Source organism: Quercus robur, chromosome 2 (assembly GCF_932294415.1).
Source record: "Quercus robur chromosome 2, dhQueRobu3.1, whole genome shotgun sequence".
Taxonomy (NCBI): Eukaryota; Viridiplantae; Streptophyta; class Magnoliopsida; order Fagales; family Fagaceae; genus Quercus; species Quercus robur.
The window spans coordinates 4794893-4924362 of NC_065535.1; the positions used below are offsets into that span (position 1 = coordinate 4794893).

At 35.7% G+C, this 129470-nt stretch overlaps 8 protein-coding genes and 1 pseudogene across 17 annotated transcripts; 3 read left to right on the forward strand and 6 right to left on the reverse strand.

Moving 5' to 3' along the window:
• Nucleotides 1–12672: 12672 nt before the first annotated feature.
• On the forward strand, nt 12673–56518 carry LOC126710557 (triacylglycerol lipase OBL1-like). 2 transcript variants are annotated; one of them, XM_050411092.1, is made up of 6 exons: nt 12673–12800; nt 12919–13636; nt 51740–51936; nt 52039–52072; nt 55339–55943; nt 56055–56518. In XM_050411092.1, exons 2-6 carry the CDS (start codon nt 13327–13329, stop codon nt 56337–56339), a joined length of 1431 nt encoding a protein of 476 aa, XP_050267049.1. In that variant the 5' UTR covers nt 12673–12800; nt 12919–13326; the 3' UTR covers nt 56340–56518. The 2 variants fall into 2 exon arrangements, with proteins under 2 accessions (XP_050267049.1, XP_050267041.1); XM_050411084.1 differs by lacking the exons at nt 12673–12800; nt 12919–13636 and adding an exon at nt 49778–50230.
• Nucleotides 24934–34187, reverse strand: LOC126710546 (protein DETOXIFICATION 27-like). Of its 2 annotated transcripts, XM_050411076.1 has the most exons (10): nt 33671–34185; nt 33357–33537; nt 32899–33119; nt 32049–32590; nt 31196–31282; nt 30801–30857; nt 29936–30174; nt 28936–29054; nt 25243–25332; nt 24934–25135 (listed from the first exon to the last, which is right to left on the reverse strand). In XM_050411076.1, exons 3-10 carry the CDS (start codon nt 33001–33003, stop codon nt 25064–25066), a joined length of 1311 nt encoding a protein of 436 aa, XP_050267033.1. In that variant the 5' UTR covers nt 33004–33119; nt 33357–33537; nt 33671–34185; the 3' UTR covers nt 24934–25063. The 2 variants fall into 2 exon arrangements, with proteins under 2 accessions (XP_050267033.1, XP_050267025.1); XM_050411068.1 differs by having other exon boundaries at nt 32899–33537; nt 33671–34187.
• Nucleotides 38748–43776, forward strand: LOC126707639 (triacylglycerol lipase OBL1-like; annotated as a pseudogene).
• Nucleotides 44636–61857, reverse strand: LOC126710528 (uncharacterized). Of its 3 annotated transcripts, none has more exons than XM_050411048.1 (8): nt 61488–61857; nt 61272–61392; nt 60968–61060; nt 60123–60869; nt 59289–59640; nt 58533–58614; nt 57498–57742; nt 44636–45018 (listed from the first exon to the last, which is right to left on the reverse strand). In XM_050411048.1, the coding sequence occupies exons 1-7, from the start codon at nt 61689–61691 to the stop codon at nt 57536–57538; spliced, it is 1806 nt and encodes a 601-aa protein (XP_050267005.1). In that variant the 5' UTR covers nt 61692–61857; the 3' UTR covers nt 44636–45018; nt 57498–57535. The 3 variants fall into 3 exon arrangements, with proteins under 3 accessions (XP_050267005.1, XP_050266996.1, XP_050267012.1); XM_050411039.1 differs by lacking the exon at nt 44636–45018 and adding an exon at nt 56980–57299 and having other exon boundaries at nt 61488–61854; XM_050411055.1 differs by lacking the exon at nt 44636–45018 and adding an exon at nt 56980–57299 and having other exon boundaries at nt 61272–61383; nt 61488–61853.
• A 7579-nt stretch (nt 61858–69436) lies between these two features.
• Nucleotides 69437–78403, reverse strand: LOC126710580 (uncharacterized). 6 transcript variants are annotated; one of them, XM_050411131.1, is made up of 12 exons: nt 78235–78403; nt 78108–78138; nt 77957–78014; nt 77625–77710; nt 76118–76969; nt 75861–76039; nt 75441–75610; nt 74229–74460; nt 72194–72329; nt 71069–71163; nt 70843–70966; nt 69437–69778 (listed from the first exon to the last, which is right to left on the reverse strand). In XM_050411131.1, the coding sequence occupies exons 1-12, from the start codon at nt 78303–78305 to the stop codon at nt 69695–69697; spliced, it is 2118 nt and encodes a 705-aa protein (XP_050267088.1). In that variant the 5' UTR covers nt 78306–78403; the 3' UTR covers nt 69437–69694. The 6 variants fall into 6 exon arrangements, 5 of the variants coding, with proteins under 5 accessions (XP_050267088.1, XP_050267079.1, XP_050267071.1 ...); XM_050411122.1 differs by having other exon boundaries at nt 75861–76966; XM_050411114.1 differs by having other exon boundaries at nt 75861–76969.
• A 7577-nt stretch (nt 78404–85980) lies between these two features.
• LOC126710570 (THO complex subunit 5A) lies at nt 85981–91868 on the forward strand. The gene is made up of 8 exons (XM_050411103.1): nt 85981–86350; nt 86428–86718; nt 88078–88414; nt 88784–89121; nt 89235–89494; nt 89819–90422; nt 90502–90636; nt 91025–91868. The coding sequence occupies exons 1-8, from the start codon at nt 86102–86104 to the stop codon at nt 91289–91291; spliced, it is 2481 nt and encodes an 826-aa protein (XP_050267060.1). The 5' UTR covers nt 85981–86101; the 3' UTR covers nt 91292–91868.
• Nucleotides 91869–96438: 4570 nt separating this feature from the next.
• On the reverse strand, nt 96439–101571 carry LOC126710609 (bZIP transcription factor TRAB1-like). The gene is made up of 6 exons (XM_050411163.1): nt 101371–101571; nt 99964–101202; nt 99032–99103; nt 98885–98914; nt 97192–97262; nt 96439–96796 (listed from the first exon to the last, which is right to left on the reverse strand). Exons 2-6 carry the CDS (start codon nt 101155–101157, stop codon nt 96748–96750), a joined length of 1416 nt encoding a protein of 471 aa, XP_050267120.1. The 5' UTR covers nt 101158–101202; nt 101371–101571; the 3' UTR covers nt 96439–96747.
• Nucleotides 101572–115875: 14304 nt separating this feature from the next.
• On the reverse strand, nt 115876–119119 carry LOC126710618 (protein DCL, chloroplastic). Its single transcript, XM_050411175.1, has 3 exons — nt 118491–119119; nt 117226–117340; nt 115876–116304 (listed from the first exon to the last, which is right to left on the reverse strand). The coding sequence occupies exons 1-3, from the start codon at nt 118901–118903 to the stop codon at nt 116128–116130; spliced, it is 705 nt and encodes a 234-aa protein (XP_050267132.1). The 5' UTR covers nt 118904–119119; the 3' UTR covers nt 115876–116127.
• Nucleotides 119120–123118: 3999 nt separating this feature from the next.
• Nucleotides 123119–124726, reverse strand: LOC126693685 (uncharacterized). Its single transcript, XM_050389801.1, has 2 exons — nt 124142–124726; nt 123119–123937 (listed from the first exon to the last, which is right to left on the reverse strand). Exons 1-2 carry the CDS (start codon nt 124724–124726, stop codon nt 123119–123121), a joined length of 1404 nt encoding a protein of 467 aa, XP_050245758.1.
• Between the last annotated feature and the right edge of the window lie 4744 nt (nt 124727–129470).

Below are 129470 nucleotides of genomic sequence, written 5' to 3' on the forward strand. Positions count from 1 at the left end.
CCTACTCTGAATTCGTGGAAGGCCGTAACCTCAACCTACCATTTGATGATCAAGTTTCCCACCGAGTACGGAGTGGGAGAACTAAGAAGGGATCAAGTGGCAGCACACGAATGCTATATTGCCATACTAGAGATGGACGATCATTTGCAAACTATGTGTATTGAAGAACAACAGACGATAGCGGAGCCAGTGGAAGGGTTGGAAGAAGTACTCCTTGATGATGTTAGGCCTGAACGAACAACGAGGATAGGTACCTTGGCCAATCAGCCAGTGCGTCAGGCACTTACGTCATTCCTAAGGGAAAACCAGGACGTGTTCGCCTAGAGTCATGAGGTCATGCCAAGAATTGATCCGTCGATCATAGTCAACAAGTTGAATGTATCGCTCTCATTCTCTCCCGTCTAGCAGAAAAAACGGGTGTTCGCACAGGAACGAGACAAAGCCATAGCTGAGGAGGTTCACAAATTATAGGATGCAAACTTCATACGAGAAGTATACTACTCTGATTGGCTAACAAATGTAGTAATGGTTAAGAAAGCCAATAGAAAATGGAGGATGTATGTAGATTTCACAAACTTAAACAGGACCTGCCCAAAGGACAGTTATCCTCTCATGCGGATTGACACCTTGGTAGACTCGACCGTAAGACACCAACTACTAAGCTTCATGGACGCATTCTTTGGTTACAACCAAATCAAACTGAATGAGGCCGATCAAGAGAAAACCTCATTTATCACCAGCCAGGGATTCTGCTACAAAGTGATGTTGTTCGGACTCAAGAACACAGGAGCCATGTACCAAAGGTTGATGAACAGAATGTTCGCACACCAGATTGGAAGAAATGTGCAAGTTTACATGGACAACACGTTGGTAGAAAGCATACAGGAGGACGACCACTTGAGTGACCTCCAAGAGACGTTCAACAGCCTTTGGTCGTACAACATGAAACTAAATCCAAACAAGTGTATGTTCGAGGGGATGGCAGAAAAGTTCCTAGGGTTCATGGTATCCCAAAGGGTATCGAGGTCAATCCGGAAAAGATACAAGCCATAATGGAGCTAACTCCGCCAAAGACGGTCAAGGAAGTACAGAACCTGAACGGCAAGATAGTAGCATTAAACAGGTTCGTCTCAAGAGTGACAGATAAGTGCCTACCTTTCTTCCGTACGTTGGGGAAGTCATTTGAATGGACAGAAGAGTGCCAGCAAGCGTTTGAAGATTTGAAGGCATATCTTTCTTCTCCACCCTTACTAAGCCCATCTAAACCTGGGGAAGAACTATTCCTATACCTGGCCGTCTTCCCGGCCATTGTAAGCACGACTTTGGTCAGAGAAAAATAGGGCGTGCAGAAGCCCGTGTACTTCACGAGCCGAGCACTTCGAGGAGCGGAAGAGAGGTATCCTCAGATGGAAAAGCTCACCTTCGCGTTAGTAACTGTGGCACGAAAGCTCAAACCATATTTCCAGGCATACACAGTGATCGTCTTGACGAATAAGCCCCTACGTAAAGTTATGAGTAGTCCCGAAGCTACAGGATGAATGGCACTATGGGCAGTCGAGTTGAGTGAATTCGACATACAATATCGACTACGCATAACCATGAAGGGGTAAATGGTAGTTGACTTCATCGCAGAATTCACACTCGTGGAAGGCGAGGGGGCAGAAGAGGTCCCACAATGGAGCAACCACACAGACGGATCCTCAAATAGGCAAGTAGGTGGAGCTGGTGTGGTACTCCATAACCTGGAAGGAGATATGATCGAATGCATGATCTGTCTGGACTTTCCTATGACCAATAATGAAGCAAAGTACGAAACCTTAATAGCAAGACTAGACCTTGCAAAGGCAGCAGGAGCTGAAAATTTGGTCGTATATTGCGATTCCCAAGTAGTAACCAGTCAAGTTAATGGCGACTATGAGTGCAAGAATGAACGGATGAAGAGGTACCTCGAACAGGTGAAGGGACGAGTTAGCAACCTCCAAGTAAAGTTTGTCGAAATCCCAAGGAAGAAGAACAAGCACGCCGACAGACTTGCTAAAGCTGCTTCAACAAAGCATGTGCTCATCCCTGGTCAGTTATTGTCCTTCATTCAAATGTCATCATTAATAGATGATATTGGTGTGCAAGAGATAAGTTCCAAGAACTATTGGACGACGCCAATAGCCTCTTACCTAAAAGACGATGTGTTACTGGACGATAAAGAGGCTGCGAGGAAGTCGAAGGTTCAGGCAGCTCACTTCATTTTGATTAAAGACGTTCTATATAAGAGGGGCTTCTCCCGACCGTACCTGAGGTGCCTCATCCCCGAGGAGGCAGACTATGTCATGAGAGAAGTCCACAAAGGAGTCCGCAGAAACCACTCTGGATCATGATTGTTGGTACATAAACTAATCCGGGTCGAATACTGCTAGCCAACCATGCAAAAGGATGCCCACGCATACGTTAAAACTTGCGACAAGTGTCAAAGATTTAACAACCTCATCAGGCAACCGACGGAGGAGCTCACTCCAATGACGATTCCATGGCCATTCGCTCAATAGGGATTGGATATCATAGGCCCCTTCCCAACAGCAGTCAGACAGTTGAAGTTCCTGGTGGTCGGCATTGACTACTTCACCAAATGGGTAGAAGCAGAAGCCCTGGCCACCATCATGGAGAAGAATGTGCGTAATTTGGTATGAAAGAACATTATCTGTAGGTATGGTATACCTAGAGTGCTTGTCTTGGACAATAGAAAGCAATTCAACGACAATGCCTTCAGAGACTTCTACTCGCAATTAGGGATCAAGAACCACTACTTATTGCCTGCTCACCCCAGGCCAATGGACAAGTGGAGGTCACAAACTAATCCTTGCTCAAAATTATCAAGACTTGACTCGAAGGGGCAAAGGGTATATGGCATATAGGACGACGACAAGTGTTTTATGGGCATATAGGACGACGGCAAGAATGCCTATAGGGGAGACACTATTTCGACTGGCATACGGAAGTGAGGCAGTCATCCTAGCTGAAATAGAACTTACAAGCTACAGAGTAGGGAACCACGACGAAGGCAAGAATGACGAAGTTATGCGCCTACAGCTTAATTTGGTAGACGAAGTAAAAGCAACAGTTGAGCAAAGGTTAGCAAGGTACCAAAACCTCATGGTCAAACACTATAACTCCAAAGTCAGACCCAGGGACTTCCAGGTTGGGGACCTCGTCTTGAGAAAGGTAATAGGCGCCACGAATGACAGCTCCCAGGGAAAGCTAGGGCCTAACTGGAAAGGGCCATACAGAATTGCGTCGTGGCATAGGAAGGGAACATACCACTTGGAGACATTGGACAGGCGAAAGTTGCATCACCCATGGAATACAGAACACCTGAAGAAGTACTACCAGTAGGTGACAGCATAAACAATGCTTCTCATTTCCAGTTTATTGCTTTCTAATTAAGTTTTTATTATTTGTAGTTTCTTTTAAAGCCCAAAAGGGCATGTTTTTTTAAAAAATTTTAAGAACAACTTTTAAACGCATGTTTACCACAATAAGAGGAGTAGTTATTCAGAAATATCGTGCCTGGTATCTACATGTCTACATAGTTATTAACGTCCTAAAGGGACGAATTCATCCCAAAATGGTGATTTGTAAGTCCACATGGTGGACGGGCTCATCCCATAAAGGGTGATCTGAAGTTAAGTCCAAAGTAGACAGACTTACCCAAAAAGTGGACAGGTTCAACCTCAAGTCCAGAAAGTGGGCAAGTTCAACCACACGCTGAATTAAAATTATGAAGTCCATAAAGTGGACGGATTCAACCACGCGTTTAATTAAAGTTATGAAGTCCATAAAGTGAACGGGTTCAACCACAAGTTGAATTAAAGTTACAAGTCCATAAGAGGACGGGTTCATCCAAGAGGGTGATCAAAAAATTATGAGATCCATAAAATGGTTGGATTCAACCACGTTGAATTAAAACTACTAGTCCATAAGAGGACGGTTTCATCCAAGGGATGATAAGAAAATTGATTTCCATAAAAGTGGATGAATGTAACCATAAGCTGAACAAATTCATCTACAGAAATAAAAGTAGACAGATAAAATAAGTAATCAAATATTACTGAAGCCCATAAAGGAAGAAGCCTAAATACAGAAAGCGATGGATAAATTAAAACATAAACTGTTCTTCAAAAACTTTACATTTTCACCATAAATAAAAAAATAAAAAACTACTACTGGACAAGAATATCTTCATCCTTCTCTTCCACAAATTGAACTTCGTCAAGATGGTAGGTGCTGTCCACGACGGGTTTGATTTGGCTTTCAGTAGTAGTCTCTCCATCACCATGAGGGTCGTCGACAGGGGCATCATCAACAAATAACTCATCCGTGCTCTCGGAGTGGACGGGCTGAACTGAGGTCTGAGCCGGGGCATCGATAGTGACATGGGATATGTCCAACTCTAGAAAAGAAGTTTTGACTTGACGGAGGCAGTCGTCAAAGCTTTCAGCAAAAGAGCCTCCGAGCTCTGCCAAAAGGGCGTCGGAGTCACAATACTCGGGTATCACTTCATCCTTCACCTGACAGAGCCAGTCCTTGGTGTCACTGATTTCTTTCTCTTTGTCCTCCAAGACCTACCTCAACAGCTCCATTTGCTTCTCTAGCTCACCCCTAGCTTCCTCAGACAAAGCAAGCTTCTTCTCCTGAGCAACCTTCCAGGCCTTCAACTTAGCCTGCTCGTCCTCTGTCGACCTCACCTTCGTCCTGATACGGTCCAACGTTGTCTCGTGGTTTAGGCAACGACCATCAACCCCTTTATCATTAACATCGCCTAAAAACAGAAGGGTTAGTAAAAAGAGAAAAGGGATGGACATAGTTACTTGAGCATGTTAAAGAGCCTCGTCTCCCCCATGGCTTCAATTGTGATGATGGATGAGAGTTGCTCCAATGCATACTTAGAATCCTCGCAGAGGAGGACAAGTGGTTTTTTAGTAACGGGGACAAGGCCCGTCATGAGTCCCTTGTCCTTTCCTGAGCCGAGCATAGTGACCGTCTTCTTGGTCTCAACCTTCAACCCCACCACATGCTCGGGGACAGTTTTAGGCTCTTTGGAAAATAGTCAGTCTTTTCTGGCTGCTTTCTCTTGGCAGACGGGTTGGCCGAATTGGTCCCCTTAGGGGGCTAATTCCCCTTTTGTTTTTTCTTCAAAGCAGCTTGCTGCTTGATGTAGGCACGTCTCTTGTTGTCTTCCATTTCTGCACAAAAGTGGACAGATATTTGAAGTTAGATAATGTAAAAACGAAGAAAAGAAACCAAAGTATGGGCGACAGACTTATGTTTACGAACTTGATGGCCGTATCGCTGGGCAGCTTTTGTGGGTTTTGGTTCGTCACAATACCAGAAGTGAGTGTCTAAATTGACTAACTTAGCCCACGTTCTCTTTGATAGCTCAATTTTGTTAAAAATTTTCTCCAAAAACCTCCATTGCTCAAGGGAGACTTGTAGATGGTCCCAGGTTGCAAAAGGAGACGGTTAAGTAACGAATAAGTTAGCATAATCAAAAACTTGAACACAAATGGATACATACTAGACGGGGGCATTATACCTCATGTCTTGTTGACAGGCATAAAGTCTTGGTCACCAGGGTGACACATCCACTCATCACCCTCCATGAAAAAATAACGACTTTTCCAGTTTCTGTTAGAGTCTGGGGTGTCACACACGAGCCTCAGCAACAGGCTCCTAGGTACAAACTATACATTCCCTTAGACTGAATAATCTCAATCGAACGGTAGCAGTGAAAAAATTCTTCCACCATCAACCTGCGCGCCCCTTTGGAAATGTCCTCATACAAGACCTCCACGTCAAGGAAAACTCTCCAGGCGTTTAGGGAGATTTGGGTGACGACCAACCCTAGGTACTGAAGGAGACGACGGTGGAGGGCGCTCAAGGGGAATCTGAGCCTTACTTTCATTATTTGCTCATAAACTCTGATGCCTTCGACGCCCTCGTAATAACACTTCTCTGATTTGTAGGGTAAACTGAGGGGTATGTGGTCAAGTATCTGGTACTTCTCCCTAAGCGTTTTGAAGTGTGACTCTTTGATGGTAGAAATGAAGTCATTTACCATCCACAAAGGAAGTATTATAAACTCCCTAAGTTCGTCAGTGCCTATGACGGATTGGGTTAGGGGTTCAGCACCAATTAGGCCATCAATAGAATCACCCTTTGACCTATCCATGTCCAAATCTTCATCCCTTGTGGAAGGTGAGGTGGTCGACGGGTTCCTTTCTTCACTTGAGGTGTCAGGGTCGTTCTAACCTGACAGGAATACCTCATCATAGCCCGCCCCCTCGCAGACACACGATTGGTTACTTAACACACTAGACATCTATCACCTACACGTGACGAATAAATCCTAAGACACTGACGGATCTACATAGACGACGGGTGTGAAAAGTCCAAAAAAATGACAATAGAATTCAACAGAAGGTAAAAAAATACTTACTAGTTGAAGATAAGCAGCAAGAAAGGTATGGATGACGAATGCACCAAGTAGACAGTATGATGATTTACTGAAGTAGACAGTAGCACTCTGATTACGAATTCACTGCAAAAAGTGAAAAATGAGAATTAAGAGAGCAGGTTTATATAAAGGGAACGACACAGAAGACGAAGGGACGCTTCCTTCCAAGAGATTGGCCATTGAGGGAATGACATGTACCCCTACGACATTAATAACCCTAGGCCAGCCTGTCAATTTGCACACATTTCTCAGTAGACAAGTCTAACCGTCACTTCACAGGTTCGTCTAAGAAGGGTGACGGACCCATAGAGTGAGGGGGCAACTAAAGAGTATAAAATCAGGGATGACGGATCCATTTAAATAGACCTAACGGTACTAGACTAAGTGGATGGTAAGTCTCCATGCGTGGACGGATCTAAGGCACACAGACACGAGGTGGACGGATCCCAAGGCCGCGTGGTATCCATAGGACTTAAGTGGCCTCCAAGGAATCCTAAATGGAAACAACTTGCGTCTCACGCTTAACCCTAATCAGTAGAGTTCTAACAGGAAAGGGATCCCGTAATATACGCACATTTATGATGATATTCCCCGTAAGGAAATACCTTCCTACGCAAGAAACGGAGGTTGGTACTACACTGCTATAGAAACCCAAGGCCCTTAAGAAAAAAGGTATGCATGATTCACCCCAGCTCTAACACTCTAGACTTGTGAAAATATTTTTAACTTAACCTTTGGAGGGTCTTTGGCCGGTACCACACTGGTACTCCTAGGGCTTTGTTTTTGTTTCGTAGGTATTAGATCGAGCATATGAGTACTGTGTGATTAACTAATGATTTTCGATATCATCAACTGGGGTCTCACATCCTATTGGGAACCTTGATAAGGGAATCAGTGATTTAGACCACCACAAAAACTACATCAACACCTAATTAGTGTCAAAATAATATTTTTCCTCTGCTGTACACCATTCATTCATGTTCTTGCACTCCATTTTCCATTCTACTATAACCTAGCCAGAATCAAAACAAAGCATGAGTATATAAGGGAGCGTAGGACAATGAAAAGAAATAGTATTAGCACCATATAAATAGTGCAACATATAATTGTGATACCCCAATTTGATTGATTGTGTGATGTGTGTAGATGTGTGATGAGTCCCACATCGGGTATTTACTGGGTTGAACTGGGTTTTATTAACAATTGCAAGGAGCCTCAATTGTGACTAGTCCTTTTAAGATATAGCGCAGATGTGGCTAGCGCTTTTCTTTGAGTTGTTACATATGTTATCAAAGCTGGCCCAGTAATCCCATGTGGGCTCAGAGGCATTACTCCACAAAAGTGGGCCCTAACGAGGACGTTAGGGATTTAAGTGGGGGAGATTGTGATACCCCAATTTGATTGATTATGTGATGTGTGTGGGTGTGTGCTGAGTCCCACATCAGGTATTTACTGGGTAGATCTAGGTTTTATTAACAACTATAATGAGTCTCAATTGTGACTAGTCCTTTTGAGGTATAGCGTAAATGTGGCTAGCGCTTTTCCTTGGGTTGTTACATATGGTATCAGAGCCGGCCTAGTAATCCCATGTGGGCTCAGAGGCACTACTCCACAAAAGTGGGCCCTAATGAGGACGTTAGGGATTTAAGTGGGGGAGATTGTGATACCCCAATTTGATTGATTGTGTGATGTGTGTGGGTGTGTGATGAGTCCCACATCAGTTATTTACTGGATAGATCTGGGCTTTATTAACAACTACAAGGAGTCTCAATTGTGACTAGTCCTTTTGAGGTATAGCGCAGATGTGGCTAGCGCTTTTTCTTAGGTCGTTACAATAATAGCAGTCTTGAGTTTTTAATTTCTGCATGATCATTCTAAGAAGATACGACACAAGGAAAATTTTGTTGAGTAGAAACGTGTGAACAAAGTCCCAAGTCAAATAATAATTGCAATAGTAAGTGGTTGATTTAACATAATTGGGCTTAAGCTTATAAGGTCAAGCTTTTGAATTATCTGGTATCCCTATATATTATGTTGACTACTCAATTAGAATGTCCCTCATCATTTGTCTCCCCAACACATTTCATGATGCTTAAATAATTTTTTTGCTCCTTTTGGAAATTGTTGAGGGCCATTTGTGGAAGCCCAGGCAGATAGAAAAGCCCAATAATGAGGGCTACAAAGAATTGACAAGATAAATAGCAAAAAACCCATTAGGCCCAAGCGGCAGGAATAATGGATCACAGGCCCAACAAATAAATAAATGGGTCTTGAAGAGGCAAGCGGGCTCAAAGAAGCTAGGAAAGAAAGAAATAGCATCCCATGGGTAGTGTATGAGGTAGAAAAGTGAGAAAGGGCTGCCACAAGCCCAAGGCAATGCAAACTAAGAGAGTAAGGGGTTTATGGCAAGCTCATGAACCCCAAAGATAAGAATAAGGTTATTGGGCCGAGGAAGCCCAATGAAATTAGTAAAAAGCCCATGGGAGTGTGGAATTAGCAAACGGGCTGAGGAAGCCCAAAGAAAGCAATCGGGTCGTGGATGCCCAAAGGAAAGCCCAAAGAGACATAAGAGCCCATAAGTAAAAGCAAAACAGTGCCCATAACAGGCCACTGAGAACAGTGATGAACGGCTGGCCCAAAAAGAGGTCCAGCAGGATTAAATTATTACGGCCGGAATAACAGTTCAAAGTAGCAGGCAATAAAGAAAATCAAAAGTGGGTCAAAGAAATGTAAAGCCCATCATCATATGAAGCCCAACTCCTGAATGGAGCGGGAAACCAAAGAAAAGCCCACATAAAGGGTCAGGAAACGCAGACAGAGAGTCTCCAGATCACGGCAAACGCATGAGCAGTAGGCAGACTCTTGGACATATCTGAAAGGGAAGCATGCGCAAGGCCCAGGCACCACTAGCCTGTACCCAGCCAATATAGGACATCGTGGGGCCATGGGCCAGAGGTAAGAGGTAAAGGGGGTATGGTTTGGTGGTGGGGAGAGGGGAAAAGATCTATTTGCGGCTCCTGCCCAAGCCCTTTTGGGAGGTACGTCCTGCTGGGATGACAGACCACCCAAAAGAGGCAAGTTTGAGAGGGAACCGTTAGGTGCATACCTTGAGAGTGGAGAGAAAAAGCATTTATACCGTGGCAGGAAAGAAGTACTGCGGTAGAGGGAGAAATGAAACCTGCCTCTGTCTGGCAAGAGTGAGTGGCACACACCTCTGGTGGTTGGCAAGTACGTCCAAACCAGACAGAGGCGGTTAAGGGGCAAAATGGTAAAACCTTGGTCACGGCAAGCACTATAAAAAGGCTCTTGTTGTGCCCTGTAAAAGGGATCGAAAAACAGAGCATTTACATGGAGTGAAAAGAAAAACAGAGCAAGAAGAAAAGAAAAAAAGATAAGAAAGAAAACAGAGAAGAAAAGAAAGGAAACTAAGGAAAAGAGAGAGTTAGTTCAATGGGCATGCACCAATAGATCGGTTTCCCTCTCTCCCCCTTTAAATCTTACTTTCTTTCCAAAAATGTAAACAAGAACTCTTTCCTTTTGGGCAATAACCATTCAGGTTCGACTCTCTCAAAGCTATTAATCCCCACAGCAGGATCTCTTTCCTGGGGGATTATTTGCACTGAGAAGAGGCGTTCTCCCCTCTTTGGCTTTGTTCCGGTAGACTAAGCTTAAAACTTGATTTATGCCCATTTGTTTAGCTCGTATTATTTTCTTCACTTTCTCTGTGATTGACAATATCATGACTGTAATCATGTTTTATAAGTAGAGATTATATAGTCATTTGTTTAAATAGACAAGAATATTATGTTATTATTATTATTATCATATCTGTCTGCTGTAACTCATCTGCAACAGTTCCGCTTGCCGTAAGTTTACTCCTGGCAAACAAGGCATAAGTTTGTGCACAAACCAGCCCACGTTGAGTTACAATTGGACCTGCCCCAACTCCCTTACTCAGAAATATTCGGGCCCATTACCGCAGGAGGCAGCCCAAGCCCAATACACCATACACAGAACAGGCCCCTACAAAAATTAAACATGAAGAAAATTTAATTAACTTTATAACTTTCAGCACTGTCAATTAGTATTGTAGATATGTCTGAAAAGTATTCACTTGAAGAGACACCAGTGGAAAGGACATGCATGTAAATGGGAAATATTTAAACAGATCAAATGCTGAAATAGGGAGTATTTTACAAAAAGAAGCTACCTGCTATTATGGGATCGAGTGCCTATCACTCATGAGGCATTAGAAAGCATGGCAGGTGAAACAACCACTCAAAGAGCCCATCTGACGAGTTCTGCTGAATGATAGCGCGTTATGGGAAGCCCCGGTAACTTGATGGGCCTGATTGGCCAGCGTTGAGCTCCTCATTTCTTGAGCTCTCATTTGAATCGATCTAAGCTTGTTCATGATCTTGTCCATAGATGATGATCTCTTCTTTTCGAGCTTCATCTTAAATATATGTCAAGTAATTAATTAAGGGCCATACTACCAAATGCTTATGCCTCCCTTATTCAAAATATGAACACATAATGCATGTTTGTAGGGCGGGTTGAACCATAGATGTAATTAATGCAATCATCTAAGGCCCCCAAATAAAAGAAATCATCTAAGGCCCCCAAATAAAAGAAGACCCTCATTTATAAAATAAAATTTATATATATAATATTCATCTATATATTTTAATTACAAAAAAAAAAAATTAAGTACTTTTATTAGTCATTAAAATGCATTAAAAAGACAACATTATATCTTAAAATGCAGAATACTGCACAATGATAATGCACACAATTTGACAAGACAAAACTACACAATACACACAGCGCTACACACTCTTGTCCACAAGTCACAGCTGGCCCCACACGCCACATGGGCACACACTAATTAATAAGTTATCACTTTTTTTTTTAAATGCAAACTCTTACTTTATCAATTATTATAAATTATCACACCAATTAATAATTTAATATATATTATATTAACTCATTTGTATTATAGTGATACTAATTTATTAAAACATGTAATAAATTAATTTTTATTTGTGCAAGTTTAGACTATAAAATTTAAAAAATAACCCACTTAAAATTTTCGCCTAAGACCCCAAAATTGTTGAGCCAACCCTGCATGTTTGACAAGGATGCCATAAACTATGAGAGAGAGAGAGATCCATAATCAAGCTGGCACAATCTGAGATGTGGAACGTAACTTTTTCCATAGAGACTTCTTATTTCTTAATTGTGAATTTAGCAATCCTGAAAAACTAATTCTTCTTCTTTAAACCATTGGACCATTGCAGGAGATTAATTGTTTAATTAATTACTTAAAGCCATAAGCATATGTCTCTTACCTTACATTTTTCAGAAGTTAGGAATACTTAAAGCCATAAGCATATGTCTCTTACCTTGTCTCTTACCACAAGCATATGTCTCTTACCTTATTTTTTTATTTTTTAAGTTCAGAATTGTTGTATATAGAATTACAGATATAAATATTGAGTTTCTTTGCTAAAATTTACGGTAGTTTTCCCAATTGAGACATTGACTTTATCTATTTATTTTTTTAAATACACTTTCCAACATATTTTCTATCATTTCTCTATCTCAATTAAATATTATTTTTCTATCATTTTTTATTATTTTTTAAATCAATTTTTATTCATTCCCAACTCCCAAGTCTCAACAACTATATTTTCCAAATTATAATAGCTACATTTTTAAATCTCCTAACAGTATAATTTTTAAAAATATTTCAATGATCTATTTTGTTAATGGTCTAATTTTAATTCTCACGCTTTCATTATTTATCTGTCCGTCATTATCAAATCTACCTTAGCATCATGCAAGTTCTTTGAAAATTCTATGTAATTTAAAATTTATCAAATCTAAGTATATTTGGAATGAGTTTATTCATTAAGAAATATTATCTCCACAATATATTCAAATTATAGGTGGCAGGTTATTACAAGTTATTATCAGTGGACAAAAAAATAATTTTAGTAGTAAGTTAAATTTTGAACGAATAACATTGTAAAAATAAAAATATTATAGAAATAACATTTCTCTTAATTTTTTTATATTATAAAAGACAGACTACTAATTTAAAGCCCACGCCCGTTTGAGTGTTTCACTTAAACAAAACAATAGAAGCCATTCACAGATCTCCATTTTATTTGTTCTCATCTCAGACAGAGAGAGAGAGAGGGAGAAATCGTTGTTTTGCTCCATTGAGGGAGAGATCATCGTCTTCCTCGTCTGCTCCACCTCCACCACCAACGACATGCGGCCCAAATGGGTTAGTTCGGTTTTTTTGTTGCTTTTATTGTTCTAATTTCATTAGCTTTATGAGAAAGGATTGTGTTTTGTGATTTAATTAACTTTATAACTTTCAGCACCATCAATTTGTATTGTAGATATGTTTGGAAGACTGGAAAGTATTCACTGGAAGAGACTCTAGTGGAAAAGAAATGCATGTAAATGAGTAATATTTAAGCAGATCAAATGCTAAAACGGAGTGTATTTTACAAAAAGAAGCTACCTGCTATCATGGGCCGAGTGCATATCACTCGATAAGGCATTAGAAAGCATGCCATATGTCTCTTACCTTATCTTTTTCAAAAGTTAGGAATACTTACCTTGTCTCTTAATTACCATAAGCATATGTCTCTAACCTTATCTTTTTTCGAAAGTTAGGAATTGTGGTATACAGAATTGCAGATATAAATATTGAGTCGCTTTGCTAAAATTTGATTACCTGGTTTTCTAATTGAGACATTGACATAGCAACCCATCCTGCACCTTCTCCATATTACTTCTAAGCCATGTCTTGTGATGAAAAAAATTTCAGCAAAAATTATTTTGTGCTGAAGCCAGATAACACTAGTTTCTATGATCTCGGTTGCTTTCTCTTTTCCTCTGAATCAAAAGATTGTGAATTCATTGAGTGCTCATCAGAAGACCTTAAGGGAGGTTTTTGGAGAAGATGGTACATCTTCAGCTCCCTTTTTGCGCAGAAACTCCTCCTTAAGGTGGAAAACCCTATGAAAAAATTAGGGAAAGTGTTAGAGCAATGGCTGAATCTTCTTTCAAGAAACGGTGGATTACTCAGGCTCTTCACCAATTTCTTAACAGGTTTGGCTTGTGTTATATGTAGCATGGTATATTGAGCATTTAATAGGTTCTAAAGTTCCATTTATATAATCTGCATGCATGTACGGCAGGGATTCACATCTAGTGCAATACCTAGGGTATTGGACGGTGTGCAATACCTCAAATCCCAGCCATCCATTTAATCCAATGTCTCCTTATTTTGACACCTCACCAAGACACGCTGGCAATCCTTGTACTCACTCAAAATTTCATTTTAGCTTCCGATTTTTGAATTTCACTAAAACTCTTTCTCCTCTCTCTCAATACCTCCGTGCTCTATCTGTCACTCTCCCTAACGCTCCACTCTCTCAACCCTGACTACGCCTCCACCACTCTTTCAACATCCACGATTGCTCTCTGCCTCTCCGTCAACCCTATCTTCACCACTTCCCACATACCCAACTCAGACCCATAAGCAAAAACAAAGAAAAAATGGCGGCTCACCATCAGAGATCCCGACCCCTAAACATGCACACCCTTTTTAGACCCAGATCAAAGAGAGTAAGGGTTGGGGTTTGGAGAGAATCGGGTGTTTGAGTGAGAATTTGATGCTTTTCAGACCCAGATCAGAGAAAGTAAGGGTTAGGGTTTGATGCTTTTTCAGGTTAGATCTATGGAGGGATATGAGATTGAGAGAGAAAGAGAGTTTGGTCGAAGGAGAGAAGAAGCCACCATCGGAGGTGGAGGTTGTGATGAAAATTATCCTTGCCGATTTGGGCGTGTTTCAAAGAGAGACCACCACTCGGTAAGGGTTTTCTTTTATCTCTATTATTTTTAATAAACTCTGTTTTCTTTTATCTCTATTTTTTAATTCTGTTTTCTGTTTTTTTGGTTTTTAGCTTAGGAATTGAAATCAAGTCTTATATTGCTTGCAATTTTTGTCAATTGTTTAAAAATGCTTGATACAAAAATAGTGATTGTGGAATTAAAAATGCTTTCTCTGGCATTAAAAATCTACCAACGTGATACAAAAACAGTATATTAGAACTGTACATCTTCCAAAAATAATGATTGTGGCTGCTCAACTTAAGGACTCTGGAGGAATTTAGTGTAGATTTTACATAATGTTTTGTAAAATGAATAGGTAAAATAGGTAAAATAGCTTTTTGTGGTGCCAAATAGCTAAAAAAAATAGCTCCACTGCTATGAATGCTCTTATATTCCATCAAAAAAGAGAAGAAAAAGAAAGAAGGTACCTATTGTGAGGACGAGGATGCACCTTGGACCTCGGGGACAAGCACTAGCTATGTGAGACGCATAAAGTTAAAACATCAAGAAGGGAAGAAAGCAGACTTGGCACGGAATACAAGAAGGAGAATGGTGTAGAAGCCATCCTCTCCACATTAAATACAAGACAACCACTCCTCTGGCCGCATTAATGAGAAAATGATTATTAATCTTTAATTTTTTAGAAATTTTGCAAGTATGAAAAATATAAGAAGATGTAATTCAATAGTAAATTTGTCAAAATTCAGCTCTAATAATATGGCTAAACTTTGTCCTAAAAATAATGTGACTTCAAAATTCAGATGCATGGTAGCAGAAAAAGAAGCTCTTGCTTGGAGCTGAGGGAGCTTGAATCCCATGATGAGAGCTCTTTGGAACTCACCCTTCTTATTTCCTTGTTTTTTTGGGGAAATATTGTAGTAGCCGAACTTGATAGAGCTGGATAGTGTGTGATTTGGTATTTTGGTTATTTAAGCCAGCCTGACTCAGCCCAATACTCATTAAAGAAAGTGGGCCAAGCCACAGGCCTCAAAATAAAAATGGGTGTCCCTTTGAAGTTTTTGCTGAGCTTGAACAATTCCACTTAGCACAAGTATATAGGCCCACACTAGAAATCCATTCAATGACACCCATATTTAGTGGTGCGAATTAGAGGCATCAAGGCCCACAATAATCGGTCATAATATCTGTTTGCAAACTTATAATTAATGAGCTAACTCGTAAGTATTGTAATTTTTTTTAGACAATAGGTAACATTTAAAAAAAAAAAAATCCATTTTTAAGTCAACTTTATGATGATTATACATAGTTGGTAGTGGCAGAGTCAGAAATTTATTTTGGGGGGGTCATATATATATATATATATATATATTTTTTTTTTTTTTTTTTTTTGTGTATGAAATGTAAAAATAGTAATGTATAATACTTTATAATTCAATATGTGCTAAAAATAAAAGTGTATTTAATTAAAATTAAACAATCATGAAACAAGATTGACAAAATGATTTAATATCTTTAATCAACTATGAAATGTCAATATAGTAGTATATACTGCATATTTTAATCAACTAATCAAATAAATTTATAATTTATAATGCCATTCGGTATATAATATATTGATTATTATAATAATAAATAATATATTATAAGGAAAATAAAAAAGAAAGCAAATGAAAAGTAAAGTAAAAAAAATCAAAAGAAAACAAATGCAAAGTACTTGAGAAAGAGTTAAAAACAAAGGGTCAGCCAGTCAGTTAGGGGTACAAAGTACTACATAATCAAGGGATGAAGGGCCCATAGCTTTAATCTTTCACTGTTTCTTGTCTAGTTTAGTCACATAGTACAAAACTTTTACTTTTTATATTGTAAACAAACTACAACAGAAATGGGAGGAAAAAAAAAAAAAAAAAAGGCAAAGGACAAGTCGCCAACGGAGAGAGAGAGAGAGAGAGAGAGAGAGAGAGAGAGAGAGAGAGAGTCACCTATGTGAGGTAAAATGTTTATGCAACTGTATGGAGGGACTTGGTAGTGCGGCACATCAACAAAGTTTGACTTTTCGATTTTTCTATTGTTGTGATACAAGTAAATCCTAGATGTGTTGGTATGAAAATTAGAATTGTTTTTTTTTTCTCTTTTCTTTGTTGAGGTAATTGTTAAAATACCTATGTCTTCATTTTAAAGATGTTAAATGTTTTTTTTTTAAAATAGGAAAAGATACTGAAAGTTTAATTATTGTAATTTGCTGACATATATATTTATGGATTGTATTTTATTTAAATGAAAATTATGTTTATTTTTAGACTTTCTAAAATATGTATATTATCAAGTATGAGGGGGCCAAAATAATAAGATTATTTAAAAAAATTCAAATTATTTAGGATACTTCCAAAAAAATAATAATAAAAAAAAATTTTCAAATTTGGGGGGGGGGGGTGCCAAGGCCCCCTGGGTCCTCAAGTGGCTCCACCACTGGTTGGTTGGAAATTAAAAATATAAAATATAAAAAAGAAGTCGAAGACTATACCTAGTTGGTTTAAAAAATCTTTGTTACAAATTTATATGAAATTCTTGTGGTAAAATAATGGTTGAATGACTAAATTAGACATTTTTTAACAGCTTAAATTTTTTTTAATTAAGTGCTAGGATGTGTTGGAAAAATGGAACATCTCACGTGTTTGGCTTTATTTAAGAGAAATATGAGGCAATAGGTGAAGGAGATTGTTAGAATAATGGTCAAATAATTAAAATCACAAATATTTTACCAGTCTTAAGATAGATAAGAAACCTATAAACCAATAAATTTTTAGATTGACAAGAAAAATCAAAACAATAATGAAATTAATAACTACATTAAAAAATTGCTAAAAGTCTTGTAACTCAATCGGCATCTTGTGATATTTCTAACGCATTTAGGATTCAAATCAAACCTCCCATTCTCTTTTTTCTTTTCTTTTTCTTTTTTGGGACAAAATATTTCCCCTTATTGAAACTATCAAAATAATTAAAAACAATAATAGTTTCAATACTTAATGGGCATTTGCATTTCAAGTAGCAACTAATAAATATGCTAGAGAATTGCATTGTCTACAATATTTTCACAACAAATCTTAAGTGACAGTTGGTTACTAGTTATTGTTGGTGAGCAAAAAGAGTAATTCAAGTGATTGGTCCAAATTAGAACCAATAACAGCTTACTATCTATGATTTATTGTGAAAGTGTTATGAAAATATTGTGTTAGGTTCTAAAGTTTAGGACTTTGTGTATTTAGAACTCTAATTTGTATTATTGGCAAACCATGATCAAAACAATTTGTTTAGAAGTGTTTAAAGCTAGCTCAAAGTTGTATATCAATGTAAAGTTGGAATCGAGTGTAAAGCAGAAAGCACTGTAGCTTTCGGCCTGGCTCGATCGATCGAAGCTTAGGCTCAACCGATCAAAGCTCGAGCAGATCGCTTTTCTGCAGAATTTTTCAACTCAGCCCAATTTGTTTTAAAACATTTTTAGGGTTTCTTATTTGTCCAAAGTATAAAAGGTAAACCCTAGCCACGTTTTAGTGTCGCTCATATTGCGGTTTTTGTAAATCTCTTGTGAGATCTAGAGGAGCTTTCATTTACACAAACTTAGAGTTTTCAAGGAGGAGATATTTTCTACACCTTGATAATCAAAACAGTTGCTGCCTTTAAAGTTTAAAGAATACACAAGCGGGGGTGCTTGTAGCTGGTGGGAATCCAAGAAAGAAGGAGTCCGTGGATTCGGAGCTTGCACGTGATCGTGTCAGTAAGTTCTACTGGTTGGTAGCATTAGGAAGTCAAACGCGAGTGCTTGTAAGTCCTTTTGTATGAACTGCGATTCTTTCAAGATAGTAGATTCAAGTTTACCTTGAGGATAGCTAGGTCAAATCCTCCCCAGGTTTTTACCGGTTTGGTTTCCTGGGTGATCATATCTTGTGTTATTTATTTTCTGCTGCTTTGCATGATTTGATCTTTATTATTGTGATAACTTAGACTTATTTAATTGGACTAAGTAACAACTTGGCTAATTACCTAGGTTTAATAAATTGTTTAAGGGGTCTAAAAACTGACAAGTGGTATCAGAGCGGGTAGCTCTTTTGTTGTTGATCATTTGATCACTGAGCTGATCCTTGACCCCTGTTGTTATGGAACACGGACACACTCTAGTTATTCCTCCTCACTTTAATGAGAATAATTATACTTACTGGAAAGTAAGGATGAAAGTTTTCCTGAAATCCATTAATGAGAGGGTGTGGAACTCCGTTGAGTACGGATGGGAGAAGCCCACTACTCCTGTTAGTGAGTGGCAAACTTCTCAGAAAGAAACAGCTTCGTTTAATAGCAAGGCTATGAATGCGATTTTTAATGCTGTTTCTATGAAGGAATTTAAGAGAATCTCGAATATTGAGATCGCTCATACTGCTTGGAATATCCTCCAAACTGTGCATGAAGGCACTAAGGCTGTCAAAATAAATAAATTGCAGCAATTGACTTCTAAATTTGAAAGCATTAGAATGTTTGATGATGAATCTTTTGATGAATTCTATGCTAAACTGAATGATATTGTTAATTTTGTTTTTAACTTGGGTGAAATCTATGATCAACCTAAAATTCTTAGGAAGATTCTTAGATCTTTGACTGAGAACTTTAGACCCAAGGTGACTGCCATTACTGAAAGTAAGGATGTGGACTCCATCCCTGTTGATGAGCTTGTAAGATCTCTTCAATCCTATGAGTTGGATCTACCCAAAACTACCAAATCCAAATCAATGGCTCTTAAGTCAGTTGATGATGTTGATAGTGGTGGATTTGATGATGAACTCTCTGCTACAGAGATTGCCTATCTTGCCAAGAACTTTAGAAACTTTCTCAGGAATAACAATAGAAAGGCAAGAGGCACAAACACTGCTGAACCTATAAATTTTAAGAAGCATAATCCCACTAAGGTTAATAACAATGATAAACCTAGAAAAAGAGTAGGTCAATCTTCCAATAATTCTTTGGGCTCTCAATGTTTTGGATGTCAAGGGTATGGACACATGAAATCTGAATGTCCAACCTATTTGAAATCTATGGGTAAGGCTATGGATGTAACCTTTAGTGATGGTGAAGTTTCTGATCATGAGTCTGATTGTGATGAGGATGGAAACTTCATTGCTTTCACTGCCACTGCTGTAGTTGATGAGAGCATATCTGTTGAAGAGAACCCTTCTGATGGGAAACTCTCTGAAGATGCAGATCTTCAAGAGGCTTATAACAAACTTTGCAAAGTTGCTGCAAAGGATGCTATGAATGTTGAACTTGGCCTAAAGAAAATTGAATCTCTTGAGCTTTTAAAGAAAAATTTGCTTATTAAATTGTTTGATGCTAATGATCTTTTGGACAATGTGAAAACTGAAAACATACTTTTACTTGATAAAGTTAAATCTTTAGAACTTGACGTATCTGTTGCTAGATCTGCTAGTTCTAAACTTGATCAAATGTTGAGTGTTCAAAAGTCGTCTTCTGACAAAACTGGTTTAGGTTATGTTGATAGCATCGGTGTGTCCGCTCCCCATTCCACGAAGTTTGTTCCTTCATCTTCTTCTTCTTAACCTTCAATGAGTGAGATAGTGAGTGAAACTGTCAAACCCTCTGTGAGTGAGGTTGCTAAACCCTTAGAAGATTCATCATCTAGGAAGATTAGGGTTGATCTGAAAGAATCTAAGCCTAAGAAGCCTACCCTATCTAAGGACAAGACACATGATAAACCTGCATGGGTTTGTCATTTTTGTGGAAAGACTGGACACATACGTCCAAATTGCTACAAGTTGCAAGCTGCAAAGAGAGCAAACAAACCAAAAGTACATGTGCCTCAAGCACTTGATCCTATGGTACTTATTGGTGATTTAGTAAAGACTTTAAACATTTATTCCAATCCTGGAGTTGGTAATCATTCTCAAGTGAATAAGAACTCCAATGCTCGTGATGCATCTAAAAAGTTTTGGATGCAAAAGACTCGACCTAACTGAGTCTTTCTGACATGGTCCTTGTGCTTCATTACTCTACCCTTTGTGACCATTGTTCTTTGGTTTTTTTTTTTTTTTTTTTTTTGTCTCTAGGATTTACATATCATAACATTCATGCATTTCATTCTAGGTTTTTTTTATTTTTAAATAAAAATAATAATTAAAAAAAAGGGAAAATGAAGCACATTTTGTTTTACACTATTCTTCTTGGTTTTTGAGAACAAGGTTGGTCAATTTATTTTCACATAACATGTCTTTTGTACCTTATTTAGCTTTGATGAGTTTATTTATTACACTTTACTAGTTGAAGATTTGTAGTACATGTTGTGTGAGAAAGATGTGTATGGTTTTTGATTACTATGTCTTAATTTTGAAGCCACATGTTTTTAAATGTTGGACTTGAACTTTTAGAGAAAGGCATAAATAACCATCTCATCACTGTTCACTAGCCAATCATGAACACCTTAGTGCATATCATAAGATTTTGTGCTCAAGAAAGTGTAGCACATGTACAAAAAGAACATAAGGTAAAGTCTCGGTAAAAGTGCTTAATTCTTAAAATCTAATTGGTGTGTACTATTAGGCTTGATGCCAAACTCACATAAACTTAAAATTAGAATGTATATTATGAGGCATAAATACAAGAAACTTACATGATTGCAAACTTATAATCTAGGAGATGTGGGAGTTATATGATATAACTCTTTAGGTGATAATCTCTTTTAAATTCTTTGTGATGAATTTTGTAGACTTTGTGATTGATTGCTATTCACATATCACCTCACATGTATCTCAAGTCTTTGCTAGTCGCACACACTACACAAGTTACTCTTTGTTAAACATTGTACATGTTATTGTGTGTGTTTATGATCTGACCAACCAAGTTTTTGCAATCACTTTGAATTATGTGCAAACTAAATTTGTTGCTTGAAAATTTGTGGAGAATGCAAAATTTTGTTTTTGGGAATATTGGGCTTAAAATTATTGTTTGGAAAATCATATCATCTCATACTCATGCATTTTTTGTCTTAAATTTTAATGCTTTGAGTTAGATCAACTTGTTTTTCAAAAATTGTGTTTTTCCTGAAAAATATGGTAAGTCTCTGCCTGATTCGATCAGTCCATTCTGTTTTTCGATCAATCGAAATTTTTAAAATTTTAAAATTTTTTGAGAGAGGGAGTCTTTGTCTGTTTCGATCGGTCAAGACTAATTTTCGACCGATCGAAACTCGTGTATCAGGTTTTTTAAAAAAGCTGAATTGGACTTTTTCAAAGTCATTATTCAAACTTTTTCAAGCTTTTCTCTCTCTCCGCGTTGGCTCTTGGCTCCACCATCAAATTTTTGTCGTTTTCCTTCAAGGTTTTTGTCCTTAGAAGCCGGTAAGACCCTTTTGCCCTTCTTTTTCAAGTTTATTTCTTGATTTCATGCATTTTTCATGCATTATCATGAGTATTTTCGGCATCTTCAAACTTTTTGGGGTTTTTGATGATTCAAAACTATTCTTGTGTAATTGATCAATGGGTTTTTGTGCCATGATGTTATATTGATGTTCCCTATAGTTTAATTTGATCAATTTTGTGGTTATGAAAAATTGGAAATTCTAGGGTTTTGAATTTGATCCGAATTGGGGATTTTTTCAAATTGGCTTAAATTGATGAAATTGGCTTCTTCAATTGATGTATTTGGCCATTATTTTTGTTATTATATCATGTGTAATGATCAATTCATCTATTTTTTAAAATTGATCAAGTGGTTTCTATATTTTGGGGTTTTTGTGTTAAAAACCTTTATGTGCAAGCCAATTTTGTAATTTGAACCTTTTTGACTTAATTCACTGCATTAGCACATGCATCATGACATTTAAACTTGTTCATGCATCATATATATTTTGATTCTATTTTTTGTTTTTGTGCTAACTTGCAGTTTGCTCTTGGTTTTTGGTTTGTAGTTTTTGTTCTTTCGCTCTGTGTTTTGATCCTTATCTTAGCACCATGCCTAGGAAAACTAGAGCTCATAGGATCACTTTCACTTCCTCTGAGTCTCCATCTAGAGTAGAGCTGTTTAAAAATGATAAGTGTAGAGAAGCCTATAACACCTCGAACTGTAGGCGTAAGATCTGGTATGAGCGAGTTGTTGTGTTAGATGCGCTTGATCCGGCCATTAAGGCCAATTTTGAGTCTAAGGGTTGGTTGTCTCTCGTAGAGATAGATCATCCACCTCCGACCGCCCTGATTAGAGAGTTCTACTCGAACCTCTCTTGCGACATCTATGATTCCAACACCCTAGTTAGGAGTTGGATACGAGGTGTAGAGTTCACCATTACCCCTCGGGTGGTGGCTGAGGCTCTTGGGGTGCCGGTTGTTCAGGATGCTGACTATCCCTATAATGAGTTACCCTCTTTAGATGTTGTCATGTCTTACATCACTAGGTCATCTATCCAGTGGGGTTTTGATCCTCGGATCACGTCCGCTAAGCTTACCGAGACTGCCTATCTCTTTAGGATTGCGTGTCATTCCTTGTGGCCTATCTCTCACTTCCACACCATTCCTTTAGAGCAATGTGTGTTTTTATACGCCTTTGCTTCTAGAGCGTCCATCAGTTTTCCTCACTTGTTCCTTCATTCTTTGAACGAGGTTCATAGGAGTTTTGCCGTAGGGCATGCGCTGATTCATCCTATTTTCATTCATAGGATTCTGCTCTATTTAGGTCTAGATGGTTTTCCGTCAAGTGAGTCTGTTCATGTGATAGCTCCTATAGGTGCCACATTTCTTCGTCAGAGGGCTGCTCAGTTGAGAGTTCCTCCTTCTCCCTCGTCCTAGAGGTGCGTCATCTAATAGTGTTCCCCCTCTTCCCTCTTCTACAGGTACAGCTATTGCTGAGACTTCAAGTGTTGCTGCTGATACTGATGCTGATGCTGCTGTTCCTCCACCGACTGCTACGGATGATTTAGACATTCGTCGCACGTTGGATCATGTCTTAACCGTTCAAGCGGCTCAAGGACAGATTTTGGTGGACGTACTTGATGAGATCCGTCCCTTGCATGCGAAGTTGGCGCAGTTTAGACCACCTCCCTTTTGATGATGGATATCTTGTTTGCCCTTTGGCATTCCATCACAAAAAGGGGGAGTACTAGTAAGTTTTTGTTTTTAGGGGGAGACTATTTGTTTTTTGGTTGGAGCTTGTAGAGTTTTAGATTGTATCTAAGTGCTTCACTGTGTACTTAACATTTTTAGCTCTTACCTTGTTTTTTATGGGATATTCATGTTAAAGGGAGTTTTATGTTTTTATTGGTACTTTATTTGTTTCTTATTTCAAACTGCTTATTGATTTATATTTATGAGTTATTCATTGATATATGTCTTTATTTGTGTGTTGTTTGAAATCAAGAAGTTATTTTGTTTACTTGTATTATTTCCACACATGCGGTTATGCATTTTGTTTAGTATTTCAGGAAATATACAGGTTGATTCAATTAAGCTGCTGTCTACACTTGCAACTGATGGATAGTAGTTAGGATTGAATTTGGTTTATAAGTATTATTTTGTAAAGGGCTTTTCATTTTGTAAACTTTAAGTTTATAAGTTGTGTTTTGTCACGGATTGCCAAAGGGGGAGTTTGTTAGGTTCTAAAGTTTCGGACTTTGTATATTTAGAACTCTAATTTGTATTGTTGGCAAACCATGATCAAAACAATGTGTTTAGAAGTGTTTAAAACTAGCTCAAAATTGTATGTCAACGTAAAGTTGGAATCGAGTGTAAAGCAGAAAGCACTGTGGCTTTCGGCCTAGCTCGATCGATCGAAGTTTAGGCTCGACCGATCGAAGCTCAGACAGATCGCTTTTTTGCAGAATTTTCCAACTCAGCCCTATTTGTTTTAAAACGTTTTTAGGGTTTCTTATTTGTCCTAAGTATAAAAGGTAAACCCTAGCCACGTTTTAGTGTTGCTCATATTGCGGTTTTTGTAAATCTCTTGTGAGATCTAAAAGAGTTTTCTTTTACGCAAACTTAGGATTTTCAAGGAGGAGATATTTTCTACACCTTGATGATCAAAACAGTTGCTGCCATTAAAGCTTAAAAAATACGCAAACGGGAGTGCTTGTAGTTGGTGGGAATCCAAGAAAGGAGTCCATGAATTCGGAGCTTGCACGTGGTCGTGTCAGTAAGTTCTACTGGTTGGTAGCATTAGGAAGTCAAACGGGAGTGCTTGTAAGTCCTTTTGTATGAACTTCGATTCTTTCAAGATAGTAGATTCAAGTTTACCTTGAAGATAGCTAGGTCAAATCCTCCCCAGGTTTTTACCGGTTTGGTTTCCTGGGTGATCATATCGTGTGTTATTTATTTTCCGTTGCTTTGCATGATTTAATCTTTATTATTGTGATAACCTAAACTTATTTAATTGGACTAAATAACAACTTGACTAATTACCTAAGTTTAATCAATTGTTTAAAGGGTCTAAAAACTGACATATTGTGAACGTAACACTTCTCCATTGATTATGATTGCAACCCCATTTTTCCAAGTTAAAGAACACCCTAAAAATCAATTATCCAAAACTGGATTAGCAGAAGAATTGTATATTATTAGGGAGTATACACCGCGGGCTGGTGCACCTAAAAGTGAAAATTTCCAAAATCCATCAAAATTGCTGTCATTGTTGGACCTCCTATTGATCTTCTTCTTCATCTTGTGGATTAGGACTTGACCATTTATTTACGCGAATGCTAGCTTTCTCAGCCTGAAATCCATGAAAACAAGAAATGAATTCATATGGGTTTTACATGCACAAGCACAACACAATGTCAACGTTACTATGACAAGTGAAATTGTGTTAAATTATAGTACCTCCTTTTCCCAATCGCATCGTGCTGTTATGATAGCCAAAATCACTGTTTGGATTGCAGTCCCACCCAAAATCATTCCACCCCAGATACCCTGCCACATCAATTAGTTGTATTACATTTCAACACATTGGAATCCTAGTCATGCCAAATGGAAAATTCTTTTTAGATGAGCTTATACGAGGTAAATTCACCAAGAAAAACATAATTGGTTTTTTTTTAGTTCGTTAACCTTTTCTTTTAACAAACTGGTTCTAAATTCTAATAGAACCCATATAAATTCCTTAGTTTAAATTTGATTCTTTCATATATCCATTCTCACCAAAATCAAGTTTTTAAAATTTTGGTGTTTGGCTGCACAAGCATATTTCCACTATAAAATTTAAATTTTCTTGTGCATGTTAAACACCCACATGAAAAATTAGACTGATTTTGGTTTTGGTTTAAGGGTCGGCTGAACAATAGATGCAATTGTCCAAGACTCAAATAAAAGAAGGCCCTCACTTAAAAAATATATATATATATATATGTGTGTAATATTTATCTATATATTTTAATTACAAAAGAATATTTTAGTCCTTTTATTGATCAGTAAAATGTATTAAAAAACCCCATTGTATCCTAAAATGCAAAATATTAAATAGAAAAAAAAAAAAAAAAAAAAAAAAAAAAAAAAAAAAAAAAAAAACCAAAATAACCAAACTTCAGCTAACAAAATTAAAATTTAAAAGACAAATTCATTAACTCATTCTCAAAATATGCTAAAATCAAAATTAATACTAAACAAATTTATTAAGTATACAACATAATTATCTAGAAATGTATTAAAATAAAGATTATAAATTTCTTAAAAAAAAAAAAAAAAAAATCTCTTATCTTTCTATCCCTTTGCCTCTCTACCTATATTCTTTTCTTTCTTTTCTTCTCTTGATCTTTTTATACAAGCTCAGTCATTCATTTTAAATTATATTTTTTAATTTACCTGATTGATAGGACAAGGACAATAGGCTGAGTTTTGATTCTTGATCTTTTTCTATAAGCTCAGTCATTCATTTTAAGTTATATTTTTTAATCTATTTTAAGTTATATTTTTTAATCTACTTAATTGAAAGGACAAGGACAACACGCTGAATCTTTGATTCTTCATCTTTTTCTACAATTTTTTTTTTTATAGGTAATAACAAATTTATTGATAATAGAAGTACAATGGATTTACGATAGTAAACTCATTGCACTGAAAAAAATACAAACCAATCAAAAAGAAAGACCAGCAGAATTAAGAAAATCAAACAAAGAATGATAATGTGTAAATCCCCAAATACGAGACCACTCAAACAAAGTCCTAAGCAGCAAAGACTTCACACAATCTACAAGTCTCTCAATATCCTCAAAAGTTCGGGCATTGCGCTCCTTCCAAATTAACCACATAAGACATGCTGGAACCATATTCCACACATTTGAAGTGCGACTCCCTAACCAATTCCACCATGCAGAGAGAAGAGAAACAACTTTCTTCGGCATCACCCACTGAACCCCAAACAAACAAAGGACTTCACTCCACAAGGTATGAGCATACTTACAATGGATCAATAACCCAGTCATTCATTTTAAGTTATATTTTTTAATATACTTAATTGAAAGGATAAGGACAACAAGGACAACACGCTGAATCTTTGATTCTTGATCTTTTTCTACAAGCCTAGTAATTCATTTTAAGTTATATTTTTTAATCTATTTAATTGAAAGGAAAAGGACAACATTTTAAGTTATATTTTTTAATCTACTTAATTGAAAGGAAAAGGACAAGACGCTGAATCTTTGATTCTTGATCTTTTTCTACAAGCCCAACAATCATTCATTTTAAGTAATATTTGTTAGGAAGATACACATTAATCTTTTTATTTTTAAAAATATTTTTTCAAAAATTAAAAAAATTATCATTACTTTTTCAAGAAATTTTTTTTAAAAATAGAAATTAATACGTGTTCTAAATATACCCATCAGTAAAGAGTAATTCTTAGATATTCTCAAAACACGAAAAATGGTACTCTTTTCTCTCACATTCATGATAGGATCCGTTCATTAAATTCATGGTGAGATCCACCATAAATATGAGAGAAAAAAAAAACCATTTTACTATACTCCAGAACTATCTAAAAATTTTCCGTAGATAAAATCTTATTTTCTAATCTGCTTAATTGAAAGGACAAGGACAACATGCTGAGATTGCTCCGACACTTGCACAATCTGCTCACACTCACTGACGCCACTGCACAGTGACAATGCACACTGCACAAAGCTTGATACTTGTTGATTAAATGACAAGACTTAGCACTGCACAGGCACAGTGCAATTGTTGAGTATATAATACTTTATAATCTAAAAAAGTGGAAAACAATTTTAGGCCCCAACCAACACAGCTACAAACTCCCTAATCCACCCACACGGCCCACACCCAATGGATACGCACTAAAATTAATACATATTTTTTTTTATGCAAATTTTTACTTTATTAATTATTATTAGTTATTATACCAATTAATAATTTAATGTATATTATATCAACTTATTTATATTTTAATAATACAGATTTATTAAATCAAATAATAAATAAAAATAAAAAATAGATTTTAAATAAGAATAAAAAATTTTAATTAATATTATTTAATTACTATTTAAACATTAAAAAAATTCACTTAAAATTTCCTTCAAAGTTGTTGAGCCGGGACTTTAACTTGTATCAGAAGATTCAGAACCAAACTAATTCTATGATCCCTTATAAAACACGAAGACAACCAGCCATTCAATCCGGAATGCAAACTAAGTCCAAACTTCTTATGTAACTGAACATATTAAGCCTATTGTACAAAATAGGCAACTGACCTAAAAGGTCTTCAAAAGAAGACAAAATTTAACTAGCTGATGCACTTTCACCATGTATGTGCTAGGAGCTGTTGGATAACCTACAAGGCTCTTTTCTTTTCTTTTCTTTCTAAAATGGTTTGAGGCATTAGCCACTAGAGCCGTGTCAAAGGAGAAAGCATCTCCTTCTTCCATTGAGTGGGTAAAAGTATCTCTTATGTTTGCTCTATAAGATGGGCCTTTAAGATAATTTTCGATCTCAAATATTTGTGGGTTTAATGTCTGTGAAATCTACTAACTTCCCTAACTTGTGAGAGACGTGTTCAATTTAGTATGCTTATAAGATATTTCCTGGTGCCAAAGGATTTTTAGGACAACACAATTACGGATGCGTCTATTTTCATACCAAATTTCACCATTTGTTCATTTGTGTAATTGTGAATAGTTAATAAAAAATGATGAGTCCATATGGACAAAATGTGTGTCCGTCATTCATAATTACATAAATCAATAAGTTAGAGAAATTTGGCACAGGATTGAGTATTTCTAGAATTTTTCTAATGGGTTCAACATACCCAAAGTACATGACTTTTGATGCACATTTACTTTCATGATTGACTGAGTCGGTAGACCTATATTCACGCTACAAACATGACTCTTAGCTTTGTTCTTGACTTTTCTTTATTTTTTTGGTTTTAGACTTCACTCTGTTTATTAGGGGCCATGTTGAGGCCGAACCAACTATCATATGTAAATGCCCACAAAGCCAGTGACGGATTAGGTATATATCATAATCTCTACTAAATCGGAGGCTAATGAAAGAAGTTACGCATACCATAACTCCAAGGTCGAAGACCAATCCCATTACAAGTCCAAGTGGGAGCCCAACGACATAGTAGCAGCACAGATTTATATATGCAACCCATGCCTGCCATCCCGATCCAACAGCCACTCCTGTCATAGTGAAGAAAATATATTTACAACTGATTTCAAAGAGGAAAAGACTAGTACTTAGAGACATCGTTTGATAACCTATATTTTCTTCTTTAATTAAGTTTTGACAAAATTTAATGCCAATATTCAAATGAAAGGGATAATCACCAAATATAGGTTCAAAACAAACAAAAATACTATGTTTGATTAGGTGTGTTTCATTTTATATTCTAACAAATGTGATATATCATATGTCAAGCTATGCTTAGCAAAGCATAGAATGAAACACAAACATTAGAACAAAGGATTTTTATTTGTTCAACTCTATGGTATTTTTCACATCTCATGTTCATGGTGCTCTTCAAGAAGCACATCTAGATACTAACACTATGTGGTTTTCTAAAGTATAAACAATTTGATTAGAAATTACCTATGTAGCATAGATACGGACATTATACATAATACAACATGCTACGTAATATAGTAACACGACATTTCTTGAAAAATTAGGATACGATATGTAGAGGATTCGAGAAAAAATTACTTAACTAAATTTATTTTTAGGTATATATATTTTATATTTGAAATAAATTATGTTTATTTTGGATTTAAAAAGTATGTAACAACAATTAAATACTTGAAAATATATCTAAAATTAATTTAAAGACAATAAAATATTGTTTAAAGTACGAACAAAAAGAGTTCAAATAAATTGAACACCCATAAAAAGAGTTCAAATAAACAACATTCAACATCAAAATAGAAAAACTAAATTAAAAAATAATTTTTTTAAGTGCGTATTTGACATGTTTGTGTCCATGTTGAATATGTGTCATGTTGGATATGTGTCCGACACTAGTGCGTTAGTAATTTTGCTATGTCCGTTCTTCTTCGGAAATTACCTGATAAAATAGGTTGAACACTGTTTAGGAGAATTGTAACAGCTAATAGAACAGTGAGCTTATCAACTGCTTCAAGCACTTCAGTGGTGGTTGTGAATAAATAAGCATACTTGTCATGGAGTATCATGATTAGAGCGCAAAAAAAGATCCCAATCACACTCGATTGTATCACGGAGACTATTGTTGCGAATTGTGCTGCCTTGCCATTCCCAGCTCCTAGCTCATTGGCTACCCTAACTCTGTAAATTCCATGACAAAAAGTTCAAATAACTATCATTCCATGTTAAAAAGTCAAACTAAACGCATTTGAAGGGATACAGTAAGTTACAAATTCTAATCATTCCCTAGCATCATTTTTATCTTTCTCACCCAAATTGCCCACAAAGTTCCAAATTCAAATCAATCTTTCACTTTTTATTATTAACATTATTAAAGAATTTTTATTTTAGTCTTTAACCAAATTAATCCACTTCCCACCCATAAAACACACTAAAAACCGGCTCTGGTTGAATGACTTGAATCTCCTCCTTCACTTTGTTTTATTAAGTTTTAAAATTCTTTTCTTAACTAAAAAAAGTCAGTTTTACTTTTCATTTTATTTCTGTACCTAAACAAGTAGGTTGGTCTCCCTATTTTTAAGTAAGTTTTGTTTTTTTTTTTTTTGACTTTTTTTAGGTGCATTTATGAACACGTGATGCAGAGGTTGGTCAAGTCCCGTATCCTTTTTTTTTTTAAATAGTCTTTTTACTTTTACTAAATAATCTCTTAATTAATAGTTATATATAATTATATATTGAAAGAAATACATGATAATGATAAGACAATCAAATATTGGGAAAAGGACTAAGGAGTTGTCAATTTGTACCCGGTACCAGCAAAAAAGGCCAGAGGAATCATCATCTCCCAGCCATTGATAGTCATGCTGCAAAATTGTAATTGAAATCCACCAACCAAACCGAAAAAGTGTTACAAAAATTTCTTATAACTTCATACTTCATACCAAACCACCATGGGAAAAAGGTGCAATTTCCATTTCTTCCTGAATATTAGAAAAACTCATTTTTCTTTATGAAAGTCTCTTTGATTCATTTCAAAAGTATAATTAAAGTACTTGGCGGTAAGAACTACTTTTTTTTTTTTTTTAGCAATCACATGACAGTAATATATAACTAATAAAACAGATTATCAAAAAAAAAAAAAAATATATATATATATATATATAAAACTAATAAAACATGGGGAGAGAAGAGAACCACGTACCAGATTGACAAAGCATCCACGGCTAAAGTGGCATTCTGTAGGAACCCAGTCATTAATATTAGTATTCTGTAATACCAATTCTCCAAGCTACACAAATCACCAACAACACCCACATAAAAAATAATAATAATAAATAAATAAATAATGATATCAAAGAAACAGTTGAGAGTTGGAACAGTGAATAAGTAACACACCAACCAAAATCTTCCATCCCCTTGGGTTGAACAATGTTTCATTTTTTTAATCCACCAACCAAAATCTTCTATCCCCTTGGGTTGAACAATGTTTCATTTTTTTAATCCACCAATTATAATATTTAATGCTTTTTTTTTAATTTTTTTTCTTGGAACAAAATATGCAAACTATTGTTATTGGGAGTATAAAATAGAAAAGAAATCAAACCAGAAAAAAAAAATAGAAAAGAAATGAATTATTCAGAACTGAGAGAATAATGTTAGCTCCTTTCATGTATACGGCAAATTCTACTAAAATTTAATCAATAGGACACATTATTATTTTTAAAGGATCTTTGTATGTTTACCTTATACTTATAATGTAAATTTATAGTATAACACATAAAAAGTAATAAATGTTACTTTCAATGTGTCTATAATGTGGGCCGTTATTAAGTACTTCAAGAGTATGTTCCTTCCTTCTCATATAGGATAGTACTAACTCGCCATGTGGCCCACCTCTATTTAAGAGGGACTATTCAATAATCTTCACCTTACATTGCACTGTACAATGTAAAAGAAAAAATTTCTCAAATATTGAATAATTGATATGAACTATCAAAAAAGAGAGAGAGAGAGAGAGAACACCGCATAGAATATACATTGAGAGAGAGAGAGACCATAGCATAACGCCAGAAGCAGCAGAGAGTTTGAGAAATTCCCATAGGCCAGAAAAGGCTTCAGTGGAGAACCCATGCCAAGTCAAAGGACAGCCACCAAAGGCAGTATAGCCGTACAATCCAAAAATCAAAACCCACCAGGAGATATCCAAAGCAAGAGCCGCACCCACAAGGCCAAGATCCAACACATAAATGAATAGCCAACTAGTCAACACATTCACCAACAGACCCACCAAAGAAACCCAAGCAATCACTATGTTCTTCAGCTGGGACTGCAAGAACCTTTGCAATGGGAACTGAAACGCAAAGCTGAAATGCAATGGTATTAACCAACAGGCCACCACACCTGAAGCCTCTGCCACGTCATCGGGTTGTCCTATGAGTTTCAGCAGCGGAGAGGCGAAAACGTAGAAGGGTAGTAGCAAGAAACAACATAGGACTAGCACAATCCATGACCTTTGCATGTATATTCCCAACATGTGGTACCTCTTCGCACCAAATGCTTGCCCACACAATGTCTCTAACGCACTTGCCATCCCTAACTGCTTGCCCAAAACAAAAATACCCAAAACCAATGTTAACCAAAGTCAATCATTGTTTCTAATTATCTCATATATCAGAAATATGCATCGTTCACTTCACACTAGAAGAAGGCATTTCATGTTTCGAATATATATACTTTTTTGAACATCAAATAATGATTGCTCGGATGCATCAGATATATGTATCGTTTCTTTGTCTAACAACGAGTAAGCCTCATACAGCTGTGAGGTAGTCTGTAGTCAAGACATGAATACATGAGATAATTAATTAGTATTATTCCGACTAGTATGGAGTTTTGACGAATTACCAGTAGGCCGAAATTGAAGCCAACGATAACAGTGTTGGCAATGGAAATCGCAGCAAGTTCAACTTCACCAAGGCGGCCAGCGAAGGCTTGGGTGACAACGTTCATGGTGTAAGAAGCGATGCGGCTGAAGATGGCGGGACCCACGATTTGCCATAGCTTCTTGGATTCAATCCACACCCTTGATGAAAGATTTTTCTTTTCTTCATCTTTGAGTCCAACTTCTGTGGTTGTCGATTCCGGTAATAGTGGCTCGTTAATGCTCCCCATCAGAGTGAGTTTAGAAATTAGAATTTAGAAACAGTCTCAGCCTAATCTATATATATATATATAAAACCAAAACTTTTGAAACTTCCATAATTTTCTCCATCAGCACAACATTAAAAAAAAATTAATAATAAAACATAAAACAATAAAACCAAAACCCAAAAAAAAAAAAACGTCTTAAACCCATTCCCTACCCGACTCTGATTTTCACGCTTTCCCTTTTACGAAAACTCTGCCATTACCTTCCTCCCAGCTCCTCCTCAATCACACCCATGGCAAGCCAATCAGACCCACGGCAATTCAACACCCAACCCATCCAGCCTACCTTTCCCGATCCTCTGCCTCTCCCTTTCCACGGCAAGACCCAATAGACACCTTCAACAAGGGTTACCAGAGATACACATATATATTTACAATTGAGAAAGGCTTAAGACAATTTGGTTTTCCTTTGAAGGAAACAAAAGAAAAAAAAAGTGGGTATGATAAAGAAAGGATCTAGGAAGATTACCTTTTTGAGATTTGGCTTAGAATCCATAAAAAACAGAGATACTCAACCAACGACAAGCGGCTAATAACTGGCTGTGAGGAATACAAAGAGATTGAGAGGAAAGGAACGATAACGGTTTCCGTTGGAAAGCCTGTTTGATTTGGACGGAGTTATTACGGAGTGAGTTACACCAACTAACGACAAGCGGCTAATAACTGACGACATTAAATCTGGGTATCAGTTCTTGCAACAAGGGCACCAGAATGCACAGCCTGGTCAATCTGATGTTTCGAGGTTGAAACCGTTGTGGCAAGCTATTTGGAACCTCCCCGTACCGAGCAAAGTGAAGAACTTGGTTTGGAGAGCAACCAAGAACTCCTTGCCAACCAAAGACAACCTGGTTCGAAGAAAGATTATCCAAAACGGCAGCTGTGATGTTTGCCGAGAACACATGGAAGATGTGAAGCATGCATTATATAGCTGTCCAAAGCTTGCTGAACTGTGGAAAAAAATGCCTCAATGGACTCACGTGAACTGTTTGATTTGGACGGAGTTATTAAGGAGTGAGTTACTCCAACTAACGACAAGCGGCTTTCCAAAGAGGCGTCTATTGGGTTATAGCCTTACAGGCTTATTAGACAGATTTTTGTTTCAACATGGTGGGCCTTTTGAGCCCAATATGGTTTTAGCCTAATGGGACCCAGTTATGGACCCAAAATAATGAATTATTGGGCCCATCCAACAAGAATACTGTTCATTCTGTTAATTTTCTACTGCTAATCTGCTTTTCAATGGCCGAATAAAATTTAGACAAAATTCTGTTTTTTTGTGTGTGAAAACTGAGTTATTGGTCGATTTGAATTGTTTTTGTGTGAAAACTGAGTTATGATTTATTTTTTACCCCAGCCTAGTATTCTAGAGTTGATTGAATTGTAGCTTTTGTGCACACACTAAGATAATCAAATTGAATATATGTTTTTGTGTGGAAATTGAGCTATTGGTCAATTTGAATTGTTTTTGTGTGGAAAATGAACTATGGGTTTGAATTTGTTTAGTGGAAATTGAGAGAGGTGGAGTTATCAGCTTGCTTCCTTTGTTTTTGTGTGGAAACTGAGCTATGATTTATTTTTTACCCCAGCCTATTTTGTATTCTAGAGTTGATTGAATATATGTTTTTAAATATAATGAATGCATTGAATATTTAGTGGAATATATGAAATAAATGAAATTGAAAAATAACAACATGCTACTAGAGAATCGATGTTGAATTCCAATAGCTAATGTCACATCATTTGGAAAAAATTGATAGCTTTCCCGTGCATCGCACGGGTTAGCGACTAGTGGCCTAAATTTAAGAGAGATTGATAGAAGGGTAGTGATGTAGGACAACCTAGGCATCCCACCTAGATTAGTCTCACCGTAAAACCTTAGGCTTCCCACCTAAGGTGTTTGGAATCACCACCAAACAAATCAATGAAAATAATCTCAATAATAATAATAGTCTGTCCAACACAAAGGAATCGTCTGGAGCTTTATATACAGCTTCCAGGAATCATAATAATAAAGATAAACTCTCCTAAACAATCTCAAATACTAATACGATAATCCTAATAATCTCAAATACTAATCCAATACTAAAAATAAACTCAAATAAAGATAACATAAATGATAAAGATAATCTCCACAGATGTGCCATCATGTGGTGTCCGAACCAATTCCCCTAGGGTGGGAGAAACTCGACCCCGTCGAGTAAAGCTCATAAGGATCAAGTGACATCAAAACAAACTCCATCAAACCACAAGCTCACTGGATCAGCATGACGCCTCCGTCAACGCTCATATGTGCAAGTGATAGGAGGTAGAGATGAGGTAGTAGCAAGTGTATCCAAGTAAGCCTCCAAAAGAGTAGGATCAAGCTGCCGCAACTCCTCTCTGGTGATCCATGTACAGTCAGAATCAGGCCGTCCTCGCCAGCGAACCAAGAAGCGCTAAACTGTTCCATCCCTAGTGAAAAGAGACAGCTCATCCAAAATAACATCAATAATATCTTTATGTGCCTTTTGGAAACAAGATGGTGTAGGGCTAGGGACAGGGTTAGCCAAAGAAGAAGAGGGAGGATCATAAAAAGGGTTATAGGGAATAACTGTTGGACCTTTAAAAGCAAGTAAATCAGCAATATTAAAAGTAGAACTAATACCATAATCTAAAGGTATATCAATCACATAAGCATTAGGTCCAAGTTTCTTTAATTCCTTGAATGGGCCAGCACTGCGGGTCTGCAGTTTCTTAACGGTTCTTGAAGGATACCGTTCAGGCCTGATACGAATCATAACATAATCTCCTACATCAAAGTCTAAATGACGTCGATGTAAATCAGCCTGAGTCTTATACTTAAGATTACTAACATGAATTCGTTTGTTGATCTCTTTATGCAGCTCATGCATGTGACTAGCAAACTCTACTGCAGACACAAAAACCCTATCATGTGAGGACATTGGGAGAAGGTCTAAAGGTCTCCTAGGTGTATAACCATGAACAACTTCAAATGTGCTTATACCTATGGACCTATTGATTGAGTTATTATAAGCAAATTGGGCTACAGGGAGTATAAATTCCCAAGTCTTACCATTCTCACCTATGAGACACCTTAAAAGATTTCCTAGACTCCTATTGACAAACTCAATTTGACCATTAGTTTGAGGATGGTATGCTGTAGAAAATTTCAACTTTGTTCCCATCATGTGCCAAAGGGTCTTTCAAAAATAGCTCATAAATTTAACATCCCTATCTGACACAATTGATTTAGGCAACCCATACAACTTAACAATCTCATCAAAGAAAATCTTGGCTACCTTGGATGCATCAGAAGTCTTAGAGCATGGAAGAAAGTGAGCCATCTTAGAGAACTGGTCTACCACTACAAGGATGAAATCAAACTTCCTAAAGGTACGGGGAAGACCTAGTATAAAGTCCATGCTAATATCCTTCCAAGGACGGAATGGAACTAGTAAAGGAGTGTAAAGGCCAGTATTTTGCTTGCAATGCTTAGCCGGTTCACATTGACGACATTGACCAATTATTTTGGCAACATACCTCTTAAGACTTGGCCAATAGAACTACCTCTTTACCTCTTCAATTGTCTTATCATGTCCAAAATGTCCTGAAAGTCCTCCTGCATGTATTTCCCAAACCAAAAAGTCTCTAACTGATGTGCGGGGGATACAAAGCTTATTGGCTTTAAACAAGTAGCCATCTTGGAGGATAAAATCATCAACAACCTGAAGATGCTTAGTCTTAAGTGTAGTGTACACTTCTCCAAAATCTGGGCAAGATTCATACTCTTGCAACTTCTCAAACCCCATGACTTTTGTGCTCATCACAGAAAGTAAGGTGACTCGGCGACTCAAAGCATCAGCTACCTTATTCTCAACACGAGATTTATGTCTCAATACAAAAGAGAATCTTTGCAAAAACTCATGTGAGGCTGCAGGGTATATACAGATTGCCGGGGTTGGTTTGCAGATCTCGTGAGGTAGGGATTTGGGTTGCTTTGGTTTGCAAATCTCGCGGGGTAAGTATTTGAGTAATGGCATGTCTGGAAGTTGATTTGTTTGGTGATGGTGAGTGTGGTTGTGGGATGTCAGTCGTGATTTTGGTTACTGAAAGGGGAGATCGAGTTGGGCTCTGATACCAAGTTGATGTAAGACAACCTAGGCTTCCCACCTAGATTAGTCCCACCGTAAAACCTTAGGCTTCCCACCTAAGGTGTTTGGAATCATCACCAAACAAATCAATGAAAATAATCTCAATAATAATAATAGTCTGTCCAACACAAAGGAACCGTCTGGAGCTTTATATACAGCTTCTAGGAATCATAATGATAAAGATAAACCCTCCTAAACAATCTCAAATACTAATGCGATAATCCTAATAATCTCAAATACTAATCCAATACTAAAGATAAACCCAAATAAAGATAATATAAATGATAAAGATAATCTCCACAGATGTGCCATCATGTGGTGTCCGCACCAGGTAGGTTCATATATTGGATTTGGCGGTGGACTTTGAAGAGGAGGACACGTACAATATAAAAGGTGGACTTGACTTCCTAAACAGACAATCAATTTAATTATCAAAGACCCTTTAAATTATGCGGTGTGTATTGTGACGGCAGGTATATATATATCCAGGCTTTTTTTGATAAGCATCAATATTATTTAAGAGAAAGACAAAATTATAAAGGGTTCGATTAATGTGTGCCCTAAGGGCACATATTAAGCTTTTTATTTTTGAAAACATTTTTTCGAGAATTGAAAAAGCTGTCATTACTTTTTTAATTTTTGAGAAAATTTTTTCCAAAAATAGAAATTAATGTGTGCCCTAAGGACATACATTAGTAAAATCCAATTATAAAAAACTACAGTCAACGTCACATACAGTTGTTTTATATAGACTCCAAAACAATATTTTGCCTTATAGGTAAAGTTATGTAATAAATTTTTAAAAATTAATAGTATATCAGCTTTTTAAACACCCTGGAACAGTGTATCAGCTTTTATGCAAAAATTGAATGACTTTCAGCAAATTAGGTAATGAATCCTCTACAGCAGTATATATGCCCAAAATTGCGTGCATGCATTAATTATTATGCTATTATGTATGTGTTCTAATTTACTATACATCTAATTTAAGGCAAATATTTAGGAACTAAGAGCATCCACACCAGCTCGTGTAAACTTATCATCTATTTTACACGGAAAAATCTATTTTTTCTATTTTACACTATCACATTTCTAAAACACCCACATCAGTTCATCTATTTTACAAATCTATTCTAATTAAATAATATTATTTATTGTTTTTTTATTATTAGTTATTAAAACCGTTTCTTTCTCTCTTTCCCTACCCGTTTCTCTCTTTCCCTCACTCACTCCCAGCTCGCCGACCCAACCGATCCAGCTCATTCCCAGCTCACCGATCCAACTCGCCGCCGCCGCCACCTCAGCCATCAGTCGATTCGGCCTCCCTTTCACTTTCGCCCTCTCTCTCTCCTCCACAACTGACCCTTCGCCTCCCACCTCCAACCGACAACAGCAATGGAAGATCCGGCGGCAACAATGGAAGACCCGACAGCAGCAGTGGCAGCAGATCCGACTCCATTGGGTTGGGTTTTCCGGTGGGTGTGGACTGTTTTTGGGTTGGGTTGATTTTTGGGTTTCTGTTGATTTTGGGTTGGGTTGATTTTTGAGTTTCTGTTGATTTTGGGATTTTTTCTGTGCTAGGTTGCGGTGTTTGGGGGTGGCGCTGGGTTTGGTGGTTGGGTTTGTTGTAGTTTGGTGGTGGCGCTGGCACTGACGCTTGGATATTCTTCTTCCTTGCCGTGCTAGTTTGTTGCAGTTTGATAGAAAAGAGAGAAAAAAAGAATAAAAAATTATTTACACATTGAACAGTAACCGTGCATATATGCACGGTTATTATTCATTTACACAACCAGGTGTATATTTTACACATCTTTACACCCACTGATGTGGGTGTTTTTTTGCCTAAAATGTGTAAAACTTGCACCTTTTTCTATTTTAGAGGACTTTACATGAGCTAATGGAGATGCTCTAATATCTTAGATTTCGTAAATAATTTGAAAACCATGACTGTAATGCAGAGATATCTTTCTATAAAGCAATCTAATTTAATGCAATCATTTGTTTAAATTTAGTTGAGAATTTATTATTTTCTTCCAAAAATTGATGGAGTAAGTGGGTTTTGTAGGAAAAAGGGAAAGAGCGCCGAATAGGTTATCGGCAAAGTTCACATCTGTGGTGGGAAATCTTGATCCAAGAGTGGAATTAGACAAAAGTATCAGATATGATAACATAAAATACAACGCTTTTCTCTCAATTATAGCCTCCAAATTGTCGTACAAAATGAAGAATTCGCTAAAATCATAATCAATGATCATTGGAATGTAAGTATCATTAACATGGCAAAACTTTTTTTTTTTTTTTTTTTGATTCTGCCCTTGTGATATATAATGGCTATGATGAAGATTAACGTTTCTTTTTTCATTTTTGCACAGATGAAATTCTTGTACTTCGACAACTATTGGAATGGTAAGCATCAACCTATATTATATTCCAATCCTTAAAAAAATTATGTAGTTATAGCCTAGGTTATAGAAATCATTTGTCTCACTCTTTTTAATTAGTTAAGTATAAAGTGGGACAAATTATTTGTATTAAGAAGAGTCGCAAATTAAATAATATGCCATCTAAGTTTACTTCTCTTAAAATTAGCTTTTATTCACAAGCATATTTGTCATCTGGTAAAATTATAAAAACAAATTTATCTATTAAAAAAAAATGTTATGTCTACAAAATTTTTACAATAATTTTACGATAAATCATAAGTGGCTAATTGTTACATATTATTATTGGTGGGGAAAAAAAAATTAATTTCAATGGTAGGTTTAAATTAGAACCAAATATTGTAGCCATAGCACTTCTCTAAAAAAAGTGATTTTAAAAAGCAAACATAACTCATAAACAAATAAGCTAATAAACTAATATAAGAAAAGATAAATTATCCAAATACATACTACTAACTAATGGAGGAAATAGTTTCTCAAAAATAAATAAATAAATAATTGAGATAATTTGTCAATTAATAATGGACTGAGATTATAATTAGTTAAAAGTGCACTTTCCTTTTATCTCTTTAAATCAAAGATCCCATGAAAAGTATAGATCAAATTACTAATATGAGAATGCCTTTGATACAAAATCATATGGATTATGGATCCCACATTTGCTTTTATTTGCCCCATGTGAAACCACATGGAAGTTGAAAAACGGGCTAGGGTTGCAAACCTGTACCAAATTATATATTATGTTCTTTCCGTAACAAAATAAAGGAAAAAGTTAATGGATACTCAAAGGACATTAGTTTAAAAATTATTTTTAAAAAATTTTATATGAAAATAAAAAATAATTAATTTTATTTACTGTTTATTATATTTCCCATAAAATTAGTTCAAAACTTTTTTTAAATAATTTATTAACAATTATTCTTTTTTGCTAAACTATTAACAATTGCTTTAAGATCTCTGATTAAGAAAGTTTTGACATCACTTTTATGAGAAATATAAAAAGTTGCCAACAATATTTATTATTTTATCATTCTCCTAATAAAATGTTTCTAAAAATAGCTAAAGGCATTTGTTAACATTTCCCTAAAATATTATATAAACTTTCTTCCGTCATTGCTTACAGGCAAATCGTTGGCAATATTTTGTTAAACTAAATGTTAGTTATTGAGATTAAAATATGAAGTATTAATTTATAGTGGAGTACTCTATTATTAGTCCACTTAGATAAACAAGGTGCTTAATTATTTGTCAAAAGGTTAAACTAACTCGTCTTTAATTATTTCTATAAATAAAAATAAAAACTCGTTTTTAATTATGAAAATAAAGTACAAAATCATATAATTACTAAGAATTACAAAGGTCTCCCTTTGGCTGTAAAAGAGTGAAACAAATAACCGGGGAAAAAAAAACTCAAAACTCGGCTGTAACTTCTCAACTATTTGGACAAAGGTCTCTTAGCTTAATAGAGTCTTCGACTTAAGAATGACATTATTTTATACTATCTATTAACATAATATGGCATGACACGAGTTTATGCAGATTAGTATTTATTTAACTATTTATTACAATTTGTTTTATGTCTTGACCCGAGCTGATCAACATTAAGTCTTCCCCTAATGGCATGCTTTTCTTAATTTCTTTCTTTAATCTTCGATTGTTGGTCATGTCATATTTCTGTAGAAGCAATCACGCAAAAGTAGTGCCTCCCTCTAAATTCTAATATGTGTTGAGGAATCTTTTCTCTTTAAAAAGAGAAGAGGGAGCTTGCTTGTATCATTGGGTTTATTGTGCTTTCTAGTTTTTAGTTTTTAGCATAGGATAATAGGGGTTCAATATTTTTTTTGGCTACCCAACCATGGTGGATGGGGTTTGGCCCATTAACCCATGGGCCTAAGGTCTTCAGCCAGTGTTGAAAGCTCTACCTTAACAAACCCAACATAGATCCAATCACTTTTATTGTCCCACTTGGTAATAAGCCTATGTTACCAGGCTTGACATGGCTTTAATCTTTAATTGGTTGCTAAATGGGGACTTTAGTTACGAAATTATTATGAAATTGTTGTATTGATGGCCATGATTGTGCCAAATTCACATGTGCAATATTTCATGAGCATCAATATGACAGTGAGTGATGGCTGCCAAGTTTTGCACAAAAATTAGTGTATAGGCCTTCTAGGTTTCTTTGTTTCTAACCTCTGCTCTTTTGCTCTTTATTTTGTCACACTATCATTTGGGCTTGGATAATTTGTTATCCATTGGCCCATGTCATCCGTTTAATACCAATCTCTGAGGATAAGGGTAAAAGGCCCACGTTATGCGTTAGTGAGTCGGGCCATGGCCCAATATGGGCTTCATCTAAAATAAATGTCAGCTAAATTTAAACTGTTGTACTCAAGAGTCAAAACCTGATACGCTTCAGGGGACCAAAATTATTTTGTTTATTTTCATATATATTTAAAAATTAGTAATTTTATATTATTTGTGGTTTACTGTTATACCAAAACTTTCTTCAAATCAGAAGATTGGAAAAAGTTCCTCACAGTAGGAAGCCCTTTGCCTCCGGAGATTGATGTTATATATCTTGATTATTTTCTTCTTCATTGCTCAAATATAAATTCATCATGCTGATTGGCTGAATCTCTTTTTAAAAAGTGTACACTTTATAGCCACCTAGTTTGTGGGGTTGACGCACATAGTTGCAGTGCAATCATTAGGTAAGATGATAGATTCTTTACTTCTTATTATTAGTATTAGGAAAAAATAATAAAAATAACCACATTTTGTATTGTTCCCCATGCTAACTGTAGGACTCAAATTTGAAATTGTGTCTCAATTTTTACTTTTGTGATAATTTTATTCCCCGTGTTTAGTGAAAGATTAGTATGTGCTTTACCTGCAAATTGCAATTTTACCTTTTTCTTTTTTGGCTAACTAGAAAATAAATTGTTCTAATCCAGTGTTTGACAGATTACCTGAATGACTATACAACTCAAGCCATTATGTTCCAAGATACAAGGGTTGACCCTAACCTGATCGTGGTTGCATTTAGGGGCACCCACCCATTCGATCCAAAAGCTTGGAGAGTAGATGTGGATCTCTCATGGTATGAAATTGAAGGGGTGGGTAATACTCATAGTGGCTTTATGAAAGCTCTTGGGTCTTCAAAAGAGAAAAGGATGGCCCGAATTAGGAAGTAACCAAAACAAATATGCTTATTATGAAATCAGACAAAGGTTGAGAAAGTTATTGCAAAAAAATAAGAATGCAAAATTTATATTGACAGGGCACAGCTTGGGTGGGGCATTAGCGATTTTGTTTCTGACTGTGCTAGCAATACATGAAGAGGAATGGTTGATGGATAAGTTGGAGGGAGTGTACACATTTGGGCAACCAAGGGTTGGAGACAATCAGTTGAAGGAATATATGGAGAAGAAGTTGGAGCAATATGATGTGAGGTATTTTAGGTTTGTTTACTGCAATGACATAGTGCCTAGGGTCCCTTATGATGATGATAATGTCTTTTTTACTCACTTTGGAACTTGCTACTACTACAATAGCTCCTATAAAGGAAAGGTCAGTCCTCTCTCTCTCTCTACTATGTCTCTATCCCTCTCTGTCTTTTCAAGCATGTAGATTTTTAGATTTGGTTCAATGAGGTTAAACTATGCATCCTGGTTGGAGTGCAGGTCATTACAGAGGAGCCGAATAAGAACTACTTCTCAGTGCCATGGACCATTGTCAAATTCAGGCTTAACGCAATTTGGGAGCTGAACCGAAGTTTCATTTTCCCATATACGAGGGGTCCAGAGTACAAAAAAAGTTGGCTAATGAAAACTATGAGGATTTTTGGATTGGTATTTCCCGGATTAGTAGCACATATGCCCCAAGATTATGTTAATGCTACCCGATTGGGATCTTTACCTCTAGACCTCCAAGACCTCCAAGACCTCCAAAGCACAATTAATGCATCAACTAGATTCTAAGGTTAACTGACCTACACAAATACGAAACCGAAACTGTACATATTATTCACTTTTATCACATTAACATTTCCCCTTGATAGTCAAGAGATCAAGTACCGAAATAAATTTCATGAACAAAAAATAATAATAATAATTGCTTTTGCATACCTTATTCAAGTTATTAAAGCTACAAATTGAAATCCAAAGTTCCAAACCCCTCTCTTCAAATACTTCAATCCAAATAAACAACCAATGTATTTAATGGTCACAACTGCGAATATAATCTCAAAAGGAATAAGGTATGCCTTCATCAAAGGCAATTTACTGAAGTCTGAAACCACTGCCTGCTTTCTAAAAGCAGTAAATGGCTCTTAGACTGTTAAATAAAGTACAAGAGGATATGCCCAATATTGGTAAGAAAATCTAACAGACTGTAATTGTGGGAACGATTTTAGAGATCTCAACATCACTGTATCTAAAACTAAGAAACCTGGGATCCGTTTGGTAAATGTGTTTAAAAACAGAAAATTGTTGTTTGAAAATATTTGTAGAAATACGTGTAGGTGAAAAAGTGCGTTGAAATGCGTGAAATGTTGTTTAAAAAATGAAAATGGTTGTTTAAAAACATAAACCAAACACCCCCTAGACCATTCAAAATTAAAGCAGTTTATTCATATCAATTTTCAGATACCACATTAATGGCAGGAAAGTCATATGTCTCATTTCTCTAATGGCATGCTAATACTTCAAAAACAATTGATTCCTATATTAAAATAACATATCATGTCCGAAACCAAACTACTGCATCTTAGATAGAAGACGAAAAGGTAACGAAGTACACTACAAGTTATACTGCCCACAATATTACCAATTGGAAGAATTTCAAAATTTAACAAATCAATCATAATAATGCAGAGTGCACATAACCTAGTCACTTTCAAGCTTTGATAAAAACTAGAGCTTAATTAGATGAGTGGTATCTCCACGTGTACGACAAAATGTCATGGTGAAAAAAACATTCCCAAAGAGAAAAAGAAAAATCTAAAGATTGATTTACATACATACATGCATTATTAACCATTGAATCCCCAAGATTGTGTTTACTGGGGTCTCACATCCTATTGGGAACCTTGATAGGGGAACCAGTGCTTCAGACCACCACAAAAACTGCATCAACACTGAATTAGTGTCAAAATAATATTTTTCCTCTACTGTACACCATTCATTCATGTTCTTGCACTCCATTTTCCACTCTACTGTAACCTATACAGAATCAGAGCAAAGCACGAGTAAACAAGGGAGCGTACAGTGTTAGGATCATATAAGTAGTGCAACATATAATAGCATTTGAGTTTTTAATTTCTGCAAGATCAATCTAAGAAGATAGGACATGCATGTAAATGGGAAATATTTAAACAGATCAAATGCTGAAACAGGGAGTATTTTACAAAAAGAAGCTACCTGCTATTATGGGATCGAGTGCATATCACTCATGAGGAATTAGAAAGCATGGCAGGTGAAACAACCACTCAAAAGAGCCCATCTGACGGGTTCTGCTGAATGATAGCGCCTTATGGGAAGCCCCGGTAACTTGATGGGCCTGATTGGCCAGCATTGAGCTCCTCATTTCTTGAGCTCTCATCTGAGTCGATCTAAGCTTGTTCATAATCTTGTCCATAGATGATGATCTCTTCTTTTCGAGCTTCATCTTAAATATATGTCAAGTAATTAATTAAGGGCCATAGTACCAAATGCTTATGCCTCCCTTATTCAGAATATGAACACATAATGCATGTTTGTAGGGCGGGCTGAACCATAGATGTAATTAATGCAATCACCTAAGGCCCCCAAATAAAAGAAGATCCTCATTTATAAAATAAAAAAAAATAAAATTTATATATATAATATTCATCTGTATATTTTAATTACAAAAAAAAATTAAGTACTTTTATTGGTCATTAAAATGCATTAAAAAGACCACATTGTATCTTAAAATGCATAATACTACACAGTGATAATGCACACAACTTGACAAGACAAGACTACACAATACACACAGCGCTACACACTCTTGTCCACAGGTCACAGCTGGCCCCACACGCCACATGGGCACACACTAATTAATAAGTTATCACATTTTTTTTTAAATGCAAACTCTTACTTTATCAATTATTATAAATTATCACACCAATTAATAATTTAATATATATTATATTAACTCATTTGTATTATAGTGATACTAATTTATTGAAACATGTAATAAATTAATTTTTATTTGTGCAAGTTTAGACTATAAAGTTTAAAAAATGACCCATTTAAAATTTTCGCCTAAGACCCCAAAATTGTTGAGCCGACCCTGCATGTTTGACAAGGATGCCATAAACTATGAGAGAGAGAGAGAGAGAGAGAGAGAGCTGGCACAATCTGAGATGTGGAACGTAACTTTTTCCATAGAGACTTCTTATTTCTTAATTGTGAATTTAGCAATCCTAAAAAACTAATTCTTCTTCTTTAAACCATTGGACCATTGCAGGAGACTAATTGTTTTTTTTTTTTTTGGAGGGGAAACATCGAAATTTTTATTAAAAAGCGCCTCTTAAATTGGCTTGAACAACAGAATAAAGATGTGGTGGAACATCCTCCATCCATACTAGGAAATCTGGTATGCCAATGGCATGTTTAGCCAGACCATGAGTTAAAGAATTACCTTCTCTAAATGTATGAGAATAAAGTAATTTAAAAAATTGTGAGGATAAACTTTTCACCTCATCTATGAATAAACCAAATGGAGCTAAAGGGACCGAATCATCCGTTTGAGCCTTAAAAACTTCCAGTGAGTCTCCTTCTAAGATAGCTTGTTGAACTCCTATGTCTGATGCCAAGGAAAGGGCTGTAACAGCCGCCATCGCCTCAACCTCTCTACTGCTATAGGCTTGATGCAACAGTTTCGAGCATGAAGCTATCACTTCACCATCTCCATCTCTTATCACCACTCCTATCCCTGATTTATTTTCTTTCGGAAAGGTCGCGCCGTCGTAATTTATTTTCAAAAACTCACTCATCGAAGGCTTCCACCTGCTTCTGGCCCATCGCGTTTCTTGTTGTACTTGGGATGCATGATCTACTTGCCTTCTTTGAAATTCCAGTAGCCACGTCCTGGCGGTATGAGCAAGTTGGTGAAGACTATCAGCTGGTATATTAAGTCTGACTCTGTTCCGCTGGTTCCAGATCATCCATATCGTTGCTGCAAATAATTCAACATCCTTTTTCTGCAGAATCAACCACAACAATAGCTCTTTGAAGTCCAGGAAGTGCACTGAACTTCTGAAACCCCACAGCTCCGCATTGGCCCACACCGGATCCAGTTCAGGACACCGCCACAAAGCATGTAAAGAGTTTTCTGCCGAGTTACAGCATAGCTAACACACTGGATCTTCAATGATTTTGCGACGGACTAAGGCTTGCTTTGTTGGCAAAGCTTCACGGCAGGCCCTCCATAGCACGGTCTTCACCTTTTGTGGTGTACGCATAGACCAAATGTTCTTCCAAATGTGCTTATCCCTGTTCTGTTGATCCTGTGCAACATCACCCAAAGCAGTTGCCTCCTCCTTTAGGAATCTATAGCCGGATTTACAACTGTAGACACCGTTGCTTAAATGGGGGCCAAAATAGAGTATCCTCAGATGAAGCTCAGCCTAAAGGAATTTTTTTAATCATCTCGGCATCCTCCCTTCTAAAAAGACCGTCGACCAACTCCACTACCCACTGCCTGTTCAATGGATCAATGAGTGTATCTACCGTTAAATCCTCAAAGTCTTGAATTGGACATTCCGGTAAATAAGGTGGATGCTTCCTTGGCAGCCAATGGTGCTGCCATATCTTAATCTTCTGCCCATTACCAATCCGCCATCTAGCACCCCTCTGTAAAACTTCTCTACCATGAAGGATACTCCTCCAAGCGTAGGAGCCCATCCGTGAATCTGTGGCTTCCATAATAGTAGTGTTAGGGAAAAATCGGGCTTTGAAAACTTTGTAAAATAGTGAATCGGTATTGTGCAATAAACGCCATGCTTGCTTTGCAAGGAAAGAATCATTGTGCAAAGCAAGCTCTCGAAAACCCATTCCACCTATTGTTTTTGATCTTGTCATATCTTCCCATTTAACCCAATGAATCCTCCTTCGGTCTCCTCTTTGGTCCCACCAAAACTTCTTGATTAGGCCCTCGATCTCATTACATAAGCCAATGGGAATTTTGAAACACCCCATTGTGTAAGTAGGAATAGCTTGGATAACCGACTTAATCAACACTTCTCTACCCGCCTGAGAAAGTAACTTCCCTTCCCACCCTTGGAGTTTCCGCCACACCTTTTCTTTAATATAATTGAAACTAGCCTTCTTTCCTTTACCCACAAAAGATGGAAGACCCAAGTATCTTTCATAATGCGTTATTTCTGACACACCCCAAGCCTCCTTGATAGCCCTCTTCGCTTCAACATTTGTTGCTTTACTAAAAAAGATTGTGGTTTTGCTCTTGTTCACTTTTTGACCTGAAGCTTCCTCATATTTATTCAGCACTTCCAACACCTTTCCACACTCCTCCATAGTTGCCCTGCAAAAAAGGAGATTATCATCTGCAAAAAGCAGATGTGTTAGTTTTGGACCCCGTCTGCAAAGAGAAAAGCCATGGATATCACCCCTCCTCTCAGCCTGCTTTATCATCCCATTTAACCCTTCAGAAGTTAGGAATATTTAAAGCCATAAGCATATGTCTCTTACCTTGTCTCTTACCACAAGCATATGCCTCTTACCTTATTTTTTTTATTTTTTAAGTTGAGAATTGTTGTATATAGAATTACAGAGATAAATATTGAGTTTCTTTGCTAAAATTTACGGTAGTTTTCCCAATTGAGACATTGACTTTGTCTATTTATTTTTTTAAATACACTTTTCAACATATTTTCTATCATTTCCCTATCTCAATTAAATATTATTTTTCTATCATTTTTTATTATTTTTTAAATCAATTTTTATTCATTCCCAACTCCCAAGTCTCAACAACTATATTTTCCAAATTATAATAGCTACATTTTTAAATCTCCTAACAGTATAATTTTTAAAAATATTTCAATGATCTATTTTGTTAATGGTCTAATTTTAATTCTCACGCTTTCATTATTTATCTGTCCGTCATTATCAAATCTACCTTAGCATTATGCAAGTTCTTTGAAAATTCTATGTAATTTAAAATTTATCAAATCTAAGTATATTTGGAATGAGTTTATTCATTAAGAAATATTATCTCCACAATATATTCAAATTATAGGTGGCAAGTTGTTACAAATTGTTATCAGTGGACAAAAAAATAATTTTAGTAGTAAGTTGAAATTTGAACTAATAATATTGTAAAAATATTATAGAAATAACATTTCTCTTAATTTTCTATATTATAAAAGACAGACTACTAATTTAAAGCCCACACCCGTTTGAGTGTTTCACTTAAACAAAACAATAGAAGCCATTCACAGATCTCCATTTTATTTGTTCTCATCTCAGACAGGGAGAGAGAGAGGGAGAAATCGTTGTTGTGCTCCATTGAGGGAGAGATCATCGTCTTCCTCGCCTGCTCGGCCTCCACCACCAACAACATGCGGGCCCAAATGGGTTAAATCGGTTTTTTTTTTTTTTGATTGCTTTTATTGTTCTAATTTCATTAGCTTTTTGAGAAAGGGTTGTGTTTTGTGATTTAATTAACTTTATAACTTTCAGCACCATCAATTAGTATTGTAGATATGTCTGGAAAGTATTCGCTGGAAGAGACTCCAGTGGAAAGGACATGCATGTAAATGAGAAATATTTAAGCAGATCAAATGCAAAAACGGAGTGTATTTTACTAAAAGAAGCTACCTGCTATTTGGGTCGAGTGCATATCACTCGATGAGGCATATTAGAAAGCATGGCATATGTCTCTTATCTTTTTCAAAAGTTAGGAATACTTACCTTGTCTCTTACCTTGTCTCTTATTTTTTTCGAAAGTTAGGAATTGTGGTATACAGAATTGCAATTATAAATATTGAGTCGCTTTGCTAAAATTTAATTACCTGGTTTTCCAATTGAGACATTGACATAGCAACCCATCCTGCACCTTCTCCATATTACTTCTAAGCCATGTCTTGTGATGAAAAAAATTTCAGCAAAAATTATTTTGTGCTGAAGCCAGATAACGCTAGTTTCTATGATCTCGGTTGCTTTCTCTTTTCCTCTGAATCAAAAGATTGTGAATTCATTGAGTGCTCATCAGAAGACCTTAAGAGAGGTTTTTGGAGAAGATGGTACATCTTCAGCTCCCTTTTTGCGCAGAAACTCCTCCTTAAGGTGGAAAACCCTATGAAAAAATTAGGGAAAGTGTTAGAGCAATGGCTGAATCTTCTTTCAAGCAACGGTGGATTACTCAGGCTCTTCACCAATTTCTTAACAGGTTTGGTTTGTGTTATATGTAGCATGGTATATTGAGCATTTCATAGGTTATAAAGTTCCATATAGATAATCTGCATGCAGGGGCGGAGTCAGGGAGGGGTCGAGAGGGGGCACTTGCCCCCCCTGACCTGCCCAAAATTTTTCTTTTTTTTATGTGTGTAATAGTAAAAGGTGGAGATTTAATTGAAACTGTGATAAGTAGTGCGTGAGTAATTGAGCTATATTGAAAATCTCTTCAACTACATGTTTCAAAATAATACTGTAAAGTACAGAGCCACAGTAAACAACCATATACATCCTTTTTTTCTTTGTGGATATATATATCTCCCTATCTTTTTGAAAAGTCAAACTCAATTGATATATCATATATCTTCATATCTTTTTTTACTTTATCAATATTTTTTAAAGTTCAAAATTTATAAAAATAAACTTAAATAAAGAAGAAAAAGTCTTAATTGAAGAGACGAAAATAGCACCTAGAAAAAAGGTTTCCTTTCAAAAGTATTAAGATATAAAATTTGGAAACAATTACATGACAAATTCCATAAAATATATTAGGAGATTATTTTATTCGCTATATATTAAAAAAAAAAAAACACTAATAAACTATACACAATATAATGATATGCAATGATTTTAGGGGATCTTTCAATATTGAATGATCACTTACTATTTATATTATTGGCATTTAATTGTCAAGTTTGGTTAATATTGTGTATATATGATGCATATGTTGTATGCTACATACACAATATGTATTTGTTTATAGAGACACATGTATATTAGTTATAAATTTTGCCCCCCCTAAAGTCGAATCCTAGCTCCGCCATTGTCTGCATGCATGTACGGCAGTATATATACCCAAAATTGCGTGCATGCATTAATTATTATGCTATTATGTATGTGTTCTAACTTACTATATACTCCCTCCGTCTCACTTTTTTTATCCCCTATTACATTTTGAGATGTCCCAAAATATTGTCCTATTTCTAAAAATAAAAGTCATTAATTTACTAGTTCAATTTTTCAATAAATTTTTTAAGAGTAGTTTTGGAAACTTATACATTTTTAAAAGGTAAACAAGACAAAAATGATATTCCCTTAAAAAGTTTGACTTTTCAAACAGGACAAAAAAAGTGGGACGGAGGGAGTATCTAATTTAAAGCAAATATTTAGGAACTAATATCTTAAATTTCGTAAATAATTTGAAAACCATAACTGTAATGCAGTGTTATCTTTCTAGAGAGATGCTACATCTACAATATTTTTACAACAAATCACAGGTAATTAGCTGTTATTGGTTCAAATTTGAAACTAACACTAAAATTACTTTTTTGCCCTAACAATAACAACCAATAACAACCTGCCACTTATGATTTGTTGTAAAAATGTTATAGACATATCATTTCTCCTCTATAAAACAATCTAATTTAATGCAATCATTTGTTTAAATTTAGTTGAGAATTTATTATTTTCTTCCAAAAATTGATGGAGTAAGTGGGTTTTGTAGGAAAGAGGGAAAGAATGCCGAATAGGTTATCGGCAAAGTTCACATCTGTGGTGGGAAATCTTGATCCAAGAGTGGAATTAGACAAAAGTATCAGATATGGTAACACAAAATACAATGCTTTTCTCTCAATTATGGCCTCCAAATTGTCGTATGAAAATGAAGAATTCGCTAAAATCATAATCAATGATCATTGGAATGTAAGTATCATTAACAAGACAACTTTTTTTTTTTTTATTCTGCCCTTGTGATATATAATGGCTATGATGAAGATTAACGTTTCATTTTTCATTTTTGCACAGATGGAATTCTTGTACTTCGACAACTATTGGAATGGTAAGCATCAACCTATATTATATTCCGATCCTTAAAAAAATTATGTAGTTATAGCCTAGGTTATTGAAATCATTTATCTCACTCTTTTTAATTAGTTAAGTATAAAGTGGGACATATTATTTGTATTAAGAAGAGTCGCAAATTAAATAACATGCCATCTAAGTTGACTTCTCTTAAAATTAGCTTTTATTCACAAGCATATTTGTCATTTGGTAAAAATTATAAAAACAAATTTATCTATTAAAAAAAAAAAGGTTATGTCTTCAAAATTTTTACAATAATTTTACGATAAATCATAAGTGGCTGATTGTTACATATTATAATTGGTGGGGAAAAAAAAGTAATTTTAGTGGTAGGTTTAAATTAGAACCAAATATTGTAGTCATAGCACTTCTCTAAAAAAAGTGATTTTAAAAAGCAAACATAACTCATAAACAAATAAGCTAATAAACTAATATAAGAAAAGATAAATTATCCAAATACATACTACTAACTAATGGAGGAAATAGTTTCTCAAAAAAAAAAAAAAACTAATTGAGATAATTTGTCAATTAATAATGGACTGAGATTATAATTAGTTAAAAGTGCACTTTCCTTTTATCTCTTTAAATCAAAGATCCCATGAAAAGTATAGATCCAATTACTAATAAGAGAATGCCTTTGATACAAAATCATATGGATTATGGATCCCACATTTGCTTTTATTTGCCCCATGTGAAACCACATGGAAGTTGAAAAATGGGCTGGGGTTGCAAACCTGTACCAAATTATATATTATGTTGTTTCTGTAACAAAATAAAGTTAAAAGTTAATGGGTACTCTAAGGACATTAGTTTAGAAATTATTTTTAAAAACTTTTATATGAAAATAAAAAATAATTAATTTTATTTACGGCTTATTATATTTCCCATGAAATTAGTTCAAAACTTTTTTTAAATAATTTATTAACAATTATTCTTTTTTGCTAAACTATTAACAATTGCTTTAAGATCTCTGATTAAGAAAGTTTTGACATCACTTTTATGAGAAATATAAAAAGTTGTCAACAATATTTATTATTTTATCATTCTCCTAATAAAATGTTTCTAAAAATAGCTAAGGGTATTTGTTAACATTTCCCTAAAATACTATATAAACTTTCTTCCATCATTGCATACAGGCAAACCGTTGGCAATATTTTGCTAAACTAAATGTTAGTTATTGAGACCACCGCACACCCTTGGGTGTGCGATGGTCACTCCACAAGTATAAGTGCTTATGGAGTGTGGGGGGCAAGAGCCGGGATTCAAGTCTCCAAGAAGGAGTTTCACACACATATACACTTAGATTAAATTAGAGTAGAATTCTATCTTATATCAAAAAATGTTATTTATTGAGATTAAAATATGAAGTATTAATTTATAGGGTAGTACTCTATTATTAGTCCACTTAGATAAACAAGGTGCTTAATTATTTGTCAAAAGGTTAAACTAACTCGTCTTTAATTATTTCTATAAATAAAAAATAAAAATAAAAACTCATTTTTAATTAAGAAAATAAAGTATAAAATCATATAATTACTAAGAATTACAAAGGTCTCCCTTTGGCTGTAAAAGAGTGAAACAAATAACTGGGGGAAAAAAAACTCAAAACTCGGCTGTAACTTCTCAACTATTTGGACAAAGGTCTCTTAGCTGGGAAATTATTGTGTACTCCCGGAATACCATAAATGCATACTCCCTCCTCTCACATGAATGGTGGGTCCCACTAATTAAATTTATGGTGGGATCCACCATTCATGTGAGAAGAGGGAGTACGCATTTATGGTACTCCGGGAGTACCTAATAATTTTCCCTCTTAACTTAATAGAGTCTTCAACTTAAGAATGACAATATTTTATACTATCTATTAACATAATATGGCATGACACAAGTTTATGCAGATGAGTATTTATTTAACTATTTATTACAATTTGTTTTATGTCTTGACCCGAGCTGATCAACATTAAGTCTTCCCCCTAATGGCATGCTTTTCCTAATTTCTTTCTTTAATCTTTGATTGTTGGTCATGTCATATTTCTGTAGAAGCAATCAAGCAATAGTAGTGCCTCCCTCTAAATTCTAATATGTGTTGAGGAATCTTTTCTCTTTAAAAAGAGAAGAGGGAGCTTGCTTGTATCATTGGGTTTATTGTGCTTTCTAGTTTTTAGTTTTTTGCATAGATCCATAGGGGTTCAATATTTTTTTTTTGGCTACCCAACCATGGTGGATGGGGTTTGGCCCATTAACCCATTGGCCTAGGGTCTTCAGCCAGTGTTGAAAGCCCCACCTTAACAAACCTAACATAGATCTAATCACTTTTATTGTCCCACTTGGTAACAAGCCTACGTTACCAGACTTGACAGGGCTTTAATCTTTAATGGGTAGCTAAATGGGGACTTTAGTTACAAAATTATTATGAAATTGTTGTATTGATGGCCATGATTGTGCCAAACTCACATGTGCAATATTTCATGAGCATCAATATGACAATGAGTGATGGCTGCCGAGTTTTGCACAAAAATTAGTGTACGGGCCTTCTAGGTTTCTCTGTTTCTAACCTCTGCTCTTTTGCTCTTTATTTTGTCACACTATCATTTGGGCTTGGATAATTTGTTATCCATTGGCCCATGTCATCCATTTAATACCAATCTCTGACGATTAGGAAAAAAGACCCACGTTATGCGTTAGTGAGTCGGGCCATGGCCCAATATGGGTTTCATCTAAAATAAATGTCAGCTAATTTTAAACTGTTGTACTCAAAAATCAAAACCTGATACGCTTCAAGGGACCAAAATTATTTTGTTTATTCTCATATATATTTAAAAATTAGTAATTTTATATTATTTGTGGTTTACTGTTATATTTTCTTCTTCATTGCTCAAATATAAATTCATCGTGCTGATTGGCTGAATCTCTTTTTAAAAAGTGTACACTTTACAGGCACCTAATTTGTGAGGTTGACGCACATAGTTGCAGTGCAATCATTTGGTAAGATGATAGATTCTTTAGTTCTTATTATTAGTATTAGGAAAAAATAATAAAAATAACCACATTTTTTATTGTTCCCGGCCCCATGCTAACTGTAGGACTCAAATTTGAAATTGTGTCTCAATTTTTACTTTTGTGATAATTTTATTCTCCGTGTTTGGTGAAAGATTAGTATGTGCTTTACCTGTAAATTGCAATTTTACCTTTTTCTATTTTGGCCAACTAGAAAATAAATTGTTCTAATCCAGTGTTTGACAGATTACCTGAAGGACTATACAACTCAAGCCATTATGTTCCAAGATACAAGGGTTGACCCTAACCTGATCGTGGTTGCATTTAGGGGCACCCACCCATTCGACCCAAAAGCTTGGAGAGTAGATGTGGATCTCTCATGGTATGAAATTGAAGGGGTGGGTCAGACTCATAGTGGCTTTATGAAAGCTCTTGGTCTTCAAAAGAGAAAAGGATGGCCCGAACTAGGAAGTAACCAAAACAAATATGCTTATTATGAAATCAGACAAAGGTTGAGAAAGTTATTGCAAAAAAATAAGAATGCAAAATTTATATTGACAGGGCACAGCTTGGGTGGGGCATTGGCGATTTTGTTTCTGACTGTGCTAGCAATACATGAAGAGGAATGGTTGATGGATAAGTTGGAGGGAGTGTACACATTTGGGCAACCAAGGGTTGGAGACTATCAGTTGAAGGAATATATGGAGAAGAAGTTGGAGCAATATGATGTGAGGTATTTTAGGTTTGTTTACTGCAATGACATAGTGCCTAGGGTCCCTTATGATGATGATAATGTCTTTTTTACTCACTTTGGAACTTGCTACTACTACAATAGCTCCTATAAAGGAAAGGTCAGTCCTCTCTCTCTCTACTATGTCTCTATCCCTCTCTGTCTTTTCAAGCATGTAGATTTTTAGATTTGGTTCAATGAGGTTAAACTATGCATCCTGGTTGGAGTGCAGGTCATTACAGAGGAGCCGAATAAGAACTACTTCTCAGTGCCATGGACCATTGTCAAATTCAGGCTTAACGCAATTTGGGAGCTGAACCGAAGTTTCATTTTCCCATATACGAGAGGTCCAGAGTACAAAGAAAGTTGGCTAATGAAAACGATGAGGATTTTTGGATTGGTATTTCCCGGATTAGTAGCACATATGCCCCAAGATTATGTTAATGCTACCCGATTGGGATCTTTACCTCTAGACCTCCAAAGCACAATGCATCAACTAGATTCTAAGGTTAACTGACCTACACAAATACGAAACCGAAACTGTACATATTATTCACTTTTATCACATTAACATTTCCAAACCCCTCTCTTCAAATACTTCAATCCAAATAAACAACCAATGTATTTAATGGTCACAGCTGCGAATATAATCTCAAAAGGAATAAGGTATGCCTTCATCAAAGGCAATTTACTGAAGTCTGAAACCACTGCCTGCTTTCTAAAAGCAGTAAATGGCTCTTAGACTGTTAAATCAAGTACAAGAGGATATGCCCAATATTGGTAAGAAAATCTACCAGACTGTAATTGTGGGAACGATTTTAGAGATCTCAACATCACTGTATCTAAAACTAAGAAACCAGACCATTCAAAATTAAAGCAGTTTATTCATATCAATTTTCAGATACCACATTAATGGCAGGAAAGTCATATGTCTCATTTCTCTAATGGCATGCTAATACTTCAAAAACAATTGATTCCTATATTAAAATAACATATCATGTCCGAAACCAAACTACTGCATCTTAGATAGAAGACGAAAAGGTAACAAAGTACACTACAAGTTATATTGCCCACAATATTACCAATTGGAAGAATTTCAAAATTTAACAAATCAATCATAATAATGCAGAGTGCACATAACCTAGTCACTTTCAAGCTTTGATAAAAACTAGAGCTTAATTAGATGAGTGGTATCTCCACGTGTACGACAAAATGTCATGGTGAAAAAAACATTCCCAAAAAGAAAAAGAAAAATCTAAAGATTGATTTACATACATACATGCATTATTAACCATTGAATCCCCAAGATTGTGTTTACTGGGGTCTCACATCCTATTGGGAACCTTGAGAGGGGAACCAGTGCTTCAGACCACCACAAAAACTGCATCGACACTGAATTAGTGTCAAAATAATATTTTTCCTCTGCTGTACACCATTCATTCATGTTCTTGCACTCCATTTTCCACTCTACTGTAACCTAGACAGAATCATAGCAAAGCACGAGTAAACAAGGGAGCGTACAGTGTTAGGATCATATAAGTAGTGCAACATATAATAGCATTTGAGTTTTTAATTTCTGCAAGATCAATCTAAGAAGATAGGACATGCATGTAAATGAGAAAATTTGAAGCAGATCAAATGCTGAAACAGAGAGTATTTTACAAAAAGAAGCTACCTGCTATTATGGGCGAATGCATATTACTCGATGAGGCATTAGAAAGTATGGCAAGTGAAACAACCACTCAAAGAGCCCATCTGACGGGTTCTGCAGAATGATATCGCCTTATGGGAAGCCCCAGTAACTTGATGGGCCTGATTGGCCAGCATTGAACTCCTCATTTCTTGAGCTTTCTTCTGAGCCGATCTGAGCTTGTTCATAATCTTGTCCATAGATGATGACCTTTTCTTTTCGAGCTTCATCTGAAATAAATGTCAAGTAAGGGCCATAGTACCAAATGCTTATGCCTCCCTTTTTCAGAATATGAACACATAATGCATATTTGACAAGGTTGCCATAAACCATGAGAGAGACAGAAAGATAGAAATCCATGATCAAGCTGGCACAGTCTGAGATGTGGAACTTTTTCCATGGAGACTTCTTATTTCTTAATTGTGAATTTAGCAATCCCAAAAAAACTAATTCTTCTTCTTCTTCTTTATATACTATTTGCAACTCACACACATGAGAGAGAGAGAGAGAGAGAGAATGATTTCTTTACTACTTTTATCATTTCTTTCTTTGGCCTGCACATCCACCAGAGATGAAGGCTTAAAATGAATAGATAACTAACTGGTTTTAGTGAAAATTCTTCTATAATCCTATTTCCTGCAAATTTCAGTTCAATGGTTGGGCTGAATGGCCTTCCCATAATCCTCCAATGTCCTGCTATTAAGTAAAAGGAAAAACATTCTTGCAAAATTTCACATTTCAACTGACTTATTCAAGAAAAGTCACTTTGTAGCATGTTCAGGAGTGAAGTGTGTCATGTTCCCCCATCAGTAAACCTAAACTAAAGACAATTTGATTAACCCAGAATTCATCTTTGGTGATATATTGACTAGAAATAAAATCATGCTAGACTAGACCAAAGTGATACATTGAAAAGATATATTCGGGGAAATAAGAAAAAGAAGTACCAAGGACTGATCATTGGTAAATTTTTCAACTGATATAAAATGATACATGATGAAACACTTTATTAAAAATGACCTCTAGTTTGCGTATTGCTGCCTCAGCTTTTGCCTTCTGCAGGTTCTCCCATGCATTGATTTTGGCTTCCTCTCTTTTCAACCTGGAAAAATCAGCCATTGACACATTAATATAGAATAGATAAATATCTGCATAACTTTCATGACAGTAGCTACTAGCACAGGGTGAGTCTTATCCTCTGATATGGTACTGTGGCCAAACTTCTTTTCAGTAATTAAGGCTTATAAGTAATAAAATCGGTGGCCTGAAATATCTTTACTAAACTAACCAATCAATTGCTATCATCTGGAAGGCTTGGAGCTGAATTATTTTGGGAAAATTTGTTCGAGTTCATGGTAACAGCTCAACTTCTTGAGAGAATTAAATTACTATATATCATAGGTCCGTGCTCCACTCAACTTAAGAACCTAGCCATCTTCTTAGGATGATTTAAACAATCATTGTCTTTCCAACTATAACATGAAAAGATATATTCTAAAGTTTATAATGGCAGTGTTACAAAATCAAAAACCCTTTCTTCTATTTGACCCCATGTTGATGACCTATGGAACAATATTAAAAAGAAGGTAAATTCAAAGATTTCCTGTTAGGGGACCTCATGATTTTTGGAAAAGAGAACATTGCTTCTTTGACATTTTTCTTTGCAAACCTTCAATGACCCAATTTGCTTCTAAGGTCTCCTTCGTATCATATTTTCATTCAATGATCCCACTAAATAAAGATAATGTAAGTAATAAAGTTGTCAAATATTCATACTTGGAAATTGTCTTTATATCCCAATCTGATGATTGAGCATCCAAATCTTTCTTTTTCCAGTTATCAACATTGTCTGAACCCTTCCCAGGAAATCGGGCTTTATGTTTCTTGGACCACCTAGTCATGGTGACACGTTCATCTACCTGCACATCCCTAACTTCCAATTTAGAGGACGGAACACTCTGCAACTCCATTATAGGCAGGGCAGAGGGATTGGAGTTAGAGAATGAAAGCCTCCTTTCGGGAGATGAATGAGAGCTACCCTCTGGGCTCATCTGGGTTGCCATGTCCCTTCTCGACACACCACTAGATATATCAGTGCCAGCATCCTTGACCCCATCATTTTTTTCATCTGTGTTAGATCCAAGGTCAAAAACCCAAATATCAGATATGTAAAAATACAACAGGTTTAACAATTTCATTAAAGATCCTCATCTTCAAAGACGAAGATAGACTTAAACTCAACATAGTCCAAATCCAGCACCTCGCCCACATCAATATGTTCCTACTATTATCTATTATAAGAATCCTAACCAACTTTCTTCAACTAATCAAGACCACACCTATTAATTGGGTCAACAACTCACTTTATCAAACAAAACAAAAAATAACCAAAAACCCATTGAAGAAACTGACATCCAGTTATTAACTCAGCTTTTTTTTTTTTTTGGGAAAAGACAATTTCATGTTTTAGATTAGCATTACAAGTCTAAAGGTATATTGAGTACCACATTCGAAATCCACAAATTAAATGAAAGCTGAATAACATGCAAGTTCTAATTCAAGAAACAGAGGCTTAAACAAAGCTGAAGTGTTAAACTAGTAGTCTAGTACCTCTTGACCCAGGCAATGAAGACTGGTTCAGCATCTCAGAGTACCCATGCACACTAACCGACCTAGCCATGCAAGGCTCATTCCTTCCTATAAACCCTCCACCATTGCCACCACCACCACCACAGCCGCCGCCACGCATGGCCAATCCATCGGCCGCCATGACTCCGGCCGAGAACGGAGACCCCGCCATCACAAAATTCCCCACGTTCCCTCCATCAAATATCGGCGAATACAGCGAGTAATACGCAACCCCAGGCGGCCCGAGCGGTCCGCTCTTCGACTTAGGCCGCCTTTGCTGCGGCAGCGGCTGCTGAGGCTGAACTGAATTCCTCGAACTACCGTTATCTCCCGATACCGGACTGAAAATCCACCTCTCTGCATCTTCCCATTTCGAAGGCAAAGTCCTTCCATTGTTGAAAGGTAACAACGAAGTACTAGTAGCTAGTTGTCTACGGTTACCACCGCCACCACCACCACCACCACCACCATTCGAGTGCGATGGTACTCGCTCTGAGCTCCAACCTTTCTGCATTCCTACACTCGCGTGCCGATAATTCGGCGTACCGGGACTCGGAAACGTACCGCCGGATTTCCGAGACGAAATCGCCGAGGCCTTTTTCATCGATGCCAATCGCGGCGAGGACGCGGCGGCGGCGGTTGTAGCATTGTTTAGATCCAACGAAGCTGGTCTTCTTCTATCTAGCTTCTTCGATAGCGCTTCAGATCTGGATCTCCGATCCTGGCACTCTATATAGAACAAAGAAACAAACAAAAAGTACAGCTGAACAAGTTTAATACTATTTTCGAATACAATCATGAAAGTAAGAGCTCAGTGAAAAGTGTACCTTTGAGAGCAAGAGAGAAAGAGCTTCTCGCAGAATCTAGTGGAGGAGATTCGTCTTCAAAGTCTCCATCATTATTATTGTCTTCTTTTTGAGCTGCGTATTGCAGAAGGAAACAATCAGTGAGTGAGTGAGTGCGTGAGTGAGAGAGAGAGAAAGAGAAAGAGAAAGAGACATTGAATGAGGATTTGAAATTTCCAAAAAGCGTCGTCGTCTGTACTTTTTGTTTTGGTTCGTTTGAATTTTCAAAAAGAGCCAAATCTACGAGAAAAAAAAAAACACTGTGAGTGTGAGTTGAGTACCGTACCTTTTGATTTTTCTCCTCTTTTAGAGAAAAAACGACTGTGCTGTTTGTTGTTTGGATCTGGATTTGGATCTGGACCACTCAAACTCTCGTGATGATGATTATCTGTTAAATGCTGCACCGACTAGTTTTTTTTATTAGCTGCCTTCAATTCTAGCGGTAGAAATGCGAAATCAAAATAGAAAAAAAAACAAACATAACATGCAAAAAGAATATTACTAGAGAGATTTCGGAGGCGAAAGAGTCGTGATCGTGAGCATCGGAGGCGAAAGAGCAGCGATCGACGCTAGCCGAAGCCGAAGAAAACAAGCTGAAGTTGGATTCGAGAGTGAAGATCACAGAATCAGGACTAGCATCGCGATGAGCTCTCAATCCTGATGATCTCGACGAGACTTGCTGCTCTTGAAACCCTATCTCCGGCATTGTATATATGTAAGTTTCAGTGTAAGCAGCTTTTTCAATTCCCTCTCTCACATCGCATTCACACTTAAAACCCGAAAAAACTCAAAACGCTAAAAATGTGAATGATAGATTTTACAGACTCTCTCTGACTCTGTGTGTGTGTGAATGGCGGGTACGAATATATAATACTAATAAGCGCTAATTATGTTTCGCGAGCGTGCTTGGCGTTGTGTTTATGACTTACTGTTTTTTTTTTTTTTTTTTGAATTATTTAAGCGTGAAAGGACTCGAGAGAAAAGACAACGGTTTTGGCTTTTTATCTAAATTCTTTAGGCGGGGTTTTGTTTGTGTTAATAAGGTGAAAAATGAAGCACAGAAGCAGAAAATATGGTGGAAAACAAGTGGGGCTTGCTTCTTTTGATGTTTTGTGGGGGTTTTCATGGACTTTGACTGACTGTAAATTTGACTGGACGGGAATGACAGTAGGGCCCTTGGATCTTATCTTGGATTTGAATGTGTGGGGTTAATGATATTTGGCCCATTTAGGGGTAATAATGACTTTTTGGTTTGTTACTTTTTACCAAGGTAATTATTACTATTTCGAAAGGGAATTTTTTTTTTTTTTTTGAAAGGGGAATGTAAAAAATCTCGCAATCCAAGGACAAAGGCATGGCAGGACATCATTACGACGTATGTCTTGGGAGTAAATTTTAACGATAAAGGTCAAAAGGAGGTTTAAAAAAATTACAGGAAAAAAGTGGCAATTTTGTTTGATTCCAAAATCTGATGAATTATCGTGTAATCTTATTGGCTTATAAAATCAATCAATCACTGAAAACAACCTTTCATTAAAGAAAACAAAACGTTGTGAACTCATCTTTAGCTTTTAGATTAGTAAACTATTTAAATACCACTTCCACGTATCTTGCAAAAAGAAAAAGGGCTGAGGCTGAGCAATAAGTAATAACCATCTTTTGCTAAAAAAATTTGAAATTGTGATACTGTTAAACTTGTGAGTAGTAAGTAAAATGTTTTTACCAACCATAAAATGTTTTGGTTTCAAATTTTTTTAGTTTGTAGTGTAATGGATTTGATTACGACTAATATAGAAAGGAAAACCATAAAAGAAAATTTTCTAACAAAAGTTTTTTTTTTTCTTGGCTGAATAGTCATATATTCACAAACTATTGAATTGCACATCTCAATCAAACTGTTAAACAGCGACAATGTGGTTATTCTCTAAAGCACTAAATTATTCTGTTAAATTACACCAAACTGTTGAAGTGCACATCGCAATCAAACTGTTAAAACAGCAAAAAAGATTCTTTTTCTTATTCTTTTGACACATGGCCTTTTGAAATTTTGCTTGTTTTGTTTGTGCTTTTGGAACAGACTCACTAAGATTTCGCCGGCGAGATTCTTTAACCAGCGCCATTTATGCCATAACCTACTTTCATTAAGTTACCCATTCACTACTTTCACTTCATTAGAAATTATTGTATATTTTCATAATATCATAAATACGTACTCTCTCCTCTCACATGAATAGTTACTCTCATTAATCAAATTTATGGTGGAATCTACCATTTATGTGAGAGGGATGAGTACGCATTTATGGTACTCCGGGAGTACTTAATAAATTTCCTCACTTCCTAGACAAACCATATTTTCACCTAGCTTTTTCTCAATCAATATATATAAGGGAAATGCTAACTTGTGCCCTTAGGATACTGGTTAAGAATCCAGTTAAAGAAAATTTTTATGGAAAAAAAAAATTAATGTTTTGACAACTTTTTTCATTTTCCATAAAAATGATGTTAAAACTTTTCTAAAATAGATTGTTAGCATGACCCTATATATAAATATAAACAAAAAGGTCGGATGGAAGTTACACAACTCAATAACTTATTATAAAATTCATATTTTAAAAATCTCACCATTAAATTATATGTTCTTAAAATTCATGTTAATTTTCATGTCAATTGGATATTATTTATCATTTGATTCATAAACTCATCTTTCATGCATTATTTTAAACTACAAAAATTTGAATTAAAACAATTAATTGATGATATGACTATTAATCTTTGATCATCTTGAAATTTTGCAAGTATAGAAAATATACAAATGTAGGGGTGATAGGCCCAGGAGCCCATATCTATGTATATATTAGGCCCCTAGCCCCAATCCGAGGACGTTAGGTAATCCGAAGACGGGTAAAACACTTTCATAGGAATCCATGTTAATAGGTGAAGAAGTGAAGTCCGATCAAAACCGTCCAAGAGGGTGGTCCGAGGAGGAGTGCGTCCTCGGCTGAGCAAAACCGAGGTCAGAGGGTGTGGACTGCTATTAAGAGTAATGTTTCGGATCATTCCATGGATGAGGATAAGTATCAGAAGAGAACAAGTTAGAGGAAAGCTACGAAATATTTAAAAAGAAAGCTGCTACCACCACATTAAATGCTCTGCAGCTAACTCGATGGCCGCATTAATTAGGAAGTGATACTTGAACAGTAACTTTCAGTCTTACAGCTGCTACCCAAAAACTTTAGGAAAATGCTAATAGGACAAGGATCAATACCAACAATCTAATCTACACGTAGACGGTGGAGATGAAAGGAGAAGATAATATAAAATGGAAAAGAAACCCTAAGAGAGGGGGATCAAGAAATAAAAAGAAAAACACTGTAACAATCAAGAATGAAACTTGTAATCTAACTTGAGAGAAATATATAAAAACTGATCTCCTAAGATTGTACTGAGGACAATTTTATTTAGAATAAACCAGTCTATCTTCAATTTTTTGTCATCTAAATCCACTTTACTTCTTATCTGATTCATTAAAACCCAGTTTTCCAACCCACTCTCTACAAATTCATTGTATTGGGTTTTTTGGGTCTAAGTTCATTTATCATTTAAGCTAGGAACTCAAATTGCGTCTTTACAACGAATATAACAGTAATTTTGTCAAAATTCACATTCAATTAAAAAATATTGAGTGGTGTAATATTACTTAAAGTTACACCAAGTGTAATCTGAACCCACCAAGTAATGGATTCCAACTAGTCTAACGATAAAAGAGTAATCATCGAAAACGGATGCCATAAATTAAAACACTCTACAAAAAATTAAAGCAAAATATACATTTTTACCGAACAAAATTCAATTTTTTTAAATAATAGTGCGCCAATCAGTCATTCATATATTCATAAGGCACCTATGTATTGTTTCTGTCCCCTGCGGGAACAGAAGAAATGTGACTGTATCTTTTTGTCCCCATAACCGGTGCCACTGGACCTGGTCGTCCTTTTTGTTAATTGACTCTCTTTGTCACGTCTATGCATTGATTTTTTTAGATATATAAACTTAATATAAAGTTTCGGAAATATATGTTAAAGGGCAAAAATTAAGTATGGTTGCTAAACATTGTGTCATAAGTTTTTTAATCAAATTTGGTCATGTAGTTATATATTGTACAAAGATAATATTCGTTGTGATTTATTGAATAATGAAAGACAATCACAATAAAACAAAAAATGAATAATGCTATTACAAAACAAAAACAATACCCGCCACTCAAATGATGTTGTAATCGATTCAGTACTATCATCTTGAATGATTCTTCCATTCCATAACAAAAAATCACTGGTGTCCAATCTACCAAGTTAGGTAATATTAAAGGAATCCCATAAAAGCATTCTATCAATAGCATTTCATCCTTGTTCATTTACTTGGAATTGAACTATTCCTCACAGAAAACGTCCAATATGTACTTCAATCAAGGATCACATATATCGGTGATTGAGATTGACTCATCACAGGGGGAAAAAATGTAAAGAAAAGTAATAAACAAGTCCTCGAGGAAGGAGCTCTCTGGCTTTTTTGTCAACAACATATTCAATCGGTGGCAGATAACAGATGGTGAACCTGGGCTCAAGCCGGACAAACCGGGTTTTGTAGCAAACGAATAATAAAATAAAATAAAAAATTCTTTAATTATATAAAAATCTCAAACTAGATGGAAATTGGAAAGTTCTAAATCTATATAGCACTGGACAATGGTGGCTCATATAGCATGAATTTAAAAACTTGAAGATAACACGTGAAGAAAGTGATAAAACACTTGGGTAAGAACAAGCAAAGCTGGCCTGACTCATTTGGTAATATATATATATATATGAGATGAGAGCATTAACTATGCCAAATAGAGTCTGTCTTTTACCTCACTCAGTCACTCGTGAGTCGTGACCTAACACTGTGCAACCCCTCAAGGCTTCCCAAGTTGCGATAAGAGTAAAGAGCTTTCTATTTGGTTGAGCTTAGGCGATGCCCCATTCCTCGAATGGTCACTTTCCTTTGATCATCAACTCACATCAAGGTCTACTTAAAAAAGTAATGACAACACAAAATTAAGGTCAAGTTGGGATGTAATGGGAGGTTCAACTGTCAATTCAATTATTCAATTCTCTTCCTAAATTCATTTTGATAGAATAATAACAAAACCAAGTTCATTCAAGCTGGGATGCAAATCAATAATCATGTAATGGGATGTCCAAAATGTCAATTCAATTATAAGCTTTTGATAGTGTCAAGTTGGGATGCAAGTCATGCAATGGGATGTTCAAATGTCAATTCAATTATATGCTTTTTATAGTGTACATTTCGAGACCATATATTTTTTGGTAAATTTTTTTTTAGAGATAATTTCAAAACGTCCATTTTTTATGATTACTCTTTTTTATCAAATTAAGACATCAATTGATTTTTTTTGGTATAGATGGAGATCAAATCCCGTAACTCTTATCAAAAGATAGTGTTTATCAAAATATATATTTTTGTGGGTTTTATGTTAAATGTGTAACAAAAAAGACTAAAAACTAGCAAAAAAAAACTAGTTAAATTAAATTAAAAAATGAAAATGAAAAATTGATAAAAACTAAAAATTAACAAACACTTTGTAAATTTAATTTTGGCGAAAACACCATTTTGGTCCTTACATTTTAGGGTTACAATCAATTTAGTCCCTACATTTTTGTAGCAATCAATTTGGTTCCTGTTATTTTTAGTTTGCAGTTAATTTGGTCCCTACCGTTAACTTACTAATGGAAAATGCCTACATGGTAAACAGTGTGCACTGTTGGCACACTTTAAGCTTAGTGACAACTAAAATAATAATATTACATGCCACATCATTTGGAAAAAAAAATTAATTTATCAGTTTTAAAGAAACAAAAAAGAAAAAAAAAATCAGATGTAGGAAGAACATGAACCCAGAAAAATCCAACCAAAATCCACTTCCAGCATATTCTTCAAGCAAATCAAAAAATAAAACCAAACAAATATAAAAAATGGTTAACAATAGAGCACTGAGATAGTTTTCTTCCTTACAGCACCTTAGCCAAAACGAAAAACACAATTGACAGTACAGTGATAGCAAAATAGAGAGAACCCATGTAGGTCGAAAAACCTTTCTCTCATTTCTTTTGTTCTTGGTTCTTTGAACAATTGAGAGATTTGTGTGCTTGAGCAATACAAAAAAAATCTCATCTCTTCTTTCTAAGCCTTTGCTTCTTAACCAAGTGCCAACTGCCAAGTGCTCGATACAGTACTCATTGTATTAACCCACTTATGTCAATCCCACTATGAACATTTGTGAAGTTGAAACCACAAAGCCAAATCTTTCGTGAGGTTAACCATTTGATATTTGTTTGATCTTATTTTTGGATTTGCTTAAAAAATATGCTGGAAGTGGATTTGGGTTGGATTTTTTCTAGGTTCACCTTCTTCCCAGATCTTAATTTCTTTCTTCTTCTTTTTTTTTTTTTTTTTTTTTTTTTTTTTTTTGTTTCTTTAAAAGTGATAAATTAATTTTTTTCCAAATGATGTGGCCTATAATATTATTATTTTAGTTGCTACATAAGCTTAAAGTGTACCAACAGAGCACGCTGTTTGTCACGTAGACATTTTTCGTTAGAGATTTAACGGTAAAACCAAATTGACAGCAAATTGAAAATAACAAGAACCATATTGATTTCTATGAAAATATAGAAATTAAATTGACTATAACCCTAAAATATAAAAACCAAAATGGTGTTTTCCCTTTTAATTTTTCATTAAGAGTGTGGATTCCAGTTAGCTCAACTGGTAAAGTCTCTGATGGTTGTATAAGAGATATGGGGTTCAAACTCATATGTTGAAACTCTTTAAAAAAAAAAAAATTCATTAAGAGTGTTAGGTGCAGATGTTAATTAGAAAATTACGTGATTTGCACTTTCAACTATAAAATAAAATAATTATTTTAAACCCAAAATAAAATTAAATTAAATACAAACAACAGAGGATGTATTATGCTAAATCCGGTACAAGGAAAAGGCAGCACCGTTAATGGGGAAGCTTTCATGATTTAGAAACATGACACTCCGACATACATAAATAAATAAAAAGTAGTATAATAAAGCTTTCAGCTGCAGGTTGTTTTGTAGTTATTATGGCATTCAAATCAGTACAATTTTTGTTCTGACAAGGATATTTATGTGCTGGTCCAACTAAAAGGCCCTTTCCTCTTCAATATTCATGGAAGTTCTAAGCAAGTTGATACGTAGCAATCTCACAACCAAATGCACGAAGCCTTCCTTCTTTCAGATTTTTTTTGTATTCAATGCTCGACCTATAACCCTTTTTTTTTTTTTGCTAAATCGACCTATAACCCTTAAATACAACTAGCATATTCCATTGCCAACTGGGAAGCATACATGTCCATCTCTAGAAATTTTAAGAAATTTAGGAAAGTCCGTTGTCAAGTATCTTACTTTATTTGTTAATGAACTATTTTAAGAAAATTTTAATATAATTTCTATAGAAAATATAAATTTTGTAAAAAAAAATACAGTTACTTTTTCATTTTTATAAAAAATTCCTGAAATATATTACATAAAGTCATAAACCAACGTCAATAGGGGATCTATTAAACAGTTGGCAGGAGAGTGCAGGACCACATGACCATTCTCATTCTCTAGTTGTATAGTATAATAAACCATTGGACCATTGCCTTGAGCTAATTAGTTCGGATATCAACATCTTTAAAGTTTAAACTCTTAAATATTAATGAATAGTGACTCATCTTGAGCTCTCTCCTTACCAAGACGTCAATAAATCCATCGGCATAAGTGGAACGAAAAATGCAAACATTTATGAAGCCAACATTCACAAGTCCTAACAAAACAAGACCTTACACCCACAAGCACACGTGTTGAGGGAGCCAGAGAGAGGTGTACACTTTGATTGTTCTTCATAAACAACTACAATAATCCAACAACCTTCATTATTATATGGCTTTAGGGAGCAACAACTCGAGAACCAATTGATTCAATTCTTTGAACCCTTTAATAGTCAATAGTTCATTTGATTCGTTAAACTCCTAAAGAAAAAAAAAAAGGCCACCCTCCTACTTCAATGGGTGGCTGCGTAACCAAACTCAACTACATGTTTCAATGACGCATTTACTAATTTGAAAGGAAAATATATCGTAGAAAAACCTCCTCGTTGCCGAACTAACCATTAATTCCTATGATCCACAATCTACCCAATAAGGACACTAAGGGTCAGTTTGGATGGAGGGGAAGAGAAAAGGAGTAGAGTCCTTTTCTGTACTACCTCTTACCATAATCTACAGGGTATCGTAGTCTTCCCGTACCAGGAGAAGACTCGCCTGATTGACTTGTTATTTTATTCTGTTGGTGACCATATTTTGTTACAACCCAATGTTAGTTTATAGGAAAAATAACATTTCTTTAATTTATATGGAAAATATCTTTCCAACACTGGCTAATATTGCACTACATAATCTATCAAATGTCCAAAGTCAGTCCGTAGAGTAATTTACAAAATTGTACAAACGCTGTAGAATAACTTACAAAATTGTACATACGCCATGGCTACAACTAGATAGCCACTTTAACAGGTGCTCCATGTCCATATAATATGGAGTTCAGCTACCATCTGATCTCACCACCGGTGCATCAGTGATCAGGCTGATTTACTGTCAACTGCTGAAGTATTGAAGTAAGCAGTTATTGCCTTCAACTTGCCATTTAAATAGTTCTTTTCAACCTGGGACCATGGACCTTGGCCATTAGTAATGAAAATATAAAAAGTAGTAAGTGAAAAAAAAAAAAAATTGCACAATGAGCTGGTCCTGAAAATATCAACAAACCAAACAACAAACATTGAAAGTCCATATTAAATTGTATTCCAGGCTGTCAGTGAGAATGGGGCAAGACTGTAAAAAGATGCCAGTAAATTCTCTTACTAATTCTATGGCAGTATTACTAGACACAATTTAGTCCCAATTTTTCATTTTACCATCAGCTTTACAGCACAATGTAACATATAATAATTCTTTCTGGATAACTAACAGATATAAATATTAGAAACAGGACACTTTTTGGACACGATTCATTCTTAATGGAAACTAAAGGTCCAAAGCCAATTTCGAGAAGACAGAAAGTTGATCCATCACCGTTCATTAACAAAGACTCTAAAGAATGAAAATTTCCATCTTAAAGGTGCTAGCTACCCCAGCTAGAAATGTTTCTCAGTGGGTACCAAAGACAACAGCTCAAAGCCTGCCTTCACTGAGGACAGATGTTAAAGGGATAGGAGAGCACTAACACCACTACGTAGTCAAGAGGCCTAATTGGCATCCAATGGACCAAAATAATGCCATTTCATAAAATCTTAGAATTAATCTTAGCATTTTTTAGTTATTACTAAAGGATGAAATATAACCCTAAAAGCTACATGAAGCCTGAAATGCAATTAAGAAATGCTGCAATCACAAACATCCAATTGAAACCATGGGCCAATGATCATATCTTAAATTGACTTTAACAATGGAGGAAAGAGTGAAACATCTACCAAATATTAAACTTAGTGTCTGTTTGGCAAATATTATTTTTGCCAACTTATTTTACTATTCAACATATTTTTACTACTATTCATGAGTCCCATTACACTTTTTGGTACTATTCATGGATCCCACTATACTATTTCAGCTAACTTTTACCTTTATTTACAGTACTTTCCGCAAAAAAATTTCAATTTCAGCAAAATAAGCAGACCCCAAACGAACACTTAGAAAAAGCTCACCAAATAAACAAAATTAAGAGATGTACCTCTAGTGCCCATGGAGGATGAGCAGATAAACACAACTCTGCCAATTGGTTGAGATCAACATTTCTTGGGAGAAACATGACTAGTCTGGAAGCAATTTCCTTTGCAGTATTAAAGAGAGAATATCTGCACAAGTACATATCAGAGCAGCATGATGTTAACACCAGCCTTCAGAAGGGAAAAAAGAAAATTTTAATATAATGCCCAACTTAGAAAGGAAATCCTCACCCATCACGTGGCTTTAGCATTGTCTTGATGTCATATGTCTTCACTTTAGTATAATCAGGTCCCCCCCAAGGCGGTGATAGAAAAACTGTGTCTGCCTGCAGCACCAAAGCACACTTGCTGAATACAATCAGAATATCAAAGAAAATAATTACAACATCAACAAAGCAGTAGTCCCAAATTTTTGAGGTCAGCTATGGCTTCTCAACAAATTAGTCAAGGTCAGCCATGTCTATTCTTTTCCTCCATTCTATTCTATATGTAGTCATACACACATGCATAAATAAATACATCTTAAATTTGCGCATCATACAGAATAGTAAATGTTTACCATTTCATCGTAAAGTTTAAACATTGTAACAGAATAATATCTGGGATAGCTACCCAACTAAAGAAGTTTTAAATCAACACAACATTATTTTGAAAACAAATAAAAGAAATGTAATTTTTTTCACAGCTTATGAGGGGGGATGCTACTTAAAGATAATTTTTTGCACCACTTACTGTTCCAGCCAGATCTGTTCGACTATGAGCCCACCAGGCAAATAACAGACTAAAATCAGAATATTTTCTATTGAAGGACCCTTGAACATGAAAGATACTAGAATTAATCAGTATGAGGGATTCTGATTGAAGGACACCTTTCAAAACAAACATTTAAACAAGTCCATGCCAATACCAATTGGTTGTAGAAATATTCCCATTGTACAAAACAGCAGAATTGCTTGAAACTTCTCAACATCACATCTTAAAGGCTGATCCTCAACATATACAAATGTTAATGCTCTTAATCTAAGGCACCAATTCTTTACTTTCACTAAACGGTCCATTTATAGACTAATGTAATACTTTTGGGGTACTTAATGTTCTTCATAACAACAAAGCCTTCAACAACATTAATGATAACCTAACATCACCATTGCTCCTCCCTAACAACAAATAACTATCATAGAACTATTGAATTTTTTTTTTTTTTTTTAATTTATTCTAGATTATATCTCTTTATAACCAACTTAAAATTGAGAGGAAATAGAAAATGTACCAACTCAAAGCATCATGCAATTTCCACCACTCTGCAGGACATCAAACACGGTCACATGTTATTATGTTAAGAAACCAATTCAATACCTTCAGTTTGGGTGCCAAACTGAAAAAGTCTCCATTTATGAAATCAATGCGGTCATCAACTCCATAGATAGCAGCATTGTGATGTGCATAATCAATCTTATTTTCATCAATATCAATTGCAATCACATGTTTGCTCCTGAAAATTGACAAATACAAGGGCAAGCATAAATAATCAAATATATGGTGCAAGAACATATTGGGAAAAAGAGCCATGAAGTTCCACCTGATCCCTGCACATGTATCATGAATAAAAACGAATAGGGTAGATGAAACCTGAATTTATAGAGGTACTTAAAATTAGTTAACATGGGTAAAAACACCAAACACCAATAGTTTCACAATATTCAAAGAGGAACACTTGGGGTAACAAAAATAAGAAGTAGAAAAGGCACCACCAAACCAGAATAATTCAAAAAAATAGAGTAAATAAGGGGAAAAAATCAATAAAGTTTACGCGTGTAATAAAGACATCCACTGTTTTTATAAGTAAAAAATTTAATAAAGAAATGAAACAAGAATAAAGACGTCCATTTTTATCCACTTAAAAAAATACACTTCAACTATACTAAATGTCTTACTAAAGGGTAAAAGCATGAGGTCTGTGGTCTGAATACTGGCCCTGTTGGCTTCTGTTTATCATATATGGCAGCAGAGGAATGCATAGATTCATTGTGGAAGGATTAAAACAGAGTAAAGGATTTTGCAGATCAGATGGGAAGTTATGAACAGGGTGGGAGCAAAAGGAGGCTTTTGCACCCTATTTTTAATAGGGCCCTTTCTTGTACCTGGGATATTTCAGTGTTAAAGCATTCAGTAATTTTATCTTGTGTTAAGGTTTGATGGGATAGCTACAGCTCTCAGCGGCTCAGCTGCAGTTCTCAAAGCTAACTTCATTTTTTCATTCAGGAAAAGGTCCAATCAAGCTTCAGCATGATGCATACACAGGAACTGCAATGGAAGTCAATGCAGATCTCAATTCAATCCTAAGATTCAGTAAATTACCTTTTCATCCGTACTATTTAGGATTGTTAGTTGACAACCCTTACCTCACTTGCAGTCTTGGAAGCTTAAATTCAATTCTGAAGGTCAAAGATTAATCAAGTTTCAGTAGAAAGCTTCAATCAAATGTTTACTTGGTGACTGTAACGGACAATTTTCCTCTTTTTTTTGGATAACGTAGGGAACCTTTCTAAAGAAGAGCCCTTCGGACTCGCCTTTAGCCAGACTTACAGGCAACTGACCCTACTTGCCAAAAGGACAAGTTTCATTTATTATTGACAAGCAATCAAAAAGTCAAGAGGAAATCAAAGATAGCATGATGGAAACATGAAAGCATCAAAAAGAAGGTGACTCATATCTTATATTTGACTGTGACCCCTTTGATAACATGAAGCATCTGGAGAAATCAAATCATCAAATAGAGATTTTCAACTTTCAGACAGTTACTAAATCGGCAATAGCATAGTTTATTAAATTTCATCACAGGTTTTTTTTTTCTTTTTATCATTTTGATTGGTAGTTTACACACATACACAGAGGATTTTGAGCTCATTACCTCACCCTCCTCTCCATTTCACAGGGGGAAGAGGCGCTATTTGAGCTAGTGGTCATTAGAAAATTTCATCACAAAGTTGAATGGCAAGTTTAACATATTGGAATTTTGTTTTTTGATAAGTATATATTGGAATATCTACAAAGAACAAGAACTAACGTGGAAGACAAAGGTATACATTCTGAGATGTGCACCTTAATCTCCCCGCAACAATAACAATCATTTAACAGAGAAAAGAAAGAAAAAAATCACACCCAACACTGCAGGACATCACAGCTATAAAAGCATGTATAAGATGAACTTACAAAACACTAATTAATAATAGCTTTTAGCTTAAGGATTTTCAAGAACAAACACACCACTTGAAATTTCAAAGACTAAGAAGTGAAACTTGGTAGAGAATTATAAAAACCCTCAGGTTTACTCAATACAATGGAGTCATGACAAAATAAAATCACAAAAATGGAGTCACATCAAACTCACCTTTGAGCAAATTGGATGGCATTCCCACCAACTCCAGTAAAACAGTCAACTATGATGCCACTGCCACAACGAGATGCATGATGCCTAGCTATAGACTCTGGAGTGACAGAAAACCATCCTTCTTCATCCATTTTTATACCATTATCAAATCTGGAAAAAAGTAGGTACCTCTGCCACCAGTACTTGGCAATATCAGCAGAAAATTCTCCAGGAATTCCTTGAAATTGAAGCTCTGCATTATGCAATTGGTTTATCACAATTTAACCAAATGTTGATGATATTTTGAAGTAACAGAAACTACTATCAACAATAACAGCACAAAGAAGTTAACTATCTTGGCAAAAAGAACAAGCACACTGAACACATACAAAGTGGAAGTACACCATATTATCCTTCAATGTGGATAGGCCAATATTACAGGCATGAGCACCAACCATATGAGCAACAGTCCTATGTTTGGGAGATCATGATGGAAGGACAGTAGGGAATGAATAGGCATATTCTTTTAAGACATGTTTGGTGCAGAATAAAATCTGTTTATTTTTATATATAAAAAATGCATGATCAAATTACACAAAATCATCATTATAGGTTACATTTTTTTCCTTTCTTGCTTCATACCTTAAATTACAGTAAAACGATAAAGATCATTAGCATCTATGCACTTCATTCTTTGAAGATGTATGAGTCATTCTTGTGATTGAGATTAAAACTATTAAGTCTAGAAGTAACACAGGGATCATTAGTTGAGGGAAACACAGACTCATGCTAACATAAGGGTGAATTTGGGAGGCGAGAAGAACAGAACAATGCGATAAAAGGATTCCACCTATACAATTTTCAGCAGAATCAGCAAAAATTAAGCTGGCAGCACAGCTGCACCACCTTGATCCAATTAGTCAGTCTATCATGACACCTTCAACCAAAAATTTACCAGGGATGGTATGAATCATAAAAAAATCACCACGTAGATCAAGGGGCAAAAGGTCTAATTAAAATTGAATATGTATACACTTAAAGTTACAGGGACCAGAAGGTAACAACTAGCTTGTTGAGGCCTCATGTCCTCCTATCAAAGATGGAGGAGAGAAAAAATCTTCACCAAAATATTGTGTTTAACAGATGGGAGGCTGCTGCCTCCCCTTGTGTAGCCCCAAACCCATTACCTCAAATGATCCACACACACACACGCAGGAAAATTATTTCACAAACCTTCATCATCATTGGAAACATTTCTTTGTCTTCGTGTTCTTCTCACTTTCTTTTTTTTCTTTTTCATGACGAGGGCATCATGGGTATCTATCTTATCTGTTACAGTGTCAAAATTTCCCAAAGGCATATAACCAGACTCAGAAACTACTTCAGTAATTGTATTGTTCAAGCTGCAAAACAAGATTACATGTTAGAAGAGCAAGCAGGCAAAGCATTTTATATAAAAGCTGAAACAGACACAACCATGACCAAGCTTTTATATTCTACCTGCTAATATCAAAAACTTGAAAGGCTTCATCATCTTCATGATTTACATCACAAGAGATAATTTTATTACATTTATCAGGGAGATTAACACAAGCATATATACAGAATTTAATGAATATATATAGAAACACACACTAATGGAAAACAAAATACCTGTCAATATGCTCCAGGGCATTTGGTAACAAACACAATGTATTTACATCAATGCAACTTCCATTAATCTCATAAAGCTCATCTGTATGCTCAAGACTTCTACTCACAGTAGTTACATCCACACAAGACATAGAGTTGTCTGCACCATGTCCATTCCCCACTGAGAGCTCATCGGGTGGCTGACACCCTAATTTACCGTTACTTATGGATTCCTCAAATGAGTCAATTTTAGTTTGCAGAGTACACAAATCAGTTACCTCTACAACAGGGCAAACATCCATTTCAGTTGCTTCAGTAGACTCTTCGTTCGACTTGTTGTTAATGTCACCATATTCTAGATGTTCCATGCCTGGGGGCGGGTTCCATGTTGAAGAATATGTTTTGATATTATAAAAATAGTTTCTCTTATAAAAGGAGTCCCAAAACACCGTCCAGTCCCCAAGATCGTCATTGCATTCAAAGCTGTCGGTTCTATCATGGTCAAGCATTTTTGACAAAGGGGTATATACAACTGAATCAGGGACAAATGACTGCTCGGTGCCATTATCATTTGAATTTTTCTCATGTTCTATATCATGGTAAGCAGCTGATAAACATTCTAAACGTTCATACTCCAGTAATCTTCCATCACAGTGTTTCTTATCATGGTCAAAACTAGCATCTGGCAAAGGGTTTACAGCAGGAGGTCCAGTATCCAAGTTAGTCAAATTAGCTGAATTTTTCACGTCATCCTTGAACACAGTAGAACCGTGTACAGAGTCACAATCCTGGCAATCATTAGACACAATGTCGGATCTTCCAACAAAAACTTGTTCCTTGTCAGCTTCACCAGTGATCCCAGTTGAACTTGCTAAATTATCTCCTCCACCAGAGGGGCATTGGGATATTTTGGCATCCACTGCAACATCATAATTAGATGATTCACTTTGGCCCAGCATTGACATAGAACATAAAGAACTGCTTGTATTATCATGAAATATAGTAGGAGATACAATCTCCCCCTCACTCACTTTGGATAATTCAAGTGCATCATCCTCGATATCTTGATGGCTTTTAGAATGCTTCATGCGTGTACCCTTTCTTTTGCCTGTACCCATTCCATTCCACTTCTGCCAAAAAAAGTTTCATTATCACATACAATAAGAGTGATGAGGCAGCCTCTAACAATTCCTTGACCAAGTGCAAATAAGTTTCCTTATTTCATTTCATACTCAAATGGTTAGATGACATAAGGAAACATGATTAAGAAATCTAAAAGCATAACAGGTTATACTTTGATTGTAATCATTGGATAGTCTCAATTTCCATATTGTAATAATTTCTTGAGTAATTTATGACTTCCACAGATAGAACATAAGCTCCATCTTAAAGATAGGACCACTTATCTGACTGTTTTTCTAGTTGCTCTCTTCATATGAAAGGCAAGGGTCATTCCCCCACCATTAACTAATCCTTCATCACCTCTTAGAGGAAAAAGAATCTCAATAAGTCAAAGGACACAAAAAATTTCAAAGTACTTGTTTTAAGTGGTGTCCGTAGTAGGCTCGTGTGAAAGTAATGTTAGCTCCAATCACAACTTGCCACGTTAGCAAGTTGTGAAAAAGGTTGTGTCCCTAGCATTGCTCAAAGAATTTAAGGTATGTTTGGACCCCAGATTGTGTGGACCAAACAGATTAACCGCACTCGAATGCATCAAATGAAATGTAACAGACACAAACAAAACAAGACATTAACCATAACACAATAGACGTCGTGTAAACCCACCTCCTTGTTTGTGTGGAACGAAAGAGGCAGCCCCAATGCGTTCATCCGTTCACTCAGCTCCGTTTCTTCCGGCAAAATGCCATAATCTGACACAACCCCAAAATCAAACAACATTTGTTAGAATTACGGCTAAATCATTAAATTCACAGTTTCCTAATAGCTTAAGCTTTTAAAAGAATCAGTAATCCTTCCACATAGAAACTTTAAACGCCTCTTTTAAAACGTAACATGAACATAGTCATAGTCATAGTAAAACGTGATACACACGTATGTATTTAGCAGAATAAGTCAGTAACACATGAAATAATTCAAGAATTATGAGAAGAACTTGCCAGTAGCTGTGGAAAGAATATTTGACTCGTTGTTGTTATCATCATCTTCAGCTGATTTCTGATATTTCAACGAAGAATCAAATAATTTTCAAATAATAATAAATCAAGAAATAAATTATTTAAAAGACGCATCAGTAATTTATGGACTTACAGTTACAAAGCGTCTAGTAACACCATCGTCCCTGCAAAAACAAATTGAAAACGTGTTATTCCACGTTGCTCAAACCCCTAATTTGTGTGTGTGTGTGTGTGAGAGAGAGAGAGAGAGAGAGAGAGACCAGAGAAAGACTTGGGTGAGCTTGAAGAGAGAACCGAGGGCTTTGATAGCGAGGCCTTCGGATTCGTCCATTTTGAAGAAGAAGAAGAAGAAGAAAGGAAAATATTTGGACTGGATTTGACAACTCAAATTTGCGTTGTTTTCAAGTTTCTGTTTCCGTCGAACTGAAAAGAGAAAATCTGCTTTATAGCAACGCAGCCGCTATGGCTAAAACGACACGGTTTTGTAAGCTTACTACTGTTACGCGCCCTTGTAAAATATAAATTAAAAAAATCCCAAAAAGGCAAAAACAGAAAAATCTTTTTATATATATACACGTTTCGGGATAATATTTTAAGATTCTCGAGAATGTTTAAAAATTCTCATGTTTAGTTTCAAATTACGTTAAGGAATCATATGGTTAGGGGAATCTGGATTTCTCCTTTAAACCCCTCTCAGTAAGAATGTGGATTATCTTTAAAACATGTGAATATTCAGATTCCCAAGTTTGAAAGAAATTATATTTTTTATAAATTTACAATTTTAACTATTTTTCTTTATCATTTAAGCAATTAAAATAAAATATAAAACAAATCATCAATATCTTTTCTCTTGTCTTATAGACCTAAACGTTGTCAGGCTATTTTGTTATGAATTAAGCTCTTTTAAAAATTATTATTAAGAATAAAGCATTTAAGAATTTAAATAGTTATTTTTGTATTGTATTTGTCATTTTAAAATGTTAGGCTATAGTTTTAATGAATTTGTTATAATTAATAGTTTATATTTTTTTTTTCATTATTTATTTAGAGGAATATTTTAAAAAAAAAAAAAAACTTGATAGTTCACATTCAAATTTAAAGATAGAATGGGAAAAATAAATAATTCATTTAAAATTCCTAAGAATAAACCAAACATTATCATCTTACATTCCTAAAAATCTTAAGAGATTTCCAATGAAACCAAACATAGGAATAACTACATTTCTAGGCATCCAGATTTAGGGATGGCAATTTTTGTACGACCCACAGGTACCTAGCCCAGTTTGATAAAAAATAGGGTCAGGTTTGGGTTAAAAAAAAAATCTGAAGTGGGTCGGGGTTTTTTCCAAAACCTAGCCTGAACCCGAACCCGACCCGATTATATATGTATAGTGTTAAGGGTTGGATTGATGAGGTGATAGTAGCTAAATTCGAGGTTAGCTAGGCCTCCTGGGATGAATGCAGGAATGGGAAGAAGAATTGAATAAAAAAGAATATTGAGTTTTACTGAATTGATGCCCCTCATGGTTACATGCCTCTCCTCCTTATACCCCAATTCCCTTTGGTAACTAACTGCACATAGTTGTGCTTACAGCTGTGTAACTAACTCACACCCCAGCTGTCCTAGCTGTCACAACTAACTCCACTAACCCTTACACCTGATTCGGGTACAAGCATCCCTATAGTCTTATTGTAGTTCCTACATACTTACCTTTGCTATTTTAGCTAATTAGGTACCTTAGCAAACAGCCAAGCACTTAACCAATTAAAATAGCAATGGTCATTACATTTAACAATTCTCCTAATTAAAACTCCTAACAAATAGTTACTAAAATACCCTCATATATATATATATATAGAGTTATAAACCCTAAAATTTTCTATTCCTCGTTTCATTTCAACTCAAACCTCTACCTCTCATCTCTTGAGCTCACAATCTCACTCGCTCTCAATCTCATCGCCGGCCCAACTGCCCAACCTCTCACCGCCACCCTAGCTTTCACCACCGTCCCAAGCTGTCTCAGCTCTCTCATTCACTGTCTCACACGATTGCCTCTCCCTCTTCATCTCTCAACTCTCTCACTCACATGGGCACAAGCCCACAATCAATCAAGCACAAGCACAACTCTCAACTCCATTTCATCCTCGCCGTCACCAATCTCACACTATCGCACAGCCCTCTGCCCCTCTCATCTTCCCTGCCTATGGCCTCACGGCCTCACTTGCTCCACCTCGTTCTCCATTTTTTTTCTTTTTCTTTTTCTTTTGGGTTTAATTCGTCTCAATCATGTGAGTTTGTGTTTGTGTGTTATGTTTGTGATTTTGAAAGAAAAAATCATAGATCTAAAATTTGTGTTTGGTTTGTGATTTTGAAAGGGAAAATCATAGATTTGAAATTTATGTGTTATGGTTTCTGTGTTTATGTTTGTGATCGTGTTTGGATTTGTGTTTGTGATTGTGATTTTGGGCCGAAAAATCATAAATCGAAATTTATGTTTCTAATTTTGGGCTTGGTTGGGCATGAGGGGACGGGGCTCGTGAAGGCCCGACGAGGCAGGTTTGGGGTTAAGAAAAAAATTTGTTTAATAAACGGGCTAGGTCCGGGTTTTCGGGGCAAACCCATGGGTCGGGTTTGGGTATGAAAAAACTCGGGCTGTTGCCATTTCTATCCAGATTGCAAGGAATCACATTCCTAGGAATTTGGATGCCAAGAGTAATATGGATTCCCCTATACCAAATGCCACATTAAAGTGTATGTACGTAGAACAAATTAAATTATACAAACCAAAAATCTTATTACACACTTCATACACACTTTATTTTGAAAACATTATTTTAGTCCATGTGACAATGTTTAGACAGTGAGTATGTAATAAGAAATGTATTACTATCATTACTCTTAAAAAAACTCCCTATGTTATGATCCAAGTGTCCCACATAGATTAAGTATGAGTTTAACCATGTGTTTATAAACTCTTGGACACCCTCCCCTTACAAACGAGTTTTAAGGTTGAGTTCTACCCATGAGTTTGTAACATTTGATATCAGAGCCAATTACTACCTTGAGTATGAGCTACCCTCAGGAAGGGTTCAAGTAATACAATATAGATTTATAACCATTTAAAAAAAAAGCATATTGTAACGAATTGGTCATGGTCAAAGAAGCTCAACATTTTTTCCCCAAATTATAGAAGTTAGTCGAGTTGAGTTCAAGCTTAATTTATTTGCTAAGCTCAAGTTAATCATCAAATAGTATTACATGTTCTAGTTTTGTTTATTTTATTGTCAAATAAGCTTAAGCTTGTTCACAAACAATTAGATTATTCTTCTCCCATATATAGTAAATCCATGATTGTAATTTTTGACTCGTCTACAAACTTATGAATTTCTATTGTAACGAATTGGCCATAGTCAAAGAGGTTCATGGTTTTTGAGATGTCATTAAAGGTTTACCAACAAAAGGTGTGTAGCCTAATGGTTGTTTGGACATACAACTCAAGCTCAACATATTTTTTTCCCAATTTATAGAAGTGGGTCGAGTTGAATTCAAGCTTAATTTATTTGCTAAGCTCAAGTTAATCAGCAAACAGTATTACATGTTGGAGTTTTATTTATTTTATTGTCAAATAAGCTTAAGTTTATTCACAAACAATTAGATTACTCTTCTCCCATATATAATAAATTCATGATTGTAATTTTTGACCATTCACAAATTTATGAATTTCTATTTACAAATGGATTGTTTATATTATCAATAAATTACAAATAATAATTTGATATCATATGAATCTACTCACAAACGTATACAATTCAATCTATAGTCTATATAAATGTTTTTTTAGACAAATATAAATATAACAATATAATATTATATACATATAGTTAAATCAAGCATTTTGTTTACGAGCTTATTCATAAATATATTATTATGTTTGAACTTGAGTCGTCTAATAGACAAGCCTAAACTTATGGCATATTTGGTATGTTGTAATAAGCAACTTAATGGAATGGTTATTCTTGTGTCATGGAATAGTTATTCAGTATTGGGTTACATCTTAATCATAGGGAATTGTAATTCTTTAGGAATAGAAAAATATCTATTGCTTAAATTGAGGCATAACTATTCATATCTAAAAGTACTTTTTTTTTTCCTGAAATTATAGAATATCTAAAACTTCTAATGGTTATTCTTTATAGCAATAATTTTAAAATTTAATACATTTTTTAAAAATTCAAACTTTTTATTTGCAAATATAATTATAAAAAAATCATCCAAAATATAGGTTTTATATTTCATATACTTATTTATATTTTACAATCAAACAGCACAAATAAGAATAGTAATTCCATTCCTATTTAAAAAAAAAAAAAAGTAATTCCATTGATTCTTAAAAAAATTAGTAATAAAGATTACCACTTTTATTGTAATCTTTATTCAATATACCAAACAAGACATCAAACTTGAATTTGACTTGATTTAAAAAAAAAAAAAAAAAAAAAAAAAAAAAAAAAAAAAAAAGGTATTGTAAGCGGGCATAAACAATTAGGCCCATCTAGAATGAAAAGCTTAAATAATATGGCCCAATACAATTAATTAAGTTTTTGAGGTCAACCTTGATTTGCTTATATGGTTTTACAAGATAGTAAATGGAAAAATTTTGCACAAGGTACCAGATGGTAGCAAGTTCTTTGACTAACACTTCTTCAAGATAGGCCGAGGAACGTCAGTTCATATACTAATATTCAAGTTTGAATTACAAGATAGTTATACATAAGAAGTATTTCCTTTTAGTTTTTCATCCCCTCTTCTAGAGGGGTTTCCTTTCTTTATATAATCAGTTGAATTGTATCTAAGCCCTCCACTTGTAGAATCATCGACCTTTCTTTAGATGCTTGTTCTATCAGCATTTTTTGCTAAAGGTGGAAAAGTGTGTGGCAAGTTATGAGGGCATTGTTTAGTGGTCATTTCTTCATTAATGCGACCAGCTAAGTTGGTGTATTGCATTGAATGCCGAGGTAATAGTTACTTTATCTAAATATATATATATATATTTTTTTTACTTGCATGTTTCTACCGTCTTTCTCAGTATTTTGTCTTATGATGCAAATAGCTTGCTTAAAGTAATATGAGGAACGCTCACTCTTCGGGCTCCTCGAGGGATCAACCTCTTCATCTCTCTTCCTCGGATTCTTATCCATGTGTCAAGCCAGTACTGATATGTGGGTGGGCCCTTCACCTTCTCAAACTAGGCCCACAAGCTCTATTCCGTATCCTGATCTTAGAGCATCCACAACCGGTTTTCATATCTCATCTTATTTTACCATCTCAAAAAGTTACTTTATCAATTATACCATACCATTTTACAATACCTCCAACATCCCAACTTTTATTTTTCTATTCTACTCATTAAAATAATATTTCTACACAATAAAACATATTTTTTTTCTTTTTTGTTTTTTTCCAAATTTTCCCCTCTACCTTCCCTCAACCTCTATCACCAGGCCTTCACTGCCCAGTCACCACCACTACGCCTCCACCATGCCCACTATGCCACCACTGCCCACCAAAATCCCACTGGAGCAAAAACCTATATTAAATAAAATAAAATAAAAACCAGAACCCAGAAAACACAGAACCAGAACCCAGAACGGCAACACAAGCCACCAATCTGTTCTTCAACCTAAAATCTTAGATGTGCAAAACCAAAATGGCAACACAAGCCATCGATCCCACTCCAAATCAAATACTCGATCTTCTCATACCCCACGAACCCCACGAACTAAAACCCAATCTCCTCGAGCCCAAGGTACAATCCCACCACTTGAACCATGATTTGCCACGATCTCCACAATTAAACCATGATCTCCACGATCAGACCACGCCGGGTGAGATAGTGGAGACAGTGGCCAACGGCGGCCTGGGCTTGGCGTTGAGAGCAAAGGGAGAGGGAGAAGTCTGAGAGAGAGAGATGTGGGAGACAGAGTTTGAGAGAGTGGGAGAGTTAGGGAGACAGATGAGAGAGAAAGATAATAAAATAATAGTTTTTGTTTTAGAATTATGCTACAGTGCAATTCTACATGTAGAATTGCACTATAGCAAAATTCTAATTTTTTTTGCAATAGTTGCATTATACAAGTCCGGATGCAGAGGTTATTTTGTGCTTATATGTTAAATTGAACCAAGATATGGCATATGCCATTTGGGCTGCGGATGCTCTTAGAGCATTAGCATTGGGAAATGCTAATGCTATTCTATTTTACAATTCTAAAAACTCACTTTATCATTATACCATCTTATTTTACAATACCTCCACATCCCAAACTTCTATTTTCCTCTTTCACTCATTAAAATAATATATTTACAAAATAAAATAATATATATCAAAATTATATCTGTTCTCTCTCCTCTCTCTCCTCTCTTCCATTTTCAGCTCTCTTCCAGACACACACAGCAACCCAGAAACCTCACAGCAACCCACACAGCAACCCAGAAACCTCAGACCCGAAACCCATGGCCACCACCATCACCACGGCAACCCCCCACCTTCACCACCATGAACCCACATGACCCATAATAAAAACCCCACCCCCTTCCACCACGCCACCACCCCACGGCAACCCCAGAAACCCATGGCCACCACCATCTCCACGGCAACACCCCACCTTCACCACCTTCACCACCATGAACCCACATGACCCATAATAAAAACCCCACCCCCTTCCACCACGCCACCACCCCACGGCAACCCCAGAAACCCATGGCCACCACCATCTCCACGGCAACACCCCACCTTCACCACCTTCACCACCATGAACCCACATGACCCATAATAAAAACTCCACCCCCTTCCACCACGCCACCACCCCACGGCAACCCCAGAAACCCATGGCCACCACCATCTCCACGGCAACACCCCACCTTCACCACCTTCACCACCATGAACCCACATGACCCATAATAAAAACTCCACCCCCTTCCACCACGCCACCACCCCACGGCAACCCCAGAAACCCATGGCCACCACCATCTCCACGGTAACACCCCACCTTCACCACCTTCACCACCATGAACCCACATGACCCATAATAAAAACCCCACCCCTTCCACCACTCCACCACCCCACGGCAACCCCAGAAACCCATGGCCACCACCATCTCCACGGCAAGCCCCCACCTTCACCACCACGAACCCACATATGACCCATAATAAAAACCCCACCCCCTTCCACCACCACCACTACCACGGCAACCCCCAACACCACCACCATGAACCCACCAAAAAAAAATCCATCCCAAAATCAAATCAAACCAATAGCAAATTCCAAATCCACAAGATGACCCACAAAAAAAAATCAAGTCAAAATTTACACAAACCCAGCTACAAACCGATCTCGCCGCTGCAAACCACACCGGAAACCCAAAAATCGCCGCTGCAAATCAATAAAAAACCCAGAAATCGCCACCAGTTGAACGCCGATCGGACTTCCCAGTCTCACCTCCACGCCGGACCCACGACCCACGCCAGAAAAGCCCACCGTGAGAGAGAGACGTGATGAGAGAGAGAAGCCGTTGTGGTGAGAGAGAGACGTGATGAGAGAGAGAAGAGAGCCGTTGGGGAGAGGAATGAAGAGAAACAAAGGGAGAGAGAGTCAGAAGAAAGGAATAAAAAATTAATATACCTTATACAATTGTGCTACAGTACTATTCTATCTTTAGAATTGTACTGTAGCACAATTCTAAATAATTTTGCAATACTTCCTTATAGCATTCTCTGATGCAGTGGTTATTTGATGCATTTATGCTAAAATACCCTTAGATATGGCTTTAGCATCTTCTGATGCTAATGCTCTTACCCTTCCACGAGTATTTTTCCCAAATTGAGCTAGTTATAATAATCAATTAACTGATTTAAAACCCGAAATTTTAAAACATTGTAAATAAAACAAAATAAGTTTATAACAACTAATCATTAAAAAAAAAAAAAAATGTAATAATGTTTTCCCTTCATATTTTTTGATTACAAAGCATATTTCAAACATCAGATTAGCACAAAACACATAGTTGAGAGTCGAGACTCGACAGTGAGCAGTGAGCAGCGGTAAGCGTAGTAAAAAAAAGAAAGAAAGAATGGAAGACGGAGAGATAGACGAGGAAGGCGTGATGGTTGTGGAAGAAGAAGACGCGCCGCCGCCGCCGCCGCCTCCGCCGTCGCGAAAGATAGATTCAAAGTCGCCATACGAACAGCTTCAAGAGAGCAAAGCCTCGGTTGAAGACATCGTTTCCAAAATGCTCTCCATCAAAAGAGACTCCAAACCTAAACCTCTTCTCCGAGACCTCGTCACTCAAATGCTCCTCCACTTCATCACTCTCCGCCAGGTTAGGGTTTCACAACCGTTGATTTTTAACACAATTTCAAATCAATTATCGCTAATTTTTGGTTTGGTTTTTAATAGGCGAACCGATCGATATTGCTAGAAGAGGATCGAGTGAAGGCAGAGACGGAGCGAGCAAAGGCGCCAGTGGATTTCACGTCGCTTCAGCTTCACAACTTGATGTACGAGAAGAGTCACTATGTGAAAGCTATAAAAGCTTGCAAGGATTTCAAGTCGAAATATCCCGATATCGACTTGGTAGCTGAGGAAGAGTTCTTTCGTGATGCGCCTCAAGATATTAAAGCCAAGAAGTTGTCGAATGACGCCGCTCATGATCTCATGATGAAGAGGCTCCATTTCGAGCTCTTTCAGGTTTTTACAATACTACTTGGCCTTGTTATATACATTCATAAGTACATACATATGTTGTTGTTGTTGTTAAGAATGTGTTATTTTTGTTCACCAGGACATGTTCAATGTTGGTAAGAGATTTTCACAATGTCATATGATTTTTTGGTTAAGAATAAGAGAGAAATAGTTGGAGCTTTAGAAGAATATAACATTTTGGGCAAAAGTTATGATTTTAGATGCATTGACCGATAAAACGCTAACAATGTTATTTGAATTTAATTGGAGAACCTAATGTAATGTTACGAAAAAGAATAGTATGACTTGGATTGGATACGATAGAATGACCAAAAAGAATACATGTGTCTGAACTTGAAACTCGATTAGTCTGTTGAGGATTCATAGCTGACTCCAAAGTTTTTGGACTAAGGGTTGGTTATTGTTGTTGTATGAATGATAGGGGATTTTTGAGGTGTCACAAAATCTGTGCTGTGCATTAATTATTATTATTATTTTTTTGCTTGAAATCAGTTACTCGTCTTTGTTCCGTACTTCCCTTCTTTCAAAATTCCATGTCAATTTAAGATGTTCAGTATGTGCAATTTTTATCCTTCTTCCAAATGGCTTACATTTCTATATAGCGTTTCCAAATTTAACATTTGATGTAGGAGAAGCTTTGAGTAAGGGAATAAGGATGGACGAATTCAGTGTGACTAAGCATTTGAAGACTTTAGCAAAGAAATATGGAAATTCTTCCTCTAGACTGATGAAATTTCCTAGTATGTGTGTATGTGCTTTCTTTTTACCAACACAGATACCCATGGATACTAACAGATTTGAGCACTCACATCTGATATTGTACATGGCTGTGGCAAGGGTACATAGGTGGTATCTAGTAGTAGGATATGTGTAGGAATCTTCTTTAAGAATGGGGGTGGAGGGTATGGTCAATTAGCCAGTAGATAATGGCTGTGAACACACATATTTGTACAAATAATTGGCTGTGGTAAAGGGCAATGAGCTTTAGCTCAAATGGCATCTCCTCTCTCCATAAGAAAGGGGTGGGGGGTATGATGTGGGTTTAGTGTAAAAAAAAAAGGAAAAAAAAAAAAGATAGGAAATGTGTAGGAATTATCCCTTTTTCATGGATGTTTGGTCCATTTCATTTAGTCAAGTATTTTTCTGCTTGATTTATCCATAACAAAAAAATTATGCTTGATTTAAAAATTTGTTTTCCTTCACCCCCATATATGTCAAGTTTGTCATGCATTCATACTAAATTTGGATTCATTGTGGCGCTTGCTATTTTTGGTTCTTATTGTCACTTTTATTTTTTTGTTGAGTAAAGCATTGGGGTTACTGATTTATTCATATCTCTATCAGCGTAAAGAGCTATGCAAACTTCATGGGAAACTAGAACAACAGAAGAAAGGTCTTTTGGATATAATTGCAGACCGAAAGAAATTCTTGTCAAGTCTCCCTTCACACCTTAAGTCTCTTAAGAAGGCATCCTTGCCAGTACAGAACCAGTTAGGGATTCAGCATACAAAGAAATTAAAGCAGCACCATTTAGCAGAGTTGCTTCCACCTCCGCTTTACGTGGTATACTCACAGTTCATAGCACAAAAGGAAGCATTTGGTGAAAATATCGATTTGGAGATAGTAGGAAGTGTGAAGGATGCTCAAACTTTTGCCCGTCAGCAAGCAAATAAGGACACTGGTAATTTATGTTTATTCATACTCTGTAACTACTTGATGGATAGTGATTAATAGTGTGCTGTCTTGACAACCTATATCATGGTTGGAATCTTTTTAATTTTTAATTTATAAATTAATGCAAGTCCATGTATGCTTGTGCTTTAGTTGCTAGTCTTTGACTCAGGCGTGATAGATACAAATTAAGTTGATTGATTGTTAGATGATTCAGTTATTTTTTAAGATGGATCTTTTTAATTGTGAGATAATGTTTCAATCTGAAATGGTTGAAACTAGCATCACACACCATCTGTTTCAAGTTTGGATACCCCCCCTCCCCCCACCCAAAAAAACAAAAAAAGGAGAATGAATACTGATGTGGTTTATGGCTCAGGCATATCTACCAATGTAGAGAGTTCCAGATTGGACGATGATGCAGCCGATGAGGAAGATGATGGCCAGAGGAGGAGAAAGCGGCCAAAGAGGGTTCCAAGCAAGGAGAGCCTTGACCAGGAGGGAGTGTATCAAGTTCATCCACTAAAAATTATTCTTCATATTTATGATGAAGAGGTTTCTGATCCGAAGTCTGCAAAACTTATAACTCTGAAGTTTGAATACTTGTTAAAGTTGAATGTGGTGTGTGTTGGGATTGAAGGGTCCCATGACCGACCTGAGACTAACATCTTATGCAACTTATTCCCTGATGACACTGGTGTTGAGCTTCCTCACCAGGTATGAATGTTCATTTCAGTCTTGTTGGTGATTCACACTTTCTTCCTGTTTCTCTCATTTCCCACTTTCCATTTTCCATTATTATAGTAATGATAATTGACTGGATGATGCAGTCAGCCAAGCTCTTTGTTGGTGATGCCCTTGCATTCGATGAAAAGAGAACATCGCGCCCATATAAGTGGGCCCAGCATTTGGCAGGAATTGATTTTTTGCCAGACGTGTCACCCTTGCTTGCTTTCCATGAAACTCCAAATGGTGAAACAGCTAAAAGTGATGCTGTTATATCTGGTCTTTCATTGTATCGCCATCAGAACCGGGTTCAGACAGTTGTGCAAAGAATTCGCTCTCGGAAAAAGGCTCAGCTGGCTCTTGTGTGAGTCATTGCTTTGTATGTTTGGAATCCTGGATCCCAAGGACAAACTAGAAATCAATAGGGGAGAGATCAATGTGGTCAATCTGAATTTAGAACTATGGTTTTCTCACACTTTGTTGAGACTCTTCTTGGCACCTTTTATAATATGTAGTGGCTTATATTATGGTTGTTTTAAGGAAATTCAATCTGTTCTGCATGTCTGTGACTTGTGTGCTTACTGCCTTTTATTAGAGGAAACTTCTTTTTCTTGGTCTCTTTGTCTTGTTTGTCAGCGTCGTAAGATGTGCTTTATGTTGAAAATTTGGAATTCTTATTGGCTTACAGGGCACAGCTTGATTTGCTTACGAAGCTTAAATGGCCTGCTCTAACTTGTCAAAGTGTTCCGTGGGCTTTGCATGATCCTTTGTGCAATTTGCATGGTTGGTCACCTGTAGGGCCCCCACCTATTCAGGCTTTATCTTTGCCTGTTATTGATACGGACCAAGTTCAGGAACCTATAGATGATGATATGATTGGAAGACCTGGTGCTTCAAAGGAAGAGCTAGAGAGTGCAAGAGAAGACGGGGAGCTTCCATTGTTGCTTCCTTCTGCATCTGTCACGAGTGATGTTAAACTTAACCGCTCAAAAGGGTCTAATCTTGAGCATTCAAGGCAGCTGGCTTTGATCACAAAAAGCCTTGTACCTCCATTCACTAAGGCAAAATCACAAAGTTTTAAGAAGTTTGATGAGGATTCTGATCTGATGCTGGATACTGATAGTGATCAGGATGGGCCTGCATATATTGAGGTCGAGGGAGAAAATTCTGCTTCTGCTCAATATAATGAGATGGGAGAGAAGTTATGGGTGGATTTTGGGGTCAGGGAGTTTTGTCTTGTTTTAACTAGGAACATGGATACTGACAAGAGAATTTGGAAGTTAGAAGCCAAGGTAGCTAAAATTCTGTTACTCTTGAATTTTGTTCATTCATTATTTTTTGGGTAGCTGACATCAAATTCTATTATGGCAGATTAAGATCAGCATGGAATATCCTCTTAGACCTCCTCATTTTTTATTGGGTCTTTACACTATATCTTCTGGAGGAAATAATTCTGAGAGTGATGGTTCTGAGTGGTACAATGAGCTTCGTGCAATTGAAGCTGAGGTAAGCAATTGATATCTTGGGAATGGCTATTTCTAGCTATATAAATATACTGTGGCTTATTGGACTATTCTTCAAAACATGGAAACATATTGGAAGTTATTATAACTTTATTGCAAATTTACTACTCTCCACTAAACATTATAGATCACAGCCCTCATGTACCAAGGACATGTATTGGATTAACTTTTTTTGGGGAAGATTTTCTGTTCTGTAGCTTATGATGGGAATGCTGTTTTGATCTCTTTAAATTCTAAAAGTTGATTGGTACAGACTTCCCGATATCTTCTCAAGATAAACACAGTTTAAATGAGTGTATTCCCATAACTTCTTGCCTACCTTAATAATAGATTTCTGATAATTACTTATCTTTTGCTTTTGCATCTTGTAGGTCAATCTTCACATATTAAAGATGCTACCGCTGGATCAGGAAAACCATATTTTATCTCATCAAGTGTGTTGCCTTGCAATGTTGTTTGACTATTTCATGGGTGAGGCATCCTCATCCTCAGAAAAGAGAAAGAGTACATCTGTGGTTGATGTTGGTTTGTCTAAGCCCGTTACTGGTAGGCTTCTTGCCAGATCATTTAGAGGAAGGGATCGTAGGAAGATGATATCATGGAAGGACATGGAATGCACTTCTGGCTATCCTAACTAAATGTGTTGATTTGGGATCTGAAGGTGATGAAACCAGTGCATCCCCTGCTGCAGCCTGCAAGCCAGGGACGGAAAGAAATCATAGGAAGGATGAATGATAGGTTTTGTAGCTTTTTTTAACAGTAGTAGATCTACTATAAGCGTAAACATTGATGTGATACAAAAAATTTGACAGGATGCTACTTATCAAAAAAAAAAAAATTTGACAGGATGCTTGGAGCACCTCATTTCGGATATGAATTGTAAAATCATGGAGGTCTTAAGTCTGGAGGGGTTCTTCTTGGCCATAAGTTATATTCTGCATTTTGTCAACTTTGGGTTACCCTGGTAGGAATTCTGGTTGAAGAAGAATGGTAGAAATTCTGGGATGTGTTATATGTCTGACTCAATTTGGTTAGCCATCCAGATGTAGATCTTTTGGTTAATTGTCTAGTCCTGAATTTTGGAGATTTGAGAACCTCATGGACTTAAAAGCAACGAGTTGAATGTGTTGTTGTTTTTGGTATTTTAATTATTATTTAATTTAAGGATTCAAACTAGGTGAGATGGTATCGTTGAGCTGGAAAGCTCTTGATGAATGTTATGGTGTTTCCAGTTATTTGGCGTTCTATGCATAGAAGTAAACTTGAATTGTCCTGCGGATGCCATCCCTTTTTCACCATCTAACTCGCTGTATGATTATTTTGATCACGGGGACATTTGGTCCAGCCCATGCTCATAGATTGTAGTCTTGTTCCAAAGTATCTCCTCGTGGCAACCTGTCTTTAAAAAAAAAAAAAATCAATTGAGTCCTTTTTTTTTTAAATTATAAATTCACTCGAGTCCTGCCAGTTGACTTGTAACTCAACCTGTATTTCAAATTTTTGATAAAAAAAAAAAAAAATATATATATATATATATTTATCTTATCAACAAGAAATCTTAAATTCTCAAAATTATTATTATTTTTTGGGTCCAATTTGGTATATACTGCTATTGGGTTTGTCATTAAACTCTACTCTGTAGTGTTTCACCACATCCGGGCTTCTTTGGGAGAACAATTTTGTATCAAATTGTGGGAAAAAGTAACAACTGATAACTTTGACCAAAAAGCTATATTTCACGGTTTCAACAAAATCCAAGATTTCTAAAATAGGAGATCTAACAATCAAAATTCCTCCTTGAAAGACATAAATACAAGCAATCTTTTCCAAAATACGACCAAAAAGAGAATATAAGAAAAAATTTCGAGAATTATTATCAAAATTATATGATAGTGATGATGAAATGGAAGCCCAAAGAGAAACTGATCTTTAGAATCATCCACAAATCTTTTATAAGACAATGAGGATGATTGTTTTAGAAATTCATGCTCCAATCCTTTAACAAAAGCAAACGAGCAAAACAGAGTAGCGAGAAATCCATTTTCACCTTTCGAAGACAAAAGCAATAAAATAAAGGAATTGAGCAAAATCCAAAATGTAAAGCAAGATGTGTGTTCTTTGCCAAAAATTTTAAAATGTTTCAAAAAGACAATAATGGCATGGTAGAACAATAGTAAATAAAATTAATGCAAAGCAAAGTGTGTATTCATCTCAAAAAATATTTAAGTGATTCAAAAAGCCAACAATGACATGGGAGATCAAAATTATATCAAAGATCAAATGATAACATTTAAAACCAAAGGATTCAACAAGTTAATCAAAGACAATGGAGACTAAAAGAGACGATAACAAAATCCCATGATCTAAAAGAAATAAACTTCACTTTAGAACAAGACACCACCGTATATCTCTATCTATCTCTTGTAGCATTTCTTCTTGAACTCTACTTCTTTTTTTGTCTCTCTCATCTCCTTATAGCCTTCAAATTTAATTAGTTCCAAGTTTACACCTCAAAGTTTGTTTGTAAGTATTTTAAATTCAATGAATAATTTACCCTGGTTAATCTATCGGTGGAAGATACTATTCAATGAATAGCTTAAACTTTTCATAAATAATGACATTTTGTTTTGTTCTATATGTCGGTTTTGCCGTGGATGATACTTCTTTCCTATCTTTCTTCTTTTTATATTCTTTCTGTCCTTATTCTGTCTTCTTGCAATTATAAAGCTTTGCCATAGATAATGCTTCTTTCCATATTTTTTTTTTTTGTCCTTATTTTCTCTTCTTGTAATTATAATATTTTGCCGTAGTGTAGTTTACATTTATGCTTTATATTTGCTTTATTTATAAGTTCCATTTAATTATTTCAATTGTTTCTAATATCTCTCCACACACACACATTTAACATTGTTTTCCTTTCTACACTTCTTTTCATTTTTTTAGGAAGAGACTTAATTTTAACTATGGTAATTTAGACCCAAAAAAAATGAAAAGGTTTCCTTTCAGGTTAAAAAATAAAAAGAAATAAAAGAAGAAAACAGTTGATGGTTGGCACGTAATTAAACCACCCCCTCACCCCACCGTACATACGACAGCATTCAAACCTTGCCCTACAATCCTATCCAAAAAAAAAAAAAAAAAAACCCCTTTCCCTACAAGATAGGAATTTTTGTGTACCCGTGACCTCATGTAAGGGGTATTACACGCAATACCACCTATTAGGAGAGAGACATGCCATTCTTGCAAGAACATATATTTTTCACCAAAATACAATTTTGGGGTCAAAATTAATTTGATTTTTACATTTTAACAAGAGTCGATTTGGTTTATGTTATTGACTCAAACGGTGTGTCTATTGGCACACTTGAATCCAACATGGCCAATAAAATATTAATAATAAAAGTAATAGATGATTTTTGGTGAGTTTATACATGTCACCTAACCGTAATTCTTCGAAGAGAAAATCATTGAGTGGTTTAAAAATAAATAAATAAGAAGACATTAATGTAAGGACAAAGTTTGACATGTGTATTGAGAGTAAAAATAATATGCAATTCAACAGTTAGATTTTGAAAATATGTAGTAATGTTGATTTTATTGAGTAAGGTTGTAACTTTAGATTACAACTAATTTTGTAATTAAACTTTGTCCTTAATGTAATATGAACTCATCAAAGGTCTATATGCACACCCACCACCATTCCATGCATTACACCAAGTTAATTGAGAAACATACTTGTCTAGGAACTGGGATTAGAATCCTCTCCATTTGTTTTGAAATAAAGAAGATCAATTTAATAATGAGGATTTCATTTTCCTATATCTAAAGATGAACTTCATGCCAATGCCATGTAATTTAAATTTTCATAAAATCAAATCATGAATGATTGTTCATTTGAATGACGTGACATTATATTAACTTTTTTTTTTTTGGAGAGGATTTCAACCTATAGCGTCCACTCCTGATAATAAATTAAGAGCTCTTTATTATCAGACCAAGATATCAATTAGTTTTGGTGTAGGCGAGGATTGAATCTCAGATCTCTTATACAACCATCAGAGACTTTACCAATTGAACTAACTGGAACCCACTTGTATTAACTTTTATATACATGAAATATTAAATCTTCAATATGAAATAGACTATATGATCATTTTCCTCTAATCTACTACCTACAATATTTTAAGCTTCAAATGCCATGAAATATGATAAAAGTTCTTTACGTAGATGAAAAGGATAAACATATCTAATAAAACTTGCCTAAATGAAACAGCTCAAGAAAAAGCCAACCATAGAAGAGCAGCCCATTATAGTTCTTTTCCATGACAAAAAGAGGAAGAAAATCACATAACATTAAGCACCTCTGTCATGTAAATGTTGGTATTTATGCTATAAAATCCAATTTATTGGTATGTCATAAATAATTAAATTGTTAAATTATATGATACTATTTATAAATAAACTAATGAGACATTATCATAATTCTTGAGATACTTTGTATGTGATTTAGTCATAGAAGATATAAATCACAAGTTCCTTATAAATTCAAAATATAGTTCATAGTCGGTAATGAAATTTGGCGTTTCATCTGCGAAAACTATAACGCATCAACTAAGATAGTTAGTCTTGATCATGGAAGTGGAGACTTCTAGTTGATGTGTTGATGTGTTTTAAGTGTTAAGGCATATTAAACTGGACCGCTGTGAGATTAATTATTCAATAAAAAATTGTCATCTGAATGATTAATCTCACGATTTCTAATTTCATAGACTTTCAATCCTGAGAGAATAGTGAACCCGATCATAAAATGTAGGTTATTTTGATATATTAGGAGTAAGATCTAATATTTATGGTCAAAATCTTAGTATGTTGGGTAACCACACATAGTGTTGAGGGAAAACATATTCTCAAAATGAAATTTATAATTTCTTTTTATAGAGACACAAAATATCCCTTTGAGATAAATTTAATAAGAGTTGATTATTCAGAGCGCTCACTTTAGTAAGGAGTTACTAAAGTTTATATTTATTGAAATTGGATTTCAATAAATGTGAATAACTAAAAGATTTAATCGGATACTCAAGGATAAAATAGTTGTTTACAAAGTGACAGTTCATTATGATTTTGTTCACTATGGATATTTCATAGAAGGGTCAAATGATATCATTAAAGTATTGACATATAATTTATTAATAAGGTTTAAAGTGCAATTATATTTATATAGTGATATTAAATATAATTAATGATAATTTTAGATTTGTTAAGAGTTGATAGATAAGCCCATGGCCCATTGGAATTAGAGTCTTACTTGTTCCCTTTGGTTCCATCTCAAGTCACAAACTAAAGCCCAATTGAGTAGGCTCAAAATGCTAACCCAATTAAATAATTAGTTATATATAAGGAGGGAGACATACAAAATTTTCAAATTATGAAAATAGTGTGTATGTGAGTGTAAGTCACTCTCTTATTCTCTTTTTAACACATACATGTAAATTGATTAAAAGACCACACTTCTTCGGCACCATGTGGAATTAAGATGTTGATTAGAGGTATTCTCAAGTCTTGTTTTTGAATTTCATAGCATCAAGGTACGATTTCTATTTTTTGTTTTAAAATTCAAGGTTACATGTTATATTTCATAAATGAAGTAGACTCGTATTTATTGCTTCTACTGTGTGTTTTGTATGAGATGCAAAACTAGATTTTCCAACAATAAATGCATGTTAGTATCAAATCACAAACAAGAGAAACTTTCATATAAGCTAGATGTTGCAATGTGGAACCATGAATCAAGGTACACTTCCTATATTGTTTTAAAATTCAAGATTACATGTTATCTCTCATGAATAAAGCAAATCCGTGTTTGTTACTTCCGCCGTGTGTTTTGTATGAGATGCAAAACCAGATTTTCCAATAATAAATGCATATTAGTATCAAATCACAAACAAAAGAAACTTTCATATAAGGTAGATGTTGCAATGTAGAACCGCGATGACGGCCAGGGAAAGAGGAAAGTTTCAGGCTAGTCTCATAGTCTGGCCTTCCGAAACATGCTTCCATGCGGAGATTATGTCAGGTCCATGAAGACCAAAGACTATGGAGCCTTTTCCAATCGGTATTGCATGTTGTCCAGCTGAGAGAACCTGTTTCATCATTCAACATCTGTACTGCTTGAAACATCCATATGCAATGTGAAAATGATGGACAATAAACATATAATTTGACAGAGTCAAGGGCATCATTGCCTTCAAAAGGCTGGTAACACAAGAAAATTTGTAGGACTAGTGATGGTAGGAAACTAGACATGGTCTAAGACATACGAAATGGTATGTAACAGACTATATACTGCTTCTCCATCCTTCCCCTACCTACCCTTGTTTTGAGGAAATGCAAACCAACAAGATATGGGAAGGTCTATCTAGCACACCAAAACTCTTCTTCTCAATATACAGGACACACGTTTGCCTTTAATTATGTACAGCCAACTACCATAAATAAAATTTTCAACCACATTAACAATCCCATTCTCACACTTTACCATGGACCAGTCTGTGTTCTTCTCAAGCATTGTTTCTTAACTCCTCGTTGTGAATTCATGATCTCCAAGACCTGTGACATCACCAAATGTCAAATTCTATAAGATTCACTCGACTTCATTTTTTTTCTTTTCTAGTCATTAAAAAAAATCAATAAGCAGTTATTTCAGTAAGAAAGAGAGAGAGGGTGTGTCTGTGCATGTCAGTGTGTTCCAGAGAGTAAATTAAAACTATAAAAAGACAACTAAAGACAACAAAGAATTTAAACTTTGTGCCAGTGTACACTATTCCATTCTTTTATTAGGACTATTGTAACAGAATAAAAATCTTGAGATGCATGTGAAAAATTGTTATGTTATTCCAAGTTTGAATTGGAGGGGCATATTCCATATGCCAGGGTTTAAAAAGAGTTCTCCATCAATCAGTAGGGATGGTATAGTAAGGAGTAAAACCTTGGCCCAGCAGGACAACCAGCATCTTTATAATTTAAAAATATCTTAATAAAATAGGATTGAGGGGTTGACCTTCTAATTAGTGTTTCAACAGCAACTCTTGCGTGCAAGATAATAAGATATTTGTGTAACATGGTTTTGTAATGAGCAACAAATACAAGCAACTGCAGAATAGCAAACCATTTGGAGTTGGAAGAAAGACAAGCCAAATGCGAAAAGAACAAGGCTAGAGGCATTAAGAAAATCTATGAGGCCTTTAAAAAAAAAAATAAATAAAAAATAGTGATTTAAAAGTAAAAGACTAAAAAAAGAAGCGCCCCCAAAGAGATCAGATTCACACAAAAATGACTCCCAAGTAAGCCTTGCTGGGTAAGTTGAGTTATCAGCTTCACTTATTCAAACTTCATGAAGAAAAAATGATGTATGCTGAGGAGGACAATCAAAATGCACTAAACTCAAAAGGGAGTCTCTGTAGTCTCAGAAACCTCAGGGGAGGCCTTTACAATTCATCCTTTCTTCCTCAAATCTTATTTATTTAGTTTTTTCCACAAACTTATGTTTAAGAATCACACAATTCTCATTCCAACCATGGTTTTCAAATGACAAAGTATTTTAGTACCCAACTTGAAGCATTTTCTTTATAATGATTGATTACATCATTCAAAAATGCTCAGCTGTACAAGCTAATCAGATCATACGAGAGAGTTGGCAACAAATAAGACAAATCAGTGAGCACATTGCGAGATAGTTTATTCTAGATTCTGTGTATCCTAAATGAATACAATCTTTTACTTTCCAAATCCTAGTACAATTCTCCATTTTCAGTTATTTATAGATGTGTGCCCAAACCAATTAGTCTAATTCATTTAAAGATGGCAATCATGAATCTAGATAATTTAGAGCTTATGCAAAACACAGATTTCATACCACTATAGCATCCAAACAAGCCATACAAGTTGATATGATACACAAACAGTAAAATAACACAGCCAGACCAATCTATACACGACTAAGAAACAATTTGCCATCAGCAATGCTATTAATCATGCTTCAAAGAGAGGAAGAGCAAAAACAGAATGGGATGATTTTGTCTTTCATTAGTCATGAATCTAGGAAGATTCTGTCTTGGTTAGATTCTCGATTGTAGATTCATATCTCAACAATCATGGGTTTGTTTTTTTGGGGGGGGGGGGGGGGGGGTTGGTGTTGGGAGGGGGAGGAGATAAAGGAAAATCCAAATTACCTGATTCTTCTGCATTTCCATAATTTCGGCCTGCAGCAACAAAAGTACAGTAAATGAGGGTTTACGGCAGGAATGTAAGTTTAGTGCAGCTAATAGATTCATGTGTGTTAATTTTCAACCAACTGTGTCTGCGACAACTAATAGTACCTGCTTTTTCCGCAACTCTTCATTTTCCTCTTTTAACTTTGCAACTTCAGCTTCCAATTCCATAGTATAAGCCTGGAAGAAGCCCAAAAAAATATCAAGCACATATCAAGATACAATGTTACAAACCATTAGCAGTCACATCCCCCCAATTCAATAACTCTAACAGCATTAAGGACACAGGTATTGAACTCATTTGATACTTTTATTGTTTTTGAGACTAAACAACCTAATTTGACATCATGTTCCTTACAGCAAATTTCTAATTACCTAGTACTAAACTTGTTCCTTATAACTGCTCATGACCGTAACTTCTCAAAACCTTTCATCTCTGGTCATGTCAGATCGCTATCACATTACCATTCTGCTGCATAATCTTTCATGAAGTTTTGGGAAAGAGCACAGCCAAAGATGATGAAACCAGAAGGTTAATGTCTAGCAAAATTCATAAAGTGACAAGAAGATGAAAGATGTCATTATATTCCTTTGAATTAATGGTGCCATTCTATATTTTTTTTAATCTCCTTTAGAATAAGCTTCATGGAACTACATTTTCTTCAGGACTACCACAAAAATAATCAGTTACTAGAGGTTTGCCATCAGTATTTCTCCACTATCCTGGAGTTCAAATCAGTACAAAACATTATGACAGCAATACCAAAGCTGATCTCAACAGCAGCCCAGAACATGATCACACCACAGTCAAATGGAAATACGATACACTAATATGAGTACATCATTAGAAATTTCACACATTCATTTTAGATTCAAGAAATTAAACATCTACCTTGAACTATCCAAGTCCCACTAGCAGATCCATATTTACAAAGACAAACCAGAGTAGCAAACTAGCAGCACACAATTACTTAAATCTGTGCCCACATACATAATCAAGCAGTATTCAATGAAAAAATATCGGACAAAAATTAATTCACCTGTTTTCGAGCTCGTGACCTTGCAGCTGACTCCCTATTCTTGATCATCCTCCTCTGCCTCCTCTCAACGACCTTCTCCACAGCTCCACTCCTTCTCCCCCTTAAAGTCCCATTATACCCATAAGGAGCTGGTGAAACAGATGACATATCACCATTACTTTTCCCAATCCCATCCGAAGACAGCTGATTCGCCGGCGACCCTGCAGCTACAGTAACTCCTCCACCACCACCTCCTAATCCAACCATCCCCATCCCTCCTCCTCCACCCTGCAACACCGCAGCCGCGTTTTGAACCATCATTCCAGGACCCCCCAACTGAGGCATTGCATAAGCCACAGGAGGAACTTGCTTAGGCAGTATCTGTGGCTGCAGATTCTGCTGCTGCTGTTGCTGCTGCTGCTGCTGCTGCTGCTGTTGCTGTTGTGGCCTTGACAATTGTGTCTGATTCGATCTAACCCCATTAACATTCAACGGCAAATTCTGCGAAGGCTGAATCGAAAACTGACCATTACTATTACCATTACCATTACTACTAATCTCTGAAATCCGATTCTCCATGTACCCACCACCAGTTTGCTGAAACCCATATCCAAAACCAGAATTTCCAAAGTACCCAGCAGTAGTATTAGGCTTAACATTAACCATACCCAACTGGGTCTGAGCTTGAATTTCCTCTCTCACAACCCCAGCTCTCACTAAAAACTCCTCCAAAGTCATTTCCCCTAAAGTCTGTTGCCTCTGTGCCTGTGGCACACTTGAACCTCCATTTCCACTCCCATCCTTCGATATATCTTTCCAAACCTCATCCACTGTCTTCTGACTCAAAGTCCTCGGCAAAGTCAGGGACCCTTGTTTCTGCAAATACCCACTTGACGGACCTGACCCTTCAAACCCAGTAATCACTGAGCTACTATTATTATTATTACTACTACTATTAGTATTAGTACTAGCCATAGCCGTAGTCTGAGTCTCCTCAGCACTCCAAATATTCTTGAGCAACTCATCCATATTCATAGACCCAAAATCCTTCCCTACACTCCCACCAATAGTGTTCTGAAACTCGTCGAACGTCAACGAATACACCGACGATTGCCGCGTTAACGGAAAATTCCCCGGCGGCCTTCCGTTACCGTTACCGTCAGCTTCTGACTCCCCCATAATAAAGCTATTCTTGAAGTTCAAATTGGTCCCCATTTTTTTTTTTGTTTCCTTTGTCTGAAAACAAAACAAAACAACAATCTGCAACCAAAAACATAGTCAGACAATGAAAATTCAAACACACCCAGAAACCATATATCACTACTTAAAAACAGTAACATTTACAAACAGTACGAAGTTTTTTTTTTTTTTTTTTCTCAATAATCAGAAAAAAAAAAACCTCCAAAAAGAAGAAAATAAATAATTTACCTTATATTATAAATATTTTTTTGTTGTTGTTGCTATTTCTGTTTCTGGTAGCTTCTTTTGGCTGCGTGTGTTTCTCTTTCCTTGTTCTTCGCTTAAAAAACAGAGGCTTGTTGTGAACGCCAAGTGTCGTTTTTTGTTTGAGAGGTTTGTGTCTCTGTGTCTGTGCGTTAATGTTTTTTTTTGATTGATATTTAGGACACTGGGGGAGGTTTGATTTAAAAAGATGCCATATATGTATATTATATTGTTAATTTTTTTAATTATTATTTTAAGTGGGCCAGCTAAATGTGGAAACGTGGACCAGTGATGATAAGGTAGGAAGCATTGATTTGACATTTAGCCAATGAGGTTAAGCAATGTGGGGTTGATCTTAGCCGTCCACGTTTTCTGCAAGGAACGCTTGGATCATGTGATTTTGGAGGATTGTGGTGTTGGATAACGACGAGAGGAATACGCACAATGAAAAAAAAGTCCTTTTTTTTGGTACCTATAATTTATTGGAGTAACTTTTTTTTTTTTTATTAACTTTCAGATAATATATACCACACATTTTTTTTGTTATTATATTGTTTATCTTTCTTTTTTTTTTTTTTTTTGGACAAGGTTGTATCGTTGATGTGAAGGCAATTGTTGCCTTGTTTGGAATGGCAAAACGATCTCTCCAATCATACGAGTTAAATATATTATGAAGGGTAAAATTTAATTACAAACTTTTAAATATTGTATCTAAATTTAAAGATAAATATAATAATATTTTATTTAAATAAATTATTATTCTTTGTTTGATAGATTGAGATTATAAACAATATCTTTAATATATATATATATATATATTTTTTTTTTTGGAGTGGTACCAAACAAGAAGCACGGTTTAATGTGAAATTGTGAAGTGCTTTATTAGTAAATGTGAAAATTTTATTACTATGTGTGACCATATTAAATGCAATCGCAATAATAGCCACAACAATTAAACCTTATTTTCAATTTTTTGTTCGGTCAGTTATGGATGTTTAATAAATTACATAGGACAAAATGTAGGTATAGTACTTTAGATGCTGTTCTTTAGATTCTCCTCTTAAGATTCAGTTATATGACTACTTAACTAAAAAAATACACTTTTATCTCATGAGAAAAAATTTACACAGCAGAATCTTAAAAGAGAAATTTAGAAAATAACACCTAAGTATTATACTTAAGTCTTGCCCATTAGGCAAAATTATGTGTGAACCTATTACATAAAGTCCATATTCCAAAAATATATATATCTATATATATATATATTGATATAATATGATGGAACCATAATTTTTGTGTATATATTATCTTATTTAATTCTATCACAATTTAATTGAAAAAACATTTAAAATTTTAAAAGAATTGTTCAATGTAACTTTAATAAAATGTACTTAATTAATGCATGATTCTTTAGTTTTCTTTTCTTTTCTTTTTGGTAGAAAAATGTTCATATCAAATTAGGTAGAACAAAATCTATTACACGTGCTGTCTAATCTAGGCTAGCAAGTTTTCCACCATAAATCAGGTGTTATCAAATAAAACAAAAGTAAATAAAGTCTTCTTTTTTTTTTTTTTCTTTTTTTTTTTGTTGATAATTAAAGTACATAAAGTCTTAAACCAAGTTTAACAACGGCATAAAAACAGTGATTAGCTTCTTTGTAGATATGCTCAATCTAAGCTATAGAGAGATCTCCCATACACGATTTTTTAGTTTTTGTAGTCTCACATCTCACTTTAACTATATATAGAGATGTCAATATTCTTCAATTATACTTGTGGGGCCCAATAATTTGTGGCCCTGGCCCATTTATTCATTGGGGCCCAAGGCCCGAGCCGAGGAAGGTTACAACCCAGGCTCAGTAATACAAGTACAAAATAGTTTTGGGACATAGCCGAGGACGATTCAGTCCTCGGCATGTCCGATGTCTCACTAAAAGGAAGGGCAAAAACGGTATAAGAGCAGCTTGAAAAAAAATCTAAAATATCTAAGTCAATGGAGAAGGATACGCTGGAAAGTATAACGACCAGGGAAAGCTGCCCTTACTGCCATTCACACCTGACAAAGCCATACTCTCCAGCTTTTACAACCACCCCCAACCACTCTGGATATGGGTTGATGGGACAAGTATCAGTCTTGGAAAAGTCGATCCTACACGTGGACGAAGGATAAGGAACACATGCTAGTATAAAAGGAAAAGTAAGCAATCCAGAACGGAGGCTGGGAAAAATGGCTAAAAACCAAAACCTCCTAGCCCGCCTCTAGGAGAAAGACTTCTAGGGCGAACACGATTTTAATTACATATGTCCACCACGAAAAACCCACTGTCTTGTAACTAAGGCCTAGCCTTTCAAACCCACGCTCTATAAATGATATTGTTTGGGCCTTTTTATGTGCGAACCCAACACTGTTACGGGTCGTTGCGAATCGTGTCCTCACAATACTAATTATTTTCTTGATAGGATCAATCATAATAATAATAATAAAAAATAGGCCAAAATGCAACTCGTCCTCTAAGTTTCACAATTTTTCATTTCAGTCCTCTAAGTTTGAGTTTTGTCATTTTAGTCCTCTAAATCTCATTCATTCCCAATCGAGTCATTCATTAGTATTCTGTTAATTACTGCCGTCAACTTACCAAAACTACACCGTTTTGGTTTAATTTTTATTTTATCATTTACTTTTTAATTAAAAAAACATTAATTAAAAAAAAAAAAACAAAAATCAAAATAACCCCACCCATCTCATTTGATCTCTAAAGAACACGAAATCCCTAGCTTAACCCATCAATAAGTGAGAGACCAAGGGGGAGAAAGAGAAAGAAAGAGAGATTGAGAGGAAGAAGGAGACCAAGAGATCGAGCAGGAGAAGGAGTGAATGCATACAGCTCTTGGAGCAACGGAGTATTGGTTGGAGCTGCCGAGTACAACTTTTGGAGCGGAGCAGAACTGCCAAGAAACCTTGGAATCGAGACGCTAGAAACCTCTTTATCTGTCTCAATTTGTGTGTGTGTTTTGTAGGAACATGAACAATAGGAAGATGACGATAATAGTTGTGTTCGCCCCAGTCTTACAAGCATCTCTCTATTTTTTATTTTTTTAATTAAGAAGGAAATAATTAAATAAAATTAAATTTTAAATTATGGATGACAGGTTAACGGATGATTGAATTGAGGAAGTTTGAAACTTAGAGGATTGAAATGACAAAACTCAAACTTAAAGGACTAAAATGAAAAACGGTGAAACTTAGAAGGTGAGTTTTGTATTTTGGCCAAAAAAATACGTCATTCTTTGTAATATGATTAAGTTCAACTAATATAATAAGTTATCTTTTACATTTTCATGGGTTTTCTATATGCTCCTTGTGTTTATAATTGATTGTATTGTCTAATTTTGTCATTAATGGAGTTTTTTTTTTTTTTTTTTTTCATTAAATAAATTGGAAATTCGAAATATTAAGCCCTTGTTCTTAGAAAAGAAGAGGAGAGAGAGACATTGTAACAAAGATGATGAGGCTGAAGGGCATTTTTTTTAAAGAAATGATGGCGCTCATGTTTAGTGCACGTGAAAACAAAGGGCCGACAGAACAAATGTCCAAATCTTCTATACTACTATTTAAGGGGTTTCTCCTGTTTGAGATCCTCATTTTTTTTGGTTCAAAAATGCCCTTACACCCATATCTATATATATAAAATAATAGATGAAACTGAGAGAATCTCAAATTAGAATTCCAAATTAGAGTTCCAATTTTGTACAATGTGTCATAAATTATTTATTCTTAAAGATTTTTATTTCTTAATTTTATAATCAAATGAGGGTCTACATCATAAATATTCATTAAAGTGAATTATTAAGTACAAAAACCAAAGATTTTAGAATAAATGAATCGTAAAAAAAGAAAAAAGAAAAAAAGTGCTTCACAATTAAAAAAGAAGAAGAACAATTTACATTTTATACTTAATAATATATTTACAAATTTTTTTTAAAGAGTTAATAAAATATAAAAATGACTATCAACAATATTTAAATTATATATTTTAGGAATTATATTATACATTTTATTGTATATTTTTAAGTGTATCCGTGCATATGCATAGGGTTATAAGCTAGTGTTTAAATAGAGACAAAATTAAATGACAATTCGATAAAAATATAACTCTAACTCCTACTAAAATAATGCTTAAAAAATAGGATCACTTTCCTATTGATTTTCAAATTACTTTATTCACTTATAAATTAAATTCTCAAAATAAAAATTATATAATAGTCTCGCACGTGAGATGCTCTTCTAATTTTTTGGAAAAAAAGTTAATAATTTGAATCTGTTATAATTTGAGATTACTATATTTTCTAATATAAAAAAATAGAGGTGTGATGAAAAATTATTTCATCTACAAATACATAATACTATTATACTTCTAAATTTTTTGTGATTAAAAATATAGTAATTTAATAAATATAAATTATTAATTTTTTTCAAAAAAATATAAGAATTTTCGGACACGCACGTTTTCAATGGCTAATTTCGCTTACCGTAAGAGCCACGAGGCGCCGGCATGAGTAGTGGGTTCTTTTTGGACATAAATGCCCGTACATTTGTCTTACAATTTTGTTGAAATGACAAGGATCTGCTTGTACTGCTGGTTTGACAAAAAGTATTTTTTTTTCTTTTTTTTTGGTTCCTTGCAATTAGAGAATTTTTTTTTTTTTTTTTTTTTTTTTTTGTTGGGTCCAAGACTTTTGATAAAGTGAAATAGTACAACATTCTGTGATTCTGATAAAAGCCGAAAGTTTTTAAATTTTTTCTGTGCCATTGCCAAACATGCCTCAGCGATATTTCTTTTAGATAAAGATAAAGTTCAGTGAACACTTAATAGTCCCTGAAGCGTAGAATGTGGGAAGTATTAAATAAAAAAAAAATATATTCACAATATTTTTATAATAAATTTTAAGTAATAGATTGTTACTGGTTATTATTGTTGAGGTAAAAAAATAATCTTAGTGTTAAGTTCAAATTTGAATCAACAATAACTAACTTGCTTATGATTTGTTGTAAAAATGCTATGAAAACGTTATGGACATAGGCAAAAAATAAATGAAAAACACTACATTTACAATATTTTTATATCAAATCATATGTAGTAAGTTAATTATTGGTTCTAATTAAAATCTACCATTGAAATTACTTTTTTTTTTTCCCACCAATAACAACCTTAGCACTTTACTACTTATAATTTATTGTAAAAGTATTAAGAAGATATTGTAAATATAGCATTTCTTAAAATAAATATCATTAAGAATACCCTTAAATATCTAATTTATTACAATATATTAGTTACTGAGCAAAAAGTCATATATTATTATAAAAGAGTAATTATTAATAATTGTGGTGTCATAACTAAAGGGAAAAAAAGTGGGCAATGTTGTACACTTGTTTGTGTAATGTTAAATTCTAATATGTTCGTTTGGAAGCAACTTATTTAGTTTTTTATTGATTTTTTTAATAAAAGTGTGCTAAAATATATTTATACTTTGATAAAACGAGAAAAATATAATTTTAAAAAGTTGACATAAAAGTTAAAAACTAAAAATTGTGTTATTTGTTTTAGCCACTTCATTTTCTTTAATTGATTAGTTGAAAATTGAAAGCTCCCAATTTTGCTCTTAAAATTTTTCTTTATTTGTTTCTCGGAGCCCTAAGAAAATAACTGTGTTTTTTTTTTAGCTAAATTTTTTTTGGGATAAGAATAAGATGAAGGAGTCAAATCCTTGTAATTCAACTGATATTTCATGAATTTTAATGATAATATCAATGATTCAAATCAGTCCATTGCAACTATTAATGTATTAAATAATAATAATAATAATAATAATGATAAGAAGATGAAGGCGTGCATGATAAAAAATGGTACGGAGCATTAAATAATTAAAAAGTTGAAAAGTATAGAGATTAATTAAGATGGTTGAACTTGCATCATTGGTCCGCGAATTATGACTTCCATAAATGACAATGAATAACTATAAACAAAGAGGACGGTATACAATACACTCATTTACTTTATTATTATCCAAAAGATTGCGTAAAGTTTTGGGGAGGAGGTAGTTGAACACCACAAATTAAGCAGAAAAATTTAATTAAGACACACCAAACCAAAATTAAATTGGAACGCGGCTGCTTTTGTCGTAATTTGATAATTTCAACTTATTATTATTAGTACCATTTCATAGTTATCCTTATCCACTTCTATTTAATAGTTGGGGAATTTTAATTTAATTAGTGGGTGCATCGAGTCCTTGACCCTTGGGAGTGTTAAATAAACAGGCATTACTAAAAATAGAAATATAGAATCTAGACGGATCTATTATATAAATATAAATATAAATATACCCGTTTTTCCTTCTAAGACGCCTTAATATTGTAAATTGAGTAATGCAATAAACTATATAATATATGCATATATACACACACACACAAAGTGGTCCATTGCCCCCAACGAAGAGTCGTGGAAATGGGCTTGAGGTTCGTCTGTGAGCTTCACTTTCTTCAATTTGGTGCATCATCGTGCTGCCTACCATTTTAAAGAAGAGGAAAATGTTAGAATCACAATGATTTAGGTAACTTTTGTCGCAATTTGTCATACGAAGAATTGTGAACAGTAGAGATATAGACCCACATAAATCCAAATGGTGAATAGTATAAGTCCTAGCATTTTTACCTTTAAAAATGGTCTTAGAGTTGAGGAATATGGTTTTTATTTATTTATATAATGAATAGTGTTGGCAAATATGATTTATTAGATCATGATGATTTAATATAAGGAGTGTGGTTTTTTGAGCTCTTGTTATGGGATGTCTAAGGGCAAGAGCAATGGTTAAAATAGAATTTTGAATGCAATTAAATCATTGTGGGGGTCGGTTAATCAATAATTATTAAAACCGTATTAACTGGGCTTGTGACCCATCCGAGGACGTTAAACCATCCGAGAAGGCCTATATAAGGTTATAAGGGGAACCAAATGAAAAGAAGAGTAGATATCACATGAGATGGGTCCAGTATTCGTCCGAGGACTAAATCCTTCTCAAAAATATGTGTCTGAGGACGACCTGAAAGCTATATTGTCACAAACACACTTCGAAACTACATTACAACTAAAGGTGGGACATGAGGCCAAGGGTAAGAAAGAAAAGATAAACAAATATTTTTAACAACTGCTGCCTCCGCATTAATTGCCACTCAACCAATTCTCTGACCGCAATAATATGGAGGTGATGCTTGAACAGTGATGAAGCAGCCTTACAGCTGTTGGTTGGAGGTTCCAGGAGGTGTTGGATGGGACAGGAAGGGATCCCTCGAATCCAACCTACACGTGTGTGGTGAAGATGACACCAAGAAGGCAGTATATAACATGGAAGAATGCGTTAAGGAAAAAGATCAGAACTTCTAAACAATTGATGCTTAGAAGAAAATCTTACGAAATAAAGAACTTAGCTTGTTTCAAGGATAAATTGATCGTAATATCTGTATTAATCCATTTAAAAATGTTAAGTTTAATCATTTTTTTTTTTGAAGTTAATCTAGTTCTTTTATATCCACGCTCTACAAATTTATTGTTTGGGTTTTTAGCGTTCGAACCCAATACGAGTTTGGGATTGACACAAATTGAGTCCTTACAATCACTTTTAAGTAAAATAAGTTCAATTTTTAATGGACAGAATTTAGCTACAAAACTGGTTGTAATTTTACTTAATATCTTTTTATTGGAGGTGAATATTGACAAATCCACTATTGGATATCTTTTTCTATTATCTTCCATACTTATAATAACATTTTTAGAAAATTAAAGATCAATAACTATGTTATCAATAAATTGTTTAAATTACAAGTTTTTGTAATTTAAAATTATGCATAAAATATAAGTTTATAGATCATATAGTAAATAATATTTGATTGACACAAAATTTGACATATGTATTAAAAACGCAAAAAACATGCAATTCAATGGTTAGATTTTCTAAATATATAGTAATATTTATTTTATTAAGTAAGATTGTAGTTTATTGCTACAACCTATTTTGTAGCTAAACTTTTTCATTTTTTAAATTAATTTTTATTACTTTCCAATACAAATGAAACTCGTTTTATTCTTTTGAACAATAGCACCCATTAACATATTTTAAAATGTTGAGACTTTTGTTAATAGACACCCTTGAACAAAAGAGTAATAATAAATTAAAATATAATGTTTTAATTGGAAGTGATTCGATCGCCATAAAAAGTTGCTCGATTGCGTTGGATTTCCTTTTGGAAAAAAAAAAATTAGAGAAGCCCTTTGAAATTTCAACACAAGCTGTGTCTGTCATTTTGACCAAGTAGCGGAGAAAAGGGTGATAGGGATTAGGGCTACCCGACTTTTATAAGTCAAAGGATTATTTTCTGTTTTTAAGTTGTTTTCAATGTGTTGTTTAAAAAAAAAAAAAAAAAAAAACGATCAGTATATCATATTCAAACCACGAAATTCTCTTCAAAAGCTAATACCAAATCCTAATTTCCTACGTGTGAAGAGGATGGGATAACCAAAAGGCTACAAATTTTGGCATTTTTCCCTGCTGGATTGTATTACTTACTATTCAGAGAAAATGAACATGAGGCCACAATTGTCTGGATTACTATTCAGAGAAAATGAACATGAGGCCACAATTGTCTGGAAAATCCAATCCTATACGGCATGATCGGCAGGTTTAAGACAATATCTTAATTTGAATAAAATTGATTACTTGGTTTGATGATAAAAAACTATTATCATAAGTGAACGTCACACGTTGAAACTCTCTCTAAAAAAAAAAAAAAAAAAAAAAAAAAAAAAAAAAAAAATACTCTCTTTTTCATAATAAGCATGCCTTGGTTGGTTGCATGGTTCTCTACGCCCTCTTTTTTTCGTGTGTGATCTTATAGAATCATGCTTAATTATTCAATCGTTTATGTACTTAAATAAATATGTTTTGCTTTAAGCAGAGTTTTAGGAGATTCCCATCTCAAACTTCACTCCCTTGAGCATTAGCATTGGGGAATGCTAATGCTATTCTATTTTATCATTCTAAAACACCACTTTATCATTATACCATACCATTTTACCATTTCTCCTACATCGCAAAACTCTATTTTTATTAAAATATTATTTTTTAATAATTCTTTATTATTATCTTCCAACCGCTACATTTTTTCAGATAGCTGGTATTTCATTTTTTTTTTTCACTTTCTCTCCCGTGCTCTCTGTCACTTTCTCTCTGCCCCTCCATTTCATTTTCTCTATGCCTGACTGCCTCTCGAGTTTGTGGGTCTCTTTGGTGCTGGGTGTGGCTGGGCGGTGGATCGTGGATCATGGGTCTCTGCGGTGGATCGTGGATCGTTTTTTGGTGAGTTTTAATTTTGTTGGGTTTTGATTGATTTTGGTGGGATTTGATTTTTGTGGTTGGGTTTGTGGGTTGATCGGAGTGGCTTTGGATGCTGGTTGTGGATGGGTTTGGGTTATGGTGTTGGTGGCGGATTGATTTTGGGTTGGGGTTTGATTTTTGTGGTTAGGTTCGTGGGTTGATCGGAGCGACTTTGGGTGCTGGTTGTGGATGGGTATGGGTTACGGTGTTGGTGGCGGATTGATTTTGGGTTGGGGTTGTGGATGGGTATGGGTTACGGTGTTGGTGGCAGATTGATTTTGGGTTGGGGTTTGATTTTTGTGGTTGGGTTCGTGGGTTGATCGGAGTGGCTTTGGGTGCTGGTTGTGGATGGGTATGGGTTACGGTGTTGGTGGTGGATTGATTTTGGGTTGGGGTTGTGGATGGGTATGGGTTACGGTGTTGGTGGCAGATTGATTTTGGGTTGGGGTTTGATTTTTGTGGTTGGGTTCGTGGGTTGATTGGAGTGGCTTTGGGTGCTGGTTGTGGATGGGTATAGGTTACGGTGTTAGTGGCGGATTGATTTTGGGTTGGGGTTCACGGTGATGGAAGGTAGGTGGGTGAGTGGGTTTTGGTTGATGGTGGTTGGGGTTGAGGTTGTGGGTGGTGGTGGCGACAGTGGGGGCTATGGCTGTGGTCGTGGCTGTGGCTGTGGTGACAGTGGGTGTGGGTAGTGATGCTTCAGTGATGGAGATGGCTGAGAGGCTTGGTGAAGCTTCAGCGATGGTGTTTGGGTCTGAAGAGAGGAGAGTAAACGGAGAAATAGAGAAGGAAGAAAGAGAAGATTACGTGGGAAAAAACATAATAAAATATTATTATTTTTTTACAATACTGTGAACAGTACAATTCTATGTTTAGAATTGTACAGTAGCAGTATTGCAAAAAAATTTGCAATAGTGCTGTTTACCATTCTCTGATGCAGATGGTTTTGGGGTTAAAAATGCTAAATTTCTTTTAGATTTGACATTAGCATTCCCCAATGCTAATGCTCAGAATGAGACAAAAGTAGTATCTTTGACCATATGATATGACAATCTGTGAATAGCTTAATACATGATTATTATTTTTTGGTTAACATGGATGTTTAGGATTCATGGAGCAGCCAATTAATCCCCATATGTATTTAATCATTCTTTCTATACATAATGGATAATTATAAGGAGGACTTTAGCAACCCCAAAATATTGATTAGGAGACTTGAATCTAGAAAATCAGAGATCACATCAGGTTTAGAAATCACTAGACTCTTGGAATTAATGATTAAGTATAATTAATTATATGAAGGGAGTCTTTTTCTGTTTAGCAATATTGCTAGTTGAACTTGGACTAAATTTTAGAATTTTCCAAACAAAAGACAAGTAGCAACATACTTTTTGGGTACTCTAAAAAAAAAATTTTGAATTTTTTTTTTCTACCACTTAATAGACTAATGTTTTTAGTTATCAAATAGAAAATAAAACGACCCCCTTTTAAAATGATTCTATCCACACATATTTTGTTCCTAGTACAAAATCCCCAAAAGCAGAAAATGACAAACAAAAAAATGTGTGGTGTAAATTAATTAGTCCATTAGAAGCTTACGACACTCCTAAATAATATGTTACAATCAATAATTAAAAGTGGTCAAAAAATTGTGCGACATTTTTTTCTTTTTTTTGGTTGCTTGTTTCACTTCATGTGCAATGTCAAAGATAAGAGGCTAATAGGTTGATTTCCAACTTTATCAAATAAACTAGATAAGCCACATCAAATCCAATGAAAACTTTAATTCTGGGGCAAAGTCATTTTCACCTAAGCCCAAAAATAGGACGTAACAAAAGAGTCGCAAATCTTTATCTTCTTTAGTGGATTATTCTTCCTCCTAGTCGCAAATCTTTATCTTCTTTAGTGGATTATTTTTCTTCCTAGTGATGATGAGGGTGGGGATTTGCAGCTTTTGATTGTGAGCTAAGGTCATTTTCGCAATAGATAAACAAATTGCTTTCCCCGCATGAAAAAAAAAAGCACTAAAAACCTTATGTTAAATAGGAGTAAAATTGTCCATAAGTGAGGTTCATAATGTGCATGATTTTCCATGCAAGTGTGAATCCAAAATAGGAAAATTTTCTTGTTTTTCAAAGATTCATCTATAATGTCAAATATAGTTTAGGGTTTCTGACAATCCGATATTGGAAGTAAAGCAAGTGGACAAGTTGTGCTTGTGCACTCATTTTCTATGTCTAAAGAACTTTTAACACGTGGAAACGATTTCTTTTAGGAAGAAATTTGGGCCCAAACAATGGAACAATAAAGTTTGTAGCTTAATTTAGCCCCAAAAAAAAAACTGAAATTAAAATTTTTTTTTTGACTACTTCGTAGTTTAATATTACAAGAAATCCAACTTCGTTTATCTCATTGAAAATTTAGGAGGTCTAGTAGTAAAGGGTCACAATAATGAACATCGACACTAATATTTTTGCTGAATTATATTAAAACATAGAAAACCCAAGATGGAGTATATAGATGTGATGGACTACCTGGCTTTTCAAACAAAAGATTTTGACGTTTTTTACTCTTATTTCATTGGTCGAATTGGATAAAAATATAGTAGTTGTTTAATTGTACACTTTAAAATAATAATAATAATAATAATAATAAGCCATCTTTAAAAAGTTGTAGCTTAATTTAAAAAATTAAAGACTTAAACGTATGAACATCCCGAATGTTTGGATTAGTGGCAAAAGCATCCACCGGAGTTGCAAAGCAAGTCTTCCTTATACTTTCTATGATTTCTATATCCACCAAATTGACCCGATTAATTTTTGTTAGTCTTCATGAATAAAATAAAATAAAAATATGACTATCACATGACTAGTGGCATGAATTAATTGTTAAATTTTTTTAATGTGCTCATGTGATAATTATATAACTTTTCCATTCATAAAAACTAACAAAAGTTAGTCTCACGAGCTAATTCCGCGGATACAAAAGCCTTGAGAGTCGTAACAAAGAATCAAAAACCCTAAAAAGGTGTTTTTGCAACTGAAACTGAACAAATCTTAAGGGGTATTTTTACATTTTGACCTTAAAAAAAAAATCCAAGAACTATGGATCTAGATTCTAGGCCGGTGGTACAGATTTTGGTGTCTCACAAGAGGACAGAGACACAAAAAGTTGTCATTTTGGGTATCTCTCAGCCCACGAAGCCCCATTTTCCAATTAAAAAGCATGGGCAGCCTTTGGAAAGTCCTCATTTTACCATATTTTATACTATGTTCTTTTTCTTCCTTTTTTTGGTAAACATATTTATACTATGTTCGAATACTTGAAACTATATCTCTTTTTACCACAAACAGCCTTTTTTATATTTATTTATTACAGTTCAAATATCCTTTTGAAGTATACAATATACATATACTTTCTATTGCATTCTTTTCTCTGAATTGTCACGTGAGCACATTATTGAACTATGTTCCCACTTCCCAGTATTCCTTTTCCCTTTAAAATGGGTTAAAAAAAAGTGACCTCCCATCCAATTATTTTCACACACATTTCAGTCTTTGTCCACACACGTCGTCAAGACCTTGTTCTTCTCTGATCAGTTGTGAATATTATTGTTTTGTTTCCTTCTCTAGACTCTATCTCTTTATCCCAGTATCTCTTCCCTATTTCTGTACGTTTTTTCTTTAATCCATAGGTTTCAAGGACCAAGAAGAATGTGACACTTAATCTTTGTCCATGTGCAAAGCTGACCTATAGTCCATGTGCAAGTCTAAGCTTTGCTGGTCTTTTTGTTTATTTATTATGAGTTCTAAAAGGGAAAGTGCAGGTATACGTGGATGCTCTCAGGATCATCTTCAATTTTATATCAATAACACCTTTTCTCCATGATTGGTGGACAGCATAAATAATGTTTTAATTTTAACGACTCTAGTTCCAGCACAGAACAACATCGTCATCACTTGAAACAATTATTCTTTAGTTTCACGAAAAAGATTAAAGAAAAAATGGTGTCAATTATTGAACTTTACTCAATGTTTTTACAGATTTAAACTGGAGATAGATTTGATTAAAAAAAATGTTTACGAAGTGAAAATTGATGTTGACCAAAAAGGGAAAAAAAATATTATTAGAAACGCAAAAAACTTTGATAAGATGACAAGTTTGAAGTACATGTGAATGTGTGCGCATTGTCATATTCGTACCTTAAACATTTTGATATTTTCTGTCCATCAAAAAAATACAATTGGAGTCTTTATAAATGGTCATTGTTACAAATAGTTTGGTTGAGAGTAGTTGCAATCCATAAGGTAATGGATTTTGGTGTAATTAGGTTTTGAAATTGTTTGTCTATTGCGTGCGTGAGTGAGTGAGTTTGTCTATTGTGTGAGTGAGTGAGTGAGTGAGAGTTATTTGGTGTAATGAGGTTTTGAAATTTTGAGTTTGTGTGTAAGATTTGTAAGTTAGCCTGTGTTCCTGAGAGCTTGAGGTTGGTTTGTGAGATTTGATTGAGAGTAATTGTAATCCATAAGGTAATGGATTTTGGTTGGTATCACCCATGAAAGTAAGTTTAGAGTTGGCCAAATCATGTTAAATATTGTTGTCTTGTGTGGATTTGTTTTTCTTATTTGTGTAAATGCGCTTCCACTAGCCTAGCCCCAAATCACAATATTGAATTTCAAAACTTCAAGTTCAACAAATTCATGAGAACTCTTCTTATGAGTTGTGCCCAACAAGAACATAAAATAAATTTGAAGGCTAATTAATGGAGAAATAAGACCTAGAATAAATGCGGTTCTCTCTTTAAAGATAGTCTGCACTCTGCAGGATGGAGTGGACTCCATGTTTGCAACTAATACCTTCTCATACCAATAACATCATGCAGACCAATATGAAACAATTGGAGAAAGAAAGAAAGTATTCTCTGTCACTCAATGGTCCACATAAAAAACTGATATAACTGTTTACTCTCTCATTACTTCTTAATCCATGAAAGGTGTTGTGCTGGAAACAGGATCATTTGAAAATTGATAATACATAAAATATTTTTTTACTAAGATAATATACATAAATATTGGACAATATGACTTACTGGAGTGGATAATTATACATAATTCAGTCAATTACATACAGCATTCAGTCCCATCTTTTTCCATCAATTGCCCCGAACTTAAAGAAGTCAAGAAAATCAAATACCTCCTAATTTCTAACATGCTACTTAACATGTTATAAATAAGAAAAAATAAAATAAAAAAGAAAAAGGAAAATTCTTTCAATACAATGATACAGGTGGCAGACAAATTGAGAATGCTACCTTCATAAACTACGCCTTTGTTTTCGGAAATGTCTGAGGATGAAACTGTCTGCATATAAAGGATAGTTCTTCCTGATCAGGCCCTTTATGCACTTCCAATATGAAAAATCAACCAACTGTCCATCCTTTCGAACTATGAACAAACAACGTGACCTTTCAAACTCAGGATGATAACCAATCTGTCAATCCAAAAAGAGATATATGCATCATTTCCAGATCAACTGCAAAATAAACATTATAATCATCCAAGTTCCTTAGATTTCAAACTATTTTTAGCCTTAAAGGTTTTGATACAAGCATGACAGTGCCTCTGAGATCTAGCCTCAGACCTTAAAAGAAAAAGGACACTGCCCTTGAGACCTGCTAATCTTGTTATTTGCACCTGAAGGTCAAGTGCCATCATCTTGGCAGCAAGGTCTGGAAGCATGTGTGGTTTTGCCTTGATCAAGAAGAGAAATCACCATGGGTTTTAAGGAAAAACAACAATGAATTGTTTGGAATTTTCTGGATTTTGAAACTGTACTTTAGCATGTTCTTTGGCCAATTAAATTCAAATTCTCATGTCTCTAAACACAGGAAAGTAATGAATGAGCTATCCTTATATAAAAGTGACTACTGCACATGAAGTCCAATACCATTAGAACATCACATGCCAACACACCATGCAATCAAAGCCTGTGTAGGTAATCATATTACGTAAACAAACAAGAAGTCAAAAAAGGAAGTAGAAGTACAGATCGCATCAATCAAACTGATGATACTCATGGGGCCAACATCCATACCTACTGATATGTGAGTCATGGGTCAAATATAAAACCAGATCCATATATTTGTTAAGTATAAAGCACATAGTCAAGCTAAGTTAGATCATCCATCCAGCAACAAAGTGCATATATAGATTGCATAACTGTCAATACTAACTTAAAGTTTTCATCAGATAAATAAGAAAGCATCATTTTGGTACGCATTGTACAAAGTGTATCACTGAGAATGGTGGATATCCTTTTCAAATTAAACCATTCTTTTTGTGTGTGTGTGTGTGAGAGAGAGAGAGAGAGAGAGAGAGAGAGAGAGAGAGAGAGAGAGAGAGAGAGTTATACTGTGATATAATCAATGCCGCATCCAATCTTCTTTTCAAACTCAGGATGAAATGGAAGCAATCTATCAATAATGGTTTTCTCATGCTCTGGAGTCAATCTATCTCCACTTTGATATCTGCATCAAGATTTTCCATTTGCACATAATGAAATTAGCTACATAAATGGACGCTAACTCAATTATAGTCAGTTACATTTAGTGTTCTCATAATAAGGATTATGAATGCTGATAACAATGACTTCAACACTAATTCCAATTGGACCACGCAAATTATGTTTGCCATGGGAATGACATCAAAATTAAACATGACATGAAACATGAACCACAACAGGAGGGACAATATGCAGCCATCCAGTGCCTTGCACCCAAATAACTTCCATGGTAAGAAAAACCAGTTCACTGCATAAATATTGATCTCAAATGCATATCAAAAGGACCAAGACTATGTAATAGTAGAGCCTGCGCAGCATTTCAAGATTGGGGTAACATTATTAGCTTTTCAGATTCTCTCTGAACCACACATGCCCGTAATAGAACTGAAACTAATTTCTTTTATTTATTTATTCTCTAACTCTCTCGCTCTTTGGTCAAGCAAGAAAAAGTACATAGTACATTCAAAAGGAGCCCATACACAAAGATATAAGATGAAACAAATGTGAAAAAATAAAAAATCGCATGAAGCAAATGTCATATAACAAATTGACGATCAAAATTTATGAAAATGTAAAACACAATTGTCCTCTAAACTACGTAATAATTTTACACAAGAAAAGTTCTCATCTCAAAAAATTTAATCTGCAAAAGTGCTATAGTTCATTGATAAATTAGTACAACCAAGTTCAATATTTAGCAGTCACAAGTATCCGCGTTAACACACATCCTATCGCGATATACAATTAATTTTTATAAATTCAATCAATCAATCAATCAACTACTCCTCCATTAAAAAAAAATCCAATTAACACAACTAAAATTATGCGCTCCATCCAATTACATTGTCCACAATTTAAGAAATTGTATTCATGACCCAGCTAGACTTCCGTAGTTATATAATACTAAACCATGATTGAATTCAAACACATGATTGTATTGAATGACGGACCACAAACATTGTTAAAATTTAAATTCAACCATATGCTTCGTTGATCAAATGTAACCATAATATAACAGTACATATCACATGATAAAAAGTTGTATGACTTGTCCCACTAATAAAAATGTTTAAAACACAAAAATGAAATCATTCAATTTTTGAAAATAGGCTTACTTTCCAGAATGAAGAATCATTCTAACGAACCCAACGAGAGGAACAGTGTCCTCCAAAATCCGGTCCTCCCAATCAACAAATTTCTCGTCGTCGTCGTCGTCGTCACTTTCCTCGTACTCTGTCGTTCCCTCACTGTCCTCGTCTTTTTCCGAAACCCCAACCGTGTCCAAGTCCGTGTCCGTGTCCGTGTCCGGAGAGATAATAGGTTTCCTAAGCAAATCGGAGCCGTATCCGTCGGGACCGGTTTTGAGAGCACAGACGCAGAAGCGAGTGCGGTGATGAAGATGAAGCGACGTCGTTGGGAATGGGGAGGGAGGAGGGAATGATAGGATCACCGCCACGGGTGAGAAGTGGAGAGGGATAGGGTTTGTGCGGAAGTGGACACGTGGCGGTATTTTAGATATCAAAGCCATGGCCAGAGCCTTGTTGCTTTGCTTTGCTTTGCTCAGCTGTGACTGTGAGTGTAAGTAATTCTGTGTATTTCAGATATTAGTACTTTGCTTTTGCATTTTGAAGTGAAGGTGTTTGAACTTGGAAGTGGCTTTGGCTATGGACCTCGTTGTAACAGGTTAACGGTTTTTGGTCACATATTGAGATTTGAGAGAAAGAGGAAAAAGGAAAACGGATCTTGGACCTGGCTCCGTTTTGTTGTGGTTGTGATTGTGGGTCATTTCTTTTGTCAGTGTGGTACTGGGCTTAAAGCCTTAAACAGAATGGCCCAAAATACCCTTTTCTAAACCCATCAGTATTCAGTATTAAACGACCTTAGAAATGGGAAGGCCTTTTTTTTATAGATAAAATGTTAAGGTACTTTTTTTTTTTTTTTTTGGGTAAACAGACGATACATTAAAGCTAAGAAACTACATCAAGGACAGAACAAATTCTGTCAACAAAGACACCATTACAAACCTCATCTAAAATAGTCCTAATGATCTCAAGTGGGCAATCAAAATGCACTAAGCAAGAAATCTGATCCAACCCCACCTTAGCCAACATGTCCACACAACGGTTTGCCTCCCGGTAGTAGTGTTTAAACTGAATTTGATGGAATTGCATCATTAACTCCTTACAATCATCCAGAATAGGCGATATAACATTTCCCTCACAGTTTGGGTTCCCAAATACATCAACAATTGACTTCGCATCAAGCTCAACAATAATGGAGTGAATGTTCAAATTGTAGCAAAGAGCAAGTCCATCTCTAATGCCCCACAGTTCAACTACAAAACTGGTAGTTGACCCAATATTCCTAGAAAAACCAGCAACCCAAGCACCATTTTCATCCCTGATCAGCCCCCCACACCCTGTTAAACCCGAGCTTTCCACAGCAGCCCCATCCGTGTTAAGCTTAGCCCAACCAGGTGGTGGTTTTTCCCAACACACCCTCTTGATAATATGGCGTGACAGATCCCTCGGTTGATAGACACAATGCATAAACTCCATTGCTTTATTTTGGATATTAGCCACCAAGTTTAGATTCTGCATTTTCCTATTGAAGACAAAATCATTCCTATACTTCCATATGCTCCAAATAGCGAAAGGGAAAAGAATTTTCCAAGGGGGTTTTCCAGCAGGTTGGCTGATGTTCAATCTACCATTTAAGTTTAACCAACTTGTCAGGTTGGAATTCTAGAACCCGTGGTTGCTCATTTGAACACCAATCTGCCTCCACACCAGTTGAACCCGAGGGCAATCCCTTAAAGCATGCAAGATAGATTCAACTTCCCTATTGCAAATGGGACAAGTACCATCTTCTACCACTCCTCTTCTTGTGAGGCATTCTTTGACAGCAATGCTATTATGAGTACATTGCCATAGAAAGGATTTAATGTGAGGAAGAGTCGGAGCTTTCCAAATCCAACTCGCTGTAAAAGGTACAACTTCCTCCCTATCCATAGCAAGATTATATGCACTCTTTAAATCAAAGCTACCCTTCGGGTTTGCAGTCCATACAAGCTTATCACCACTTCTACCTGTTAGTGACAACGGAGTGGCTTGGAGTACATGCTTAATTTCTGGAGGAAAAATAAAAGGCACACAACTCCAATCAATTCCCGAGTCCAGCATGATGTCTTTGACAGCCTAATTGGAAGCCCCCCTGGTTAAGGGGCTCTGAATAAGGTGCCTTAGAGGACCTTGTTTCATCCACTTCTCATGCCAGAAGCTTAGCATGCTATCTCTTCTTGCTATCCACATACTCCCTTGAGTAAAAACTTCTCTTCCTTTCTTGATTGCTTTCCAAATCCGAGAGCAAGGTAGCTTGTCAGCATTGGCTGCATTTAACCTCCTGTTATTACAGTATTTTGCTTGTAGGACTTTGGCCCATGGAGCCTCCCTTTCAGTGTTGAGCCTCCAATTAAGCTTGGCAAGCATGGCTATATTTCTTCCCCTAGCTGTTTGCAATCCTAGACCCCCATCTTCTTTAGGTTTGGTCACCTTATGCCACCCAACCCAATGCATCTTCCTCATTGATTCTGTTGTACCCCAAAGAAAATTTTGATTCACTCTATCTATACCATCCAAAATTCTCCTTGGCAACAAATTACATTGCATGACATAGGAGGGGATAGCAGCTGTGGAAGCTTGAATAAGCACATTTCGCCCTGCTAAGGACAATAAATTGGCCTTCCAACCCGCAAGTTTCTGCTTCACTCTATCCAAAATGAAATTAAATTCGTTGGAAGAGTCTCTCAGAACCTTCAAAGGAATCCCCAAATATTTTCCAATGTTTGGAGTGGAGCTAAAGCCAAGAACGTCACTAAGAGATTCTCTAGTGTCAATGTCAACATTGGGCGAAAAGTAAACTCTAGATTTTGCTTCACTCACAGATTGACCCAACAAACTACAAAAACTATCTAAAACATCTCTGATAGCTATACAATTGGTAAGGTCCGCTTTAGCAAAAAAGACAATGTCATATGCAAATATCAAGTGAGAGAAGGCCGGCCCGCTTTGAGAAACTTTAACTGGCTGCCACAAATTCTCCCTACATTTCTCCTCAACTAAATGTCCAAGGAATTCCATACACAGAATGAAAAGATAAGGGGATAGCGGATCCCCTTGCCTTATCCCTCTTGAGGGGTAGATTGGGTCTAGAGCATCCCCATTGACCAAAATAGAGGTAGAGACCGTTGAGACACAGCTCATAATAATGTCAATGAGATTCATAGGGAGATTAATTCTGTAAAGCATGTCTCTTATAAAGCTCCATTCCAATTTGTCATACGCCTTCTCCAAATCAATCTTCAGCACCATATAACCCTCCTTACCTCTCTTCTTGCTAACGGTATGAATAACTTCTTGGGCTATGATAGCATTATCTATGCCCCTTCTTCCAGGAACAAATGCAGCTTAGAGAGGGGAGACAAGAGTGTTAAGAAAAGGTCTGTGAGAGTGCCTTTTTCGGGATACTCAGGCCCAAGGATCCCGGGCCTGAGAGAAAAAGGAAGGATTTGGTGGACCGGGCCTTGACTCACCGCAGCTAACGAGCTGTTTAAGAATCAAGTGAATGCAGAGAATACTTTTGACAATATACAGAAAAATGACAAACAAGGATATCGAAGAGTGCCAAAAATTAACAATGTAAGTTCAGAAGGAAAAAAAAAAAGGATTAGCAAGACGATAAAAAAAGTGCTGTGGGGATCCTGGGAATTATGAAACAATATTTCATTAATACATTATCTGTTTGATTACAGAAAGCTCACTAGGACGTGATACAAGGTCCAATCAAGCTCAAAAATTGCAGTCTTGAATGGCTATTTCAGCCTTCAAAACTTGCAAAGTTTGATTCTCGTTGAATCCGAGTATGTGCAATAGTGGCCTTTACAGGATATCGGGAAGCAGTATTTGTTTTCCCTTAGTATTTTCTTTCTGCACAGATTTTTCTGATAGTTTTTCTTAGAGAATTTCTTCTTTCTTGCATTTCTTTCTTTTTTTCTCGCTGCCTTCTTCACAACCCATCCCCTCCTTTTATAATGGAGTTTTTCTGGGCGTCCCGGGGAACCGTTGGTTCCCCTGTTTTGTTCTTTTGCAAATAGAGCATGTTCTATCCCCATCGTCTCGGTAAGTCCCTTTTCCGTTTTCTCTCATTCTTTCCTTCTCTTGGTTCTGATTCCTTCGAAAGCTTCTGGTTGGCCATCCTCTTTGGGACGTGCTGAGGTATGCCCTTCTCGGCATCCCCACTTCTGGCGCCTTCTACTTTTTCGTTTCTTTCCTATTTGGGCGGAATCCTGTTCTGCCTTTTTAAAAATCGTTTTGTTATCATTCTTCTTCCCTGTCTTGGTTCCCCGAGGCCTCTTCTGTCTGTGCCATGAAAGGTCGCTTGCGTTCTTTTGTTTTCTTGTTTTCTTTTTTCTGTCTTCTTTCTATCGATCTGTCCCGGTCTTCTTTTTTATTTGTGCTTGAAGGGATCTGCGCTTATTGAGGATCCTTGCTTCTCTATACTTTGCCGTGGTCTCTTTTTTGGATGCTTCTTTTTTTTTTCTGGGCTTCAGGATCCTCTGGGCCTTCCTTTTATTCCCCCATGGGTCATCCGTATCTATTGCTTTGGGCTTAGCCTGAATTTTTCCTTTTGGGCTTGACTTGTTCTTCTGTTTTGGGCTTATTTTATTATGACCTTTTTTTAGACCTCAACAAGGTCTTAATCTAGCCACTAAGATCTTTGTGACTATCTTGTAGACTGTATTACATAGACTTATAGGTCTATAGTTCCCTAAGGTCTCCGGACCTTGAATTTTTGGGATGAGAGCAACATGGGTCTTGTTCAGGTATTTCGACACTCTTCTCTCTTTAAAAATCCTCTTCACTTCATCCACAACTGATTTACCCAATAGGAGCCAGAATCTTTGGAAAAAGCCCGCATGAAGACCATCTGGGCCTGGGGCTTTAAAGGTTTTCAAAGACCATAAGGCTGCCTTAATTTCATCTTCCGTTACTGCTCTACTGATGCTAATCTTTTCCTCATCCGAGAGCATGGCTTGCCATTGGGAAGGCACAGAAGCTAACCGAGGAACACTGGTGAAAGAAGAAGTGAAAGTATTCATAAATCCCACCCTAATGAACTCCTTGATTTCTTCCTCCTCATAAATCCAATCCCCAATAGAATTTTTAATAGCCAAAATCTGATTCATTTTCCTTCTCACCAAAGTTGAAACGTGATAGAAATTGGTGTTTCTATCCCCTTGAATCATCCAATTAACCCGGGATTTAAGAGCCCCTAATTCCTCCTCTTGGCGAAGAATAGTATCAAACTCCTTTACCAACTCTTTTTCAAGGTTTAGGAGGAAGGTTGATGGCTTTATGGAGACTGCTCGCTGGATGCCTTTCAACCTTGCTAGGATATTCTTTTTCTTGACAAAAATGTTACCAAAATGGCGCCTGTTCCACGAGTTAGCCTCCTTGGTAAAGATCTCAGTTGCTTCTCTTAGACTGCGGGGCTGTCTCCAAGGCTACGTAACAATACTCGGAAAGGTGGGGCCAGTCATCCAGCAGGTTTGGAACTTGAACAGCCTATCTCTCTCCCTGGTTGTTCTAGGAAGCAAATCAATCATAACCGGGCAATGGTCTGAGTGACACCTTGCAAGGTGCATAACTCTTGCTTCAGGATAATGAAGGAACCAGCTGGGATTAACAAAAAACCTGTCTAGTCTTACTTGGATGAGAGCTTGGACTTCCCTTTTATTAGTCCAAGTGAAGCGCGGCCCAGAAAAACCAATATCAATCATATTACAATTATCCAAACACTCTTTGAATCGAAGAGAGCTATTTACCCCAACAGCCCTACCCCCAAACTTATCCTCAGCTGTAAGAGTTTCATTAAAATCACCCGCAATAACCCAAGGCATATCATGAAGCTCAGCTACTTTATTTAAGTTATTCCATAAAATATGCCTTTCGACACTCCTAGGACTAGCATAAATTGCAGTAAATAACCAACTGAAGTTAGAGTTCATTACCTTAACCATGGCATGGATCTCTTGTTCAGTACTTGACAGCGGTTTAACCTCCACTTTATCAGAAGTCCAAAGCATCCATAGCCCACCTGCATATCTGATAGTATCCGTGTGAATCACACCATCAAAAGGAAGGCGATCAGTGATCTCTTTAGCCCGCTCACCACCAACTTTAGTTTCCATCAGGACTAGAATAGCCGGATTATGGATACGAATCAACTCTCTGACATAACCTAGGAAGGTGGGCTTCAAAGCTCCCCTACAGTTCCATATGATGACATTCATGAGGATAAAAAAATTTGGAGGTGAGGCACTCGTCAAAAGGAGGCATCAGCTTGACCTCCTTTCTCAAAATCCATACGAATCGCTTCCGCATCTCCTTCATCTGCTCCTCCCCTGAGAACAGTGTCAGTTTCCATTGAAGCACTCCTATTTTTAGTTCTTAAAATGCTACAGGAAGATTGCACAGCAGATTCAGTTGAAGGCCTTGGAAAATCTTTGTCATGTATTAGTTTCCCGTGAACCTCTCCATCTACCTTCTCACTGTTAGATTCTTCGGTATCTCTACTACAATTCCCTTTGAACTTATAGCCTATCTCCGGCCAGGCCAAAATTGTAAGCGGAGATTCATCAGCAACTCTTGGGATTGGGAAATCCTCACCTCTTTGCTCGGACTTGTCCTCACTCCCATTGATAGGCATAGACTTCAGGCTGAGGTGATTTACGGATTGGGAATTTCCAGATGGAACAATCTGGTGGCGTTGAAGTGCCTTAGCTCGTGCAAGGGCCTTTTTTCCCTTTACCGAAGCTTTAGAGTTGGCACTACTAACACTAACATCCACTATAGCCTGTTCCCTCCTATTAGCTAGAACATCTGTAGATGGGCTTTGATTTGCAGTCACTGGCTTTGAAGGGCCGATTCTTGGGCCATATGTGTTGCAGTGGTGCCAATCCTCTGGATAACCTGAGCAAAATGGGCTTCATTAACACTTTTCAAGGGCATAAGTTTTCTCTTGGACTCCCTAACCGGCCTATCATTGGCCTTAAAACTCCCCGTGTTGTTGTTGAACCTCGCCTCATTCACGCTCTTCCTCAAATCTTGCCTAAGCCGACCGTTACCTGGCACTGTATGGGACCCTCCACTACCATGGGATTTTGTCCCATTCTTTCTACGCGCAACAACAATCCAAGGTTCGTATGTACTATTCTGTAATTCCTCATGCTCACTTTCATGCACGATCTTGCTGGGCCCCACTTCTTCTCTAGTGTTGTCAGGCGCATGTAAATCGCATGCACGATGTCTCTGAACCTCAACCTCCTCTGCTACCACCTCCCTCGGCCGTGGCTCTGGTCGGATAGTATATGGGCAGCTTTCTTTCCGGTGGCCAATTCGACCGCAAGAAAAGCATAGTCTCTGTAGCCCTTCGTAGCACATAGCTTGTTCAAATTTTCCAATCAAAACTACCGTGACCAATGGTTTATCCACATCAACTTGAATACAAATCCTAGCAAATCTACCTCTTGTCTCCGTGGCAGTATGAGAGTCTATCCTCAAAACATGTCCAATGGATCTACCAATGTGCAGCAAGGCTTCAGAGTTATAGTATTCAATAGGGAGTGCATTTAATCGAACCCACACAGCTACTAAGTTGACATTTGCCAATTCCGGACGGAAATTTGGTTCCCAAGGCCGAATGGAGAGGAAGTGTTCTCCAATGAACCAAGGCCCCTTCTTGAGTATAAGCTTATAATCCTCTTTCAATGAGAATTGAGTGAGGAAAAACCTATTCTCTAGATCAACACAATCCAGCCTACCAGCGGGTTTCCACAAGGAAAGAAGTCTATTATGGAGGAAGTTTAGTCCCACCGACTTGCCATAGAGCTTCACAATAAGGGCTTTCGACCATGGTGTTCGAATATGCTGTTTAAAACCCTTTGAAATTTTGACAGCAACTAGACCTTGACGCAAGTTTTCAACTTCTTCGTCTGAATCCGCATCGTCATCCATGGCCTCTCCACAGAAGAAAGCCTCAATGTACGCACCAGGGATATCTCCAACGACCTTATCCCTGAATGAGGTTGCTCCATTCCAAGACCCATATCCATGTTTAGGCGAAGAAGAGCCCGAACCTGGTCCTTCTTTGTATCCTGCATGATTCACATCTTTCACTTTCTTGTTACTACGAACTAACTCTTCTTGTTCTTCTCGTGACAGGGGAAGAGGAGAGGGATCCATCGAGCTTTTTATTGATTTCACTTGCCAGTCTTCTTTTAATTTTTCTAGGAATCCATCGAGCTTTTTATATTTATGAGCAAAAAAATAACATTCCACTTGGAATGAGCTGACTTGAACTGGTAAGAATTAGGCCCCCAAAAAAAAGCTTATAGGAGTCAACTTAACATTGAAAGTTCAAGTACAAGCTTTTTTTTTTTTTTTTGGGGGGGGGGGGGGGTGGGGCCTAATTCTTACCAATTCAAGTCAGCTCATTCCAAGTGGAATGTTATTTTTTTGCTCATAAATATAAGAAAAACTTATCCGAGTGGATGTTGACTTTTTATTTTTATTTTATTTTTATAAAAATAATAATAGAAAAATATATATTTAAACTCTCGAGGTCTCTTATAAGAAATATTAAGGGATATTGTTAGAGTTATAAGGCTCTTGATAGTAAATGTTGACTATTCCCCATAATTAGAGGAAATAATCTACAATACCTTAATTTGTGGGTTTCAATCTATGCCGTGCAAAAACTTCCTTCCCTGCACTAGTGAGATCAACCACTCCTTGTTGAAAATGGCGTGAATGAAAAGAGAGAGAGAAAGGCAAAGAATGAGAGAAAAATAAATGCCAGTGAGAGAAGGTTGAGAGAGAAAGGCAAAGAAAAATAAATGTGATTATGCGTTTAGTGAAGAAGAATACACGCCAATTGTAGCAAGACCCTCCGCAAAGTTAAGGAGCTATTTGGTACATCATTTTAAACACATGTTTTCAGTTTTTAAACAACATTACATGTATTTCCACATACTTTTTCACTTACACGTATTTTCAAAAAAAACTGAAAACTGTTATTTAAACACACGTACCAAACAGGCCCTAAAATTGTGGGAAAAAATATTGAGACTGGTGTGTGATTGCTTTACTTGACTTTCACTAAAAATAGAGTTAAAATATTATTTTAAAGAGATTGATGTGAATACTCTTAATTGTAGTTCGTTCCCCCAATCCATTAAAAAAAAAGCCAAGCATGTCATCAATTTCATTTAAAAGATCTATTTTAAATAATACAACTAGCGCAAATTGTTGGATCTTGAAATTGCATGTGAGATTTCTTGTCTCTTTCTTTTCTTGGTCCATTTCCTTTGTTAGTGCTTTATTTGTCAACAAGTTGACTTAGGAAAGTTACACAACAATCAGAAAGAAAATAGAAGGGATATACATAAAAGAGTAATTCTACGGTACCCCCAAAAAAAAGGGGGTACGGTACCCACTAGTAGGTAACCTGCTACACCAGATTACTTTTTTCTTACATTTGACGGTTCCATCCTCACATTATATAGTTCTAACATCACATGTGACAGTTCTTTTCTCACATTTGGTGGTTCTCTTACTTTTTTCTCACATTTGACGGTTCCATCCTCATATTGTGCAGTTCCAACATCATATGTAACAGTTCTTTTCTCACATTTGGTGGTTCCTTTACTTTTTTTTTCTCACATCTGACGGTTCCATCCTCACATTGTGCGGTTCCAACATCACATATGACCGTTTTTTTGTCACATTGGGTGGTTCTCTTACTTTTTTTTCTCACACTTGACGGTTCCATCCTCACATTGTGCAGTTCCAACATCACATGTGATAGTTCTTTTCTCACATTTGGCGGTTCCCTTACTTTTTTTTTCTCACATTTGACGGTTTCATCCTCACATTGTACAGTTCCAACATCACATATGACAGTTCTTTTTTCACATTTGGCGGTCCCCTTACTTTTTTTTCTCACATTTGACGGTTCCATCATCACATTGTGTAGTTTCAACATCACATATGACAGTTCTTTTGTCACATTGGGTGGTTTCCTTACCTTTTTCTCACACTTGACGGTTCCATTCTCACATTATGCGGTTCCAACATTACATATGACAATTCTTTTGTCACATTGGGTGGTTCCCTTACCTTTTCTCACACTTAACGGTTCCATCTTCACATTGTGCGGTTCTAACATTATATATGACAGTTCTTTTGTCACATTGGGTGGTTTCCTTACTTATTTTTTCTAATATTTGACTGTTTCATCTTCACATTGTACAGCTCCAACATCACATATAATAGTTTTTTTCTCACATTTGGTGGTTCCTTTACTTTTTCCTCACATTTGACGACTTCATCCTCACATTGTGCAGTTCTAACATCACATATGTCAGTTCTTTTGTCACATTATGTGGTTCCCTTATTTTTTTTTTCTCACATTTGACGATTCCATCCTCATATTGTGCAGTTTTAACATCACATGTGACAGTTCTTTTCTCACGTTGGGTGGTTCCCTTACATTTTTCTCACATTTGACGGTTTCATCCTCATATTGTGTAGTTCCAATATCACATTTGACAATTCTTTTGTCACATATAGTAGTTCCTTTATTTTTTTTCTTAAATTTGATGGTTCCATTGTTATATTAAGGAGTACCAACATCGCATCTGTTCTATTTTTGTTACATGTAACAGTTTTTTTATTACATTTGGTGGTTCCCTTACTTTTTTCTCACATTTGACGGTTCTATCCTCATATTGTGCAGTTCCAATATCACATGTGACAGTTCTTTTCTCACATTTGGTGGTTCCCTTGTTTTTTTTTTTTTTTTTTTTTTTTTTTTTTTTTTTTTCACATTTGATAGTTTCATTCTCGCATTGTGCAGTTTCAAAATCACATGTGACCATTTTTTTCTCACATTTGGTGGTTCCCTTACTTTTTTTCTCACATTTGATGGTTCCATTGTCTTATTAAGTAGTACCAACATCGCATCTGACTCTATTT

Excerpts from the sequence above, each read along its gene's own strand:
- LOC126710557 (XM_050411092.1), top strand. The coding sequence starts at position 13,327 with ATGTCTTGTGATGAAAAAAATTTCAGCAAAAATTATTTTGTGCTGAAG. Across the intron at positions 52,073-55,338 it reads CTTCGACAACTATTGGAATG|ATTACCTGAAGGACTATACA; the intron begins GTAAGCATCAAC and ends AGTGTTTGACAG. Across the intron at positions 55,944-56,054 it reads ATAGCTCCTATAAAGGAAAG|GTCATTACAGAGGAGCCGAA; the intron begins GTCAGTCCTCTC and ends GTTGGAGTGCAG.
- LOC126710528 (XM_050411048.1), bottom strand. The coding sequence starts at position 61,691 with ATGCCGGAGATAGGGTTTCAAGAGCAGCAAGTCTCGTCGAGATCATCA. Across the intron at positions 61,393-61,487 it reads TCGCCTCCGAAATCTCTCTA|TCGGTGCAGCATTTAACAGA; the intron begins GTAATATTCTTT and ends AAAAAAAACTAG. Across the intron at positions 57,743-58,532 it reads CAGCAATACGCAAACTAGAG|ATGAAGCTCGAAAAGAAAAG; the intron begins GTCATTTTTAAT and ends CATTTATTTCAG.
- LOC126693685 (XM_050389801.1), bottom strand. The coding sequence starts at position 124,726 with ATGAATGTCATCATATGGAACTGTAGGGGAGCTTTGAAGCCCACCTTC. Across the intron at positions 123,938-124,141 it reads AAGTCCAAGCTCTCATCCAA|CCTTGGAGACAGCCCCGCAG; the intron begins GTAAGACTAGAC and ends ATTGTTACGTAG.
- LOC126710546 (XM_050411068.1), bottom strand. The coding sequence starts at position 33,165 with ATGGGGAGCATTAACGAGCCACTATTACCGGAATCGACAACCACAGAA. Across the intron at positions 32,591-32,898 it reads GCTTCAATTTCGGCCTACTG|TTAGGGATGGCAAGTGCGTT; the intron begins GTAATTCGTCAA and ends TTGGGCAAGCAG. Across the intron at positions 31,283-32,048 it reads GCTTCTGGCGTTATGCTATG|CTTGGAGAATTGGTATTACA; the intron begins GTCTCTCTCTCT and ends TGATTTGTGTAG.
- LOC126710609 (XM_050411163.1), bottom strand. The coding sequence starts at position 101,157 with ATGGGGACCAATTTGAACTTCAAGAATAGCTTTATTATGGGGGAGTCA. Across the intron at positions 98,915-99,031 it reads AAGAGTTGCGGAAAAAGCAG|GCCGAAATTATGGAAATGCA; the intron begins GTACTATTAGTT and ends TTGTTGCTGCAG. Across the intron at positions 96,797-97,191 it reads AGAACACAGACTGGTCCATG|GTTCTCTCAGCTGGACAACA; the intron begins GTAAAGTGTGAG and ends ATGATGAAACAG.
- LOC126710580 (XM_050411114.1), bottom strand. The coding sequence starts at position 78,305 with ATGGACGAATCCGAAGGCCTCGCTATCAAAGCCCTCGGTTCTCTCTTC. Across the intron at positions 75,611-75,860 it reads GCCCTGGAGCATATTGACAG|CTTGAACAATACAATTACTG; the intron begins GTATTTTGTTTT and ends CTTGTTTTGCAG. Across the intron at positions 69,779-70,842 it reads ATCCTCCATGGGCACTAGAG|GTTGAAAAGAACTATTTAAA; the intron begins GTACATCTCTTA and ends CCATGGTCCCAG.
- LOC126710570 (XM_050411103.1), top strand. The coding sequence starts at position 86,102 with ATGGAAGACGGAGAGATAGACGAGGAAGGCGTGATGGTTGTGGAAGAA. Across the intron at positions 86,351-86,427 it reads ACTTCATCACTCTCCGCCAG|GCGAACCGATCGATATTGCT; the intron begins GTTAGGGTTTCA and ends GGTTTTTAATAG. Across the intron at positions 90,423-90,501 it reads TTTGGAAGTTAGAAGCCAAG|ATTAAGATCAGCATGGAATA; the intron begins GTAGCTAAAATT and ends CTATTATGGCAG.
- LOC126710618 (XM_050411175.1), bottom strand. The coding sequence starts at position 118,903 with ATGGCTTTGATATCTAAAATACCGCCACGTGTCCACTTCCGCACAAAC. Across the intron at positions 117,341-118,490 it reads ATGATTCTTCATTCTGGAAA|ATATCAAAGTGGAGATAGAT; the intron begins GTAAGCCTATTT and ends ATCTTGATGCAG. Across the intron at positions 116,305-117,225 it reads GCGGCATTGATTATATCACA|ATTGGTTATCATCCTGAGTT; the intron begins GTATAACTCTCT and ends TTGGATTGACAG.